This window comes from Colias eurytheme, chromosome 18 (genome assembly GCF_061535395.1).
Source record: "Colias eurytheme isolate Ceu_HAF_F1 chromosome 18, ilColEury1 Martin Lab GWU primary, whole genome shotgun sequence".
Classification (NCBI taxonomy): Eukaryota; Metazoa; Arthropoda; class Insecta; order Lepidoptera; family Pieridae; genus Colias; species Colias eurytheme.
The window spans coordinates 6,345,747-6,446,866 of record NC_142997.1 but is presented as its reverse complement, the minus strand read 5'-3'; the positions used below and the strand labels follow the sequence as shown (position 1 = coordinate 6,446,866).

General features: G+C 33.2%; 12 protein-coding genes and 2 long non-coding RNA genes across 20 annotated transcripts in view; 7 read left to right on the top strand and 7 right to left on the bottom strand.

The window, feature by feature from the left end:
• The first annotated feature begins 7,041 nt into the window (after positions 1–7,041).
• Positions 7,042–20,994, top strand: inaF-D (trp-interacting inaF-D). 2 transcript variants are annotated; one of them, XM_090112151.1, is made up of 2 exons: positions 7,042–7,542; positions 19,544–20,994. In XM_090112151.1, the coding sequence occupies exons 1-2, from the start codon at positions 7,239–7,241 to the stop codon at positions 19,732–19,734; spliced, it is 495 nt and encodes a 164-aa protein (XP_089968277.1). In that variant the 5' UTR covers positions 7,042–7,238; the 3' UTR covers positions 19,735–20,994. The 2 variants fall into 2 exon arrangements, with proteins under 2 accessions (XP_089968277.1, XP_089968276.1); XM_090112150.1 differs by lacking the exon at positions 7,042–7,542 and adding an exon at positions 12,947–13,811.
• A 780-nt stretch (positions 20,995–21,774) lies between these two features.
• Positions 21,775–28,492, bottom strand: LOC149900717 (U3 small nucleolar RNA-associated protein 25 homolog). Its single transcript, XM_090112552.1, has 8 exons — positions 27,893–28,492; positions 26,658–27,266; positions 26,331–26,573; positions 25,231–25,505; positions 24,261–24,416; positions 23,778–23,973; positions 22,378–22,554; positions 21,775–21,957 (listed from the first exon to the last, which is right to left on the bottom strand). The coding sequence occupies exons 1-8, from the start codon at positions 28,331–28,333 to the stop codon at positions 21,790–21,792; spliced, it is 2,265 nt and encodes a 754-aa protein (XP_089968678.1). The 5' UTR covers positions 28,334–28,492; the 3' UTR covers positions 21,775–21,789.
• A 3,862-nt stretch (positions 28,493–32,354) lies between these two features.
• Positions 32,355–35,243, top strand: Fntb (Farnesyl transferase beta subunit). Of its 2 annotated transcripts, XM_090112650.1 has the most exons (5): positions 32,384–32,437; positions 32,630–32,818; positions 32,988–33,801; positions 33,888–33,996; positions 34,823–35,243. In XM_090112650.1, exons 2-5 carry the CDS (start codon positions 32,732–32,734, stop codon positions 35,031–35,033), a joined length of 1,221 nt encoding a protein of 406 aa, XP_089968776.1. In that variant the 5' UTR covers positions 32,384–32,437; positions 32,630–32,731; the 3' UTR covers positions 35,034–35,243. The 2 variants fall into 2 exon arrangements, with proteins under 2 accessions (XP_089968775.1, XP_089968776.1); XM_090112649.1 differs by having other exon boundaries at positions 32,355–32,818.
• Positions 35,244–39,363: 4,120 nt separating this feature from the next.
• Atg4b (Autophagy-related 4b) lies at positions 39,364–41,060 on the bottom strand. The gene has a single exon (XM_090112616.1). The coding sequence runs from the start codon at positions 40,875–40,877 to the stop codon at positions 39,459–39,461; it is 1,419 nt and encodes a 472-aa protein (XP_089968742.1). The 5' UTR covers positions 40,878–41,060; the 3' UTR covers positions 39,364–39,458.
• Positions 41,061–41,660: 600 nt separating this feature from the next.
• MED6 (mediator complex subunit 6) lies at positions 41,661–43,574 on the top strand. The gene is made up of 5 exons (XM_090112669.1): positions 41,661–41,983; positions 42,312–42,486; positions 42,709–42,814; positions 42,971–43,131; positions 43,297–43,574. The coding sequence occupies exons 1-5, from the start codon at positions 41,784–41,786 to the stop codon at positions 43,516–43,518; spliced, it is 864 nt and encodes a 287-aa protein (XP_089968795.1). The 5' UTR covers positions 41,661–41,783; the 3' UTR covers positions 43,519–43,574.
• A 1,414-nt stretch (positions 43,575–44,988) lies between these two features.
• On the bottom strand, positions 44,989–49,329 carry LOC149900713 (CDAN1-interacting nuclease 1). Of its 3 annotated transcripts, none has more exons than XM_090112696.1 (6): positions 49,241–49,329; positions 47,813–48,024; positions 47,571–47,723; positions 47,273–47,417; positions 45,592–45,641; positions 44,989–45,401 (listed from the first exon to the last, which is right to left on the bottom strand). In XM_090112696.1, the coding sequence occupies exons 2-6, from the start codon at positions 47,935–47,937 to the stop codon at positions 45,023–45,025; spliced, it is 852 nt and encodes a 283-aa protein (XP_089968822.1). In that variant the 5' UTR covers positions 47,938–48,024; positions 49,241–49,329; the 3' UTR covers positions 44,989–45,022. The 3 variants fall into 3 exon arrangements, with proteins under 3 accessions (XP_089968822.1, XP_089968823.1, XP_089968821.1); XM_090112697.1 differs by lacking the exon at positions 49,241–49,329 and adding an exon at positions 48,101–48,119; XM_090112695.1 differs by lacking the exon at positions 49,241–49,329 and having other exon boundaries at positions 47,813–48,140.
• A 7,390-nt stretch (positions 49,330–56,719) lies between these two features.
• Positions 56,720–57,765, bottom strand: LOC149900712 (uncharacterized). The gene is made up of 2 exons (XR_016457754.1): positions 57,418–57,765; positions 56,720–57,017 (listed from the first exon to the last, which is right to left on the bottom strand). It is a non-coding gene; the product is annotated as an uncharacterized LOC149900712 (long non-coding RNA).
• A 76-nt stretch (positions 57,766–57,841) lies between these two features.
• On the top strand, positions 57,842–60,135 carry Polr3F (RNA polymerase III subunit F). Its single transcript, XM_090112170.1, has 4 exons — positions 57,842–58,158; positions 58,239–58,443; positions 58,521–58,772; positions 59,878–60,135. Exons 1-4 carry the CDS (start codon positions 57,959–57,961, stop codon positions 60,115–60,117), a joined length of 897 nt encoding a protein of 298 aa, XP_089968296.1. The 5' UTR covers positions 57,842–57,958; the 3' UTR covers positions 60,118–60,135.
• A 118-nt stretch (positions 60,136–60,253) lies between these two features.
• LOC149900710 (optic atrophy 3 protein homolog) lies at positions 60,254–62,066 on the bottom strand. Its single transcript, XM_090112171.1, has 4 exons — positions 61,718–62,066; positions 61,460–61,628; positions 61,246–61,388; positions 60,254–61,154 (listed from the first exon to the last, which is right to left on the bottom strand). The coding sequence occupies exons 1-4, from the start codon at positions 61,857–61,859 to the stop codon at positions 60,820–60,822; spliced, it is 789 nt and encodes a 262-aa protein (XP_089968297.1). The 5' UTR covers positions 61,860–62,066; the 3' UTR covers positions 60,254–60,819.
• Positions 62,067–62,180: 114 nt separating this feature from the next.
• LOC149900709 (uncharacterized) lies at positions 62,181–63,226 on the top strand. The gene is made up of 2 exons (XR_016457718.1): positions 62,181–62,528; positions 62,929–63,226. It is a non-coding gene; the product is annotated as an uncharacterized LOC149900709 (long non-coding RNA).
• Positions 63,227–66,661: 3,435 nt separating this feature from the next.
• On the top strand, positions 66,662–69,565 carry shams (glucoside xylosyltransferase 1 shams). Of its 2 annotated transcripts, XM_090112439.1 has the most exons (6): positions 66,662–67,038; positions 67,141–67,444; positions 67,697–67,889; positions 68,016–68,131; positions 68,358–68,540; positions 69,206–69,565. In XM_090112439.1, exons 1-6 carry the CDS (start codon positions 66,899–66,901, stop codon positions 69,380–69,382), a joined length of 1,113 nt encoding a protein of 370 aa, XP_089968565.1. In that variant the 5' UTR covers positions 66,662–66,898; the 3' UTR covers positions 69,383–69,565. The 2 variants fall into 2 exon arrangements, with proteins under 2 accessions (XP_089968565.1, XP_089968564.1); XM_090112438.1 differs by lacking the exon at positions 66,662–67,038 and having other exon boundaries at positions 67,159–67,444.
• A 4,275-nt stretch (positions 69,566–73,840) lies between these two features.
• LOC149900707 (NPC intracellular cholesterol transporter 2 homolog a-like) lies at positions 73,841–78,529 on the top strand. Its single transcript, XM_090112775.1, has 4 exons — positions 73,841–73,961; positions 74,959–75,083; positions 76,338–76,454; positions 78,109–78,529. The coding sequence occupies exons 2-4, from the start codon at positions 74,990–74,992 to the stop codon at positions 78,405–78,407; spliced, it is 510 nt and encodes a 169-aa protein (XP_089968901.1). The 5' UTR covers positions 73,841–73,961; positions 74,959–74,989; the 3' UTR covers positions 78,408–78,529.
• Positions 78,530–78,862: 333 nt separating this feature from the next.
• Positions 78,863–89,081, bottom strand: LOC149900706 (ecdysteroid-regulated 16 kDa protein-like). The gene is made up of 3 exons (XM_090112777.1): positions 88,928–89,081; positions 81,275–81,385; positions 78,863–79,841 (listed from the first exon to the last, which is right to left on the bottom strand). Exons 1-3 carry the CDS (start codon positions 89,007–89,009, stop codon positions 79,564–79,566), a joined length of 471 nt encoding a protein of 156 aa, XP_089968903.1. The 5' UTR covers positions 89,010–89,081; the 3' UTR covers positions 78,863–79,563.
• Positions 89,082–96,319: 7,238 nt separating this feature from the next.
• The window catches only part of Npc2f (Niemann-Pick type C-2f), an 8,088-nt gene continuing 3,287 nt past the window's right edge, over positions 96,320–101,120 (bottom strand). Inside the window, exons 2-5 of one of the 2 annotated variants that reach the window (XM_090112529.1) lie at positions 99,155–99,262; positions 98,592–98,669; positions 98,299–98,387; positions 96,320–96,925 (exon numbers count right to left, since the gene is read on the bottom strand). In XM_090112529.1, the coding sequence (XP_089968655.1) occupies positions 96,719–96,925; positions 98,299–98,387; positions 98,592–98,669; positions 99,155–99,262 (482 nt within the window). In that variant the 3' untranslated portion in view covers positions 96,320–96,718. The remainder of the gene's footprint in view (positions 96,926–98,298; positions 98,388–98,591; positions 98,670–99,154; positions 99,263–101,120) is intronic. The other variant, XM_090112530.1, reaches the window with a different exon arrangement.

Below are 101,120 nucleotides of genomic sequence, written 5' to 3'. Positions count from 1 at the left end.
TGTATTATCTTACAAGTGCAATGTATGATACATAAAGACATTTTAAGTTTGAAAAATCAGATGTTTTGCGCGAAGTGACAGTAGTACCCACCTCAACGCTTCGCTTATGAGGCGTGCAATTGACACACTAGCATATTTTTGCACACATACATCGATCACACAGGAAAATCTCTGTACATATACGTAATAGAGGGTGCCACATTAGATTTTGTGAAACCCCATATAGCCTACTAGCAGTCCGCCCCGGCTTCGCCCGTGGTACATATTTCGCAATAAAAGGTAGCCTATGCTCTTTCCACGTGAAAACCATACATACATACATACAAACAAACCTTTCCTCTTTATAATATTAGTATAGATAACCAGCGGACAATAATTAAGACGCTTCTAATGATATGTCATTTGTTGAATTCTGATAAGTAGTTTATAAGTTACGAGGGAACAGATGAACATACATACATATAGCCTGTCAAAATCATAACCCTCCTTTTGCTTTGCCGTAGTCGGGTAAAAAATAGCAGATTCAACGAGATTAATACGATACATATATGTATACAAGTTAGAAAATAACAACGTACGACGCCGGGCGGGTGGCTAGTATAAATTAAATAAAAATGGGTTAGTGTGTCGATGTAAAGTAGATAGTAAGGTGAGGTCACGTTGGGTAACCTACCGTAACTTATACCTTCAGGAAGCGCTACAACCGTGGCTAATACCTAACGGCTTCACTGTCCACGAGATAAAATGCGGAATCAATATGTGCAACCAGCAGATGTGTAGCCCCACAAAGTAATCTGGTTGTTACTACCTAAGTATTCAAGTTCAATCACTATCACTATGTATAAAACAAAGTCGCTTTCTCTGTCCCTATGTCCCTATGTCCCTTTGTACGCTTTAATCTTTGAAACTACGCAACGGATTTTGATGCGGTTTTTTTTAATAGATAGAGTGATTCAAGAGGAAGGTTTATATGTATAATAACATCCATTAAATAGTGGAGAAGTACTGTTATTTTTGAGGTTTCTAATGTGATGTCGTCAAAAATTACATTTTTTCCGCTTACCAACATTGCAATCGCAGGCTGAACCCTACAAGTTTTATCAAAATAATGTACTAAGTATTATACACATTGAAAAGGTCTACAGAAAAGTCCGCGATGGTATATGTCTATCTCTTATGGTCTATAGATAACCCACAATAACTTTTTTTTGTCATTTACTTTTTACGACAAATAATGGCTAATTTTCGAAGCGATTTTAACCAATACAGCATTAATCCTTAACCAATTAAATACCTTGAATACATTGTTCATTTAATATAGATCTATATGGCCATTTACACCGTATGATTTAAGTGAATATTTTCGAAGATATTAGTTACAGATTTAAAAATTGCGGGACGTAGCGTTTGCGGCGGTACCGGCCTGCCGCCCGGCTATATATTAATAATTAATATATATATTAATAATTTATTTATACCCGTGCGAAGCCGGAGCGGGCCGCTATGTTTTTATATACGACGTTCACAGTTTTTCTGTAGTGTATTTAGTATCAGCATTGCACCCGTGCGAAGCCGGGGCGGGTCGCTAGTCTTATATATAAACACCAATTCGAAAGGTGTGTTGTGTATTTTTACAATGTTTGAAATTTCAGAATGAACTTTCAACGTAATATAAATATAAATTGCAACAACATAATATTTATTTATGTTAAATAATCTATGTAGAATACCTAACTATTTCTATCACTGACTCTTCACGATACGTTCGACGTATGTTTAGGTGAGTCGGGAATCTAACAATACTTATAGGATTAACGACTGATACGTTGCAGATGCACAAACGTTTATACAAAGACGATTAAATTGCCCTTACGGTAAAGTATGTTGATGGCTAATAATAGCTATTTTTAATGAAATCTATGCAAATTGAGACGCGAATTTAAGTTCGTATTATTTTACTTTTTATCAAATAACATATTTACATAGCCACTCGTCCCTAAAGAGGGTCAGGATAATGCCACAGTATTACCATTATTTCCAATGAATGAATGTAATTTAGGAAATAATGGTAATACTGTGACAATATCATAGACAGTGAACACACTGGAGTTTCAAAAAATTTTAGTAGATATTTCTATAGTTACCTACGTATATTATATAAAAGCAACATAAATTGCAATCGTTTGAACATAAGTGCGAAATATTCCTTCAATTTGTAAAATAATAGCTATTAAAATATATTATTTAATACATTTGCTTGAGACTTGACGTAAGTTCTACCAGTACATCCATCTTCAGCTATCTCACTATCTACCTACCTGCATGATTGATTATCATAGAGTATAAACAATGGTCTACTCATATTTCAATTCCGATAATGCGAGCCATGATCCAATTATCTATAATGGACATTACTCGCAAACTTCAGTATTCAATATTTCGTAAGGTCATGTTGATAAATTAAGAAAATGGTTTGACCATTATTGGATGCTTTTGTGTGTGTCTCGAGACCGCTGAATTATTGCTGAATAACTACAGTGCAAAAGGCTAATTACAAAGTATCCCAATCTGCCTCATGTGTATGGTAAATGGTAATATTAAGTCGCGTTGGTGTACCTACCTGTATGTCGCAGGCATCTGGTTGAATCTGCTATTTCATTGTATGACTAGCGCGTGAATTGATAATATATCTATCTACACCACATACAGATCACTCTGTATACCAATATATTTTTATATACATAAAATACTAATATTTTTTTGTAGGTACATAGTTATAATATTATTAATATGTGGTATCCAATAAATTATTTGATTTCATTTTAAAATCACCCCAAAGCTTGTTTTCATTTAAATATTTTTTATCTTGTTAATATACTTAAGTACCTAAAAGCCAATAAAACATTATTAGTATTAAAGTAACCGACAAGGCTGAAAGCGCGTAACATTTGTGAGACGATTAGGCATTGCTTGGCATATAATCCTAGCTTAAGGTTATAAATTATTGTTTAGAACTTAATTTTCTAAAATCGTAATTTACGAAACAGAATGTATATTTTTTCCTACAACTATTGCAGCTATGAATATACTTATATATACAACATGTTTTTATATTATTACTAGCGGTCCGCCCCGGCTTCGCCCGTGGTACATATGAAAAACAGATGTTGGCCAATTCTCAGACTTACCCGATATGCACAGAAAATTTCATGAGAATCGGTCCACCCGTTTCGGAGGAGTATGCAGACTAACATTGTGATTTGTGACACGAGAATTTTATATATAAGATTTTTTTTAATGAAGTCGCCTATATGTTAACTACCAATGTACCTAACTACATTCACACAATATAACCACAGTTGACAGATATATACTACGTACATACAGTTAGGAAACTAAGCCCCTGCGATGAAATTATGACGTATAGCTATAGGGCTGTTACCTTTTTGATATTTAACCGACTTCAAAAATAAAGGAGGAGGTTATCAATTCGGCCTGTATATTTCTGTTTGCTTTTTTTCACAGTCGATTTTGTGGTAATTTTGAGATTAAAACTCGTTAAAATACAAAAATGGTGTAGCCTAAATATAAATTTACAAGAAGAAACAATCCGAATTAATACACCTTGTAAAAGTAAATACGTTTTTATCAGTGCTATATTTCGAAATCTTGTTTTGTTATGGACGCCGAAGGTTATATTTTAATGTACCTAAATTATTTATAATGCTTGATATTTGCATTATACATATTATATTCAATAATTATTTTAAACCAGAATTTACAATACTTGTATGTAGGTATACCTACTAAATTATTTTTAAAACGATAAATTAAATTAAAAAACACAAAATATACAGAAATAAATTAAAATTGTGATTAAAATTATTATTATACGAGCATAGAACCTCCACCTTTTTGTTTTGGGATGAAAAAGAAAATATGTAGTTTGACAGGCTTAATAGGTACCTAGTGCTTGACAAAGTGGTGACGCCACGTATCGATAAAAATACAATAATATATTATTTCAGTTTAATTTAAACACGTGCTTATAGATGAAGTTACTTTTTCTTTATCTTTAACCAGGAATAATATCTCTTTTTATAACCCTATATCTCGTTTCTGCCGTTTATACAATGATTTATCCAAAAAATTTCCCGATTTTGATATATTTGATCATCGAATAAACATATTTAAAGAACATGTTTGTCAAATAGTGAAATGATGTCCTAGTTGTCTAATTTTGTAATTTTGTTATTATTGTATAAGAAAGCATTATTTTAATTATTTTAATTGTCTTTCTTTTATATCTAATGTTTAATTATGGAATTTTTAATTATGATTTTATTGTAACACGCTTTAAATAACTGTAAGCTGTATCTCATTATAGTAGTAATTGTACACATTTTGTTGGGTTGCGATCTGCTCCCGAAATTGATATGTCGCCTATGGGTCCGGCAAGATCGCGACCTGTTGTGTGTATTTAATTTAAATAAATAAATAAATAAATAAATAAATAAATAAATAAATGAAGTTGATTTCGGCGATCATTTTAAAAATGCCACGTACTAATTGCGCAGTATTCGGCTGCTTGAATTCAACTATACCAATTATACCACCAGATGATTTTGTTCAATATGTCGAGAAAATGGATAACATTTTCGTTGCTGCTTTAAGAGAGAACACATAAACTGTAAAGTGGCTGAATTAATTTACAACGAATTAAACATAATCAGTTACTTAAAAAAACTGTTCATAGGATTGAGAATATTTTACATTATAAAATTTAACAATAAATTCCGAATTAGTCGTAGACCGTAGTAGACGAAAGTATATTTCAGTAAATAATTTGTTTTTTTTTCGAATAAAGGCATATTTATGTAATGGTTATTTTAATATCTATACATATTATAATTAAATCGTAAGAAAGTCAAAACTGTAGATTGAATATTTATTTAAAAGAATACTTGGGACCATACCGAAGCCAAAAATATAGTTAGGCTACAAACTGAAACAATCGATATTTATTTAACGTGAAGTCATTGACATCACTTTTCTATACTATGTATCTTTGTCATTCAAAATCTGTGGATGTGTCATCCGCTACTATCGATCCCCCTAAATACCCTCGTAAACACGCTTGATGAGGGGGGGAGCCATTTCGAACATTTTGTATGAAGTTTCCTTACTGTATGTATCTGTATATTGTGACATAACTATAGTCTATATTACAATACTTAATAGATAAATATGAGAAAATTTGCATTAAAATAGTCAAGACAGGACAACATCTGTCAGCTAGTATCAATATTTTGCTAGTTACCCGCAAAAAGCTTGGAAAAAAACATCTTTCCCTGCCTCGCTCACCGCCGGCTTGTATCGCTCCCTCGAGAGTTTAAATTACTCTTTAATAAAATACTTAATCTAATTCACCTAATATCTAACTGCAATTTTAAAAAACAACAGGAATTATATGACTACGATTAGGGACCTAAGTCGGAATACAGTAAGGCTTGTATACGTTTAGTCTGTGGTAAGGCTATAAGAATAAAATTTTTCGTACATATTTTACAGAAACGCCTTCTAATTCAAATGTGATCAATTTTTATCAACAAAAGTAAAAGGTGGTTTGTTATGGGTTTTCATGCATCGGCCGTGTTCATGAGGGCAATTATTATACGTAGATATATTCATTAAAAATAAATGTTACTCTGATGTAAATAGGACTACTTACGTACATATCAAAATACAACTTTCATATTACACATGATTACACGTATGTATTTCGTATTACCGACTCCCATTAAGCTGTCGTGAAAACTACGGAACTCTACATTGTGTATTTGTGTGTGTGTACCTACATTTCTTATTCTTAAAAAATAATGAAAAATAACAGACCTTGCGTATTCCGCTTACCATTTTACCACAATCTTTTAAACTCTTCATGAAATGATTCGATGATCTTAAAATTTAAAAAATAATTTACTGTATTTTATAATTTATAGAATCAATTGTAAATCTTATATATAAAATTCTCGTGTCACAATGTTAGTCTGCATACTCCTCCGAAACGGGTGGACCGATTCTCATGAAATTTTCTGTGCATATCGGGTAAGTCTGAGAATCGGCCAACATCTATTTTTCATATGTACCACGGGCGAAGCCGGGGCGGACCGCTAGTATAAATACATATTTGGAATATAAAATCAACCCTCATGAATTTATGAAACGAGCGCAATTATCAAAGCAGTTATGTAAAATTTACGTCGCGGTCGGAACTATGATACAATATGCTTACTTACCGACCGATTAGTAAGTAACGACTTATTACTCAATAATTAATACCGTGGATAATGAACTATGATACCTATTTATATTTAACACGTTATTCGAAATAGAATTATTAACTTTTTCATTGCGTAGTATTTCTCATATTTACGTAGGATTTCATTTGAAGGATTTCTTCACTCTTGAAGATAAACACCTTATCGGTAATACAATTTAAGTCTAATAATATTATGTGTCGACGACAGACGCCTTAATCAATTGGATCAAAATTGAATGTTACATGTTAGCAATTTGTATAGTGAATATAAATTATGGTTTGTCAAATACAATGAAGACATCAATAAAATGGTTAAAGATTATTATTCTCAGTAATTTTCTTTCCAAAGTTGTTTAGATTCTGGACAAAAAATCTAAATAACTTAGTTAAAATTATAATAGATAATATTTGTATACGTAGTATATTATTATTAGTCTGTGATAATATCAAGTGAGTACTGAGTAGACATCCTAGCTATAAGTATCGACGATTTCCAAAAAGTTTATTTTGGCCAGATAGCATTTATAAACAAGCCGGAGATAAAATTTTAATAACTTTCAAACTAAATCTATTTTGATATTTCCGCAATATGAATGATTTGCCTATGACGGACTATAGTAACTATCTTCGGCAAGATAATATAAAATTTAATACGTCTTGTAGCATTCGTAAATCCATGACGTGTGTGGACTGTATAGTTAATCGGTTTAGATCGAGAGCAGGCCGCGCGCGGAGCGTGGTCGCCGTCCGCCACACTCGCTCTGCTCATCCGCGAATCACCACACGCCGCCACTAATATTTGTAACTCCACCGGGAGTTGCATTTTATGCGGGATGCTGTAAATTACGTACAACTTATAAGCATTCAAATAATGATAATTTTAGAGCTATGAGAGCGAGGGGATGAATAGGTAGCGATGTCGGCTACTCAAGCCGAAGAAGAGAGTGCCGTGGAGGAGGTCGCGGTCGGTGCCATTGGCTCGGCACCCGCTCGAAACACGTACCGCGAAAAAAGTGCTAGTACTGTTGTTCGCGTGCTAACTGTTTTCGCATATCTCTTCTCAGTGTCCTTTGCTGCAATACTCCTCTCCGTGTACTATATATGCGTGTGGAAGTCTCCAGAATTAACGGAAGCCCAAGGACAAGTAAGCGCAAGACGCGCTGATGACTTTGATTATCGCCCAACGTTCACGGGCGATAACGAGACGTTCAATTTCACGGGTATGAATTATTTATTAGTCATCCTCCCTCTATGTCTCCTTCTATTAAAGCATTTTTTTCCAATCATTATAAAATAAGGTTGAAATTTTTTATCTTCAATCCATTATGCAAAGTCGAATGCCTACAAGTCGCTATCACGCTTTCTCCTTAATTGACAAGCGTATTTTTATAAAGTTTCATACGTAGAGGCCTTAGGGTGCTTTACCACCAGAGATATACTATGCTACGGTGCTGTGGATTCGATTGCTATACACCAATCATATTCATTAATGCACATAGCGTAGCACTGATGGAAACGGTCTCAGCTAAGATATGGTTTTATGTAGAAGGATGTGTGCTATGTGCAAAGCGGAGCCTTCTACCGAGACATCGCATAGCTCGAACTGCGCATCTTCATAGCACATATCTTACTCGCCGCTGTACATAGCCACAGAATAATAACTAGTAGCTAGGTACATAGCGTAGTATTGGTGGAAACGGGCAAATAGTTTCAAAGCATGGCTATTACATTTTCGTAGCATAGAGCCTACATAGCACATCTCTGGCGGAAAAGCACCCTTATCATCAATCAATCATACCACGAATATACCTGAAATATTTTGATTAACTATTAGATTTCCTCCGACTCTCTAGAATTTCTATTACGAATGTTGTAATATTAGATACCTAGTGTGTTTTCACTTTCAATCTAAATCTCTATTGGTCCGGGAGCCAGCAGCAGATTTTATGACCAAGTTCCTCTCAAGCGGTAATTAGTAAAATGCATCAAAGTATAGTATTATGAAGCCTCGTGAACGTCAGCTGGAGCTCGGTTGGGGGGAAGAGCGGTTGTAGCCTCCCGTATCAGCTGACGGTTTTTCCACCAAGATACAGCCAGCTGACATATATATTTATCCACAGTTACATATAAGCTATAATCAGGTAAATTTTTGTTTGAGAGGAAATAACGGAAAATAAATTTTTCTTTAAATTTAACTTTCATGTTCGAGACACCAGCTGACGTATAATACACCATGTTGTAACCAGCTGACTATTTTTTTTCGTTGAGGTATTGGGTTAGCTACAATTTGACAAATTTTTAGCTGAGAGGAAATGAATGAATGAATGTATTTTTTTTTCCTATGTGCGTGGGAGGCTACAACCGCTCACCCCCCCAACCGAGCGCCAGCTGACGTTCACGAGGCTTTATAATACTATACTCTCATGCGTCTGACGAATTATCTCTTGAGAGGAAATAGTTAACCAAAATTGCACCTGGCTCCCTAACCATATAGGGCTATGTTGCCTGTGCTAATATTATTTAACCCTATAACTTCATGTCATGTTCATTACCACTCATACCTACTGTTCATATTCAACTAGTACTTGAACTACCATCAATACAAAATTATAAATTTAGCGTTAGAGTCCATTTATCCTCAATTGACATGAATGGAAATAATACTGTAGACTACACAAGTAAACTGCGTAGTTTCAAATCAAAGTATGTAAAATGTACACACGATTTATTATCTATGTATTTTCATTGTATATGTCGTGGCCATATCGTAGATTTGCTAATTTCATGAAATGGCCAATTTAGTTTAGCCAGATCGTTAAATCGTCAACGTTTCACGATTTGGTCATCCACAATTGGCCAGATCGTATAAAATATCTTAGAGAGTCCATAAAACATTAAAAAATTCAGAATATTTTAAGAACTTGTTTATTGTCATTTAAGTTAGTGCCACAAGAAAATTAAAATAATTATTTTCATCTGCATAATATGTACCGAAAAGGTCTCAATCAAGATAAAATGGTGTAAGGGCGGCCGTACACAGACCGCTTCAAGCAGTTGAGACCGACGGCTTGAAGCCGCAACCGCGCGGTTGGCGGTTTGTAGCGACAGCTCAAGCAGTCAACGACCGACCGCTTGAGCAGTCCGTGTACGTCGCTCAGCCGTTAACCGCTCTGAACTTCGAAATAATATCAATTTGAAAATCCTACCAGTAGGATATACATATACCTCTATTATGTAATGTAATTCTACTGAGAAGAAAAAAAACACTTATAAGGATTATGTTCAGTTTCAGGGAAGATACTTTGTATATTAATTCTGTACTCACCCCAAATGCTATAATTACATAATATATCATTATATAACGTATCATAATATAATTAACGCTTAGATTGAAAGTAGGTATCGCTAAGGCCTAAGTAAGAACATTGTTTATTTATATGTACCTACCAATTAGTCACAACAATTAAAATTATTATGTAACGTAATAATAGTTAGTGATTGTTACTCTGATTAACGCTTAACATGGATTCAATAAGTAGGTACTTGAGCGGATAGTATCTGTCAACTGTGCGGATAATTCGTAATAATATCCAATGTTTGTAGAGTGTGGGTGTAGTTTGGACGCGAGGGGTTTTCTGTAATCCAATTAGCTAACCCAATTGTGTCGAACTGAACATCAATTACATTCTTGTATTAATTGTTGCTATACTTGTTCATTTGCTTATACAATAAAAAATAATACGCCAAGAGACACTTCAGGTCAATAACGGCGGAATTATTTTTTCGGGATATTATAAACATTGGAATATGTCATGTACATTGTACAAGTTTCATACAAGTCATATTAATTAAGTTGCATTAGATTATATCATAAAAATAACTATCGCACATCCCAATCTTTATTTTTTACGAGTAATTTTTCTTTGGATTGAACCTAAACTAGTATTTCAACATTATCTTAGATCTTCTGTTGCGTAGGTAAACAAAATAACGACTTGTTTATTTTTATCATACGCTACGAAATGGCTACGACACTTGTAGCACTACAAAAAGTCCATTTTGCGCTTTTTGTGGAAGCTCGATTATTCGATAACTTCAGTTTACAACTATGTACTACATAATATATCAACGAACTGCAACGTACATTTTTTAGGATGATAAATCTGTACGGTAGTCGGTACTTATTATCTTAGCTTAGCATATCTTTTTGCACGCCTCATAAGCGAAGCGTTGAGGTGGGTACTACTGTCACTCACGAAAACATCTGATTTTTCAAACTTAAAATGTCTTTATGTATCATACATTGCACTTGTAAGATAATACATACACACACATATTAAGAAAAAACACTATTTTTAACGTTCATGATATTTTTGATGTCATTTTTGTTATTTAAACTAGTTAAAAAACAGTTTAAAAAAGTTCTGTCTTGGACGTCCGTGTGTCTGTATGTGCGGATCCTTTTTCTTGTTAACACGATAGCGACCGAAATACTTTACTAATCGAGTCTTTTTTTTTTCTCTTACGCTTGAGTATGCTCAGGAATAGAACCCTTTCATTTTTCAGGGTCTGATTCGATGTGGTTTAATTGTTATTAAATAAACAAAAATAATAATTAATAAATATTTATTAAAAAAAAATTATGAGGCGTGCACTTTTGGATTTTCCAAATTATTTTTAAATACTTGGAGCGCGGCGTGATCTACAATCGATATCGAAGGTAAATATATAGTTTTTAGAATTATTGTTTGTTTGTCTGTATGTCCGGGCTCAGCAGCATCAGCATTCACCTAAAATAAATTAACGTTGAAATGAGATGTTATAATTGAGAAATTTTCTATTTATTCTACTCAAGTCGTACTATTCCCCAGGCACAAAAGTCACATTACCCTTGCGATGTGAAAGTAAGACAAACGTAAAAGTATAGTAATAGCACAGAATATTAATAGTATTATAGTTAGCGTTAGCTACAGTTAAGTAGGTACTAGGTATTCTGTGGTATAGTTATTAGCACAGTCTAAAAAATGGCAAACATTTGGATGAATCAAAGATTCAGCACTTTTACTGTGGTTTCAGTTAGAAATTTTAAAATTTGGATCATAATTTTTGTTTTTCTATTAAGTAATTAAAATATTTTCATACCAATTACTTAATTTTATCTTTAATTTATTACTTAAGCTTTCAAGTTTTAGCTGATCAAAGCAAGGTTGCGTGTCGCTTTTTGTGCTATTGATCCCCAGGGTAAAGGAATTCCTAATAATTTATAGATAGATAGGTAGTTAGGTAATAAATTAACAAAATGTAAATAAGATATTTTAATAATAGTAATACAATTAACATTTTGAATTTAGTGTATCAAATCATTCATGAACTAAGTATAATAAATTAATGTTATATGGGTACCTACATTATTAGTAGATCGATGCATCAGAAAAATAATAGCACACAAATAAATCGTTTCTTGGGTGGTTAATTTAACATACCTTCTTAAAAAAAATTAAGTCATAATATGGAAATTAAACCAATCCTATCACCAAAAAATAGGGTCTCGTGTTGCAAAAGTACTGTATTAATTTTGATTTCTATAATAATTTTAGAACTGTTTATAATTTCATGACAAAGGAGAATGGGCATTTTACTATGGAAGTTGGGCCTGAACCCTTGAGTTGGACCAATACACATGAGATATTGTTTTTATAATAGATCATAACACATAGATAACGGGAAAAATATATATAAAAAAATAATCAACCGGGTTTTTGTACAGTCACATCAAGTTTTATTTATTTGTGTATAATATTTTTTGCAGTAAATAACTGTTATAAGACAATGATAATATATTTATGTTACTCCAATTCACTTTCACTTACAAATACGTACTAATCTTAAGCCTTCTAATAACCGAAATACACTAATATTATGTTTTGTAACAGGTACCTATACCGTGTTTATTATAATTCAACGTAGTTAGACGTTTTTTGTGGTTAAACTCAGTCACTCCAGTGACATTTAGATTTATATTTACTTCACTCGAATTAAAAACAGCGTTATTGTACGCAAAAAAGTAGCCAAATAAAGTGATAAGAGTGGTTTTCGAGGAAAGTTTTGTCATATAATTTGTTAAGTTTAAATCAAAAGGGGTGAAACTGCTGGGGGTTAGAAATTCAAATATCTTTTTTTTAATGAGAAAAAGAACTTATAAACACCAAGAATTAATAATTAAATCTATTCTAATATCTTACTAAAATTAAATCTTTATAGTTACCAACTTGATTTTAAATTTAATATTACAACCAACTCAACTTTTAATACTCTTTCGTTGTCTCTATATTTAAATGAGTTTTAAATAAAATTATAGGTTAAAGTAAAAGTCTACAAGTAATACCTATACCTAGGTACCGAATATAAATAACCTACTGTTGGAAGTGTTTTACTTACTAAATGTATCTACTAAGAAAAATATATGATCCTAAATGGCGTAGGTAGCGTTAGACGTTGCAAATTTCATTTGCGAAATTTTATTGATCAAAGTGGTTGTATGCGGAGGCGGAGGCAGAGGCGCGCGCCTAGCCGCCCGCCCGGCCGCCGCCGCGCTTGTCACATGTCGCGAGCCTGTCACACGCTTCCACAATACTTGTCACTAATAACGCGACGAGCTTTGCCAAATTAACATTGTTTGCACATTGTTATACGCCGGCCCTTCTCGACACAAATAACCTCCCGTTTACCGAAACATCCGACAGCCCGTTAATGTTCACTCGCGCTACATAACGCCTTACCAATTGAAGATATCAAAAAATATCCTAAACTATATTTACATTTCGTTGATTCTACACAAACACAGAAGTAATTGATAAAAGCGATAAGTACAACGAACAACTACTCATAACAAACGTAACACGATCGGGAGACTACGTCAGTAACTGGAATAGATCTCATATTAACGTGAGCGTGAAATTAAAGGATAAACAAATGAAGACTGAAGCGTGCGCCATAATAATGAAACAACAGTCGGCATCAGGAGGTGTCAAGCTGCAGACACGGGCGGCGTGACCCGGCGAAAGGGCCCGGTCGAGGCGCATCGGCCGAACTGGGGCATATCGATAAGTGTGCCCTAGTTACCCGGTTTTGTGAGGACGGCAAAGTCGTGGTGCATTTTGGACGAGAGCGTCGCCGGTGATGTCGGCCAAATCGTACACAACGGGAAGCATGCGTTCGTGCGCGGGCTCCGTCCGGCTGGGGACGGCTGCCGGCCACGAGGTGGTGCTGGACGCGCTCTACGACAGGAAGCGAGACAAGAAAAGTGTCCGCGTGCTCACCGTCATCATTTACGTGTTCTGCGTGTCGCTCGCCGCCATCATGCTGTCCCTCTACTACGTGTTCTTCTGGGAGCCCAAGGACGCGCAATACGCGCAGCGCAAGGTGTCAAATACAGTAACGCAGCCACCCAGCACCACACCAATGCCCACATGCTTTATGACCCACACTGGTAGGTTACACCACTTACACGCTTACTTGACTATCTCTCTTTATATCGGATTTTTAGTAAACCAAATTCGGTATTCAAACATTTTTAACAAGAACCTAATACTAAACCCAATCTATACTTAACATCAATTGTAAATAGGTATTATCTACACTTGTACTCTAGATATAACATTTGCACATTTTGTAGGTTCACCATACCATGTATAGTTATTACTTATAGTTTTGTTGAAATACATTCATGAGTGTGCTTTCTTATAGATGTAAAAGTAGTTAGTTCCATGCGTTTGCTTACATAGTTGATAGTACACCTTGTATTTTTTTCCTTCTTGTTATAGCTTCTCATTTTTTAAATATTAATGGGAAGGCTGAAAAGACGTTTTGGGAATTAATCAGAGACGCTAAGGAATTAATTTTATTTTTATAACCATTTTATGGCATTGCATTATATATATATTTAAGTGCTTATGGTTACTGCAAAAACAATTTAACAGCAAAACGCGTAGTATTTACGACACGATCATTCACCATAGACCATTAAACGTAATAACAGCCCATTATAAAACAACGTCTTTCATCTTTTCATTCAGCGTGGCGTTAGACTAAAACTTTAAACAGTTATTTTAGAACAAATTTTTTTGTTATTTGTATCAAAAGAAAAAAATGTGATTTTTATTATTTTATGTCCCTTTATTTTTGTATAAAAGCTTTAAATGTACTCATGCCCTATATCTTGATGTTTGTAACTTGTTCTTTCGACATACTTCTTTTGCATAGTAATGAATCATACCTCGTTAGTCCCATTCTTAGTCTAATTTCGTAACGTATCAAATAACCAGGCTTAAAGCATACGATATCCAGATTAGGACAAAGATGAGCATTGTTTTTTTACTTCTTTAAATTTTTTCTAGTCATGTGGTGATATATCACATATATCAGACATCACTATCAACACTCCTAATTTTGTGAGGTTTCTAAAGCGGACTATTTACTTGAGCTATATAACTATTTTATTTAATAAGCAAATAATTGTAATTTTAATTACTGAGTAAATGAAAGAGCAATGGGAGTCAGACATAATCCTGGGCCTCTTTCCCGAGGGCCTAATTTGGTGTATCCCCTTAAATCAATATTATTAATATCGTTAAAAAATCATAAAAAACACGCTTAAACTTACGAAACATCCGAAAATAAACGTACGTATCCGAATATAAACGGTATATATTATGTACATATACTAATTTGTCACCGATCCTTGAGAAGTGCACAAAGTTTGAATTACTTACCTATGTATATCTGTCCGTTTAGAGTGGGCCAAAATCGAGTCTAAAGGATTCGGTTACATAAAAACATACAGGTGGAGCTAATAAAAGCGTGTAAAAAAGATACTTACATATTATTTTACTACATATTTGATAATCTGTTAATACGCGAGTTGATATTACCCGCGAAATCGATATCGACTTTAAGTTTTTGTGCATAGAACACATCGAAATATCAAGTGAGGTTCATGAGCAACAGTGGTTATTTATTGGATTTCATAATTGAAAACCTACATTATCAATCTAATCACAAATGGTAAAGCTAAAGATAACTTTTTGGATGGGTACTATGTTAGGGGGCGTCCATAAATTACGTAAAACTCGGTTTTACTCAAGTATATAAAATCAAAAATGCTACTCAGTTAGAATTATATAAATATCTGTAATAGCGTGATTAACGTTTGCTTATTTTTACACAATTTTTCATTTTATAATAAACTTTCCGCTTGGCCCAATTATTCAATGAAAACCGTGATGAAGTTAGAATCAATCTAACCTTACTCTACTGTAACTTATTTTAATACAGCCGATATTTGGTATTACTAATATCGTTCAATAAACGTTTGATACCGTGCAACCAGCAAGTCTGTAGTAATAATTCTAAATATAGCTGTTTCGGCAGTTGCAATAACCAATACTCGGCTATTCACTGATCATGTTTATGGGTTATAAATCACTAACGAATCCGCTGGAATTATTTCCACATGCTATTTCCAACAGCGTGTTCATTTACATATCTACTTTTCCTTCTATACAAACTAAAAAAAAACTTTAGAAGTTAAAGGCAAATCAATTAGGTATAAGATTATTTTTGTTCTTCACTTTCTAAAAAAATCTGAAAGGAGAGTGTTCAGGAAATGGGTAGGTAATGATTTTGAATGTTTGAAATTAAAAAATGTTTGAAATTGAAATTAAAAAATCCATCATTAATAACTTCGTGGTACTTATAGGTGGTGGTAGGTACGAAACTATCAACGCCAACGAAAGCTTTTTTAATACGGATTATCTTTGTACAAATAGGGCTTCTAAATAAATCCTCAATTAAACAATAATTGTTGTTTATATGTATAATTAGGGATGTAATTTTAATCGTTTTACTACTTGAACTACTAAAGGAAGTTGAAATTGAAATATAACTATAGGTACCTACTTTTTAGCGTATAAATTTTTTTATGTCTGAATAATAATTATTACCTATGTTATATACTTAGTTACTATTTTGAATTTTAAGCAACTTTCCTTTTTTCGATAGCGAAATAAACGCGGCCCGTAAGAGACCGGTACCATAGAGAGAACCAAGTCGAGCGGCCGCACGCGGCGTGACCGACGCGGACGTTGCGTGCGTGCGAACGTACATGAAATGGCCAAGCGCTCCGCGTACGTATGCAATTTGCAAACGGCCGCGGCGCGATGTACCCTTATCGAAGATAACATACTTCTCTCTTTTTACTATAGTAACATAGCCCTTTAAACAGAGCGGATTAAACGCTCGGCATATTGTTGAATGACTAACGCGTTAATTGAATGACAACAGAATTATTTTTTCCAAACGTCCACATGAGGACGGTTCCGACTTCCGAGGCGACGGAGCCCCGCAACGCGGGCCTTCTACCTCCCGCTCCTGAAGACGCTAGTCATTCAATCAAATAGCAAATTCAACCAGATGACTGCGACATATATATGTATATATATATATATATATATAATATATATATATGTTACGGCTAAAGGTAGGTGAGAACATAAACTTAAGATTAGCCGGCTAAACTTAGGTTTATTTTCGACGAGGTGTTAATGTTAGTTTGTTCTATCTTTAGCCGGCTAAACTTAAGTGTAACCGCAGGCCCGTGGCTAAAAATGTCGGGGTGGGTAGATTTGGTTACTATAATACATGTAAGGAACAGGGCGAGTGTTTTCTGGCACTTCGCCGGCTGCTGCCGCAGCACGCTCGCTGCGCTCGCTCGGCTCGTGCGGGTCTTAAGAGTTCTAACCTAACCTAACCTAGCCACCAGCTTTCTGCCCTGAGTCGGGGTGGGTAGATTTGGTTACTATAATACATGTAAGGAACAGGGCGAGTGTTTTCTGGCACTGTGCGGGCCCCTCAAGCCCTCCACCGGCCCGGCGCTAACCAAATCTACCCACCCCGACATTTTTAGCCACGGGCCTGCGGTTACACTTAAGTTTAGCCGGCTAAAGATAGAACAAACTAACATTAACACCTCGTCGAAAATAAACCTAAGTTTAGCCGGCTAATCGTAAGTTTATGTTCTCACCTACCTTTAGCCGTGACATATATATATAGTAGGTATATATATAGATATATATATATATATATATATATATATATATATATATATATATATATATATATATATATATATTTTACTCCCTAGATTGACTTCAAACTTCAAAAAGCAAGTATAAACAAACTTTTTCTTCTTCACTAACTACATTACAATTTATTTCGCCTCTCATAAATCAAGGTAAAAAGAGCGCGAGATCGTATATTTAGTTTTCTCTAAATATTTACAAGACCTCGTTTTTCCATACTAACACGTAAATAATTGTCGGCTTACTTGGACAATTCATTTTATGTGAGTAAAATTGACTAGGTACTGATTATTATATGGTTGGTACATAGTTGGTACATAACCATAATAATCAGTCAGTCAGTCACAAACATATATAGTTACACTGATTCCTTATTTTTATAGTTATAGCTTCAAAGCAAAAAAATAAATAAACTAGATATTATCACAGACTAATAATAATATACTACGTATATATTATATACTACTAGCGGTCGGCCCCGGCTTCGCCCGTGGTACATGTTTACGTTTTCTCTACATAAGAACCATCCTCGTACTTCAAGGAATATAATAAAAAAAGAATTATCGAAATCGGTTTAGCCGTTCTCGAGTTATGCGCTTACCAACACATTTTGCGATTCATTTTTATATATAAAGACTAGCGGTCCGCCCCGGCTTCGCCCGTGGTACATATTTATGTTTTCTCTACATAAGAACCATCCTGGTACTTCAAGGAATATAATAAAAAAAGAATTATCGAAATCGGTCCACCCGTTCTCGAGTTATGCGCTTACCAACACATTTTGCGATTCATTAAGATTATCAAAGGAACGTATAGTCTCATTTAAAAAACTAATAACATCATCAGAGTTAAGTTATTTTCAAAATTACCTTATTCGTAATTTGAAAATGTTTGACCAACACTTTACACTGAAATTAAAATATAACTAATTAAAAAACATATATGTACAATTATTTATAGAACAAAACTGCATTTTATTCAAAACTAAAACAATATTGTTAGATACTGTTTTTTATAATGGTTAGTTCACGGTAGATACTTTTAACAGCTTTCAACTTTTTTGAGGTTAATCCCTATTAACCTTTAGCACTCTAATCTATTCTTCTAACTAAGCATACTTGAAAATACTTAACCTATAAACAGCAACAAAGGCAAGCATACTTCAAATGTACATGCTAAATCTTTTGTTAGCGGCACATCATTATTTATGAATTTATGATAGATCGTCCCGACTTCGTTCGGGTGCTTAGCCATTTTTTTGGAACTAAGTACATAATAAAACTTTAGGTCATAGCTGTTAGAAAGAAAATTTCTAATGGAAGCAAATCCGAATAATGATGATAATTTTTTAAAGTTTTCTTCGCTAAGAAATTCTGAGTTGAAGCAATTTACTTATTAAAGAAACTGTTGATGTTTGTTTTATGTTCCATTTTGTAACATAACTAATCCTGGGAAGTTCAAAAATTACTATATTGTTATTCATAACGTTAAACAAACACGTAATAACTGCAGAATTCAATTTTGTGACATACCTATGTGATTGGTATCACAAATGTCCCGCGTCGCAACAATTGAGATATTATACGTAGTAATATCAATGGTCGCAACGGGTTGTTATCTACAAAGGGTTAAATTTTACCTGTATAAATGTTGGTAATACACCAAAGATATTACGGATATTACTGTTTTGTGTTGGACAAAATTGAATAAACAATATTTTACAATAAAATAAAATTATTTTCAGTCTTCTTTATTTTACGCTTCTTGTCTTCACTACTACTTCATTATTACGTACCTATTGCAAATTTTTAAGTTGAATGGATCCTTATATAAAAGTATGGATTTTAGATAATCTATGCTGTTCAAGTGCCTCAGCGCAGCGAGGCAACTGCGAGGTATTAGACGCACGAAATTCAAATATTGTTAATTTTTACCCGAAATTGGTAAAGAGTAAAGACGATTATCGTTAGGGTGTGAAGATTCGATAGACCATACATAAACATACCTACAGTCTATGAATTTAGACTGAGTTTAAACAATGTAAATACTGAAAGATTTTTAACTACTTTATCATTGTTTGCAGGACGAAGCAATACCTCAGTGAACGAATATATCGCTCAATCAACAATTGAAAACATCACCAGTTTTATGAATACAAATGAATCGTTATCATCTACAGAAGATTGGTTATCCAATACTACCGCAACCTCGATGCAAGACAATTCAACAACGTACGACGATTCGGACTCCCTACACATAAATAACGTTACATGACGTTGATATTAGGCACCAACTCAAATTGAAATACCGAAAGGTCTCCGATGAATTGAGATGGCAGTTAGTTGAATGCCTTCTCCGACCATCCAGGTTTTTAATTTCAAAGTTAGATATACCTATATGATTAATGTTTACAGTTATTAATTGTAGATAAGCCTACTTTAAAAACATTTATAGGCAATGATAATTATTTTTTGTACCTTATATTTATTGGAAGGTCTGCGCATGCGGTTGTTGAATTAAGTACGTGACATAGTTTATGTTAGTCTTGTGAACGAGTGAATTATGTATAAATGATCCAAATTTAAGCATGTTGATGAATATTGTTTAGAGATAGCAAAAATATATAGGTATATAGGTAATATATATCTAGAATTTGATTCTATGTTAAAATTTTGTTATTTGTAAGTACTGGATATTGTAAAATTAGATAGTTATTTATTATAAAGTTTTCAAATAAAGAACACATCCATTCTAGCTAGGTATTGCTTTAATTTGTGAAATTAAAAAGAAATATGTTAAAAACTTTAAGCTTTCGTTCGTGAAAGTACTTTTGAAGTTTTAAAATATATAGATCTAGGCATATTAGAGGAACACAATAATTATTTTTATAAAAAAATACTTTAATTTATATACACTTACCTACGCAACTGCCTTATATGTTATTCATTTTTTTGCTGTATGTTAATAAGAATTCAATCTCAGTCATTTCAAGTCCTCTTTATTGTAAGTCATTTTCTTTCTTCACTATACCAAAGATAACATTTAAAAGACCAGTAAAGAATATATCTGTTTACCAATTTAAATCCAAACAGAAGTACAGCCCTACTTAGTCTCATGAAGTCACAAGGGGTAAATGGATTAAATATTACATCAAATGGTTACATAAATTCTCGGTAAAGGATAAAGTTCTTATCGCTGCCTACTCTCTTATTACCTAGTCAGAAGACAATCTCATTACGTGTGTATGTTATAGCGAAATAAAGGTAACTACCCATTTCGACTCCAGCCAAGAGTTTATCATCCCTCCATATTATGTAACCAACACATGTCAGCCTTTATATGTAGGATGGGAATCTTTTGCATTGAAAGCGTCGTCTACTTTAAGTGTTGTCACTCGCATATTTTGTGATACCAACATTCAGGCATTTGATATTTTTCATTAATAACGGTGCTATATTCACTTGTACGTAACTCATTAAAGCATTGTGTGAAAATTATCATTTGCCAAAACTGTGTAATAAACATTTTATGTTACTCACGTGGTTTTAATTCTTTATCCTTTTTCAAGTAGGGAAAGCTTATCATTGTAGATTATTTATGAGTATTACATATCAATTAATTAGGTTTCTTTTCCAAATTCTATGAAGTAAGATTAGTAAATAGTAGTCCTTCCCTATAGTAATCAGTTTCAGAACACAATGTATGTATGTTGTTACATACACTCTTTCCGTTTTTTGCTCATTTAAGGACCTTAGTCAATTCAATTTAAATAGCTTAAAAACGAAGCATACATTACTATGAAGTATTTGTATAGTCAATGATACGTGTGTAGAGATTTGAATCGATCGATCGTTATTCCACGAATCATTCAGGGTTAGTTTTCAATGACCGGCCAAATTTTCAGAAATGGTTCAGAATCGATAACATTTTCGATGTAATGAAAAAAAAAAGTTTTTTTTAATTAGATTTCATTCCTGTCCGTCACTAAAAAGCGAACGTGTGGACATTACAAAAGCACAATTCAGTTCAACAACCTAGATAGGTAGAAGTTAGCACACACATAAATTTGGCGATGCGCGCACGCACACAAGTGCATTGATTCTCAATAAGTATATCGCGTGTTTACGATTTAGGACATTTTTAAGACATTTTCAAATGAATGCTTTTATTTTTTTTTTTTTATTCGATAATAATATTTCAAATGTATGTAACCTTTATATCTAGATCTTAATTTTAAATTTTGGCTGGTCATTGAAAACTAACCCTGTATTTATATTCTGAAAATAAAAATAATACAAGAAAAATAAAACAAAATTAAAATATAATGCTTTATTTTTCTCCAGTAACATACATATGTACAGATTTATCGGAAACGGCCATGCGTGCCACGCGTTGCGCGCCAAGCAACGCGGCGGCGCGCTGCATGTCATACTTGCAGTACAGAACCGACGCTGTCATGTTGCAGTCGCTCCCGCCAAATTTGTTTTGGTTGCTTTCCTGTTTATAAAAATAACTTTTTTTAAATTCGCTCAATTAAGGGCCGATTTTTCAATGCTCGGTTAAAACTTATCCGTACAATAAAGTATTACGCGATAATATTAAAATGTCACGTAAACTGTCAAATACGGACAATTAGAATACGTTTTTAAAATGGTAGTTTTATACATTATTCGACGAATAAGTTTTATCCAAGGATTGAAAAATCAGCCCTAAAGTAAATAACTGGTATTCTTGCCATATGAGATAAATAATTGTAGAAAAACGTGTATGCTATCCTTTACTCTGTCCCATATATGTATTGTTTTTTACTTGATCGTAATAAAAAAATCGTTGATGGAAAATAAATTTGATATAATTTCTAATTTCTATAATTGTAATTAAAACATTTGAGTAAGTTAGTAAAATATTTCAACAAACCTGCATTAAATTCAGCATTTCCGAATAGAAATGCGGGTATGTAGGCGGCTGGTAAAATATTATGTGTCTTATGCCTTTTATTCGTAATCTTCTAAAGAAATGAACACGTTCCGAATATAACAGGAAGTGAGCTTCAGTGTGGAAGAACATATCCCGAGCTCTAGCGATTTTTGCATCCTAAAAATAAATTCAATTTATACAGATTTTAATATATCGATGAATGTTTTTACTTTTTATCTATACTATATAATATGTATTATAAAGAAGATTAGTTTGTTCGTTTGTTTGAACGCGATAATCTCAGGAACTACTGTTCCGATTTGAAAAATTCTTTCGGTGTTAGATAGCCCATTTATCGAGGAAGGCTAAATATCATCACGCTAAGACCAACAGGAGCGGAGCAATGCGGGAGAAACCGCGGGGAACAGATAGTTATGAAATATCTCGACATAAATGGGTCATTGAACTTTTATAATGACATACTGATGCGCTGCGAGAGAATTTGAACACCATCCAAAAATACGCAATGTAATAAATAAATATTTAATTATTAATTTGTTCTTTTAAAATATTAATATCTCATGTACATGGTCAACGCCTAGACTAAGTAATTAATTTATTTGTTTCGTTGTATTATATAATATTATAACAAAATTAAAAATCTATAGGTATTCGTCGACTTGGAAAGCTCCTCTGTTTTTTGTGGCATTGAAGGACACTAAAAACTAGACTCACAATCACGCTCAAAATTAATCGAAGAAAAATACTGCCGACGCGTGACGCGTGTATCAGGCAGAGTTCTCTCATTTGCGATAAAATGTACTTTGAACATTATTTCCACGAAATAAGGTGTTAATTTCAATGAATGTATGTTTTATACACTGCCGATCGGATACTATTTGACGACCTTTTAATAGGCAATTGAGAGTCTGATTGTTGTAAACACACTAACAGTACTGTAGTACTCCAATGAGAAGAGGCAGTCTTATCAAATATGGCGATCTCTAGCAGCCATATTTAAAGACTCTAACTTGAAAAATACAAGAGCGAGATAGATAACAATATAAATATAAATAAAGCAATCCTGTTTGTCTTGAGAATAAATTATATTATATTATATCATTTAATATATGGCAATTAGGTGAATAATATTTCTTATATCAAACATAGATTTATATTTTATTTGATATGCAATGCTTTAACAAATTACAAAATCCTATCCTGCTGAATATCATACCTTGAAAGTTTGTGAAGTTGGATGGATGTTCTTTCACGTAAAAACAGCTAATCGAATTCAATATTAAAACTACAGAAATATATTATAATCTCCAGACAATATATACTAGTCATTTTAGATGTTAAGAAGAGTCAAATCCTGTTATTATAAAATACTTGCCTACCTTTGAATATTCACATATTTGTACAAAGCTAATGTCCTCTTTCTTGAAATAATTACGTAACCTCACAAAGTCGAAATAACTCGGCACATAAATTAATGTATGACTCATCAGTGTATCCCTCTGTTTTGGGAGAATTTCCTTAATGAAATATTCAAATCTTAAATCCACAGATGCCAAAGGACTGGTGGCATTGAACCTGAAAAAGTTATTTTAGTAATGAATGAAATAAATATTTACTTCTGGTGAGCTGCCAGGCAGCACTTGCTTATGAAGTAACAAATAAATATCTGCATATTTCATTTCAGTTATCGACATGAATGTATAAGCAGGAAACATTTATAACGAAATTCATTCTTGAATAAGCAACAGATGTTATTCTTAATATAATTAACTCCCAAGAATTTTAGTTTTTACTGCATGCTCGCTATACTAATACATAGTTAAGTTTAAATAATAATAGAACAAAAAAATAAACCAACATACCTGTGAAACAATTGTGGGACCTGAACAATTACTTGCTGTATACTGCCTACGTCGGTTGGATTTGCAATAATAACTCTTCCTGCGTAATTTTGGCATTTTTTGTTCAACACAGACCTTATCTCAGGCAACGAAATAGATGAAAATAGCAATGTTTGCCTGAAATTAAACATTTTAAAAGATTTTACAATTAACATTTGATATTAAAGGCTAATTAAACCACTAACCTATTCTTAAATTATATTTACCAACATATTATGAATATTTACAAATCAGTCAAATATTACCTAGCTTCAACTCACAGTCTACTGACAGAAGTATGGTCTTACATGCTACTCTATACTATTCACTAATTTTGTGCCAGATTTTATCAAAATTCATTCAGTTATATAGCATCTACATTCCACACTTCAAAACTTGAAACATTTTGTTCAACTTCACACACGACGCCGTATCTAAGCGTGTCGTAGTTCGCATAAAGAAACACACATTATAAGAGATGATCAATGATATCGTATGACCATTCTAATAATTATTGGCAATGTATCTAATGAATACTTTTTACTTCTACCATAAAAAACGATAAAAAATACTCTACATCCGAGTAAGATAATCCATTAAAATCTATATAATACTACTGTTGAAACCACGATTTCAACCGAGACCGACAAAAAGCTACGTTATTGAGACGATTCTTCTGTAAAACTGCACATCAAAGCTTTATACGTGCACATAAGGGAACTGGGAAGGCAAAATATTCGCGAGCTATTATTTGAGCAATTCAGGCCAATTGACTGTAAGGTTAAAATATTCGCTTAATTACCCATCGGTAAAATATTTAATTACCGCTTTTTACCAAAATATTACCAAATAATCTTGCAACCAACAATATTACAAAGTGCGTCACAAATCGCAATAACCCAGCGATTGATAGCTGTTATCTATAAATGTAATAAAATATTTTCATAGAAACCTGTAATATTTAGACCAGCCATTGACAGCCCAAGAGCGCACCCTCGAAAAGTCAGTTCCATGTGTCTTTTTGGGTTGTAAATGGAAATGATCCAAAATATGCAGCAAGTGATCCCAATTCTGCATGAGAAATACATCTGCTTGGTCTAATATAAGCAATTCTATAGACGCCAAGAAATCATAGTCCCTTTCTTCTTCGCCTTCAGCCCCAACAATCATTCGCAGGCCCAATGGAGATGCTATTAAAATGTCAGATCCATAAAAATCTGTGTAGAGCTGAAATATGAAACTTTTATAATATATTTTATAAGGTATCTTTCTTGTGATAATTTTACCAAGAAATAATAACTAGTAGCTAGCTACAAAAGCTTTTCTTCGCAATAGTTTTCAAAGAAATATGTACTCAATCTGATAAACAATATGGTTTAATTTAGCTCGCGTTCAAGGTCGAGCATGTGTTCATTTACATACCTACCAATTTTTTTTGAGGGATTAGAGGCCTTAATTCACGGGACAACGGTTCATAATAAGTTATAAGTGTGAAAGAGCTGCTTATGTATGTGTAAAAATATCTGGAATTGTTTTTGTTTCGGACGAAACATAAAAATTGTATCATTGTTACCTCACTAGTAAATTAATTTATTACTTAACTGATCCCTTTGGAAATATGTAATTCTACTTATATTATAAAGACGAAAGTTTGTGAGTGTGTATGGACGTATATATGTATGTAATTAAACAATTAAATACTGCACAGTATCTTTTTGCTTTTTTTCGTTTTGTATCCATCTTGCAATTATCTAGAAAGTTGAACGTAGTCGAAATAGCGTGCTCGCATGTGTGTTCTTTCGCTTGCGGCAGCCTTGGCCAGATTAGCCCTCGCCTGTAGACCGTATGTTTTTAATACCTACACACGGAGATACACAGGCCTACTCTTGGTTACAAGTAGGCATCACAGTCCTAATTCCTAAAATGATTAATGACTGCTGACCAAACTTTTAGAACCTGATGGTATTCTTCATTTTTTTATAGCCTAGAATTTCAAGTGGTACTAAACTTAAAGCATTGAAATAAAGTTTGGAATATGGTGTAAAAACTTACTTTTAATGTTTTCTTTGTAAGTGTAAGCCCCAGTCTAAAAGTGTCATCTGTGTTGCCACTAAATAGCAGTTCATAATCTTCAGGTTTAGGATTTTTTGTGGGCATTATTAATTCTCCTCCAGTAAAATCATCTTCAAATCTATTTTTGTTTACAACTTGTCCTGATTCTTTAGGTACCACAATATCTATCAGAGTTTTAACAACCCTATAAGCTGCATCCTTAAATGGAACTAATATTAACACCTGAAACATAAACATTGTCGCATGTTAAGGTTAATTGCATAATTTTACTGGATTAATGTAATAACAGGAATATAATAAAATCACCTTTGGTCTCACTAAGCCTTGATCCCTGTATTCATCAGTTACATCGGATTTCTTAGCCAATTTTGCATTGTGGTGAAGAATTTTAGTTCTTGTCTTTAACATATGATTTGCCACATGTAAGCAATAGGTATAGCGAATCTCATCAGCATTCAAAAATGATCTTTCAGTATAAAACAAATCCTGATAATTATTCATTATAGCAAATAATTCTTTTTGTAATGGTGTAAAGACTTCAGTTAATTCCAAATCCTTTTTAATAAGATTTTTCTTATTTGATGCTACTATGTTGCCCCTAATTTGTGATTTAATATTCAATTGTTTAAAGTTAACTTCATTGAATGTGTGTGGCATAGTACCTATTGGTGCATATATTTTTTCTTCAAGGATAGAAACTTTTAATTTGGGTTTCTTATTTAGTGACTCTAATGGGTGTGGTATGGCCACAACTAGTTGACCAAGTGAAGGCCATATCTTAGTGAATTGTTTTTCATTTGGAGGGTTATTAGATAATGAAACCAATAATTCATCAGACAAATCATATTCAAAATGTCTTGTGAAAGGATCATTGTCAGCTTTATCATCATTTTCTAATTCAATTTCATCAGCAATCTGGAAAATGAAGAAAAACTTAGTATCAACAGCCTCTATTTGTATAATACCTTATAGTAGAGCCATTTTAATAGGCAACATTTGACAGTTCAACAAAATTCAACAACATAACCTAGTAACGACGACATAGAATAATATATTACTTTGTTTTGTTAGAACTGCACATATGCTTAACTTTTTTCAATTACGATTACATATTTATAATAATAAAGACCAATACAAGTAATTTTAAGATTTGATTTTACTGATAAACCATTCTAAAAATAATAAATTTCTGATTTAAGCAACTGATGTCACTACAATATTGTGTCAATAAACCTTTTTTCTTTTTAAATACCAGTTTCGATTTTTAGGGTAACGTTACTCTAAAAATCGAAACCTTACATCTAGAATCGAATGCATTGATTACTTGTGAATAAAAATCATCATAAATTATTAATTAATGTGTTGTGTTTTTTTAATTATGTAGATACTTGTCTTATTTTGCTCCTTAAATTTATGAAAGAAAGTATATTCCTGGGACAGGGATTTTTATTGAAGTTGGAGGGCTTAATTACTCGCCATCCCTGGTAGAAAAAAGAAAACTAATGACTATTTAACTGTTCATAAACCATTTTATTAATTACCATAATTTTTTCATCATTATCCTCATCATCATCACTGGTTTCATTTAAATCATTGTCCGTATCATTGGAAATGTTACTTTCTTCTAAGTTATTCACGGTTCTTTCATTCTCTAAGGATTCATTGTCGCTCATAGAATCTTCATCTTCACTCTCTATTACCAAGTTATTTTTATCCCGCTTAAAACACGACACTAACTGTTCATAAGTATCATCTTCTGGTTCACTTTCTGAAAATGTTTCCTGTTGCATTTTAAATTTATCTTCCAGCTGTTTTCTTTTAATCAATTCTTCTGCAACTTTTTGTTTGTCCTTATATCGATTGAAAATTGCCTTTTTATTTACAATTTCTTTATCTTTTTGATCAGACTTCTTCTTTTTCTTGGATACGGATTTAAAAGATCCTTTACGTTTTTTGTTTAAAAACTTTTTGTGTTTACCCATTTTGTATCTTAATTCTTTTGTCTTTTCATGGGATTATATAAGAAAAAATAAATATAATAGAAAATGATTCAATAATAGATTCAATTGTAGATTTTTTACCTAATAAACATAAATAAACACTGCTTTAGTAGGTAATCATGTGGAATTGACAATTTCGGATCTACCATGTGCAACTGACAAGTGACATTTCAAATCACTGAGGGTGTCTTCTCTGAGGTGTCTTCCGATATGCACTGCAACCACTGCACAGTGCTATCCAATGAGGTGCTATCACTGTAGAAAAATTCGTTCCGTTATGGACTGCCAGTATACTGCCGCAGTACCCTAGGGAAATTTATGACGTCATTAATCGCCGCCATATTCTACTGTGAGCACTGGCGTTTTCGAGGTAAGGTACTCGCAGTACTTTGATCACGTGATCAGTCCACAGAGCAAGTAATATGATCAGTCAAAACCACTCGAGTGCCTAACGTCTTTTAAACAAAGGCTGTTTTCCAATTACAGAGCATAATGCGACTCAGTGCCGCACAATGCCGAATTATGCTGATGCTTAATTGGAACATGAAACGCACCAGCAGGTTGCGCTAAGTTCAGTGTTGAAAAAAAATATATTCATAGAGTTAATGCAATTATCTCATTAATGGGTAAATAAAGTGGTATACATAATAATTTTGAAAAATATTTACGGTTATTTTAAGTAATTTGGATTTTGATTATTTCATTAACATTTTTTTCAATGTTTGTACCTTCATCCATACTTATATTGGCTGTTTTCCAATTACAGAGCATAATGCGACTCAGTGCCGCACAATGCCGAATTATGCTGATGCTTAATTGGAACATGAAACGTACCAGCAGGTTGCGCTAATTTCAGTGTTGAAAAAAAAAATATTCATAGAGTTAGCAAAAACCTCATTAATGTGTAAATAAAGTGGTATACATATTAATTGGTTGAAAAATATTTACGGTTATTTTAAGTAATTTGGATTTTGATTATTTCATTAACATTTTTTTCAATGTTTGTACCTTCATCCATACTTATATTTATTTTTTTAACACAATTTGAATTAACTTTGATTATTTCGAAAAAACTACAATGAAACGAAAGCTTTAAAATTTTTTCCAACAATTAATAATTACTAACGATAAATCGATTGCACGCATCAATTCACGCGCATTACTTTTTCTAGTGCTCGATTGTGCGAAGCGTTGCTGTAGTTGGAACATTCAACGTTAAGCATTATGCCGCATAATGCGCTCTAGTGCTGTAATTGGAAAACGGGGATTTATTTTTTAACACAATTTGAATTATTTTTGATTATTTCGAAAAAACTACAATGAAACGAAAGCTTTAATTTTTTTTCCAACAATTAATAATTACTAACGATAAATCGATGGCACGCATCAATTCACGCGCATTACTTTTTCTAGTGCTCGATTGTGCGAAGCATTGCTGTAGTTGGAACATTCAACCTTAAGCATTATGCCGCACAATGCGCTCTAGTGCTGTAATTGGAAAACGGGGAAAGCTACAGTATAATCAGAAAATTTTAAAGTTCTGTAATTAGTTTGGATTAATAAATAAAACAATGGAAGAATTGCAAAAATTAACTTTATTAGACTGTGTTGAAAATGTTCAATACGAGCTGAAAGTTCTTTTTTATTCTTTTTTATGAAAAAGTACTTACTTTTATTATATTATAAATTCAATTTACAATTAATATTTATTAAAATATTTTTAATTGGACAGTACTCCAAGTTTATTTTTATGTTCTCGAAAACTTTAATACACTCATTTGAATGCTGCGTCAAAAAATGCGGCTGACAGTGTACTGGATTGCGTTCCGTTTTAAATCGTAACCAGTATAACTGGCTATAAAGGAACGGCTTCACAGTATACTGAATTAACGTCACACCCAACAGTGGTCGCAGTGCATATCGGAAGACACCCTGAGTGTCTTTTGCTCAGAGCAATAAACCTATTATTCGTACTGTCTACGCTATTATTCCTCTGAGGTCTTTTGCTTAGTCTTTTGTCAAATATTTTCTCACATGGCGAGCATGTAGCAATAATTTGCAAGCTGTAAATATTACACACACAGATTACACATTGCACCAACCAAAGCTGAAACTTGCGTCTTACATCAGTCAGAATCGACATTCGAAATCGAAAATTTAACAATAATTCCAAAAGTTTTCAAACTTCGGTCAAGTGAATGGTCCATTGGGACGACAATAAATCTCATTTTGCAACCTTGTCCGCAGTCCGGAACATTGTTAAAATTACAATTAAATTATTTTTTCGCTGTATGGTCGAGAAAAAAATTCCAAAAGTTCTGCAAACTTGGGAAAGTTTTCGATATAATATTTCATATCACGTATTAAATTTGCAACCAATCTAAGTGTACGGAACATTGTTAAAATTGCAATTAAATTATTTTTTGCTGTATGGTCGTGAAAAAAATTCCAAAAGTTCTGCAAACTTGACACAGATATCGGAAATATATACCGAACGGTTGTATAAATTTGCAACCTTTTTCGTTGACCGGAACATGTTTATTTATAATTATTTTTAATTCGTGGTAATTTTTTCGAGTAAGGTGGTCTCGGAATAATTACAAAAGTTTTGGAACTTGGTTGCAAACTTCGAAAACATCTATTCTGATGCATTTACAAATTTGCAATCTCATTCAGTTTAATAAAAAAAAAACATTAATATTCAATATTAAAAGATGTTCCGTACACTGAGATTGGTTGCAAATTTAATACGTGATATGAAATATTATATCGAAAACTTCCCCAAGTTTGCAGAACTTTTGGAATTTTTTTCACGACCATACAGCAAAAAATAATTTAATTGCAATTTTAACAATGTTCCGGACTGCGGACAAGGTTGCAAAATGAGATTTATTGTCGTCCCAATGTACCATTCACTTGACCGAAGTTTGAAAACTTTTGGAATTATTGTGAATTGATTGTCTTGACTGACTGGAGTATCTCCAGACAATAAGTTTCGCGCCGAGCTATGAGCCGCGCACCGAATTAAACCGAGAACCAACACATTCGCAAGCAAATTTTTATGGGGACTCCGGACTTGTCACCAGCCGCGTTGAGAATAACCACACACAGCTCAAGATTGGCAAACAATCAATGGCGTGAAATTGAAAACTGTATTCCGACAATTAAAAGCTGTTTCATATTAATTGCATCTACAGACGCTCCGATTTGGTTGGTGCCAACCATATCGGAACCGACAAGGCAACCATTCCAACATTGCTACAGATTGTCATACATTATTCCTCTATGAGATTGTCCTCAGATTGTCCGACGGTTGGCCTTCCAGCTGTCAGTTGACCATAGAGTAATATGTCAGTTGACCATAGTACGAAGAGAATGGGCTAAATTCTACTATAGAAATAGAGAAAATTACAGTCATATGCGGCTCTTACAACTTATTTTTTAAGGTTTTTAATGTAGCCGCACTGTCAATTTTTTTTAATACTTCTAACATAATAAAATACGCTTGATTTCTGGCATCTCTATTTGCGTAATCTTTGTTACTTAAGTCCCACAAACAAGGAAAGTCTTTATATAGTTCCAGCAATTTTATTAATATGTCACGTTCGGTGACCGTAACTCCCTCGGCGTTCATGTTGACGTCCTACACCGGCGGCGTTGCGAATGTGAATGAGCCAATTACCTATATTACTCTATGGAATGAGCCGATTTGGTCGGAACAAAGCTTCCAGACGTTCCAATTTGGTTGCATCGGATAGGAAGTTGGTTTGGTCGGTATCGCCGGCGCATCCGACCACGTCAAACCAATATTAATAATAATTATGTCGGACCGACCGCTCTCTACACTTTCCGATTTGGTCGTGGTCGGATGGTTGGCACCAACCAAATCGGAGCGTCTGTAGATGCTTTTAATCTGTCCCCAATCTGTGGAATTTTGATGTCAATGATAGATCCTGTCAGTTACTCAGATGTCAATTATTGACACTGACTGTCATATTCGCTATTCAAACATCTATTCAAATAATTATATAGTAAAGATAAAAGATATTCCATATTTCAGTTTTCAAATCAATTTTGTTAACAATTGTAATTATTTGTTATTTTAATTAATAGTAGATTTAGTCATTTATATTCAAGCATTGTTAATTATTGAGTTCATACCAAAATAAAATTTAAATAACACTTATGACCACGATTATTTTGTTTGTAAGCTTTGTATACAAAGGCTTAGGTTACCACTGCCTATAAGATCTTCATCTAGAAGTTTATTGTTTACAGCTAGTAAATAAATTTAGCCGTTCCAATTGGCAACCATTCAGATTTATGTATACAATTGAACTAAAATTCTCTCGGTTATAATTTCAATACAGCTTTTAAACTATGGAAAATCAAATACGATTTTTTAGTGATATTGTAAAAGAGGTATTCAACGATGAACATGTTGAAACTGAAACATCTACAGAACAGGTACTTATTTAAGAACTATGTTATCCCCTTAAAATTTGAATCTTTCTGCCCTTACGAACCGTAATAAAATCTTTCACTTATATCCCTAAAGCTATAACAGTATCTATGAGGTTATTTAAAAGTTACAATTTAAAAGGGCAAGGTAAGCATAATATTTTAATGCTTTCAGGTACAGGTTGAAAAAGTTATCTCCAGAATTTATAAGCTGTTTGAGCGTGATGCATCAATTGATCCAAACTTACCGAAACTCAGGAAAAAGGTACATAGCAGAGTTTTAAATTCATGGCTAATGACTTTGCCAAAAAATTATACATGTTTGGATGCAAGTCGGCCATGGCTTATTTACTGGATCTTGCATGCTCTATACTTATTAAATGATATGCCTCAAGCTGAAACCCTTTCTGATATTGTGAACTTCCTCAAACAATGCCAACACAAAGATGGTGGGTACGGTGGTGGACCCTTGCAACACCCACATTTAGGCACAACTTATGCTGCTGTAAATGCATTAAGTATAATTGGGACAGATGAAGCATACAATTCAATAGACAGGAGCAAATTACAAAAGTTCCTATGGACTCTCAGGGATGTGGATGGTTCCTTTGCACTTCATATAGGCGGAGAACAGGACATTAGAGGTGCCTATTGTGCAGCTAGTGTAGCTAAACTCACAAACATATATACAGATGCTTTATTTGACAAAACTGCAGAATGGGTTGTCAGCTGTCAAACATATGAAGGTGGTTTTGCGGGTTGTCCCGGTATGGAAGCACATGGTGGTTACGCGTTTTGTGGAATTGCCTGCTTAGCTTTACTGAATAGAACACAATTATGTGATGTTGATGCATTGCTGAGATGGAGTGTAAACCGTCAAATGCGTTTAGAGGGTGGTTTCCAAGGAAGAACAAACAAATTAGTTGATGGATGTTATTCTTTTTGGCAGGGGGCAATATTACCTATAATCAGTGCTATTTTGTCACAAGGTAAAAATATAAAAGTTATTTATAATGCAGTAACAATATATTTAAGCCTACCTTGTTTGTGTATACTCAATTGAATTTTTTTTCAGAAAACAAAGAATTAATAGAAACAGTTTTATTTAACCAAGGTGCCTTACAAGAATACATAATAGTTTGCTGTGAAGCACCAGAAGGGGGGCTTGTGGATAAGCCAGGAAAGTAAGTAATTTTTCGATAATCAACATAAACTAAATATAGACTACAGGCCCGTGTTGAAAAAATTATGGGTGATTTGACCCACCACCTGACCTATCTAGAATGATATAAGAGCATAAAATAAAAAGATTCAGCACTATGACGTCACTTGTAAGCTGTCCACCTGAGTGCAGATGAGAATTCGAAGGTTCAGGTAGAGATTTTCTCCCCTTGTCTCCATGATTTTTGTACGGCGTTGCGGAATTATGGCTTAAAAGCAGTATAGAAATAGTATGACACAGATGCCGTACAAAAATGGTGGTCCACAAAGTCGGAATTTATTTTTATTTTTCGACAGTTGCCGGGGTAAATTTGGTCATTTGATTTTGTACGGCATCTGTGTCATACTATTTCTATACTACTTTTAATCAATTATTCCGCAACGCCGTACAAAAATCATGGAGACAAGGGGAGAAAATCTCTACCTGAACCTTCGAATTCTCATCTGCACTCAGGTGGACAGCTTACAAGTGACGTCATAGTGCTGAATCTTATTATTTTATGCTCTTATATCATTCTAGATAGGTCAGGTGGTGGGTCAAATGACCCATAATTTTTTCAACATGGGCCTGTAGTCTAATAATAATGTCCTTAATTTCCATTTATAAGCATATAAATTAAGTTTTCTATAAATTCTTGAAATTGCTGCAAAATAGTCGAAAATTATTCTCCTCTTAACATGTCTTTCATGTAAGCAAATTATATTTTAACACCTACAATCTACTTATTAGTATTACCTACATTATGTAAAGTTGATATGTTTTGTTAATTCAATTTTCTATTATTCCAGACCTCGCGATATATACCACACATGTTACACACTGAGTGGATTGTCAGTGGCCCAGCACGGCACAGGAGCAGGAGATCCTTTCGTCATAGGCTCACCGAACAATGAACTGAACAGAGTTCATCCTTTGCACAACATTGCACCACACCTTGTATATAATGCAATACACTATTTTATAAGACATCCTCCTCCAGTGAAAGGTGATGAAAAATAATTGGGTGACAAATCTTGCACGGTATTTGGCGATTGGTATAGCATTTGTATATCTACAAATTAAAAAACATTTTTGTAATGAACAGAGAGAAGAGATCTTTTCTATAATCTACTTGGATCTACTGGCAGCTTTAGTTCGAAATTCATCAAATAAATATGTGTCTATGCTTCTTGGTAAAAACATACAAAATACATTTTGACAGAAGGTATTTCAATAAATTATGTACTATCAGAGCCAATAACCGCTATGGCGAAAGAAGATGCTCATACATAATTCCACGTTTAATCAATAAATTAGATAATAACATTAGAAATAAAATAAACTGTAAAAATGTTAACCGTCAATTAAAATCATACTATATATCACGTTTATAAAGACTCGGCCAGCACAGTAGGTGATCGCAAATAATTTTTTCCACAAGTACCCTATTGTACGTCATATTTTTTCTGTTGTATAATTTACTTGCCATCTTAATGTATTTTTCAATGTTATTTCATAATGTAAATGTAATTTTCAAATGTAATGCAGCAAAATTTATATTGATCTGTCTAGTATTTGTTTGGCGTCTAGAATGCATGTGCACCACGATCAAATCGTGTCGATTTATGTGGTGTTTCTTCTGTATGCTTAATGTTTGTTTATTTTTCTATCAATAAATGGTTTAAAAAAAAATATGATCTTGTGACTGAAATGTTCTTGCATTTATATAATATGTTATATTGCAATTAGCATAATATAATATGTAAGTACATACAAAGATCCACTGGAGTTCGTGATTGTTATATTAGGCATGTTTTTTATATTATAATGATTAATGATCCACGTAAACATTTTGATGTTTTTTATAATTAACAGACGGAGATAGTAGGTATGCTGTTAAATGTACAATCGCCAACTACTGTTCTAAACTTATGTAAATAAGTAATACTATTTATTAGAAAAATATTACATGAGAAATTTTATTCATATTTGAGTAGTTTTATTGACGATTTTAAAATTACTAACCTGAATTATATAAGGACTAGTTGTGCCGCGCACGTACGCGCGGGCAAAAGCAAGTATTTCTATTGCTTAAGTGATATTCTGATTCATAAGTTCTGACTGTCAAGTAACTACTACCTATGTATTATCAAAATCCATTCAGTGGTTTTCCAGTAAGGGGAACAAAAAAAAAACATACATACTTAACGTTATTAGCAACGTACCCTAGTTTTACCCGCAGTGCTCGGCTCCTGTCGGTATTAGCGACATAATATATAGCCTTCCTCGATAAACAGGCTATCTAACATCGAAAAAATTTTTCAAATCGGACCAGTAGTTCCCAAGATTAGCACGTTCAAACAAACAAACTCTTCAGCTTTATAATACATATTAGTATAGATAAGTAAGTTATTAGTAATTAGTAAGATTAAGTGCAAAAAATAGTTAAAGCATATATTTAGTTACATAAAATTACGTTATACCTTTAATTATTATTTTTTGTTAAAGTTTCTGTACCTACGAATATTTCAAGCATCTACGTGTTTCCGTTATCAATATCGAGCAAAAAAGTTTTCATTTCGAGCTTATTATATGAGAGCCTCGATAAATATGTTTATTATTCTTATTTTAAGTAGGTATTTGTCTTTATAGCGGCAACAGATATACTTTTTATCTAAAATTTTCGTCTGTTTTACTATCACAGATATGATCATGAGATACCTACAGCCTGGTTGCAGACGGACGCATGGACAGACCTACAGCGAAGTCGTACTCACTTTTATTTTTTACCGGTTTTACCTGTGGGTTTTACCCTTTTGGTACGGAACTCTAAAAATAATATATGCTAGTTATTTATGGTAGGAGCCCGCGATACCGTATCTGAAAATAACTCGACGGAAGAGTGGAATTCCGATATAAACCAGGAACCATACATACATAGAAATTATTCTCTTCACTGAAAAAAAAAAGTTGTGGGAATGTAGGGATTAAACTGAACAATTTCTGTGTTATCTGTATAAAATAAATCGTCAATTTCCAATACGTCGCGTAGGTACCATTACAGCTTACAGGGTGCACAATGAACTTGCGACAAAAAACAACGTGAGTCATGAAATACCTATAACAATTTTTATTGACTGTACATATTTCAAAGTGAAGGCAATCTCAACATATTGTTTCTAGTCGTAATTACTATTACACGATAATAAGCCAAAAAAATAATTATGCGTTTGTTTCGGACATCGATATTTAAAAAACAATTTTTAATAAGCACATGATACAAAATCGGTTCACTTTAACATATTTTATCACATTTTTGAATATAAATCTAACAGCTATTTAGTATATTTGATGAATTTATATAATATGTATGTTGAATGCTAGGGCATTAAATTAGGATTTAAAGAACTAGTGGACCGATTTCAAAATTTATATCCGTTGGACTTGGGCATGCCGCATGCATGCATACTCATTACATAAGTAGGTACTAGGTACCTATGTAAACAGTACTTTCGTTGTTCGCCTTGAGATTCGTGTTAAGATCGGTCGTAATCAAAGGAAAGAGGAACGTAAACAGTGGTTCGCGTCGATACTCGTATATACGAACGTTTAGTCCAATTTATCGTCAAGTCTCTAGTCTCTAGGCGATTCTTTGTATAGCCAGTATAGCCTAGTATATTGCGTCTGCACCCCATGGCATGGTTTCACACGCGCACTTGCATGATTTTGTCCTTTTAATCCTAATGTTCCTGTAGGTAGGTATATCGGCATTTAAGGTAAATAGTAAATACCCGAACATAAGCTATCTGTCAGTGAAAGTCCCGTCAAAATGGGTCCAGACGTTCCTGAGATTAGCCGAAACAAACAGCTAGATAGACAAAAATTGTAAAAAAAATACTATTTTTATACCTATACGTATAGGTACTTACATTGTTTACATTCTGTGGTTTACATCCATACATGTAGTAAAAATCGGTTATTTAAATATTAAAAACAGACACTCCAATTTATTATTGGAATAAAAGTGAAGTCCCGTGTCCCCGTAGTGGGGTAGGGGGCAGATGCATTATTCATACATCTGTTTCACTGATCGATTTTTCTTTAGGGACAAGTAGGTGATGGTCCTGCCAGACCGAGACATTTTTTTTTTTCGTCTCCACCGGGAATCGAACCCAGGACCCCTCGGTTCTACGCTCACGCGTCAACCACTGTACCGAGGAGGCGGTCTTTTTTTGTCGGATTATTGGAATAGATAACCATTAAAACTTAACTAGTTAATTAACAAACGAAATTATTAGAAATATGTTACAAATGAATCTTTTTCTATTATCACAGGCACACCGCACAACAACTGTGTACCTACTTGGTAAACACCTACGAGTTTCCGCCATATATGATATAGGTATATAATATAGGCATTTTTTTTTCTTCGTCTCCACCGGGAATCGAACCCAGGACCCCTCGGTGTTACGCTCACTCGTCAACCACTGTACCGAGGAGGCGGTCAAACCTTTAATAGGTAATAAAGAAAAGGCCAACTAGACTGAGTCGCCTTAGAAATTCTAATAGGTACATAATCATTGCAAAATTCCACAACCACAAGTAATTTTTCCGGTTTTCCTTGTAATGGTCGTGACATCGAAAACTGTTATATCCGCAAATTGAAGTCGTGAGTCAATTATGAGGACACAGAAGGCTGATCACCTTCTTGTCCCTAAAGAAAATCGAACAGTGAAACAGATGTATGCACTATGCATAATGCATCTGCCCCTTCCCCTCTAGGGGACACGGGACTTCACTTTACTATAGCCTTGAATATTAAACATCCTGACTTTAATATTGTTTTGGATAATTTTAAATACGTATTAGTAATAAGGTAGTTAGTCATAACTCATAACATATTATGTCATAAGTTAATTTATTAGGTACACATAAGTATATAATATATGACACCATAAGATTGTAAAAACCGTTAGATTAAAATCTTCACGATTTTGCGGTGATATGCGCGCGGTACATACATATGTTTTTACTTTTTAGTTTCTCAGCAAATAGCCATATTAGTTAGACATAGGTAAAAAAAATGATGCTAATAGGTGAGAAATATATATCTATATTTGCTATCAGTATTTTTAACCTTTTACCTGGCACAATCTATCAATGTATTATAATTAAATAAAGATAACTATTTAACTTTGTCTCCTCATACATGCAATTTGTCAACATCAACTATCTTACAGGCAAAAACAATAATAACCATTTCAGTGTAATCATTATATTATATTGTTCATATAAATTAGTTTAGATCAATAATTAAGCCCCTTAAATTACTCTCATTCAAACATATACATACTATAATTTTCTACAATATATTATCTTTCACTAAATTTTTATGCAATTTCACTTTGCTCTGCAAAATCAATACAACACATTAATATGATTTCATTAAACTAGGACAAACTCTTCAGATTCTAGATCTGTATCACTATCTTGTATGGGAGCAACCCAGTTTCGCTCTGTTTCAAATATAGAATATCGGATATTTGGAGGGTTCATTACACTACTACGGGAACCATTATGAAGTGTGAATATAGGGTATTCATGATTTGATGACACTCCCTGAGGAGTTAAAAATGACCCTATAATATTCACAAAAGTTTCAAAATCGTTGTGTGTAGCTAGATAGAAACCTATACAACAAGATGGATCCATCTTTATAATAGGCATTTTTCTTGGAGATCGGCAGTGAAAGCTTTGGAGTGAAAAGTTTGGTTGCCATACATCAACCATTTCTTGACAGTAATGTGGATCTAAATGAATTAATCTGTCATCCTGGTAACCAACAAAATAAAGGGAATGTTTTGGCCTGCCACCAATTACTCCTATACAGAAATCCAATGTCAGCAATGATGTTAAACAAGGTCCATATATAGGATTAAACTTCTCAGAGCCCAACTTCACAGGTACTAACAGAATAAGGGATTTCCAAGAGCCATTTGGTAATTTACATAGAGAATAAACATCTTGAATGTATACAGTTGAATCTTGAGCAACATAAACATCTAACTTATCAAATTCATAATTCTCTTTTGAGGCAGCAATCATCACAGCTTTTAAACAATGGGCAACTGATGCTGGTCCATACCAATCTCCAGGTTTTTTCCCTAATGCCTCTCCTAACCTCACCATCTGATGGATAGAAAGAGGGCTGTTCACAGAGGATTTGTCCCCGAACCACTTAATAATCATGCGATGAAGACAATCTTCTTGGAATTCTCGAGCATTTTGTATTGGTCTTTCAGGTGTCCATCTCCATGAACGCCCTAAAAAATGACAAACTAATGCTTGAGCCAACATCATTTGTCCACTCCTTAACATACATCCCCAACCACAATCAGTGGTAAATGAGGAGCCAGACATTGTAGGGAATTCTCTCCTGTATGTCATCCATAGTCTGCTAATGAAATCCGATTTAAAGCCTTCTATACCTTCTCCATATATTTGTTCCACAGGTTCATTGGCTGTAGCCTCAGTACCAATTTCTGTAGATGATTCTAATGAACCACTTGGACTGAGCTTTCGATGATAGCATCGTCCTAAGAGCCAAACAGGTGATTCTTTTGAAAAATTTGTTTTTAGTTTAACAGTCCATCCAAATTTCATGTTATTCCACATAGATAATAAACGAGACTCAACTTTTCCCTTGAGGTCGTAGAAATCTTCCGAGTTTTCACGTGCATTGTCTCTTAATGTAGCTGCTCCATCAACATTTGATACCGTCAATGTCGTTGTTCCTTGTGTTCCATTATTACTAGCAGACATGAGCAGAGAATTTTGCGAAACAATGCTACTTGATCCGTTCATCTTTCCTTTGCTCACGCTGCAGATGCTCAGGTCTTACCAATATGTAGAATATACATATTTTTGTCAAACATTTAATGTTTAAAACACAAATAAACACACCATACTCTCAGCATTTGTAAGAAATATTAGTCCCGGAATGAATTCAATATTCTACACTTTGTCACTTTTTGATGTTTGTTTGACTTTGACATATTTTGGCAAGTGGCTCAATAATCATCAATAGAACATAGATTATAAAATAAAATGAGTTGGTTAAGTATATTAATTTAGCTTATCTACTTGCTTTCACAGAGCAAGTAATGCTGGCTTTCAGCTCGAAACTAAGAGAAAGAAAGTCCCATAAAGTTCCCGTTGGGATTTCCGAGATAAAACTGTCTATCGATTAGGTCCTTTATAAAATTTCATCTACATCAGTTCAGTGGTTTAGAAGAAGACTTCACGCCTAAACCACACAGACAGACATAACCGTATATTTACTGCAGCCTGTTCTCGAACCGACTTATCGATTTGAAGTCCGAGGTTCTCACCACTGAGCCACCACTGCACTTTACTTAATCAGACTACTAGTATCAGGCACTTAAGTTACCTTAAGAGTTACTAACTGGTTACTATGCTCGTGTAAACCAGCCAAATAAACATAATAATCGTGTATAACCACCAATAACCACACAGTGTAAAACCATATATATAAAACTAATTTTTTATACATATTTTTGAAATTTTGACATTTCAAATGTCACTTCACTTCAGTAACCTGTGTCAGTAACAACCTCAGGTAACAACTCTAGATATAAAGAAAGACACATTAAATTTAGGTATATCAAAAACATTGTTTTACAAAAAAATATAAAAAACCAATCTGTGTGTTGAATCTCCAGTCTCCTACAAAATAATTAATTAGCTAAGATGATGCCTGCAAGAATTGGCCATCTTCCTATTGCTGCTGAAAATCCCCTGGGACTATCATGGCACGATTCGGCGTGGATTCCATCACTTAATCCGTCTAATATTATGGATTATTTTTCTGAAAGATCAAACCCCTTTTTTGACCGGACATGTAACAATGAAGTGGTAAAAATGCAACGTCTTAGCATGGATCAACTGCAGTAAGCATAAGATTTACTGTTATTTAGTTTAATTTTGAACATATTCTTTAATTCTTTATTACACTATGATTGAGAAGGGGTCAAGCAATGGCATATTTAAAATAGTAGACATTCTTTATCAGAATCTATAGCTAAACAAGTTGCTATAATTATGTCAATGGGCTGAAAATTGAGTAAGCTAATAATTTTAATGAATTTGCAATGTTTTCAGTGTTTTGAGATACCTATAGTGCACTCAATGTTTACACCAATATATATTAAAATTTGATTTTGTTGTAACATTAGAAAACAATTCAAAGAATTAAAGTCAATATGATTGTTATTTCAGAAACATGACAGGCCTAGAATATATTTTACTCCATGTTCAAGAACCAATCTTGTATGTCATCAGAAAGCAACACAGGCACAGTCCCTTACAGACAATACCTTTAGCAGATTATTATATTATTGCAGGCATTGTTTATCAAGCACCAGACCTTGCTAGTGTCCTTAATTCAAGATTGGTAAGAATATCAGTATTAAATTGTGAATATTAATGTAATGGCTCATGCTGCAACAACTTAAAACATTTACAGTGACTAAATATATATTATTATGTTATTAAGAGGCAACATTATTCTAATTTGGTGAATAAAATATTATGTAGAAAGCTTCTTAGACTGTTTGTTATCTGTATAGATCTGAATTAAGTTTACACTAAAACATGCAACTTATTTATTTTGTAGCTGTCTGCAGTTCATCATTTACAATGCTCATTTGAGGAAACAATGTCCTATTCCAAGTATCATCCCAGTAAAGGATATTGGTGGGATTTCAAGGCTAACAAACCAGGTATGTCTCCTCTTTTTGAGAAGCTAAGACACTGTTGAGTGTTGAAGCTATATTTATGTATTGGCAAAAGGTCCTCTACACAAATTATCTCAATTCTAATTTGATTATAAATTCATTACAATTTAATTTAAATACTAATGTATTATTTAAAAATAGGTGTAAGTCCATTCAACGCTGGACAGTCTGCTCCAAAGGAAGTATCGAGTACTCCAAAGGAGGAACCTTCTACATTGTTCCAAAGACAAAGAGTAGACATGCTGCTTGCTGAATTAGTCAGGCAGTTCCCCCTCCCTGTCATTCCTGCAGCATCGAGTCAGGTTTGTTGCTATACACACATGGATATGAAAACAGTGCTATTTTATTTTATGAAGGAACTGATAAAAAGAATTACATATAATATGGTTGGAAATGCAAAAATATTTTCATGAGTTGTAGTACTAAACAGGTACAAAATAATACTTTGTTATATTCTTTGTTCACAGACAAATGGTGTTACGGTGAAAACTGAAAATACAAATGATAAAGGTGATAAATCAAGTGATGGAGGTAATTTAAACAATATAACCATAAAACAAGAACCAATGGACACAATGCATTCAGAAATGACAAATGGAAATATGCCAGGACATATGGAAATAAAACAAGAGATTAAGCAAGAAAACATGAAACCACCTCCGGAGAAAAAGCCCAGAAGTTTAGTTTAAAATTTATTAATATTAAAAAGAATTAAATACTTGATAAGATTAAAGTGTATAAACGCTTTTTGTTTTTTATTCATTAACCTTTGTGTATTTCATTAAAACTAGAGACACCCGTTTATCTTGTAATTGTGTTCAATAAAGTTTTCATAGCAATGCTTCATTGTTCCTCTCTTTCTGTAAATTATATAAATTGATAACATTGTCCTTTAATTTGTTATTATCAGTACATATTATACAATTAGCACTTTCACTTCTAGTAGAACTTAGTGGATCTCTGAAACATAAAAACTTATTACTTCTCATAAATACAAAATAAATTGCAGCTATACATCAAATTTCTTAAATAATGTGTATTGCCTTACGTTGCATTATTGAATCCCAATTTGAATCCATACCGGAAACCCTCTTCATATCCCATATCAAAACTTGATTGAAATGCCTTACTTTCACCATCTACTACACCATCTGAATATCGGACTTTATGAATAGTATTTACTGTCCTCGCCCAAGTTTTAGCTGAAAGTTTAATAGTTTCATCTCCCATCATGAAAATGTGTTCTTATTAGAATAACAATTTGAATTTGTTGTGATTTCTTTTACAAAATATATAGTTGTTTTCATAATCATTGGCGCTTAATCCCTGTCGTTTTCCATTCACGATATGATTTAAAATTGTTATTTGTTAATTGTTATATTTAATTAATTTGAGTTTCGCGTATTTACAATAGTAATTTCAAAATTTTGATTGGAAATTTGACAGTTCGCCTAATGAACCACAGATTATTATAGTACTTGTCAGTTGTCACAATTAATGTAATGCACAGATGTACAAGATGTACAAAAAAAAAATCTCACGCAATAATAAAACCATAGTAAAAATTATTTTAGCAACAAATTTCTCGCTGGCCCGAAGCTGCACATAAGTCAAAAATAAGGCATGCAAGCAATCATGTATGTAATATTTGTAGTCGATATATTGTATTACGGGTGAGACAGTACCCACGCGCAGTAATCTCCTCTACATTTCATTCAGCGCTACAGTTTCAGGCCGCCTATGGCCTATGGCTCATGCCCTGGAGTGGACAATCCATACTAATATTATAAATGCGAGAGTAACTCTGTCTGTTACTCAATCACGCCTAAACTACTGAACCAATTTGCATGAAATTTGGTATGGAGATATTTTGATACCCGCGAAAGGACATAGGCTACCTTATTACCTTATATTGCGAAATATGTACCACGGGCGAAGCCGGGGCGGACCTCTAGTATTATTAATATTTTCAGAATGATTGTTTATATTTTTTGATTAGCGTAGCACCCAAGCATTCTTTATATTCTAATCTCAACACATAACTATAAACATATCAAAACACTTGTTATTCTTGTTATCTTCTTTTATGACCTACTAAATAATGCTAGCAGCTAGGTGTGTTACTACGTATAGTGGTTTGATATGAAATAAAACATAAATTACTTGGAAATACTTTTAATCTCATTAAAACAATCAAAAATCTACTTTATATTGTGTTATACTGTCTTTATCTGGAAACTTAGTCCTAAGTATGAACATGTTATTCACTTCTGGCATATTGTCCAAAGTTTCCAGATACCCAAACCAGTATATAACTAGTCCTGGACCAAATCTGTTCCAGTAGCATATTAATTGTTCTTTGAGATAACCCATATGGTTCTCTTCATCACCAAATAATGCTTTACTTTCAATCCAGTTCACAATGAAACCGTCTACAGCGATTGGGACCTCTAATTTAAAGTCAGGAGTCTTATCATACCCTCTAGTGCGTAAAATATTTTCATCAGAGAATGTTATATTCATCAATTTTAGTTCTCTTTCCAATCGTAGCTCATACTCTAATCCAATTGATCTAGAAAATAAGATTTTTTTTTTCACAGAACATAACAGTTTAATAATTTTGTTTATTATTTAGTAATAATTAAAAGGATACATCATTATTAAAAGGTGTTTGATTAATTCAGAATGCAATTTCATTCAGTAATTTTTTACCAATATGAAGTAAGACTTGTTCCTTTGTTATAATTAATTATTATACTTACTGTTTGATAATATCAGCATAGTGACCATATTGATTATCATTCATTATACCCTGAAAAATAAATAAATGTAATTTATTCAGTTTGAAAAACATTTAAGGTCAGGTGGGGTAAGAGGAACATATTTCATTTTCAGTAAAATATTTTGACTGCTAGGAACAACATTTATAACTTTTTAAGATGTTTGAAACACACAGAACTTACCTTTATGTATTAGCTTCCCGTAGGCTAAATGTCATTACTCTAATAACAGTTCTTACGAAGATATTGACATTAATGTCAAGATTGAGTAATCGTTCCTCTTCCCCCTTACAAGGGGTAAGAGGGACAGTCATTGTATTTCCTAAGATTGGAGTTTGAATTAAAATATTCGTTGCTAAATGTTCGTTAATTTGTAGATAGAATGTCTTTGGTCAATATTAGATCTTAATATCGATGAAATAAGGTATAATTTGGAATAAAAAACAAGAATACATCAATTCGGGGTAAGAGGGACATACAGGTTCGATCAGAGGTGGCAAACTAAAAAGAAGTCGACTAGTTATAATTCTATTTTTATTTAATCATACATAGTAATGGTAAACAGTCTGTCCCTAACTAGTTTTCCTAGTTAGTTACTCTTTAAAAATAACAATGGCACTATGTGATGAGATCAATATTGCGAATCAGTATTTTAATTCATCTATTAAGAACCTTCTCCTTTTTAAGAAGTCAGTTAAAAATATAAATGATCTTCTTGATCCAAAAGAAATTCTTTGGAATTTCTGGAATTTTGAGACAGGCGAACTTAGCGAAACTTGGCGAATAGTGGTGCTTGCATCACTGTGTTCCGGTTTGGTGGTGAGATGAGGCCCTGAAGTAATTACTGGCACAGGAGGCATAATCCTTTAGGCCGGCAACGCACTTGTGACTCTTCTGGAGTTGCGAATGTCCATGGGCGGCGGAAATCGCTTAACATCAGGTGATCCGTATGCTCGTTTGCCCGCCTATTAAATAAAAAAAAAACACATGAGCGAGAAATTTTTAGTTATAATTTAAAATTGTAATAGGTACAGAACAGTCAGTCACTTCTTTTCATTTTATCCACATATAATTATAAATTAATCAAAATGTTGGTCACCCCTCACACGGGGGAAGAGAAACATATGTTCCTCTTTCACCGTCAATAGTGAGCCTCTTACCCCAGCTATTGTTTATGAAGTCTAGGATTTTCAAGCGAAAGAAACTCACAATATTTAGTTGTTTCTTAACTAAAATGATTAATAAAAGAAATACTTACAGTTTTCTCCGTGTATCAGGATATTTAAAATATTTCTAGCACACTTTTATCACTAAAATATGGGTTCGCAAAAAAACGAGCCAACTTGGTGTTAGCCGAATTCGCAACTGTCAAATTTGTTTACATTTTTTGTGATGTCTGTGCTACGTAGCGACATCTACTCAAAACCGCTCAAACTAATTCGCCTTCACTTTTTTATCGACGGAAAGTACATAGTCATAAACGCTTCGGTTTACTAGTTATGGTCTCTAGGCCCTCTTCCCCCAGTGACCCTCTTACCCCACCTGACCTTATTTAAAATGCCTTGCTTTTTAATTAGATGACATCAATGTCCATAATAATATAAGTAATTATACAATGATTTAAGTATATACTGATCAATAGTTAGGTTTAATTAAAACATACCAAAAATACTTGATAAGCCAAATCCTTATCTTCTATAAGTGTAGAGTCCTTTAAACATTTCTTGACCATTGCAGAATCTGAATATACATTTTGTAGTAATGATCTGACGAAAAGTGCAGGACTTACACATTGACTGTCAGCTAACCTGCGAAGTAATGGTTATTTTAAACACTTAAATATGTTACATTGATTGGATATTTGTTGATTGACATTGATCGGTTTTAATTTGTTACATAGATAGGTTTGATATAACATTGCTATCCATTAAATTATATTATTAATTTAGCTAGGTACTTACTGAATTATAATATCATGTTTGTTTTGACTTTTCATCAGGTTTTCATATAAGTCATAGTATTTGCTTGAAATTACTGGAGACTTTCTGTAATTATGTTTCATTGCTCTCTGAACTAATAAAGATATAATGCTTCCCATAGTTGTTGGTGGAATACTAAAAATTATAATTTTAATAAAATTATTTATAATATAATAAATTATTATTATGAGCTATTGACATAGATTTATAAACAAAATACAAACTCTTTATATTTTTTTCGTAATTCATTTTCAGCCTTCCTACTGTATGATGTTAATTTATTGAAGTCCTCTACTATAGATGCATATACCTTACAAGGCATAGGTTTTATTTCATCTTGTGACAGCATGATAAATAATAAGGTAATTTTGTGTTATATTATCAATGCAGCAAAATATACCATCCACTGGTTCACTTGCATGAACGGGTAAACAATCTAGGAAAGTTTAGTTTCAATATTATTTGGTGAAAACATTAACATATAAATTGGATAAAATTATACAGTTATACACTTATGAACATATTTTGATCAATTTATTGTTTCATGTTTATAGTTTAGGGTTGGCTTTAGTTAACTGCCGCACGAATTTGTTGGAAATATTTATATTTTTAGTTAGCTAGGTAATGTAAGATTGTAATTCCAAAATATTATCGTTAGGAAACTTGTAGTTTTTTAGTTATTAATTTTTAAAGTTAATAATTTTTTGTGCGAAAAAAGTGCATTTATCCGTTTTGTTGTGCAAAAAAAGCGGACCAATCACCAAGACGTTCCATTTCACTGTACTGTGACTTTACGCTGCGGCCGGCGAGTGCCAAAAGCGACTTTAGGGCGATTCTTACTCAAACAAAAAAAAATCTACGTAGGTAGGTTAAAAAACTATTATACTTTTATTTTTAATATCCAAATAGGTAGCGAGGAGCGAAGCGACGAGCGTGTTAGGTTAACTCTTGAACTGCCGCACGAGCCGAGCGAGCGAAGCGAGCGTGCCGCGGCAGCGGCCGGCGAGTGCCAGAAGCGACTTTAGGGCGATTCCCACTCAAACAAAAAAGACATGTGGCACTCGGGGACTCAGGGACTGCCGCGGCAAAGCTATTGCATAGCATGCCTTCAAGCCACACCTCCGTGCCCGTCGGAGTGGGGAGCGTGAGGTTTTTCGTTACGCAATTTCAGGATTCGGTCCCCGCGCTCAAGGCCCGCGATAGAAGCTATGCAATAGCTTAAAAATAATCTACGTAGGTTAAAAAACTATTAAACTTTTACTTTTAGTATTCAAATAGGTAGCGAGGAGCGAAGCGACGAGCGTATTAGGTTAACATTTGAACTGCCGCACGAGCCGAGCGAGCGAAGCGAGCGTGCCGCGGCAGCGGCCGGCGAGTGCCAGAAGCGACTTTAGGGCGATTCCCACTCAAATAAAAAAAACTACGTAGGTTTTCACATTTGTATTTCATTTATGTATCGTAAAATTTTTGTTACACCAATTCCATACATTTTGAGGTTAGAATAGGAAAATTGATTTTTCTCCAAAACTATTGGCTTCCTAACTTTCCCCTTTTGGTGGGAGGGTCCCCCCGTCCTCCCCCCCATCCCCCCCCCACAAAAAACCTATAATACGTGCGGCAGTTCTCTAAAGAAACCCCATAGTTTATACTACTTTGTGCACAATTATTTCTGTGATTATTTCAGTCAATTTCAGTGTAGAATTTTGTATATTTGCTATACACTTAAACAGTTATTATTATACAGTATGCAGTATACTATATATTTGAATCTTGACTTGAAGTGGGACAGGTGACAGCAGACAGATGTGAGATGACTGTCAAACATTAGAGTCCAGAGATAGATATAGAATTAAGTTATAAGCCACAGAGTATGTAATAAATATAATACAATAGGGCCAATTGTATTACTCTTTACTCCTTGAATCCTACCTATTGAATATATCTTGGTGTTTTAATACTTTAAAATAAACAAAGTATATCAAAATAACAAACAAAATGCTCTAGATAAATAATTATATCATTTTCAAATTATCACTTGACAGCATTGAGTTACTACGTACTAGAGAAGCCATCGCTATACTATGCTACACTTTTTGTAACACCACCAATTTTTTTGTTACATTGATTGGTTTTAATTGATAAGTTTATTCATATTTTTGAAGTGAAACTTCTTTATTGGGGTTGGAAAAAAATGTAGTGTAACATTTTTTCGTTACGCGTGACATTTTTCCGTTACGCGTCATCTTTTTCTTATCCCTACCACGCGTGACTCGACGTATTTCTGGAAAGTTGCATATAGTAAGTTATTTTTTGAAAAATAAGGTCATAAAGAAGTTTCACTTCTTACGTGTGTGTACACTAGTACACGCACACATTTTTTTATTTTAATAAGGGCCGATTTTTCAATCCATGGTTAAAACCAAGAAGCTTATATCTAATACACTGGAGATTTCAGTATGAAAATTAACTTGTAACAAGAAAATATGACATGGAATGACGCCTGTATGTTTTTTTATCCCTTTCACACCTAACTTGCTAAGTTGAAAGGTGAAAGTGTGAAAGGGATAAAAAAACATACAGGCGTCATTCAAGGTCATATTTTCTTGTTACAAGTTAATGTTCTTACTGAAATCTCCAGTGTATTAGATATAAGCTTCTTGGTTAAAACTTATCCGCCCAAAAAAGTATTACACGATAGTATTAGGGTGTCTTCCGATATGCACTGCAACCACTGCACAGTGCTATCACTGTAGAAAAATTCGTTCCATTATGGACTGCCAGTATACTGCCGCAGTACCCTAGGGAAATTTATGACGTCATTAATCGCCGCCATATTCTACTGTGAGCACTGGCGTTTTCGAGGTAAGGTACTCGCAGTACTTTGATCACGTGATCAGTCCACAGAGCAAGTATTAATTAATATGACCAGTCAAAACCACTCGAGTGCCTAACGTCTTATAAACAAAGCTACAGTATAATCAGAAAATTTTAAAGTTCTGTAATTAGTTTGGATTAATAAATAAAACAATGGAAGAATTGCAAAAATTAACTTTATTAGACTGTGTTGAAAATGTTCAATACGAGCTGAAAGTTCTTTTTTATTCTTTTTTACGAAAAAGTACTTACTTTTATTATATTATAAATTCAATTTACAATTAATATTAATTAAAATATTTTTAATTGGACAGTACTCCAAAACAGTTTATTTTTATGTTCTAGAAAACTTTAATACACTCATTTGAATGCTGCGTCAAAAAATGCGGCTGACAGTATACTGGATTGCGTTCCGTTTTAAATCGTAACCAGTATAACTGGCTATAAAGGAACGGCTTCACAGTATACTGAATTGACGTCACACCTTACAGTGGTCGCATTGCTTAACGGAATACACCCTTAAAATGTCACTCGTAATTCGTAAACTGTCAAAGACGGGCAAAGAATACATTTTTGAAATGGTAGTTTAATACGGACGAATAAGTATTTACCAAGGATTGAAAAATCAGCCCTAAGATAAACAATATTAATTTGTATCATTGATTGGTTTTAATTTATAAGTAATAAGAGGCAGAATATCTACAAAGTGTATGACTCACTAGCCGCCCCGCGCCGCGGCCGCCGCGCTTGTCGCACAGATTTTGTTCGTGGTGCCCTCTCTATAATAATACCTCAATGCTTGACAGTTGGCAATTGTCACTGAATAGTGAATGTCAAGTGACCTAAGTGACACTGATAATTGACATTTGACATTGACACTGTCCAAACCGTAGAGTGAGAATGAACCATAGAGGAGGCACTAAAATGACAAGTAATGCGTGAGAGAAATACACTTATGACTATAAAGCTAAGAGCAAGCGAGACAGAAACATTGTTTTTTGTTTCTCTCATGTTATGCGATTTCTTTTGTTGGGGACAAATTGACAAAAGCAGTTTGTCCCAAACAAGCGGCTACAGTCCATTGTTTTGCTAGTTTTCTGTTTTTTCTCGCTGTTATGTGACTTCAAAGTTTAATAAACATTGACAGTGATCTGTTTTAATCCGACTTTAAGTGAAAATATGGTGCGTTGTAGTGTGATTGGTTGTAAAAATCGGCCGGAACGAAGATTACCAAATATTACCTTTCACACGTAAGTAAACTTATTTGAAGTATATTGTTTTATAGAACTGGATATAGTTGATACATTTTCATTAACTCTAATGTGAAATTATCTACAAATATATAATATTTTCATCGAAATAGACGTAAACATTTTTTTGTGTTATCCGACTAAATTACGAAGTGTTCTTGTTGTTCAGGACGCCATTTGTTTTTACGTAGTTTCAAATTTATGGTATAATCATGTGATTAACATGAGGGATACCAGTACAGGGTAAAATTTTCCCCAAAATCGTGAAATGTTTTTTTTAATATTAAATGTTAATGTTTGTGTAAAGTTTGTTACACGGTTCGGTTTTCCGGTTCAGTTTTCCTCATTTGCATTGGTTTAAGTATTTTTTTTTCAATGTCGGTTTTTTTGTATATTCCAGGTTACGATGCACATCATAACGCTGAAGACTGCGAAGCTGGCCCTTCCACACGAGCTGCAGCTGCCACTGAAGGCAGCGAGGACGCTGCCCCGTCAGGAGAGGCCGTGTTGGAGTAAAATCCGGAAGGCCACCCCCCGCGCCTTCCTCACCGCGGTGCGGCGCGCTTTCGTCTGCTACTCGCGCGCACATTATCGCGGAACCTCTACCCATTTATTTCTACCGTCATTTTGCTGTTCATTTTCAAATAAATGTATTTCGTTTAATTTGCTTTTAATTTGAACTATTCCCAGTACTTTTTTATTATAAATAGGCACTAAAATGACAAGTAATGCGTGAGAGAAATACACTTATGACTATAAAGCTAAGTTTTTGATGTGAATATCAATTGAATACATTACAATATTTGCGTTCATGAGTAAAGGGGTTATAAGTTAAAAATAAAAATATTTTTTTTTATATAATGTAATAAAAAAATTTTGTCTTTCGTAATTATTCCCGTATCTGTTTTATAACATATTATTCTGTCTTCTGATTCAAATTCAATTTGAATTTGAATCAGAAGAAATAGCAATTAAAACCGCATATTCTGAAACTAGCAACTACTTGCAAGGGAATCACAACCTACAAGGTACTCCCCACGTCCTATAGCACAGACAAAGAAAAAATTGCTACAAGCAACATTTAAAGATACAACATAATAAAACAATTACCTAAGTTTGTTCGAAGCCCTCGGTGCGCGAGTCCGACTCGCACTTGACCTTTTTTGTCCTAATTACTGTATTTTCTATTATTATTTACCATTGATTGAAATGATATCTAAACTTTAGCCTTGTTTTTTTATAAAAAATATATGAACTGGGATATTTCGATATTTGTGGTTAATTGCGAGAAGTGTAAAAGCAAAAGTTGTAATAAATATTTTAAATACCTACAACTTTACCAATAAACTTTATTCCACAGTTATAGTTTTTTTTAATCCCGATCTCAGATCGATCGTAAATAACTTTTCCTCTAATTTTTGTTACCTATATTCTCTTCCGTTTGAAATTGATTTCATTGTTCTATAATATTACTTTTTAACCGACTTCAAAAAAAAGGAGGAGGTTATCAATTCGGCCGGTATGGTTTTTCTTTTTTTTTTTTTTTATGTATGTACACCGATTACTCCGTGGTTTCTGAACCGATTTACGTGATTCTTTTTTTGTTCGATGCGGGATGGTGTCGAATTGGTCCCATAAAAATTTTATTCGGATAGGCCCAGTAGTTTTTATTTTATGAGCATTTTTGTCTGTATTTGTAAATGTTGCAAGTGCAAGTTTGAAGTCGGTTGTTTTTAACGCAGTTATTGACTTGTATGTTTCAAAAGTTAATAAAAAATCATGTTGAACAATATTACTTTGTTAATTTCAAAAGTTAATATTATATTGCCCGGCTATATATTTTATACCCGTGCGAAGCCGGAGCGGGCCGCTTTGTTTTTATATACAACGTTCACAGTTTTTCTGTAGTGTATTTACTATTTAGTATCAGCATTGCACCCGTGCGAAGCCGGGGCGGGTCGCTAGTTAAGTTAATAAATAACAAATTTTTTTTCAAATCTGTCTTTTTCTTCATAAACCTATCTTACAAAAAAATACCCAAACATTTATAGATATTTTGCCAGTTTTTCGGATAAAAAGTTTTTGTAATAGTTGGCAACATTGACGTAAGGATTCGCCATCTCGTTCGGGTATACGCCGATGTCGTCTCTATAGTTCATTCTCACTCTACGGTCCAAACCAACAGAATTTTGATAATAATATATTAATAATCTAACCAGTGGGTCGACACTTAGAACATCGTTTTGGTTAGGCTTCCATTATCAAGCAATTTTAAACTTCATTCCATTGACATAGAGTTCAAATTATTTTGTACTTTTCCAAGACCTAAGGTCAAGTCTGGCTTGCCAACATTTAGAAAAAATAAAAATATTTCTAATGTTGGCCTCTCCGATGTAATCATATAATAAAAGATTTAATATTTTAGTTTTAATTATTTATTATTATTTCTTCTTTTTTTTTAAACCTTATTTTTGTACATTTTAATTTTAAGCTAGTACATTAATAAATTATTTCTTTCTTTCTTCAATTTCTTGTCAATGGAATTATGACTTAAGCATAGACAACGTCTTGATGTTGATTTGTTGTTTGAAATTTGAATTCAAAATGGCGTTTTATTTTATTGTTTTGGTGGATGTTTACAAAGTTTGTTCTTCGTATATCGTAAATTTTGTTATTTACTCAGTGTACAGTACATTTTTTAATTTGTAATATTTCTGCCAAAAGTGAAAAAAGAAGAAAAAGTGTTATATTGTGTACCTAAACAATGTTAAAATCTTTGTGTGTAATAATTGTGATTTGTGACTAAATATTTGCAATATGTACCCAATGACTGTTCTATAAGGAAGATAAAACATAATAATTACATAACAATTTATGAGAAAACGTCTCCACGTCATGTTCTGGCTGTAGAATCAATTGGAGGAGATATTATTATGTCCAAAGAAAACAACGGCTTCTTCATATTTCTTCTTCTTCTTCTTCTTTTGGCTCCTGAGACACAGTTTTTAACTAATTCAGGAGCCTATGGATTCATATAATATAAGCTGTACCTATTTTTTAATGCCAATAAAGTTATTTTATTATTTTTTTTTATTATTATTATTATACAATTCCAATATGGCGATCCGAACGGCAACGATATATTGGTATCGAAATTTAGAACGAGATTTAATAGAAATCCCGCAAAATATTTCAAGGAAAAGTATAAAATGTGAATCTAGTTGTATTCACATAATATTTAAGCCGAATTCAGTCCTACATGCCTAAATAAAGATATTCAGTAAAATTCAAATGGAATTATCCATTTTTGCTGATAATAGTGAGTTTTAATATTATATAAAAATGTTATTATGTAATTAATATTATAATAAACTTATTCATCTACATTGTTGTTTTATTTTTAATTTCCTATAAATTTGAATATATGGATGCAGGATGAGAATTAGTAGTGTTGTTACCCAGCATCGATAATTTTATCGATATCGATATGAAGTTTTATCGATACTAGCACTCATAAAGAGACATCACTAGCAACGTCTACTTTTTAAATGTTGGCAGCAATGTGGGTCATGTTTGACGTAAATTTTTCATAGGTTGGTATATAATATTTGACCTAAGTAATACATGCATATGTGTGCGTGAGCTCGAAATCGAAGTACTGAGTGCCGTCCGTAGAGGGAGAATGTACTAGAGACGACATCGGCGTATACCCGAACGAGATGGCGAATCCTTACGTCAATGTTGCCAACTATTACAAAAACTTTTTATCCGAAAAACTGGCAAAATATCTATAAATGTTTGGGTATTTTTTTGTAAGATAGGTTTATGAAGAAAAAGACAGATTTGAAAAGATTTTGTTATTTATTAACTTAACTAGCGACCCGCCCCGGCTTCGCACGGGTGCAATGCTGATACTAAATAGTAAATACACTACAGAAAAACTGTGAACGTTGTATATAAAAACATAGCGGCCCGCTCCGGCTTCGCACGGGTATAAAATATATAGCCGGGCGGCCGGCCGGTACAAGCGCGGATCCAGGGGGGGGGGTCATGGGGGTCATGGGCCATGCCCCCCCCTGGGCCATGTGCACGACCTAAGTGGACCACTAATTTAATATTAACTTTTGAAATTAACAAAGTAATATTGTTCAACATGATTTTTTATTAACTTTTGAAACATAAAAGTAATATTATAGAACAATGAAATCAATTTCAAACGGAAGAGAATATAGGTAACAAAAATTAGAGGAAAAGTTATTTACGATCGATCTGAGATCGGGATTAAAAAAACTATAACTGCGGAATAAAGTTTAATGGTAAAGTTGTAGGTATTTAAAATATTTATTACAACTTTTGCTTTTACACTTCTCGCAATTAACCACAAATATCGAAATATCCCAGTTCATATATTTTTTATAAAAAAACAAGGCTAAAGTTTAGATATCATTTCAATCAATGGTAAATAATAATAGAAAATACAGTAAAATTAGGACAAAAAAGGTCAAGTGCGAGTCGGACTCGCGCACCGAGGGCTTCGAACAAACCTAATTGTTTTATTATGTTGTATCTTTAAATGTTGCTTGTAGCAATTTTTTCTTTGTCTGTGCTATAGGACGTGGGGAGTACCTTGTAGGTTGTGATTCCCTTGCAAGTAGTTGCTAGTTTCAGAATATGCGGTTTTAATTGCTATTTCTTCTGATTCAGATTCAAATTGAATTTGAATCAGAAGACAGAATAATATCTTATAAAACAGATACGGGAATAATTACGAAAAACATGAATTTTTTATTACATTATATAAAAAAAAAAATTAATCTTATAACCCCTTTACTCATGAACGCAAATGTAATGTAGGTATTCAATAATTGATATTCACATCAAAAACTTAGGTCTATTATACCTTTAAGCAGTAATAAAATCAAATTTCTATGTCAACGCAATTAGAAGATACAGCCGTAAATGTAGTCTAATAAAAACGTACTGGAAATAGTTCAAATTAAAAGCAAATTAAACGAAATACATTTATTTGAAAATGAACAGCAAAATGACGGTAGAAATAAATGGGCAGAGGGTCCGCGATAATGTGCGCGCGAGTAGCAGACGAAAATGGACGACTCCGCCGCTCGTTCGTTCTTATAAAGGCGCGCCGCACCTCGGTGAGGAAGGCGCGGGGGGTGGCCTTCCGGATTTTACTCCAACACCGCCTCTCCTGACGGGGCAGGGTCCTCGCTGCCTTCAGTGGCAGCTGCAGCTCGTGTGGAAGGGCCAGCTTCGCAGTCTTCAGCGTTATGATGTGCATCGTAACCTGGAATATACAAAAAAACCGACATTGAAAAAAAAAATACTTAAACCAATGCAAATGAGGAAAGCTGAACCGGAAAACCGAACCGTGTAACAAACTTTACACAAACATTAACATTTAATATTAAAAAAACATTTCACGATTTTGGGGAAAATTTTACCCTGTACTGGTATCCCTAATGTTAATCACATGATTATACCATAAATTTGAAACTACGTAAAAACAAATGGCGTCCTGAACAACAAGAACACTTCGTAATTTAGTCGGATAACACAAAAAAATGTTTACGTCTATTTCGATGAAAATATTATATATTTGTAGATAATTTCACATTAGAGTTAATGAAAATGTATCAACTATATCCAGTTCTATAAAACAATATACTTCAAATAAGTTTACTTACGTGTGAAAGGTAATATTTGGTAATCTTCGTTCCGGCCGATTTTTACAACCAATCACACTACAACGCACCATATTTTCACTTAAAGTCGGATTAAAACAGATCACTGTCAACGTTTATTAAACTTTGAAGTCACTTAACAGCGAGAAAAAACAGAAAACTAGCAAAACAATGGACTGTAGCCGCTTGTTTGGGACAAACTGCCTTTGTCCCCAACAAAAGAAATCGCATAACATGAGAGAAACAAAAAACAATGTTTCTGTCTCTCTTGCTCTTAGCTTTATAGTCATAAGTGTATTTCTCTCACGCATTCCTTGTCATTTTAGTGCCTCCTCTATGGTTCATTCTCACTCTACGGTGCCGTCTCTCTATTACTCTGTGGAGCACAGAGTACTTTTATATCTATATTACTTGCTCTGTGAATCTAACGTGAAAGGTGCTGTTTTAAACATAATAATAATAAATCAAAATATATTTAACATAATTACGCCCAATTACATTATATGAATAGGAGCTTAAAAGATAATCCTTTTATTCATCAAAAATGAGTGATGTAAAATCTGATGATTTGATAATTGAGAAAATTGTAAATGCCGCAAAAGAGAAACCTAAAGGGTTAACTGTAACCGATATGGCTGCTGCAGTTCCCGAGTTATCATCAGCAGAGCTCGTTGAAGTTATTAATAAACTCCTTCAACAAGGTCAAATTGAACTTTATAAGCAAGGTGGATCATTAATATATAAGTAAGTCTTTTGTTTATTTTTAACTATATTTTTGGTAGTAGGTATTTTTTGCATCTATCATTTATTATTATTATTTATAGAATAAAAAATCAAACAGCAAAACAAGTTATAAAAGGTGCAGATAATGAAGAAAAGGTAGTTTATAATCTTATAGAAGAAGCAGCTAATAAGGGAATCTGGATCCGGGACATAAGGAACCGATCAAACTTAAGTATGACACAACTTACAAAGATTTTAAAGAATTTGGAGAGCAAAAAACTTATAAAAGCTGTAAAATCCGTTAATGTAAGTATTATAACTAAATCTATTAATATTATGTACAAAATAAAGTAATTATATAATAACCATGAAATCTTTTTCAGGCTTCAAAAAAGAAAGTATATATGCTATATAATTTGGAGCCTGATAGATCAGTGTCAGGAGGAGCTTGGTATCAGGACCAGGACTTTGAATCTGAATTTGTAGATATCCTCAATAGGCAGTGTTTGAGGTTTCTTCAACAAAGAGCAGATAAAATTAAAAATAATCCACGTGGGCCAATAGTCGGCCGAACACAATCCTATGCAACAGCGGCTGAAGTACAAAAATATATAACTGACTTAGGTATAAGTAAAGTAAGTGCAACTTCATAAATAATCTTTGGTGATAAGAACAAAAAATCTATGTAATAAGGCTTATCCAACTATTTATGCATTTTTGTAACTCACACTTTTAGGTTTACATAGTATTTTTTCTAATATGTTTTTATAATCATAAAGGCATTATTTCATTCATTATTTGATAGATTATTTCGGCTTTTTTTCTCTAACATTTCTAAAATACCATACTTTTATATATTCACTATGAGTTAATGTTTTATAAATTTCTATCTATTGCTTTATTGTATACTAGCAATGCCCTGCGGTTTCACCCGCATAGATAGCGATATCGTTACAGTAAAAGTCTACTATATAGGTCGGACTATAGGTTTAATTTTTAATCACATGAAAATCACCTTTACCCCGTCCCGTGGGGCCGTGGGTTATGTCGGATTCCTACCGACCAAAACCCCACTGTAATCCGTCAAGACGCATATTGGTAGAATTCCTCCGTGACCCCCGCACTACGGCCTGCTCGAACAGTATACCTACTATTTTCTGTAGATTGACACTTTTAAAAATTCGTTATATCTTTTGAATGGAATATCCAATTCTTTTCATTTAAAAAGTATTTTGCTGGTATTGAAACAGTCTATAATAAAACATCATTTAATGGGATAAGGATTAATATATGTGTATGGATAACATGGTTTGATTACTGTCGGCACTTCTATTTACTTTGAAAACGTAAAAAAGTTGTTGTAGTAACATAACTACTGAAGATGGACATATGGTATCGCGGACTTTCTTGTAGATATTGATCCATTCTATAATACCGTAGAACATTTTTTTGTTCTATCTTCAATAGATTCCGCAGCGCACGCGATGACAGAAGTTTTATTGAGGATTTTTTTACACATTGGGTTACATTATTGCATTTTTGGTAAGGATCTCTAATTTTTTTGAAAATGCAATATAGCCTATGTTGCTCAGTAAAGATGCAGCTTTCTAATGGTGAAAGAATTTTTGAAATCGGTCCAGTAGTTTTTGCGTGAAAACCATACATACATACATACATACTTACATACATACTTACAAACTTTTCCTCTTTATAATATTAGTATAGACTATTCTTTGGCAGGTTAAACTGGAGGTGGAAGATGTGATAACAATTTTAAACACACTGGTGTTTGATGGCAAAGCAGAGAGCAGTGTTTATCCTGATGGTAGCAGAGTATATAGGGCGATAGAATCTCTGCTGCCTCCACCAGGCTTGGTGCAAGTACCTTGTGGCATTTGCCCTTTAATACATAGGTGTTCGTCCACTGGACTCATTACACCACAAGACTGCAAATATATGAGTGAATGGCTTGAACAGTAAAGATTTTGATGTCAAGTATTTATTTTTTCATTTTTTATTAACTCCCTCAATGGTTAAATTCCAAAATAAAGCTTAAATCTTGTTACATAGTAATTTGTAACAATGATTTTAAACAAAACTTCAATAAAACAGCAGATTATATATAGTAATTTATATTATGGTGGCTTAACTATAATGTCCACTGATCACTTAAAGTTACATTATACACAATATTATTATCATGGTAACAATTTTGTTTAAAATAAAGCACTACTTGATCTTGCTTATTCCCTATTCACACCAGAAATTATTCAAATGCTGTACAAAGCCAATAGACCTAGGTGGCACCTCTGCTTGAATTATGCTACTTGTTAAACTTGTAACTGGTTCAAAAACAATATCCAGTTACATCATCGCAAAAGGCCTATACACAACTATTCAACTACAATAATTCCCTTATTTCGAATTGAATGAAGTATAATTTGAAAACTTATGACTGATGATGTTAAATCTTTCTATCTTCTCACTGAATAGGTCTATCACTTACATACTTACAATTACATTTTTTAGTAGAAGTGTATGTATACTCAACTCCATTTATTTCACAAAGATTAAAATAAATATGCAAGATTATTTGCATATTATCAATCTGCAGGATGTAAAGAATACTCTGTTTTGTCTACAAAAAATAAATAACATTACAAAATACTTTCATTGGTATTTTCAAAACAAACTTCTAAAATTATTTTCTATGTTATGAAGAGCCTCTGAAAGCAATGCAGGCTCTCGTTGATAGTTGTTATTTTTTTCTACAACCTTTTTTCTTTCTTGTTCGGGAGTTTGTACAAAGACAGAACTTAATACATCCATTTGTATATAGTTGAGCGATTGTAGAATAATTCCATTATTGGGGTAAGGTGCTGATGATTGTATATAATGTGAATAACTTATATTTTCAGTTTTGGGTTGGTTTGGTGGGGAAGTTACTCCTGGTGATGAGCCGCCTGGGGGTTTATAACCAGAAGGACCTTTTGGTGGACCATCTGGTTTCTTGTCACCTACAAAAAAATGTTGTTCATTAGAAAGGTTCAAATACTTCAAATAATAAGTGTATTAATTCAATTAGATATAATGTAAATAATATCTCACCAATTGAATGAATTAATCTCTCCATTTCTCTAAGCTGTGTTTGCTGTTGTTGAACAGTGAAGTATAAATCTGTTATGGTTCCTGTTATATGTTTCATTTCTTCTTCACGTTTAGCTTCCTTAGCTGCTTCTTTTTTGCTTTGTCTAAAAATAAAATATAATTAACAAATACAATACATGGAATGTATTGATTATATTTAAAATAAAAAATTTACCTGTTGTATTCAATGATAAGCAAACCAGCCCCAATAACAAATATAACAGTTTCTCCAAGGAGATTAGCCCCTAGTTCAATAGCCATGTCTTGACTTAGGACTGGAATATTGACTGGTTTTCCTAAATTTAAAATCCACATTTTCGCTTTTACTTCGCACCAGTTATAAACTAAAATAAAAAATTGTGGTTATAAGTTAAGAATAACTATGACCTAATGTAATGATACATTTCTAATTACTATAAAAAAATTAACTTACATTGAGCGGGAGGCATACAAACATAGGTTCTGAAAAAGGGACTATTTTTCGCTCTTTCCTTACAAATATTGGCAATAGGTTTGCTTATTTGCTTCACCAATAACACGGAGAGTTTAGCTATAGGGAAAGCACCAACCACCATGTTGAAAAATAAGTATCGTTCGATCGAGAAAAATGTAATTTATTCGAAAATTATCACTATTTTGTACTTAATAGTTAATGAACTAATCCATAATTAAATACACTGGACTGGAACATCTTTGGTGACTTTAAATGCGAAATTTAAAAGTGACCGAGAATAATTATCTAATTCATCCCAATTTGACATTGACATTTGACAAGCATTAGACAGAATCTCAGATACGAGGAACCTCTTATTCCTGCGAGGAACTCATGGTTTACAGATTTTTTGTTACGTCTGTGCTACGTAGCGACATCTACTAAAAACCGCTCAAACCGTAGAGTGAGAATGAACCATAGAGGAGGCACTAAAATGACAAGGAATGCGTGAGAGAAATACACTTATGACTATAAAGCTAAGAGCAAGAGAGACAGAAACATTGTTTTTTGTTTCTCTCATGTTATGCGATTTCTTTTGTTGGGGACAAAGGCAGTTTGTCCCAAACAAGCGGCTACAGTCCATTGTTTTGCTAGTTTTCTGTTTTTTCTCGCTGTTAAGTGACTTCAAAGTTTAATAAACGTTGACAGTGATCTGTTTTAATCCGACTTTAAGTGAAAATATGGTGCGTTGTAGTGTGATTGGTTGTAAAAATCGGCCGGAACGAAGATTACCAAATATTACCTTTCACACGTAAGTAAACTTATTTGAAGTATATTGTTTTATAGAACTGGATATAGTTGATACATTTTCATTAACTCTAATGTGAAATTATCTACAAATATATAATATTTTCATCGAAATAGACGTAAACATTTTTTTGTGTTATCCGACTAAATTACGAAGTGTTCTTGTTGTTCAGGACGCCATTTGTTTTTACGTAGTTTCAAATTTATGGTATAATCATGTGATTAACATTAGGGATACCAGTACAGGGTAAAATTTTCCCCAAAATCGTGAAATGTTTTTTTAATATTAAATGTTAATGTTTGTGTAAAGTTTGTTACACGGTTCGGTTTTCCGGTTCAGCTTTCCTCATTTGCATTGGTTTAAGTATTTTTTTTTTCAATGTCGGTTTTTTTGTATATTCCAGGTTACGATGCACATCATAACGCTGAAGACTGCGAAGCTGGCCCTTCCACACGAGCTGCAGCTGCCACTGAAGGCAGCGAGGACCCTGCCCCGTCAGGAGAGGCGGTGTTGGAGTAAAATCCGGAAGGCCACCCCCCGCGCCTTCCTCACCGAGGTGCGGCGCGCCTTTATAAGAACGAACGAGCGGCGGAGTCGTCCATTTTCGTCTGCTACTCGCGCGCACATTATCGCGGACCCTCTGCCCATTTATTTCTACCGTCATTTTGCTGTTCATTTTCAAATAAATGTATTTCGTTTAATTTACTTTTAATTTGAACTATTTCCAGTACGTTTTTATTAGACTACATTTACGGCTGTATCTTCTAATTGCGTTGACATAGAAATTTGATTTTATTACTGCTTAAAGGTATAATAGACCTAAGTTTTTGATGTGAATATCAATTATTGAATACCTACATTACATTTGCGTTCATGAGTAAAGGGGTTATAAGATTAATTTTTTTTTTTATATAATGTAATAAAAAATTCATGTTTTTCGTAATTATTCCCGTATCTGTTTTATAAGATATTATTCTGTCTTCTGATTCAAATTCAATTTGAATCTGAATCAGAAGAAATAGCAATTAAAACCGCATATTCTGAAACTAGCAACTACTTGCAAGGGAATCACAACCTACAAGGTACTCCCCACGTCCTATAGCACAGACAAAGAAAAAATTGCTACAAGCAACATTTAAAGATACAACATAATAAAACAATTAGGTTTGTTCGAAGCCCTCGGTGCGCGAGTCCGACTCGCACTTGACCTTTTTTGTCCTAATTTTACTGTATTTTCTATTATTATTTACCATTGATTGAAATGATATCTAAACTTTAGCCTTGTTTTTTTATAAAAAATATATGAACTGGGATATTTCGATATTTGTGGTTAATTGCGAGAAGTGTAAAAGCAAAAGTTGTAATAAATATTTTAAATACCTACAACTTTACCATTAAACTTTATTCCGCAGTTATAGTTTTTTTAATCCCGATCTCAGATCGATCGTAAATAACTTTTCCTCTAATTTTTGTTACCTATATTCTCTTCCGTTTGAAATTGATTTCATTGTTCTATAATATTACTTTTATGTTTCAAAAGTTAATAAAAAATCATGTTGAACAATATTACTTTGTTAATTTCAAAAGTTAATATTAAATTAGTGGTCCACTTAGGTCGTGCACATGGCCCAGGGGGGGGCATGGCCCATGACCCCCATGACCCCCCCCCCTGGATCCGCGCTTGTACCGGCCGGCCGCCCGGCTATATATTTTATACCCGTGCGAAGCCGGAGCGGGCCGCTATGTTTTTATATACAACGTTCACAGTTTTTCTGTAGTGTATTTACTATTTAGTATCAGCATTGCACCCGTGCGAAGCCGGGGCGGGTCGCTAGTTAAGTTAATAAATAACAAAATCTTTTCAAATCTGTCTTTTTCTTCATAAACCTATCTTACAAAAAAATACCCAAACATTTATAGATATTTTGCCAGTTTTTCGGATAAAAAGTTTTTGTAATAGTTGGCAACATTGACGTAAGGATTCGCCATCTCGTTCGGGTATACGCCGATGTCGTCTCTAGTACATTCTCCCTCTACGGCTCAAACTAATTCGCCTTCACTGAACTACGGAAAGTACATAGTCATAAACGCTTCGGTTTACTAGTTATGGGTCTCTAGGCTCTCTCCCCCAGTGACCTTCTGACCTTATAAAAAAGCACGTACGCATCAGATCACATGGACTTTGTTTTTAATTTAAATGTTTTGTTTTTGCACTTGCAAGCAAATATTTTTTTAAATTCACCATTTTTGCATTCAACGATAATCCTAAAATATGTTTGCATGTTTGTTTGCTCACATCATCAGTCACATAATATGATTGCAAAATACGTTTTTAAATACAAAAATATACAGTAACATACCAAATACAAGCACCATTATTGCGTCTAAATATTGAATGAATAACTAATCTCTCCTACCAGTCAATTACTTTTGTTATAAGGCATAACTATAAAGACTTAGAAAGTTTCATTGCACTGCAAAGTTGAAATAATGTGAATTTGAGTAGGTTAAAAATTAGGCAACCGATATTGATTTTACGTTCATGTGTATAGTGCCATCTTAGTGCCATAAACAAAAATAATAAGAAGAATGGTTTTAGAATGTTAACCCCGCGGTTTCTCCCCAGCCTTATCCCCAGCCAAACCTGCAGGCTATAGCTATATATTTATATAATTAAAGTATTTGAAATGATAATGAATATTATTTTGTGCATATTAAGCTTGCTCTGTGATTTGTGCCAAATTTCACTTAAAACCTTTTCAGTCGTTTTGGCGTGATTCTAATAAAGATCCAAATTTTCGCATTTTGTAATGTATATGTCACGGCTAAAGGTAGGTGAGAACATAAACTTAAGATTAGCCGGCTAAACTTAGGTTTATTTTCGACGAGGTGTTAATGTTAGTTTGTTCTATCTTTAGCCGGCTAAACTTAAGTGTAACCGCAGGCCCGTGGCTAAAAATGTCGGGGTGGGTAGATTTGGTTAGCGCCGGGCCGGTGGAGGGCTTGAGGGGCCCGCACAGTGCCAGAAAACACTCGCCCTGTTCCTTACATGTATTATAGTAACCAAATCTACCCACCCCGACTCAGGGCAGAAAGCTGGTGGCTAGGTTAGGTTAGGTTAGAACTCTTAAGACCCGCACGAGCCGAGCGAGCGCAGCGAGCGTGCTGCGGCAGCAGCCGGCGAAGTGCCAGAAAACACTCGCCCTGTTCCTTACATGTATTATAGTAACCAAATCTACCCACCCCGACATTTTTAGCCACGGGCCTGCGGTTACACTTAAGTTTAGCCGGCTAAAGATAGAACAAACTAACATTAACACCTCGTCGAAAATAAACCTAAGTTTAGCCGGCTAATCTTAAGTTTATGTTCTCACCTACCTTTAGCCGTAACATATATATTAGGGTAAGAAAATAACCCACGTCGTTGATTATTCTTCTTCTTCTTCTTTTTTGTTTATGGCCTTTCCGATCCCATTAGCTGGGTCCACACCGGCCGATCCAGTGATCCCGCGATCCGCGATCCAGGATCGCGGAGCATGGATCGTGGATCATGTTAGGCCGATCCACTTTAAAAACTTGCGATCCAAAATATGCGCTCCAAGTGATCCTAAGGCGATCCGTGATTCAGCCAGTCTAACTCTTGTACGATATGGAGTCACACGTACAACGGCGGCGTCTTGCCGTTGCAGCAGTAACTTTTATTATACTGAAATGTTTGCGCAAAAAATAAAAAAAAAGAAATCGACGGTTTTGGGTGAAACAACTTTACAAAAATCGATTGGAATCTGGGACTCAGCTGTACGCAGAGTTAGTTTCAGATGAAGTGGAACACAATTTTGAAAGAATGAATGCTATTCAATTTGAGATATTTGACTTTCTGAGATGTCCATGGTGAGGTGGATCGCGCGATCCAACACAACCGTCCACACCGCGCGCATCACGCAACTGAGGCACCTTTGAAGCGGGTACAAAAACCGCCCGCTAACGGATCGCACGAGGTAGGGATCGCGCGCGGCAAAACGCGTGCATGGATCGCGCGCGGCACGTCCACACCGCCCGCATCTTTGGATCACGCGCCTGCCGCGCGCGATCGGATCGCGGTGGATCGGCCGGTGTGGACCCAGCTATTAGCCCTCGTTGATTTTTGGAACGTCGGTAAAAAAAAAGTACATTGTCACTGTCAAAATTATTTGTATACAATTTCAATTTCAAACAAACAAGTTCAACTGCTGTGTTAATTAAATCTTATTCTTAATTTTTTATCATAAAATATTATGTATTACATTTTTCACATGTTATAGGAAATGAAAGGGCTCCTAGGTTTAAGATTATGAAATGATCTTAGAGCATTTCTTTAGCCTGTTACATTCACCATGAGAAAGTTATCAATTTTAAAACTTTTACTTTTTATATGTTTTTGCTGTATTATCGTATTTTTTTATTCAAATATAAATAAATCTGATAAAGGAAGCGGAACCTACGAAAACAATTATTTTGATCATGAAGACTACAGGCATGTTTATAAAAAATAATATTTAACCAAATTTTAGTTTATTATTGTATAACCTATTCTATGAAATCCCATTTTCTTAAGTGGAAATAATTTATTTTCCAGGCGTAGCTCATCATCAACGAAAACTCAAAGAGTTGTGATTTCATTTGTGGTTTGTGATTCAAGATTCAATGAATCTTTAAATGTTATCAAATCAGCATTGCTTTTTACAAAAACTCCCTTATTATTCATTATATTCACGGATCAAAAATTAAAACCTCTCTTTAAGTCTACTCTGACTGAATGGAAAAATATTATTGGGGAAAAATTGGAATTTGAACTCCAAAGAATTAATTTTCCAGAAGCTCATAAAGATGAATGGATGAATTTGTTTAGCAAATGTGCAGCACAAAGACTTTTTATACCGGTTTGTATATTATGAATATTTTATTTAAAGGTAGAGTTCTGTTTTTACAGGTTTCAGAATTGTTGAAAGTATATCAATTAGAAACTATGTTTCATAATAAATTACATTACATATTATATTAATTTCAAAATGTTTAAAATCAATAAGATATCTATTGGTTTGTATATAGGGTTCCTATTGCACCGTTTCAATTCTAATAAATATGTACATAATATTTCATAATTTCTATATAATTGATGTTATTTATTTCAGACATTGATTCCACACATAGATGCTATGATTTATGTGGATACTGATACATTATTTTTGGGACCTGCTGAAGGATTGTGGGATTCTTTTTCAAAATTTAATCACACACAAATATCAGCAATGGCACTAGAAGATGATAATCCAAATGTTTCATGGTATCCTCGCTTCGCAAAACATCCTTTTTATGGAAAATATGGTGAGAAAGCTTCATCAATCAGCAATATTTAATTTGAAACCAGTTTTTAGACAGGGATAAATAACAAATCTTTAAATGTATTATAAGTTTTATTTATTTAAACATTAAATTATTATATATTTTTAGGTCTCAACTCAGGTGTTATGCTGATGAATTTAACAAGAATGCGAGAATTTGGCTGGGTTGACTATGTTACCCCAATTATGTTGAAATGGAAATTGTATATACCTTGGGGTGACCAGGTAATGTTTGTTTATATTACAATTGGATAAAAGTTGACTCAAGAGCTGTAAATACTATATTAATGTGCATCAGGCAATGTAAAAACTTTCCTTTTTTCAGAAAACACAGTTCATATTACATATTAACAAGTTTTACAATATTAAAATGTATAAAATATAAATATATTATGTATTATGAAAAAAGAAGTGCTTATATGAATATTAAATTATATGATTTTATTTTCAGGATATTATAAATATTATATTCCATTATCATGAAAGTGCAGTATATGTGCTATCATGTAGATACAATTACCGCACAGACCAGTGTATGTATGGTGATGCGTGTGCCGATGCCACGAGTCAAGGTATCTATGTATTACATGGAAGTCGGAGAGCTTTTCATAATCATAAACAGCCTGCTTTTGAGGTAATCTTAATACTATTATAAAGGCGAAAGTTTGTATGGATGTTTGTTACTCTTTCACGTAAAAACTACTGAACCGATTACAATGAAATTTAGCACACATATAGAGTGTAACTTGGATTAACACATAGGGTAGGTTTTATCCCGGAAATCACACGGGAACGGGAACTATGCGGGTTTTCCTTTGAAAACGCGGGCGAAGCCGCGGGCGGAAATCTAGTACTTTATATAGCTTAGTACTGGTTGTTTATTTATTAGGTATATTTAATATTCTTAGAGGTGCACAAAGATTGTCTTTATGAAAGCAACTATTTTTAGTAGTCTATGTTGAAAAAATATGAAATAGCTGTTATGGGGCCACTTATATACCTCATTCCCCCTTCTGCTAAAAAGTATATATGTACTAACAATTTACATGTGTTCAAGTCCTCATCTAGACATATCCTTAGCTATCAACTGAATCTTCTTAAGGCTCAAATCTAAAGATACTGAGGATCCTACTTATTTATGCTATTTAACCCATTGACCACCGAGCGGCCCGATCGGGCCGAGACACAATAGATTTTCTATTGTGTCTGTGATCCGAGGACTGACGGATTAATATTATATTATGGTAAAATCAATTTGTGGTATTTTTGAAATCATTACAATTTAACTTATTGTTTCAGGCTGTATATCAAGCTATGGACGAATATGAAATAGGAACAGAACCAAACAATGTGTTGGTCAAAATGGAACAGTATTTTGATGCAGCTCCGGAATCTAATTGTGGTAATTTAAAGGATGCCTTTCTTAAAGTTCCAAAACAGGTACTTAGTAATACATATGTGAAACCAGAAAGGTAACAATCACAATTATTTATCAACTAATAATAATTTAACAATTTTTGTGATATAGCATTGCAGGCAAACTCACACCAGAATTATGTTTATTTAACCAAAAACTAGAAATAACAACTACACACACTCCTCAGAATATATATTTTTTATATATTGTTTTGCATATTATAATATGATAGGTGTTTTGTTCTTGATTTGTTCAAGTATTAAGTTACAATTTAATACTTGTTTAACTTGTGAAAGTTAAACAAGTATTTTTGCCTACTTGTTTAACTTTCATGATGACCCACACAATGTGAGTATTGTGATTCTCGGATTGTGATCAAACAATTGAATATAAAACTCAAAATTTTTTGAAGTGAAGCTTCTTTATCGGGGTTGGACATTTAGTGTAACATTTTTGCGTTACGCTGTCTGTGCGTTACGCCGTACGCGTAACATTTTTGCGTTACGCCGTACGCGTGATATTTTTGCGTTACGCCATACTCGTGACATTTTTAAGGTCATAAAGAAGTTTCACTTCTTACGTGTGTACTCTAGTACATGCATACATTTTTTTTTCTAAAACAAAAAGATACAAATCCATTTGAAAGTGGTCTTTTACTCATTGCTACAAGTATCAATTCACTTTGCGCTTTTTGATTTACCTATAAGAGCGTATACGCACTATGCGGGTAGCCGCATTGCGGGCAGCCGTCCGGCTGACCGCAAGCACAATTATGTACGTAATATTCATTTCTATGCGCACTGCGATGCGGCTACCGCAGACCGCACAGTGCGCATAGAAATGAATATTACGTACATAATTGTGCTTGCGGTCAGCCGGACGGCTGCCCGCAATGCGGCTACCCGCATAGTGCGTATACGCTCTTATAGGTAAATCAAAAAGCGTACATAATTGTGCTTGCGGTCAGCCGGACGGCTACCCGCAATGCGGCTACCCGCATAGTGCGTATACGCTCTAAGTGTTCGACTTAACATAATCATTTTTTTTATTATTATTATTAATTATGACATATAACAGTTCTTATTATATTATACTAGCGGTCCGCCCCGGCTACGCCCGTGGTACATATTTCGCAATAAAAAGTAGCCTATGTCCTTTCTCGGGTATCAAAATATCTCCATACCAAATTTCATGCAAATTGGTTCAGTAGTTTAGGAGTGATTGAGTAACAGACAGACAGACAGACAGAGTTACTTTCGCATTTATAATATTAGTATGGATTACCCACAAAAACATGACATTTCCACCTTTATTAAATGTACATGTACAATGTAAGTATATAAAATCGGAATTAATTCGTGCTAAGTAAACATAAGTTTAAAAAATGTATTAATTGTCATGGATGTTGTGGCCTTTGTTACCATCTTTCATAATGTTTTAGTTTATATGTAAGTATTGTTTCTATGATTAACCTAATTTTCTATTCTATGTACTATTTATTTAACAATTAATGTATTGTTTTAAATTAAAAATGACGCGTAATTAAAATATATATATTCAAAAAAACCACCCAACCAACAAATCGTTGCTCTTTAGAAGGGATAAGAACGTTTCAGAGGTGCTAACTGGTAGTTCTATAAGGGTGATAAGAACGTTGTATAAACCCCAAAGTGGCGCATTTATAAAGCCATTTGATGGTATTGTGTTGCTGTAGCAGCAACTCAGATGCCAATTGGACCTATAGAAGAGTACACTTATAGAATCGCGATGCTGTTATAGAGCGAAGTAGTGATATAAAAGGAACCGCGATGCTGTTACAGCGCGAAGTTGTGTTTTAAGAGTAACCGCAAATCTTTTGTAGCACGAAGTTGCGATGTACAAGTCACTGCGACGCTATAATTATAATACAAAATGGTAAATCGTGTACCAATTGATAATACGAGTAAATGTCTATAGGAACCATCATCGTGGTGTCGAGTATTAATTTTTGTTACACTGTTAATTATGTTAGATACATAAACTGACTTGTGAATGAAATTTTACTGATAGATTATATGCATAATTACGCTGTTTTTTTCATGCCCCCCTCGAATTATTGAGTTTTAAGTAATTAAAAAACTAATTTTACACCAAATTGCTTTATAGGATGCCAAATAGCAACTCCGTGGCTGTTATACGTCCGCAAACGAACGTAGTTTTGACAACTGTCATGCCATATACTGGATTAAATTAGTAGGGTTCCCTGATGTAAATAGAAAACCCATAACATGTTTTATTTTGTATTTTTTAGTGTAAATTCCGATTTTTAGATTCCGATCCCGAAGTGTCAAGCAAAACACTAGTGTCTGAATGGTCTGCTTCTGAATTATCACAAACCACATGATGGCTGTTAACTTGGTTTTGTTCATAGGATGTAACAGATTCTACGGAATCATTGTCCGTATTCGAAGCCTCACCTTGAATTTGTCTGGTAACAATCGTTACTGAAGCTGCGATTTTTTTAAATTCATTCAATCCATGATTATTAAATAGAACCCTTCAATTATTTACGAGACGGTGCTGACAATATGGCAGGTTTTTGTTGTTTTAAAGTGAAAGAAACTCTCTTATAGGCCGTATATCTCTCGTAAGTGTCGCATTTTACTACATTAATACGCCGTTTTTGTTACATAACAGAGTTATTAACTCTTTTATACAGTAAATCAGTCCTATAACTCTGACCACTCAGCTATTAAACCACTGCGTTATAATGGGCAGAAAAACACTAATATAATTCAATTAGGTTACACAGAAGTGATATAAAACTCGGATATATCACCTAATTACTCTATTATGGAGTTTCAGCAACCATGGAGATTCACAGTGCTATAATAGTAATAAGGAAAACCATTACAACACTAAATTGTCCTATTGTAGATTTTTTTACGCCTCTATAGGCATGGGACTATAAAGGTTACCCTAGAATCGTTTATTGCACTAATTTGCTGTAAAAAAGAGACCACCAGCGCTGTTATGTGATAATATCGTCCTGTTATTGCTGTACCAAAATCTGGATAAGAGCTGCTCTATAAACGCCGTATAAAATAGTGATATAAACGTTTACATCACCTTGTTATGGGACAAAATTGCTGTGTATGATTATAGAGCAAAATCATCTCATTAAACGCTATTATACAACAAGCTTGTCACCGCGACACTGTTATACGTCATTTAAAAAGCTTTTTAGTGATGTAAGTTATTGTTATAGGACATCTTTGCTGGTTGGGCAGTGCACATTAGTAATAATTGTGCTGTTATAAGAGTTGGCCTTAAAAAAATTATTGTGAGACTTGTTGATGCATGATTATTTCATATGTATGTTTTTTTAAGAAATAAGCATTCAGAATACATGGCGGAAAAGTGTTCTTCGTGTTTATTTTATTTCTTCGTGTTTTTTTTTTAAACTATATTAGGTGTTATTAACTGCTTAAATGATGCAGTACTCGAACTAAAGATTAGTCACAACTCACAACTCATAAGTGGTTTATCACTTCTATCTTTCTTCAATGAAAAATATCCTTATTTTAAAGTATCGTATGCCTAAAAACGTTTTCTTATTTCGATAGGTATCAATTTTTAAACAATTCGACATTCCTATGACATTGATTTTCTTTGCTTTTTAAAGCAATTCAAATCTTGTTTTATAATACTCCTTAAACACATATTATGATTTTATTTCATCTATAAAAATAGTATCTAACTAAGTATATTTTGGAAAAAGTTTTATTGTTGCAGTATTGTGCATAGTAATGCTTTTTAATGTTAAGACAGTAGTTAGAATATTTATTATTTATTTAAGATATTAATTTATGGATCTGATACGACACTTAAGAATAGGGCACAAAAAGTTAAACATATACCAATTACTTCAGACGTTGTTTTATGCGACCTCAATGCAGTATTATGCACAAAAAAATGCACAAATCGACCGTTAATTTTATAGAATGATAAGTTTAACACAAGTATTTTAATCTGCCTCATATTATATTATTTTCTTACATTAAGTGTTAAATGTATTGTATTTTATTATACATTATTTTGTATTGTATTAAATTTTATAAGTTTCAATTTTGTCTTTTCTTTCGTTTACCTATTATAGAATAATGTACAGAAATATCGATATCTATCGATTCTTCGTTCCACAAGTTCCAATAATGGTAGTTTTTCTACGAAATTTGATTTGTCACAATATAGATCACAAAGTTTTTAATTACAAAAAAAAATCCTACTTAGAAGTTAGAGCAGATATTCATATAGTCGCCATAGAGCAGCTCGATTTGGCGCACGAGTAGGTACCGAAAACTTTTCTGGCTCAATTTTTCCCTTCAAATGCAATCCTCATCTGTATACAATCGCCTTCAAATGGGCAATAAAAAGTAAAAACAAACCAGAATAAATTGTTCGTTTTTTTTCTTAAATTCCTTGCAATTGTAAAAAAAATGACAATACGGATTAAACAATATGACTCGGCCCTTCATGCATTTATATCACCAGTAGGACCATTAGTAGGGATCGTATAAGAATTAAGTCGGAATAGTTTTCGGAAGTAACTCGCCAATTCGAGCTGCTCTGCAGGACTGAGAAGTTTCTAACATACTGGTAAGTATTTAATTTATATGTATAATACTCGTGACTAATAAATGTTGCTAATTGTGTTATGTTTCCTTGAACAACATTAGCACGTCAGTAAGCAAAAAATAATATAGCAATGTTCGCATATTTATACAAAAAAAAAATCATGTTGTGTTGTGTATTTTCCGTATTTTTTTGATAACTAAAATATATTTTTAATGCTGAAATTCAGTTCTTTGTGGCCTTCATTTTTGTGTTCAAGTGCACGTTGCGGATACATTATATTATTAAGGAATTGCATATTATATTATTATGTCGATATTTAATCATCCACAATTCTATTTGAACCCAATGTACAAAATATTAAATACATACTGTCTTACCACAAAAAACTTTAGACACCCGGGTTCTCTTTAATCTGGTTTTGTCGTATTTCACATAGACAGCTATTAAAGTGGTAGATCCCTGGTTTAAAGTTAGACTGTGTTAAAATTGTTTTGTGGTAATACCACTACCTACTGTTTTATTGTGGCGTATCTCCACCTAATTAAAATAATTAGGAGAGTTTCAAAACACATAGCAGAATGATGCTTAAAAAATATACTTAACTAGGGTTGAATCAAGTATTCAAACTTGCAAGTGTAAATATAAAGTTGGCTATTTATATCTTTAGTGAAGGTATAGGTAGATATTTTTTTATGAATTCTTTAAAAAGGAAGGTTTCATGCAGTCCTTACAATTATATTTACCGGATTTATTCTAACAAAAGTAAACATTATGACTAAATATTGATGGCTTGGAAGATTTATTAATATGTATTAACAATACCCAACCCTAAGTATGATTCATTCTATTCATTATTCTCATTTTACTTTATATTTCTACCTTGGTCACCTGGTAAGCGTGTCCTTAATATTTACATTTTTTTTAATAAATTAAGCGTCTTTAAACAAGACCTTCAAAACAAGTTTTAGGTAGTAAGTTAATGTTTTCCCACTGTCAATCGCAGTTATTTTGCCTACAGATTCGGTTGTGTGGCGTAAAACTACAAGAAAATGAAGAGTTATATATTTGTTTTTACCATTATAGCAGCGGCTTTTGTAAATGATGTATTGAGTGCTGAAAATCCACTTATATCACAATGCAAAGGTAAGACCCATCGACTACGAAAAAGGTCACTATTTTGTTTGTTTTCAATCATATAAGAATATTTAAACGATTCAAATTTTATTTTTTTTCCATTCACGACCTTCCTTTTAGATTGTTATTTTAAACGGGTTTAAAAATAAAATTTAACTACTTGCCGCACCGGTTATGACAAACCGCCCTCATGAGAAACCCTATAGGAGAGTTTCAAAACCCGTTTGAAAAGTCCGCAATTAAAATGAACATTTCCAGTTTAGAAAATACCAACTTTTCATTTTCCTACGAGTAGCTGAGGTGCCGGCCTAGTTTTATTGCCGTAGACACTGTCTCAACTATCGTCAGTAGAATTTAATTCAGTAATTCGGAATGAAAATATCTATATTTCTATCCTACATATTTTGAGGACTTTCGATATGCTCATCTGGACATGTCAAGGAATAACTGTAGCGATTTTCAGAACTACAAGAATTATTTCCGCTGATGGTCCATTTTCGGCTTAATTTTCTTAGGCAATTACATTTAAATATATATGTAACAGAATTCAGTCATCTTAAAATAGAGTCGCACATTTAAGGACGAAGGTAAAACTAATGTTAATTTTACGATACCTTCGTGGGACAGGCTTGTGTCGACATATTATGCCACTATATCTTCTTATATATAAAAATGAATCGCAAAATGTGTTGGTAAGCGCATAACTCGAGAACGGCTGAACCGATTTCGATAATTCTTTTTTTATTATATTCCTTGAAGTACGAGGATGGTTTTTATGTAGAGAAAACGTAAACATGTACCACGGGCGAAGCCGGGGCGGACCGCTAGTATAATATAAAATATATCCATTTGTATTGTAAAGTAAGTTTTACTTCATTAGATGTAATTGTTTCTACAGTTCTAGAACATTTATACTTCCAATTACCTACAGTTTATAACAATAACATCTACCTAGATGATATTACTATATGGACGATTGGAACGGCCGCGGGATCTCCAAATATGACATGATACATTTTCTAGCAATTATAGATATTTATTCTCATTTATTCGTATCTACTCGTAATACATATCTACACTGTGGTTATTAGGTATACCTATGCACGTAAATTTTTTAGCATCTTTTGATCTTCGCTCTTTGTACCTATATACCTACGTCTAACTTTACAAATCAGCGGACAAATAAAGCGAAATTTTGCGAGGTCAGTCTCATTGGCACTCTCATGCTATGTAAATATTAAACGCAACGAAATCTTTTTCCAGGTCTTTCCATTGATAATTTACAAGAGAGGATTCATGTATCTGCATGTGACAGGGCAAAAAGTCGCTGCAAACTGCGTAAAGGCACGGACATCCACGTAACATTCAAGTTCAAACCCAGTAAGTAAAGCATTATTGATTCAACTAGACTTCGTTTAGAAACACTTTTGAATCGTCAAAACAGAGTATTTTTCCGTTTTTTGTTATATTTAACCGCCGGTTCGGAAAGCGGTTAGGTACCTACTAAAGAGAAGAATCGGCAGCAAACTCCGTAGTTAGGTACCCTTTTAAAATCAAAACAATAAGAAGTAAGATTCGGGCAGCGCTATATAAATTTGCTGCTTACGATATCTGTATCATATCTTTAAAATATGGTACATAATACAATTTTCGGATATGCTGAATATAACGTAACTAATAGCTATGTTTACTTTTTTATTAATCTGGACTACTGATTTTCTTGTAAATTTTCCTCTCGTTTTAGCAAGGTTTGGGTTTTACCTACTCTTATTCAAAACATAATACTTATGATTAAATCTCTATCTATGTTAAATACGACCTAAGATCTTGTTTTTCATTAGGTATGTATAGGAACGCTATTTTAACAACCAGTCTTGTAGTCACTTTGTTATTTCGAGATTAGGCAATACGATATACAATACAATACTTAATTTTCTTAAAAACATCACATAAATATTTTCAGTTATAGGTAATTTAGGAAAGTCTATCAGAGACTGTTAATCTTCGTTTTCATAGTAAAAAATTGTTTTTCTAAAACGTTGAGGATTTTCTGGCAACATTGCGTTTTCTGAGTTGACCGCACTTGTAGAAATATTTCTCGCCTGATAACTGTCAAAATTTAAACAAAGTTTCCAAGAACACTGTTGAACACTGGTCTTAATGGCCTCACTATGTTTTCTGATAGTGCAAGTGGTAACTGGTTTGCTGTTAAGATTGTAGCAATTAAGTAATTAAATAAATATAGACCGCAGAATATGCGTCCCTTAAGATTTGATAAATATGAAAAATAAACTAGTAGATTATATTTAATGTTTTAATAATTAAAAGTTATATTATTAATTAATTATTATTATTCTCGTTGATAAGCGAAGCACGAGAACGTTACGAGATACCTATGCCTTCATCGATAAATGGACTAAAATCTAACACTGAAAGAATTTTTAAAATCAGACGCTTATTTTCTGAGCTCATTCAACCAAACAAAGAAGCGCAGCATAACTCTGATTGCTAGAGACCAGATTAGCACTTGTTAATTCAAATTATAATCATTCTATACAATTATAATGATAATTGGGCCCCAATTAGATATAACGGTAGGCAGTGATTGTTCTTTTTTGTGGATTAACCTTTTTGTACAAAGAAAAGACCTTGGTTTATCAGAATACAATGTTAATGTACCCCAAATAATTGTCTATAATTAGGTTAAAACGAGATTGGTCTTTGAATGAATATAAATAAATTAGAAGTCTAGAAGATGTATCTCCATAACTTAATTATGAGTAGGTTAAGGTCAAATGTATCAATATTCAATAGCTAGATGGTTAAATTTTACCATTTTACGCATAATATTATAATATAAACAATTATCTACGTATAAACTTATAACACTTACGTTAATTAAAGTTCTAAATATAACTTGAACATAAACCAGCTACTGAGAATAATGAATATTAATTACTTACTTATGAATAACTTAGGCTCATGAATGACCACCTAATTTCGGTAATCTAATCCTATACATTTTACATTTCAGCCAAAACAGTGAAAACCCTTAAGAATGATGTGTATGCTGATATCGGGATGATTCCATTGCCGTTCATTGGCGTGACGGATGGGGACGCGTGTCCGACCGTGACTAGAGCAGATGACGGCTCACCAGCCCGGTGCCCCCTCGAAGCGAACGTAGAATACGTTTATACAAACATAATCCCAGTGGAAGCGTATTACCCAGAAGTGAGCCTTAGGGTACACTGGGCACTTAAAGACGGAAACCGTGACGTCATATGTTTCGAAGTTCCCGCCGTCATCGTGCCCGCCTCGAAAAAAGGGTAAACGCTATCTCCTACTATTTTTATACAGGCTAAAGCGCGAGAAGGTGCAATAGTATGTTTTCTATACTTAATTTTATATTCAACTTAAAATAAAATAATTAAAGTTTTTATTATTAAATTAAATTTTTTTTTTCTTATTTTACGTGTGATTTTTAAAAGGCTTATATTTTATTAATTAGTTTATGAGACAACCTACACTCGAATTCAGTGCGACCTACCCAATAGCGATGCATTGGTTAGAACAACTGAATATTTTTTTTTATCTGTATGGTTTTAAAGGTAGTGTCTATTTTTTATACTTACTGAAAGTAGTAGATCATTTTTTTATTCCAAAAGTTAGCAGAAAGTGATTGACGCAGTAGAATTAATTCCTACCAAGAAAATCAATATATTTACCAGCGATTATATTTTTAGACTAGGTACAATAAGTGATATTTGTGGGATAAATAAAACAAGTTTTGTATACTTTAATTCTTTATCCATTAAAATATATACGTAAGTACTAAAATTATAACCATAATAAACTGCACTCATTTATGTAGCGCGACGTGTAGGTACCTACTAGCTAGGCAATGAATATAAATTCTGTTTCATTATTGACGGAGTAAAAAAATGCTTACGCGTAACGCTTCAAAAGTAAATCACTTAACCATCAGTTAACAATTATTTGTAATGCATTGAGAAAAATGAAAATCGTAAAAAATTTAAGTATTGAATATAAAACTAATAATGTTCAAATTATTTTATATAATCATTAACGACAGCTATAAAATCATTGTGCAGACACCATTATTCATACAAAGAACATCTTAGGACTAATTTATCAGGCGAAGAGATAATATGGTGTAAATTGTAGGAAATTACTATCACGTGTGTCTATGTCAGCGGTATAGATGTCCTTCATTTAATCGATCTACAATAGAAACATTGTAATCTTTGTATCATATAACATTTTCACGCGTGCTTTTAACTACTTACATCTTGACATCAACAGCTCATGTTAAGAACTCGTGTATATCTATCCACGTTATAATCAATCGCCGGTTAATATGATTAAGACTTAATATCACACATTTTACAGCGCGTAGCTTATAAATCTTGAAGAGTAAAAATAAATACCTATAACACCATCTCGATTTTAAACAAATTGTAAAAATCTATACAATTTTTACGGGCATTTCGAAGCAAATAAATCCTTTTTTGTTCGCTTGTAATTCCCAGTGTACTTTGACTTCTATTGAGGGATAGAAATTGAGTATGGGGAAGGAGTCTCTATATGTGTATGTTGTTCCCGCTTTGAGTGGACATGAAGCTGGTTGTCCATCGGCCGTCTGAAGCTTGTCGCACACGGGATTGCCGTCGACTCCCACAAATGGCAATTCAACTCCGAAAACATCCGCTACTACATGGTTTGTTATTTCATCCAGGTCGGTCTCTGTAAGATTTGAAAACAGTTCGTTAAAGACTGTATTTAATTAACTAGATTTTTCGAAGAAGATTATTCTTGGATACAACCATCCTTTGATCAACTGTAGATGGTGTGGCACTCATTAAAACAATCAAGGTATACCTACTTTAAATACATGTACATTATATTATATTCTCATGTTACAGATGTTTTAATATCATTGACTCGTAATAAACTGAAGGCAAGTCATTGTTTATTGGCAATTGTATATACACACACCGGCACAATTAGCGGAACAGAAACCGATGCGCGAGAACATCGTCTGGGATTTGAACGAATGGCAGCAGGTTCTCTTTACTGATGAGTGCAAAGTTCTTTTAAAACATATCGATGGGAGACAAAGAATATGGAGACTCAAAAGAGAACGCCACATACAGTCTAATTTTGAACACACAGTGGCTTATGGTGGCGGCTCGATTATGGTTTGGGGAGGGATATGTTTGGGAGCTCGCACGGAGTTAGTGATAGTCACAGGAGGGACCATGACAGCAGATCAATACATCAGAGACATTTAAGAAGAACATGTTGTACCATTTGCCCCATTTATTGGTGACGACTTTATTCTAATGCAAGATAATGCTCGTGCTCACAGTGCACAATCGGTACATGCATATCTGTGCCACGTAGGTATACCGGTGATGCAGTGGCCAGCAAATTCCCCCAATATGAATCCGATAGAGCATGTCTGGGACTTGCTAAAAAGAAGGGTTAAATCCAGATTGCCACCCCCCAACAATCTGAATGAACTTGGAAACGCATTACTTGAGGAGTGGGAGCGGTTGCCTCAAGAAATCATCGATAACATAATCTTTAGCATGCCCAGACGAATGGAAACCGTAATCAGAGCAAGAGGGGGAAACACTCGTTATTAATTTTGCTTTAATTTTATTGTTAAATCATTTAATGCTTACTTTTTTTATTTTTTGTGATGGTTCATAATCATCTAAAAATTTCACTTATTTCAAATTTCTTTATTTTTCAATAAAAAATAACGAAAGACTTTTCAAAGTCGTTGTTAAAAGATGTTAATTAATTTGTTATTTTGTGTCTAATTACATTTTCGTCAAATATATGCGTTATTATCTCATAGTCTCACTTTTTTTTCTGTTCCGCTAATTGTGCCGGTGTGTATATATAAAAAAAAACTAATTTTATGGGTAGCTATATGAACTTAATCACAGTAGTTATGATTATATGGCACCATAAATATATCTGCTTTATATTCTTTTTTACATGCATATTTTATTAACTAGAGGATAGGTAGATATTCCTTTCATGATTTCAATATAAAAATAATATTTTCTCATGTTTACCATTTACAAATAATTTATCTTTTACCACCAATTAAATATGAATCTTAACAATGGAAAAGTTCTTTTATATATAAAAACAATATTTACCTGGTGTGAAATTAATGTTGATATGTTGATTAGTTCCTTTTTTTAACTTGCAAGGTGCTTTTTTGCAGGGCGTCAATTGAACATTTTCTTTCAAATTCGGTATATTTTTACCTGTAAAAATAAATATGGGCGTAAATATTATTATAACCTTTATTAAAATTATACGTTATACATTATACACCAAAACAAATTAATAGAAAGGGTGCGGGGTTGTCTTGCGGCATTTATGTAGTAGATAAAAATAGCACCTACTACCTAACTACGTATCTAAATAGGTGAACAAAATCTCTTTATTTTTATTGTTTTTCTTTTTGAATGTACATAATTTGCTACCTTTGATAAAACATAAGATCACGAAACGGGAAACCAGGTTTTGATCGAACATAATATATATCGCTTCCAACAGCTTACGCATTCAGAAGTCCAAATACTTTTTTTTTAGGCACGTCATATTCATAATAAAATTTCAGATATTATAACTATATAAGTATGCATTAAATCGAACTTGCAGTCGTATTTAAATTATAATTTCACTAATTTACATAATCTTTCATATTTAACTAGCTATTAATATTGTATTGAATAACGAATTATTCCTTGCGTGTGAATATAATGAAAAGTTATACAAACTATTTTCAAAGCGAAACGGGTTTTGTTTTTAATGCGGATATCTTATGCAATTAATTAACTAATGATCTGCATTATTCAGCTTCAATAAAATTATTTGACATTAATAATTTACAATGCTTTAGTAAGATGCCATGACACTCATTCGAATTAATTACTAGAACAACGAATAATAATTATTATTGCTTTAACTTGTGGACGATAATTATCGTTTTATATAACGTAGTCTTTATAGCAGGCTACACGAGTCAAGGACATGTCTATGAATCTCTAGATCTTGTTCATGATTACCTTTGTTTTAATCGTTTATGCTTTTTATATATGTATATTAGCTATCCGCTTTAATTTCGCACATTGTTCACAGCTAGATTTTGAGGCAGGTCCCACAAATAAGTTTCTAGAAATAAATGTAAGTATAGCCTAACTCCTAAATAGCTCTCATGGATGTTTTTGAGTTTTTGCAAATAATTCTACAGAAAGACGTGACGGAGCACTGTTTTCTATTATTATCTAGGTTAACTGTTAACGATATCCGATAAGCTTTCCGACGGCAACTTCGCTCAAGTTGTCCTTAAAGAGCAAACAAAAGAGCCGTTTTTCCATACATACGTAGTCCCTTGTTTTCTCCCTGGATTATAGAGCAATATATTTTTTACTTTTTTTTACTATTAACTTACTTGGTAACTTTAGCCATGTTCCTACGTTTTCCTTTTTGTCATATCTTTATTGAATGATATATGAATCTTTCAAAACGTAAGAAATACGACAGATTTTCCGTTATGTTCCTTCTTTCATTAAACTAATTTTTGAACATATTATAAAAAAAGCAAAACATAGCCTATACTTTTCTCTACTAAATTATGAAAAAAGTAATTATTTCGGTCCAGTATTGGAGGAGTAAAAACGGGACATTTTCGGCCCGAGCTGCAGTTGTCCCTGTCGCGCTCTACGGGGGAGGCTTGAGGCATAGCGGGACAGCTATAGATAATAGGAAAACCTAATTTTGAATTCTCACACTCGTTTTGTTGGCTCTTAATAACCACGCTATCCATTGTAAAAACAGAATGAAAATTGGTACAGCAGCATTTGAATTTTCAAGAACGGACAAACATAATATGTATAGACGGAGCAGTTTTATGGTAGGTATGTAGTGATAACTGCAGATAACGATAGTTTTGCATCCGAACTCCGTCCCTTGTTACAGATTTCTAAATAATTACTACATCCAACGTATGAACAAAAGCAAAATTAATTGCATGGTGAGACTCGTCAATTGCATTAAGGATGTGGAAATCGTTTTGATCTTTATATACCGACCTTCTTATAAATCTTTATTATCTCAAAGTCGTCATAACGAGTTTTTCTTGAAACAAAAACAATGTAAAGTTGAAAACAGTGTACCTACACTATAAAGCGCCAGAATTTTCCATTTATGATTTTGATGTAAGTACCTGCTTACCGCTTTGAATATGTTTGTAGTCAGATATAAATTATTTTATTATAAACGCCGTCGTAACTTCGGCGTACGTGTAGTTTTTATGCACAAAGACAAAAAAAGCTAGACAAGTGCGCGTGACTAGAAACGCAGAATAAGTCGAAAAATATTTTTTTTTGCTATAACTAATTTAGCGAATTTTATGTAGTAACTAATAACTTTTAGTTTAAAATTTTGTAATATGTATGTATAATGAACTTGCAAAGTTGAAGTACATTTTTAAATGTTTCTCTTCACTGAGGTACCTAATTTATAAGAATTGGAAATAAGTATTTTTGAAATAGGCTATCCTGATTCCTGACTTACAACCAACGACGTCATAACCTTACTACATGTGTCTTTGATAATAAATAATAATGTTCTTTTTATTAATCCATGCGATTTATTACCAACGATAAATTGAAATAGGTACCTACGTAATTTATTAATGATTCTCTTTCAAATGTTATCTCTATTTACTTTTTAAGCGTTAATGTTATTTCATTGGATGAAAAAAAATAAGGATTTGTAGCCGAAATATTTTTTTATTTTATTTCTGAGTAAGTACTAGGTAGTTAGGTACCTATCTCAAAAGACGTCAGTACCTACCTACAAACTAATGTACATAGTTGAAGGAACCATTGGAATTAAAAATAACAAGAGTAGGCATGAGCTCGATGTTAACATCATATTATGTATCTTAATTAATGGGGATAATGTTTGAATATGTATAAGCTTATCTTATGATGTAGGTAGATACTGAAATAGCTACACGAACACGAGGTAACTTCCGCCAATCGTGAAGGATTGTCTGTTGATCTGCGTTTAATTTGAGCAAAAAAGCTGATCATTATGTTAGTGTAAATGTGTACGAGTATTACATTGAAAGTGTATGAGATTTCACAAGTTCATACGATTCATCTTCCATACCTAATCTAATATTATCAAGAAAAAAAATTTCATGAAAACATTCCCAGGACAAAATAAATAATTCTAACTTTAATAACTTTGTGTTATCAGTCTTTATTGCGTATTGAGTACTAAAATATATAAAATGAAACAAAATGACTACCTATAACTTGAATAAATTATTGTATATAATTTCTCATTTACAATTGACAGTAAAAACTAAAAACATGCATTTTATGACGGATTAACAAACCACAATTAAATGGAAAATAAGAAATATCGCCTAATACCTACCTACTTATTTATAGGTAAACAGCCAATCAATTTATTCAATGTAGACTGTAGTCTGTAGTCACATAGAATCCATATTCTACGCATAATATAAAAATACAATAAAAAGCAACTTCATCAACTTATGAGTCATCACTGTGCGAGCCAAACTCGCGCACCGAGGGTTCCGAATAAACCTATTTTTTATTTATGTTGTAACTTTACATATTATATGCTTTTAGCAATTGTTATTTTATCTGTGTTGTAAGACGTTGCTATGTATCAAATTTCAAGATTCTGTTTTCACGGGAAGTACCTTGTAGGTTTTGATACCCTCGCGAATGGCGCAAATCTACAGCATAAACGGTTGTACCTATCTTTTGATTGCATTTGCATTGGCTTAGGCCATAGAAGTATATTTTTTCACAGCTCCCACACAGACCAAGAGACTGTTATGGTAAATTTAATTTCGATCTTTTGAAACATTTGCATTGGCATTCTCGATTTTGTCACTCATTACGAGGACAGTCGGATTCGGTGAAAATTTACTATTTAGGTAAATATTGAAATTGTCTTTCAGTGTTGCTCCAACTCAAGGAGTAATTACCTAATTTTATTCATCTACTAATTAAAAATCTTTATTTTTATTATTATCATATTTTTTTTTGTTAAAAGATGCTGCAAATCAGTGTGATAACATGGCCTGTGACCACGGATAAAAATGTGCTTGCTTATCGCATTTTCTGAATACGAAGATATTTATTTTTCATACACTAATATCGCAAAGAATTATTAATTAAAAACTTGGGTAGTCTTAAATGTCGAGAAATCCGCAAAGGTCGTGATGACTTCGAAACAAATTATAAATAAATTATTCAAGACAAATATCAAATAATCTATTCATTATTATCCGCTTAAGTGTAATTTAAAGAGAATTTTCGTAGTAATTTTGTCAACAAACATTATTATACGATTTGTTAAAAAAAGTACACATAAAAACAGGTATTCAAATAACAACTAGAAACACTGCACAACTAAAAAAAACCGCTTATGTAATTGTTTTTATCTTTCAATGCGATGTTAGAATTTGTCACATAGTATGCGAACAATTAGTTATTATTTATTTTGAGGCCGTAAAAACAGCTCAGGGGATGCTAGTCTCAAAGGACCCAATCCAGAGGCCAGAGAGTACCTACATGATATAATATATTTTGATTCTAACCTTATTACAATAGGGAAATTGAAGTTTTTAAAATGACACGTGCATATATACCTATATCCAAGGTATATGGCTGTAGATAGTAAATAGAATAAGTACCACAGTGTATGGTCGGTAAATATGTACCTACCTACATATGAAGGTGTTATGAAACGTGGCCGGATGTTGTAGATACAATAATATGCTAGGTGACCGCTCAATGAAGACAGCATACGGCTCACGTATTTCAATGTCGGCGTTCTTCAGTTTATCGGAAGTAATATATAATTTATGCCATCTAGATCGGTTTAGTTTAATAAAAATAAATCGTGGTCATAATCGTTAATTAATCTGCTTCTCGAACTACGTGTCAGTGTCACTATAAGCAACAAGATAACTTGCAAGAATGGTAATCACACTAAAAATAAATAGTTTGGAAAATCCAAAAGTGCACGCCTCATATTTTTTTTAAATAATTATTTATTAATTATTATTTTTGTTTATTTAATAACAATTAAACCACATCGAATCAGACCCTGAAAAATGAAAGGGTTCTATTCCTGAGCATACTCAAGGGTAAGAGAAAAAAAAAGACTCGATTAGTAAAGTATTTCGGTCGCTATCGTGTTAACAAGAAAAAGGATCCGCACATACAGACACACGGACGTCCAAGACAGAACTTTTTTAAACTGTTTTTTAACTAGTTTAAATAACAAAAATGACATCAAAAATATCATGAATGCTAAATATAGTGTTTTTTCTTAATATGTGTGTGTATGTATTATCTTACAAGTGCAATGTATGATACATAAAGACATTTTAAGTTTGAAAAATCAGATGTTTTGCGCGAAGCGACAGTAGTACCCACCTCAACGCTTCGCTTATGAGGCGTGCAATATTACCAAGCGTAGCTAATGAATTAATGTACAAATATATACCTATGCTTATAATGCTTGATATATTTGTATGATCAAATAGTTAAGCCAATTTGGAAACAAATATTTATTTACCTTCGATACAGTCATCGAGAAGCAGATTAATAAATACTAAATAGTAACTACGGTCTACGCCATAGGATAGTGCCATAGGTCACGCAGTCACTAATCATTGCCAATAAATATTGCATAATCACTCTCTCACAGAACCAACGAAATCATTAATTGAAATTGGAATAAACCTATTCCAGTTTGCTAATTACCTAAAAAAAATTCCATCATTTTAGGCACTTAGGAGGCTATACTTTAGTTATACAACATTCATTTGAATATTATCTAAATATGTAGTAAATCAACATCTTAATGTTTTTGACTATCTAAAATCTATCTGAATGAATTATATTTTAATATTTTTAAAATTAAAATATATTTTCCTGACTTAAATACACCAAGGCAACTAAAGAATAATGTTAAATTATTCAAATACATCTATATTTAGCTAAATGTGCGTGTAGATATGTATTTAAATGCCGTGATTTATAGTTCGCTGCAACATGTCGTGTTCTTTTCACTAGTCTCATTTTGTTAGAGACTCTGTTAGGCTCTTGTTAGTTTTTAACCGACTTCCAAAAATCAATGGGGCTGCTACGTTCTACATTTCTTACTCCTTTAATAGTATAAACTAGACAGTGAAAATGCTTGCTACCTTTCTTCTTCTTCTTCTATCCAATATAGATACATAACATAATAATAATAACATAACCGTGTAAACTGTAAATGTTCAGAACACTCTAGCTAGTATCTAATCTGTGACCCTAGTCCCTAGTAGTAGTATTATTTTATCTAAAACAGGTCCAGTCCCTGGTTTAAATCGTGGTTTGATTATTGGTCGTGCAGTCTTCAACTTTTTACGACTGCATAAATCTCTTCAATTACCTAAGCAGCAAATAACCTAAAACTAAATTAACCTCAGAAACGACTATTTCATTTTTAAGGATCTTTGCAATTACCTACCTCATTTTATAACATATTCGCAAATTTATGTTTTTAATTTTTATCCTCCGGAGTCCGGTAGCATGTAGCTTACAGGCACAGGTTAGAGCACTTAGAGGTAGGATAGTCACCCCGTAAAATGTGAACATATTTTTAAATAAAATGTAGCTTATTGTAATTTGAAACTAACTAATTGGTCAATCGCAATATAAAATTTTGTCAAAATATATGTTTTTCTTACGTGAACTCATTAAATACTGAAAAAAATAGTAATAAATATTTAACGTCAACGACCTATATAAATGGTTTGGTTATGTACCTAAGACTGTTTTATTATATTACGAAAAAAAAAACATAGATTTTGAAACCGCGATTCAAATCAAAACATACACAATATCACAAATATAAATTTTAGGGAATACATAGGTACTTCATTTTTTGTGCATAGGGAAGTATTTGTTTACAGTTTTTATGTAATAACCACAAACGGTCTTCAGATAAGACCCAAATTATCTTTTCATTTAACAGAGGTATCTTAATTGTTTTTGTATTTAAGTTTATTTATACCTTTTTATCGAGATATGCTCCAATGTTAAAATCCGTTAAAAATTATTCACTGCTCGTAACTGAATAAACTTTGTAACTAATAGAGTGATTGTAGCGACAGGAAAAATATTAATTCTTAGAAATATTAGTTTCTTTTTAATAAAAACCACCAGAGTATGAATTAAAACAAAATTTAAATGGGACCACATGGCTTTCAAATAATCTTTCAAAGGTTTATCAAAATCAGTTCACCCAGTCGAAAGTTCTGAGATAATAAAGTCAAAAATACAATGTTTTTTTAATTCCGTAATAAATAGATGAAAACTTTGAAATTTTGATATTACATTAAGAATTAGATAAATACAATTTAATTTCACATACCTAAGTACTTAGTTAATATTTTTTTTTACTCATTTCATCAATGAGTAAAAAAAAATAAGCGTGAAAAAGTACCTAATTGATAAAGGATTGAATTCAAATTCCTTGATATGTATGATTTTAATGTGATCGTTTGTTTGATGTTATATATTTAACTAGAAATTATTTATATTACTGTGTAGACTTAAGACATAACAATCACTAACAACTAAGATTTTTGTGACACGTTATACCCTTATTATGTTGTGTACTAAATATCTACAAAGTAACACGAGAAGAAAGGAGGTCGAATGGTAACGGTCTTACGTAAAGTCAATACTTACCGGGGCATTGCAATACGTCGGTTGCCGCAGACAACGCGGCAAACGCCAGAAGACTGCACACGACTACACTCTTTGAAAACATCGTTATGTCTGCGACAAGAAACAAACTAAGCAGCTTCGATTACGAGGTCGCTTAAACGGTCTTCTTCTCAGCTAGATTTGCAATGCGCCTGTTGCTGTATATAATAGCACTTTCAGCGACAACTTAGAGTTCAAAATCAAGCGTTGGTCTTGCATCGCATGAAAATTGTGTAGGTATTGTTTGTACTGCATAAGTACACATATAATTTAATGTTAACGCGTTTGAAGAGTACTACATTATTACAAAAAACAGCTATAAAACCAAAATATGATTATTTGGCCATGTACTGCGCAATTTATTTTGACACTAAAGCAAAGGCAGTATTTTAATTCCATTGTAGTATAAAGGGGTGTAAATTAAAACCGATAAGTAGAATGATACATATTTTTGTGTAACGCAAATTATATCAGATTGATTTTTATTATAAGAATTATTATCTCTGGAATCTGGAACTTAGAGAAGTTAAAAATAAATAATCATCAGCATCACCTGTGGGCGGCATCACTATCTAATAGCTTTGGTGATCCGAGCATCGGAATAGTCTTCTCGTAGTACTAAATATGATAATATTTAAGTATAGCTGTAGTTCCACGAAGTTTTGTATTTGTTTGTTTAAGATAATGTGTGTGTCCGTCTGTGGAATCCCTAACAGGTAAACCGCTTTTTTTTTGGAAGGCGAATGTGAATGCTGCTTTCTGAGAATTTTTGATATCTGCTTAATATAATGTATTACAAGTTGTTCAATGTTATTTGAAGAACAACAGGGGATCCCAAAAAATGTTGGTTACCTAAAAGTTACGGCAAAATCAAATTTTGGTAGAGTTTGGTTACAGGGAAGAAAAAAAACTCAAAACTACAATACTAATAATACAAAGCAGAAATGTTATTTGTTTGTTTCAACGCTCTAATCTCCACAGATAATATAATACTGTGATACTGATTTTAATGCTATACTATTATTTCTGCTAGTTATATACTTATATACGCTCTATGCCTATAGCTATAGCACTCACTTAGCTAAGGCCACATCTACATATTATTTAAAACCCTTACTACTCTCTGAGCTTCATCTTTACCGAGTAACATATAGGGTTTAGGGTACTTTATGTATCTCGAGACTCGGGCCAATAAAACACGGCCAAACCCAGCCTTCGAGTTTTTAGATATACCTACTTAGTTAAATATTTATCATAAAAAAACAAAGAATTGGTATGATTATTGATTATGCTCTATAAGATTAAGAGAATGAGGAAAATCGGAAACATGAAACAATCTTATCGGTATTGCTTCGGTTCGTTGAAAATAGAGTCTACAGGATTAAGTAAATTGTTTTCCGTAAGAACAAAGATTTTCCTCTGACACGTGTTCATACACTTAAATGGAATAATAATATAAACAATACAAACAGATTACCTACAGAACTTGAAAATTATACTTACTTAATATTCCGCCTCAAATCAAAGTATACAGGTAGGTATTTATTTGCCTATATTAGATGACAAAGAAAAAAGAGCAAAAGCTGTGGTTTAAAGTGGATTAAAATTTAAATAAGCCATTGAACTACAACATCTGTCAAATCAGACTTGGCCAGCGCGGTGAATTATCCTGAAAAAATCATCTGAGGCCTGCGTCTCAAGTATGAGTTGTCGATCATTTTATTACAGCAAATTAAAAAGTTAATATTATTATCAAGTTTTATAAAAGCAGCGTTTCTAAACATTTCTAATAATAGAAATTCTGTATAGTAGGCCAACGACACTTTAATCAATGACAGGCCAAAGGTTAAATTAATATACACTAACAAAAGACTGGTGTGAGAAATTATTGTCAGGCATTCATTGCGTGTGATTTCTATAAAATAAAAATAAAGACAATCTTACCTAGTTACGCTACACAAAATTTGAAACACGGCTGATTTTTTTTTTGATTATTGCATTTTTATTGCGTAATATTACACTCTCTGTCTCAGTTTGGATTATACATATACATATATATAATAAGTTAGTTTTCCCGATATTTGGAAAAAGGCTTTAATAATTTATAACACCCATTTCAATAGGCGGTATTAAACAAAACGTTAAAAATTATAGGCCGATCTCTAAATAATTATGCGTATTAGGAAAATTTTTTGAAAAGATAGTCACATTAAACCAATTAAAACAGATAACATCTCGACATATTTCACAGCATCAACATGGTTTATTTCGGGGGCGTAGCGTAGAGACTAATCTTGTACTATATATACGGACTTTATTTGAATGCTCTTGATGCCGGCCTGCAGGTGGACGCCGTGTATACTGACTCTTCAAAAGCTTTCGATAAAATTAATCACTCCACACTCGTAATGAAATTATCCAAGTTTGGTATACACGGTGACCTTCTCCGCTGGCTTCAATCGTATATTTCTAATAGAAGCCTGGCTGTCGCACTTAAGGGTTACACTTCTGGATTCCTAAAGATTCCTTCGGGTATTCCACAAGGTTCCCATTTGGGTCCATTCTTGTTTACTGTTTATATAAACGATATAGGTTCTTGTTTTCAAAATTCACACCATCTACTTTACGCTGATGATACAAAATTTTTTATGACAAAATTTTTAATACACTTGAAGATTGTTTAAAATTGCAATCAGAGAAGTTTGAATTATTCTGCAACATCAATCAATTATTTCTTAACCCCGATAAATGTCAAATAATTTCATTCAACAGAAAACGTAATCCCCTTATTTTCGATTCGATTTCTTAACCCCGATAAATGTCAAATAATTTCATTCAACAGAAAACTTAATCCCCTTATTTTCGAAAATAAAAAGCGTCACGGAATTAAGAGATCTAGGAGTTATTGTCGATATAAAACTATGCTTTAATTTACACATGGAATACATAATCTCTTAAGCGCGTGACACACGGTGAAGATGCTATAATATTTTATCTTAAGATACTGTTATATTTTATATTACATTATCTTAAGGTATCCGGTATCAGCGTTCTGACCATCATTTTTCTTTTTGTCATTGCGTACTAAGACCCCTGTAGAAACGCCATCCTGTTACAAATGACCCACAAAATTTCGGGTCATTTCTATACTACTCGGCAGCCGCGATACACGCGACATGCGCTACACAGACCAAAAAGTTTGAGACAATGTAATAAAAGTTTCACTTTAATAAAATAAAATAAAATAAAAGAAGTAATATACCTACCTATAATTAAAATAACATCAGCTAAGAAACAGATGAAAAATAACTCTATTACCGTGGAGTGCGTCGCTTTTATTTAATTGCTGTCTCATTGGCATCCTGTCAAACAAATGCTTACGAGTTACGATAGAAAACAATACACCGATTAATAAAGAACATAACTAGTTAGGTATTTACCAAGTACTTACCTAATATTGTGCAAGTCATGTGATAAAATACTTAACCGTACCGTATACCTATTTTTTGAATTGATAAAAATGTATCATAATTTTATTGACCTTGTCCGGCAGCGTTCAAGCTTACTTATATACTTACGACTTACGACCCTTTAGTTTTCTCCCTTGCGGAGTCACTATCACTACATAGTATAAAACAAAGTCGCTTTCCCTGTCCCTATGTCCCTATGTCCCTTTGTACGCTTAAATCTTTGAAACTACGCAACGGATTTTGATGCGGTTTTTTTTAATAGATAGAGTGATTCAAGAGGAAGGTTTATATGTATAATAAGATCCATTAAGTAGTGGAGAAGTACTGTTATTTTTGAGGTTTCTAATGTGATGTCGTAAAAAATTACATTTATTCCGCTTACATTGCAAACGCAGGCTGAACCCTACGAGTTTTATCAAAATAATGTACTAAGTATTATACACATTGAAAAGGTCTACAGAAAAGTCCGCGATGGTATATGTCTATCTCTTATGGATAACCCACAATAACTTTTTTTTGTCATTTACTTTTTACGACAAATAATGGCTAATTTTCGAAGCGATTTTAACCAATACAGCATTAATCCTTAACCAATTAAATACCATGAATACATTGTTCATTTAATATAGATCTATATGGCCCTTTACACCGTATGATTTAAGTGAATATTTTCGAAGATATTACAGATTTAAAAATTGCAGGACGTAGCGTTTGCGGCCGCCCGGCTAGGGGAGATGGGCCCAAAGGGGGCACCTTACGGGAAAATTAAAAAAAAATGAAGTTTGAAAAGAAGTTAATCCATTTATTTTTTTGCCAAAAGTTCCATTAATAAATACTTTTGAATGCTAAGTGGTTAAATTTGTCAAAAGTTAAAGTATATAATAATTATTAACAGATTACTAAAAGCCTACGATTGCCCGCTTTGCCCGAAGGGGAGGCCTAAAGCGGGCTTTCGTTTAGGGCAAAACGGGCAGTAGTTGGGTAAAGCGGGCAGGCCTGGATTTAAACAGTAGATTTCAAAATATACAGCCACAAATAATATATACAATAATAAATAGAGTAAAAGACACAAATATTTTATAAGTTATGTATTTCAAACAGTCATACAATTATTTTTAAATGAATATATGAAACAAAGGAACTTCTTAGGAGCTTTAAACTTTTAGGTACAATATTTCCAGATATATCTGAAATAATATTTAAAAAAATAACGCCCTGTTTACAGTCTATCATTATTTAGTCTCTAATAAGCGATACAATTATTTCATATAAGTATATATAATTTTTTTTATAAATCCTAAAATAATGTAATAGGTAGGTATACAAGTTCCAAAAATTCTTGTTTAGACAGCCCGTAAAATAAAGAGTCCATGTGGAATACGTATTCCAAAAGCTCCATTTCTTGTTCCGTAGAAAAGACAGTAAGTAGTAAACCTACCAAGCTTTACATTACACGAACCCAATTTAAGATGTCGTTCTTAGAATCCCATATTTAGTTGTTACTTTTTGACAGGTTTTCCTAACTCTTGCACTTCTCGTTTTGCTTGCTGCATAGTTGAGCGTTGCCATGAGGCTTGTGAAGTTTTACGCTTATATATACGCCGTTTTTAAGCGGTCATCTGAAAGGAAAAAGCAAATTAACAAAAGAATGTAGGTAACATTTTAGCGAACGGGGCAAAGCGGGCGCGTGCCCGCTTTACCCTGCCCGCTTTGCCTTTTTCGACATTTGAAAGGTTCAGACGAAATTCTACCTCAAAATTTTTTGACACGTGGATTTTTATGGAACCAAAATATGGCCAGATAGCCACTTAATAACTAACAAATTTTGGTTAAAGGATTGTAAACACCAAAATAAAAAGAACACATATTACATACCTTGCAATATTTTTCAAAAATCGTCGAAAAACATTTATTTGTTGCAGCTTGTAAATGCGTGCTCGCAAGCGAATCCAACGACTGCCGCGAGGTGGGAGGGGTGTGGGGATCGTGCTCACGAGTCGCGCGCGCGCCATTATTTAAAATTCCGATACTATACTGAGTGCCCTCTTTAGGCTCTGTGCCCACTTTAGGCCCCTTTCCCCTATGTATTTTATACCCGTGCGATGCCGGAGGCCGGAGCGGGCCGCTATATTTTTATACCTATACCTACAACGTTCACAATTTTTCTGTAGTGTATTTAGTATCAGCATTGCACCCGTGCGAAGCCGGGGCGGGTCGCTAGTAAACAATAAGCAAAAGTTTTATCCGTCTGTTTCAATCCAGATCGGTGCTGCACTAGCCACTATACATAATTAGACAGTCAGACTTTCGCATCTGCATGATGCATCTGCAGTTTCCTGTTTACTTAAATGTTTATTCATGTATGTATTAAACTTGCCTAATTTATAAACTTAGCAACAACGGATGTAAGCGCCTGCAATATAAGTAATCTGGTAGAGCTTGAATAATGTGTGCACTCTATATATGAATGAATCACTATTTCCCTCTTGGTCACGGCATCACGCGTGAACGGGTGGACCGATTTCGATAATTATTTTTTTATACTATTCCTTGAAGTACGAGGATGGTTCTTATGGAGAGAAAACGTAAACATGTACCACGGGCGAAGCCGATGCGGACCGCTAGTAAATAATAAATTCCAATTATCTAAAATTTAGCAAGCTTTATTATATATGCTATAGATTATCTTCGAAAATATAAGGTAAATTATTTTGTAGGTTCACTAAAAGCGCCGTAGCGCCGCGCCGGTCCTAAAGCTTACCTACACTCTATACCAAACTATATTGTCTATATGCATAAATGGTTAATGATAAAGCCAAAAGTTCTAAAGACGCCCTTTTACCGGGGAATACGTCATGTTGTTTTTGGTTAATTAAATATAATATTTAAGTATAAAGTAGGTACATATCCGAAATATTAGGTAGGTATATTTATTTCGTAACATTTATTTCTAGCAGCTATATTATGTTATTTTAATACATCATGATTCTTACTATTTAACTACCAACAAGATGGACATCTATGACTAGGTGTTATACAGTATACTGTTACCTATCTATTATGAATTACGAACTGTTTGACCCTCTCTACTCCAGCTGCAGCTGCAGCGGCGCAGTGCAGGCGGTGCCGAAAGTTTTGTTCATTGAACTTTCTTTTAAAACAAAAGCCTGACTTTTTTAATGCTTATTAAGTTGTTCTAAACGCATGGAAGAATAAAATTAACGTACCTATGCATAAACATGCAATATTTATTATCTACTTAATATAGGTACTATAACTAATATTTTCATACGAAATAAAACAAGGAAATCGTTCAGAAAGTCTTTAATTAAATAGCGGTAAGTAATTTTTTTCAGTCACAATTAAAAGAAAAAATGGTTAGTAGATACCTTTAAAAGGTAGCCTAACCTCTCTAGCCTCTACATGAACAAATAATTTGGAAAATCCAAAAGTGCACGCCTCATAATTTTTTTTTAATAAATATTTATTAATTATTATTTTTGTTTATTTAATAACAATTAAACCACATCGAATCAGACCCTGAAAAATGAAAGGGTTCTATTCCTGAGCATACTCAAGCGTAAGAGAAAAAAAAAGACTCGATTAGTAAAGAATTTCGGTCGCTATCGTGTTAACAAGAAAAAGGATCCGCACATACAGACACACGGACGTCCAAGACAGAACTTTTTTAAACTGTTTTTTAACTAGTTTAAATAACAAAAATGACATCAAAAATATCATGAACGTTAAAAATAGTGTTTTTTCTTAATATGTGTGTGTATGTATTATCTTACAAGTGCAATGTATGATACATAAAGACATTTTAAGTTTGAAAAATCAGATGTTTTGCGCGAAGTGACAGTAGTACCCACCTCAACGCTTCGCTTATGAGGCGTGCAATAGATTCTGACAAGCGAGTCGTGTCGTCTGTCTTTTTTGTCCGTATGTCTAGACTCATTGTCTGTCTGTTAAGACCCTTCTTCTCAGAAACGCGTGGAGGTTTTAAGCTGAAATTTATATTGAATATTGAAGTCTACGGACCCTTCAAGCTGTGAAAAATCGTAATTCGACATTCGTAAGGGAATCAAAACGGGTATTAACAACACGGGTAGTGAACACAGAATCAATTTTTTTCCCGAGATGCGGAATAGGTACACTCAAAGCACGAAAGCAAACGTTTTAACATAATATAATAGTGGTGCGATATGGGTGCGATGCATATGAAGAAACCAGTAAAATTGTTACGGATACCACTCGCTTAACAGATATTGATAATATTAAGATATTGAGAATAAAACAATAATTAAGCATAAAATTCAATGGTTGCATTTGGGCCTGCCAAATTTATTGGATAATGTTTATCAAAATTCTTTTTATTGTTATTTGATAAGTGAGAGTTCCTCCGTAGCATTTTTTGCACATAATTTTGAGTCTGTACCAATACGGAATAGCACAGGACTTCGAGGTTTTTTTCATTGTAGACACGCCACTGCAGATAACCACGTTGATTCTGAAAATATGTGATTATTGAATAAGTATGAAGATTTGAGAGAGAAATAGAACATTAAATATGAATTGAAACAAAAACTTGTTTTTTATTTTAACTCAGTAACTATCTTGATCCAACAGAGATGCTTTTAACACGCTTAATTATAAGCTATACCTCGTAGACATTAGGTACTAAGTACATATCCTTCTTGATACTCGATTTTGACCTACTTTACGGTCAGATTTAATTCGATCTTTGAACACCTAGCAAGGATTGGTGGAATAAATATTGTTTAAAAATGTTCGGTTGATTCTATCATAAAAGCTTATTTTTATTTTTTAAGATTATTTAAATGTATAAGTAGAATAATACCTTTATATAACCAACAATATAATATTTATTTCATTCAAATGCTCACACCTATTTCCTTCATTATTTGATTAACGATTCTTTGTTTAGTCATAACAAAACAGTAGAACTATGAAATGGACGTGACATTTATTTAGATTATAAATTATGCTTGATTTGTATGAGCCACGTTTAGTGAAATCATTTATAACACGTGTTAGTGGCTACATATTTGTAGATATACTTTAGATCTTAATTTATTCTGAGACATTTGATACAGAAATTTAATGAAAAAAGACGGGTTGCACTCCGGGAGTGCCGGCAGAAGTGAAAACTTGATTACGTTGAGCATATCCATCCGTCTTACGCTTTTTCGATCGTCACGTGTCCTGACGCGAGTTTAAGATTTTATACCCAACGCCGCTAAAGAAGTTTTCACTTCAAAAACTAAGAAGCATTTTTTATTTTACAGGTTTATAACTTAGCTATATCAAAATAAGTAAGTAGTAATTCAAAACTGATCAACTAAATTTGCCGGGTTTTCACTCTGGACTGAGAAAATACAAATGTATAGGATAATAATAGATATTGAGGTACCTACATATCCATACTAATATTATAAATGCGAAAGTAACTCTGTCTGTCTGTCTGTTACTCAATCACGCCTTAACTACTGAACCAATTTGCATGAAATTTGGTATAGAGATATTTTGATACCCGAGAAAGGACATAGGGTACGTTTTACCCCGGGAAATAGGATAGGGTTTATCCCGGAAATCCCACGGGAACGGGAACTATGCGGGTTTTTTTTTTGACTGCGCGGGCGATGCCGCGGGTGGAAAGCTAGTATATTATATGTTGTATTTAATTTAACGACAGCGCGTCGCGTCATTCTGAAAAGCCAAAAGGTAGGGACTTTTTCTGCAAGCACGCGAAGAATAAAATTGGAGGGTTTAAGTTTAATAGCCAAATTGGATACTGTAATAAAATATTGAAGGTGAATAAACTACATAGGAAGAAGTACATATTCCAACCGCTTTTCTTACCAAAGCCATATTTGTCGGCACGGTCATGACACTGGTGAATGAGGTAATAGCGTCTGTTTGCACCGGACATGGCAAAATGTCGCAAGGTTCTGAAATCAAAGTCAAACATTTAACCAGTCTAACTATTTAGTTATCTGTGATTTAACTAATTTGTTTAAATAATCTTTATGAAGTTCAGTGAATGCATCGAGTAGATAATTAATACCTATAAGATTACTTATATACGTAGTATATTATTATTAGTCTGTGCTTATACCTAAGTTAAAAAAAGACAAAATTATTTTGTTACGTACCGGGTGTAACCGGAGGTTTAGCATTAACGTAATTCAATTTGAAAATCACATCCTGATCTAGTTCTAGTGAAGCAAAATCTGAAATAGATAGGTATGTATAAAAAAAAATATATACATATAAGTATATATATTATTTTTTATATATTATGTATATCTGACTAATGAACAATGATTATTATCTAATTGGTAGGTAATAATTATTAATTACCTTCTAGAATAACATTCGGTATGACTGCTAATACATACATACAGTTAAGATAGTTTAGTCTATTGCATTCATGTATAACTCAATAACTGTATTCATACAAATCATCACGATGCGACCATTTTTAAACAGCCACAAAAAAGAAAAAGTCATGGTCAAAAGCAAGATTGCCTAAAATTATTTTTATAAGATTCTAAGTATTCGAACATTGTTTTTTTTAAGACATAAATTTAGAAACTTGATTTCCCGTCTACCTGTTCATAAATTATATTAATGTAGAATTCTAGAAGTTATGTTTTTGTAGAGCTATACCTAATGCAACAATATAAACACGATACAAATGCATCAATATGGGTACCTGCATAAAAGCGGACACTCACTGGGACACTTTCCCCCAGTGTGACATAGCAGGGCAGACTTCTTCCACATCCATCTATGTTAACAGTCACCAAGTCATAAGCGGACCCTTGAAATGACCATGCAATAATTAATACGTATATTATTCACTGATGCATTAATTTTGACTTAACTAGTTATGTATATTTAAATTACCTAATTAGGTACCTGCTAGCATAGGAATATCTAATTCTAAATTGTGCTTAAATTTATTTAGAACAGTATATTTTTCTGGGTAGGTATTGTATATAGGTACATACACGATATATTATGTGCTATTTACTCGGATGTCAGCGAGATTTTCAGGTTTTTAATAATTTTTTATTTTAATTTAAAAACCCTATATTAGGTAGTTTACTCTTTGGTTAAAACCTTGTTAAAACTATAGATATGGCGTAGGTAAAGCAGTTTCGAACTACAATATATTTAGCTGTGCAATTCGTAATTTCGCAGGTAGAACAAGTTTGCAAAACTTGATTAAAAATAGTGTATATCTACTTTAAATATCAAAACCTTGAATCTCCTAAGGAAATAAAATATGTAAAAAGCGCTAGAAACTAAAATACCTACTGCAGCTTAAAACTTCATAATCAACTATGATCGCTTTATGAACAACTAAGACAAAAATATAATAACTAGCTAACTAGTTACCTATTTAATAAATATTTTAATACAAAGTAATTAATTCTAAGCGCATTAGAGGTCACAACAACCTTGATTACGAAGAATTCATTGTATTTAATAAATACATACAAAAAATCAACATTAGAATAACATGGATTGGTTCTATCATTACATACCTAGGTAGATATTATCTAGTTTTATGATTTTTTTTAATAGGTAGTTGGTATGCGGAATATTGTATCTACTTAGTAAGAATAAGTATATATTATTAGGGCAGCAATTCGGGGATTTTCGAAGAAGGGAGGGAGGTATCAGGTATCGCATCTTTCGACTTTAAATACGTATGCCTACATCTCGTCTGTCGTCAACTAGGTACTCTGTTTATTTCGTTCCTAAATTTCATAATAAAAGAATAACAGTTATCAAAGACCGATAGGTAAATACCTAATATTAATGCAGTATACAGAAATAATGGTAAGGACTAAGGATAATTACTGGATTCTAAAAACATCCACCGATTTAAAAAAAAAATAACCTGTATGCACAATGGTATGCACTAACAATCTTAACAGCTATAAATTATACGTACAAAAAGGATTAGCAAAACAGTTTCAATAAATTCAAATGCAATGTTATTTTTAATTTATCGTTTTATCAGCGTCGAATTAAGTGGGATTAAGAATGGCGTATTGAATGTAATATTTATTTTTTGTTTTAATTCTATCAGTTATCTTTAATATTTAAATTTTAAAACTACATATGTAATTGTTTTTTCGTAACTTCGCGTCGTTTTCATATGCCACATATCACATGACACATCACATCACAATACTATTATAAAGGCGAAAGTTTGTATGGATGTATGGATGTTTGTTACTCTTTCACGTATAAACTATTGAATGGATTTGAATGAAACTTAACCACAATATAGCTTATACATCAGAATAACACATAGGATAGGTTTTATCTCGGAAATCTCACGGGAACGGGAACTATGCGGGTTTTCCTTTGAAAACGCGGGCGAAGCCGCGGGCGGAAATCTAGTTGTCTAATAAGCCACAAAAGGGGTGCGTACCACTGCGTACTCTTTAAAATACCTAATGATTTTTTTTAACGTGATAACGTTTTTAAAATCGTTTTAGTCGGGTGACATGTTCAGAAACTTGTGTCACACCAAAACCTCACGAGCGCGATCGCTCATCGCAGGTATAACGAGAGAGAGACAGACCGATCTCCCGTCTCATCTCGAGCGAGACGTTATCAGTTTATCACGTAAACATCTCGATCGTAAACCTACTTTACAA

What these genes read in the sequence shown, in the direction of transcription:
- LOC149900713 (XM_090112696.1), bottom strand. Translation starts at nt 47,937, where the DNA reads ATGCTGTCACAAGATGAAATAAAACCTATGCCTTGTAAGGTATATGCA. An exon ending in AAACATGATATTATAATTCA is followed by an intron (nt 47,418 to 47,570) that starts GTAAGTACCTAG and finishes ATTACTTCGCAG; the next exon opens with GTTAGCTGACAGTCAATGTG. An exon ending in TGGCTTATCAAGTATTTTTG is followed by an intron (nt 45,642 to 47,272) that starts GTATGTTTTAAT and finishes TTTATTTTTCAG; the next exon opens with GGTATAATGAATGATAATCA.
- inaF-D (XM_090112150.1), top strand. Translation starts at nt 13,502, where the DNA reads ATGTCGGCCAAATCGTACACAACGGGAAGCATGCGTTCGTGCGCGGGC. An exon ending in ATGCTTTATGACCCACACTG is followed by an intron (nt 13,812 to 19,543) that starts GTAGGTTACACC and finishes CATTGTTTGCAG; the next exon opens with GACGAAGCAATACCTCAGTG.
- Atg4b (XM_090112616.1), bottom strand. Translation starts at nt 40,877, where the DNA reads ATGAACGGATCAAGTAGCATTGTTTCGCAAAATTCTCTGCTCATGTCT.
- Fntb (XM_090112649.1), top strand. Translation starts at nt 32,732, where the DNA reads ATGGAAAATCAAATACGATTTTTTAGTGATATTGTAAAAGAGGTATTC. An exon ending in CTGAAACATCTACAGAACAG is followed by an intron (nt 32,819 to 32,987) that starts GTACTTATTTAA and finishes TAATGCTTTCAG; the next exon opens with GTACAGGTTGAAAAAGTTAT. An exon ending in CTTGTGGATAAGCCAGGAAA is followed by an intron (nt 33,997 to 34,822) that starts GTAAGTAATTTT and finishes CTATTATTCCAG; the next exon opens with ACCTCGCGATATATACCACA.
- MED6 (XM_090112669.1), top strand. Translation starts at nt 41,784, where the DNA reads ATGATGCCTGCAAGAATTGGCCATCTTCCTATTGCTGCTGAAAATCCC. An exon ending in GTGTCCTTAATTCAAGATTG is followed by an intron (nt 42,487 to 42,708) that starts GTAAGAATATCA and finishes TTTATTTTGTAG; the next exon opens with CTGTCTGCAGTTCATCATTT. An exon ending in TTCCTGCAGCATCGAGTCAG is followed by an intron (nt 43,132 to 43,296) that starts GTTTGTTGCTAT and finishes CTTTGTTCACAG; the next exon opens with ACAAATGGTGTTACGGTGAA.
- LOC149900707 (XM_090112775.1), top strand. Translation starts at nt 74,990, where the DNA reads ATGAAGAGTTATATATTTGTTTTTACCATTATAGCAGCGGCTTTTGTA. An exon ending in ACTTATATCACAATGCAAAG is followed by an intron (nt 75,084 to 76,337) that starts GTAAGACCCATC and finishes ATCTTTTTCCAG; the next exon opens with GTCTTTCCATTGATAATTTA. An exon ending in AACATTCAAGTTCAAACCCA is followed by an intron (nt 76,455 to 78,108) that starts GTAAGTAAAGCA and finishes TTTACATTTCAG; the next exon opens with CCAAAACAGTGAAAACCCTT.
- Polr3F (XM_090112170.1), top strand. Translation starts at nt 57,959, where the DNA reads ATGAGTGATGTAAAATCTGATGATTTGATAATTGAGAAAATTGTAAAT. An exon ending in GGTGGATCATTAATATATAA is followed by an intron (nt 58,159 to 58,238) that starts GTAAGTCTTTTG and finishes TATTATTTATAG; the next exon opens with AATAAAAAATCAAACAGCAA. An exon ending in CTGACTTAGGTATAAGTAAA is followed by an intron (nt 58,773 to 59,877) that starts GTAAGTGCAACT and finishes ATTCTTTGGCAG; the next exon opens with GTTAAACTGGAGGTGGAAGA.
- LOC149900706 (XM_090112777.1), bottom strand. Translation starts at nt 89,009, where the DNA reads ATGTTTTCAAAGAGTGTAGTCGTGTGCAGTCTTCTGGCGTTTGCCGCG. An exon ending in CGACGTATTGCAATGCCCCG is followed by an intron (nt 81,386 to 88,927) that starts GTAAGTATTGAC and finishes TTATTTTTACAG; the next exon opens with GTAAAAATATACCGAATTTG. An exon ending in CAACATTAATTTCACACCAG is followed by an intron (nt 79,842 to 81,274) that starts GTAAATATTGTT and finishes CAAATCTTACAG; the next exon opens with AGACCGACCTGGATGAAATA.
- LOC149900710 (XM_090112171.1), bottom strand. Translation starts at nt 61,859, where the DNA reads ATGGTGGTTGGTGCTTTCCCTATAGCTAAACTCTCCGTGTTATTGGTG. An exon ending in TTGTATGCCTCCCGCTCAAT is followed by an intron (nt 61,629 to 61,717) that starts GTAAGTTAATTT and finishes TTTTTATTTTAG; the next exon opens with TTTATAACTGGTGCGAAGTA. An exon ending in CTTATCATTGAATACAACAG is followed by an intron (nt 61,389 to 61,459) that starts GTAAATTTTTTA and finishes TTTTATTTTTAG; the next exon opens with ACAAAGCAAAAAAGAAGCAG.
- LOC149900717 (XM_090112552.1), bottom strand. Translation starts at nt 28,333, where the DNA reads ATGGGTAAACACAAAAAGTTTTTAAACAAAAAACGTAAAGGATCTTTT. An exon ending in TTACAAAGAAAACATTAAAA is followed by an intron (nt 25,506 to 26,330) that starts GTAAGTTTTTAC and finishes TTCATATTTCAG; the next exon opens with CTCTACACAGATTTTTATGG. An exon ending in GGCTGGTCTAAATATTACAG is followed by an intron (nt 24,417 to 25,230) that starts GTTTCTATGAAA and finishes GTTTAATTTCAG; the next exon opens with GCAAACATTGCTATTTTCAT.
- shams (XM_090112439.1), top strand. Translation starts at nt 66,899, where the DNA reads ATGAGAAAGTTATCAATTTTAAAACTTTTACTTTTTATATGTTTTTGC. An exon ending in TTTGATCATGAAGACTACAG is followed by an intron (nt 67,039 to 67,140) that starts GCATGTTTATAA and finishes TTTATTTTCCAG; the next exon opens with GCGTAGCTCATCATCAACGA. An exon ending in ATATACCTTGGGGTGACCAG is followed by an intron (nt 68,132 to 68,357) that starts GTAATGTTTGTT and finishes TTTTATTTTCAG; the next exon opens with GATATTATAAATATTATATT.